Below are 144,179 nucleotides of genomic sequence, written 5' to 3'. Positions count from 1 at the left end.
AAAATGGCAATGATTTTGGAGTATGGATTAAATAAATTAATCCTTACAAAAATATAATTCACAAAGTCTGACCACACAGGGACAGAAACCTAAATCATCATATAATTTTAAATAAACTGAATTAATATTAGAAATATAGTCCCACAAAGCAAATTCCAGACTTCAATAACTATACTTGTGAATTTTACCAAATACTTAGTGAAAGAATTGTGCCAATATTTCACTGAATTACCCAGAAAATAGACAATTTTTAAAATACATCCTAACTAGTTTTATATACTGGCCAAAAGTTGATACCAAATCTTAACAGAGACATGATAAGAACTGAATATTATAGGCCAATCTCATATATATTATATTATATTATATATATCCTTAAGGATGTGAAATTGATATAACTGAAAAGCTATTCATACTTAATGAAAAAAATTAGCAATCTGAAAATCAAATTAAACTCCCTTAGTATGACAAAGGAAGAGTATGTAAAAAACACTTAAGAGAAATAGTATACTTAAGAAATGTTAAAAGCTGCTTCTCTGATTCTGAGACCAAGATGCCTCTCTCACATTTATTGTGTGTACTACTGAACTGTTAGCCTATCCAATTAGGCACAAATAATGGAATATATATCCCTTTAAAACAAAGAACACTCTCATTAGGCATAGTCCGTATGGTTCTGCACTGAAAAAGTTCAGTAGAATGTAGTAAAATGTATTAGAATTTAATATAAACTAATCAAATTTAAATATTAATGAAGAGAAACAAACTTTAAGTAGCATGTACAATGCTACCTAAATATTAAATACCTATGAGTGTATATAAAAAGATATTCACGAATTTTACCTCAAACCTGCAAGAGACCTTCATAGTGCCCACCATGGAGGAGATCCAGAGACTGACCACAGGCCACGAGCAGTTCAAGGCCACCCTCCTCGATGCTGACAAGGAGCGCCTGGCCATCCTGGGCATTCACAAGGAGGTGTGCAAGATTGTCCAGACCTACCACGCCAACAAGGCGGGCAACAATCCCTACACAACCATCAGGCCTCAGATCAATGGTAAAAGGGACCACGTGCGGCAGCTGGGCCTCTGGGAGACCAGGCCCTGATATAAGAGCATGCCCGCCAGCAGCACAACCAGAGGTTCGCAAGCAGTTTGGGGCTCAGGCTGACGTCATCGGGCCCTGGATCCAGACCAAGACGGAGGAGTCAGAAGGATCTCCACTGAGATGCATGGGACCCTGGAGGACCAGCTCAGCCACCTGCGGCGGTAGGAGAAGCACATCGTCAAGTACAAGCCCAAGATTGACCAGCTGGAGGGTGACCACCAGCTCATCCAGGAAGCGTTCATCTTCGACAGCAGTCACACCAACTACACCATAGGGCACATCCACGTGGGCTGGGAGCAGCTCCTCACCACCACCGCCAGGACCGTCAATGAGGTGGAGAACCAGGTCTTGACCAGGGATGCCAAGGGCATCAGCCAGGAGCAGATGAACGAGTTCCGGGCCACTTTCAACCACTCTGACCGGGATCACTCCAGCACGCAGGGTCGCGAGGAGTTCAAAGACTGCCTCATCAGCTTGGGTTATATTGGTGAAGACTTCCCACCACTCCCCTCCCCCGGAGAGGCAGGATTTACCTGCATCATGAGCACTGTGGACCCCCAACCGCCTGGGGGTAGCGACATTCCAGGCCTTCATCCACTTTATGTCCCGTGAGACAGCCGACACAGATACAGCAGGCCAAATCGTGGCTTCCTTCAAGATCCTGGCCGGGGACAAGCATTACACCACGGTGGACGAGCTGAGCCGTGGGCCACCGCCCGACCAGGCCGTGCACTGCATCGCACGAATGGCCCCCTGCATCGGCCCTGACGCCGTGCCTGGGGCTCTGGACTACATGTCCTCCATGGCGCTGTACGGCGAGAGGGACCTCTAACCCGCGCCGCCGGGTCTGCGCCCCCCCCATCCTCTACGCGAGCCCCGCCCTGTTGTGCCGCCGGCGCCGCCGCCGCCGCCGCCGCCGCCCGGGGTGTTGGGTTTCCGTGCTCGGCCTCCAAGGAGGCGACCCGGGACCCATATGGCATCGAGCCTCCCTGCCCGCGAAGTGACAGTTTACAAAATTATTTTCTGAAAAAAACAAAGAACAAACAAAAAAAATGCCTTACATTAAAAAAAAAGTAAGAAACCCAAAAACCACGTATTTTATTATAGAAAATTTTTTCTCCTCCACCAGACTTAAATGGAAAAGAGGAAAAATTAACTATTTGCACCAAAATGTTTAATTTTGTCGCGACACAGGAAAATAACTAAGCACAGTGTTATATTCCATCCTTTCTATCGATTTTTTTCGGTGTGTGCCATCTGATTTATTCATTTCTCCAATCTCATGCCCACCTTGAGGTGAGGGTGGGGGTAGAGAATAATCTTGTCAAAAGGTACATTGGTGCATGTGTGTTTGCTAGCTCACTTGTCCATGAAAATATTTTATGGTATTAAAGAAAATCTTTTGAAATGGAATGCATGGAGGAGACATTTGATTCTAGAAGGTAAACATTATCAGGACCTTTGGGAGAAAAAGACTGAGATTCGAACCACCAATGAACCAGCAATATGTTTTCCATTTTTCTTCCATTTTCCTCTGGCCTGGTTACAAGGCAGCCCCAAACCTATAAATGGGTATTAGGGCATTTACAGAGAGAAGTCTAGGAGGATCTTTCTAGTTCTTCCTCAAAGAGAAAGAAAGGAAATGCTTAAAAATCAGAGGAACTGGAGAATCATCCCTTTAAGCGCTTTGCTTTATTCTCTTGTATCTTTCCCCTCCCCCTGCAGTCCTGCAGGAGTGGTAACTGCTTATCTTGAGGGTTCTTCTTCATCAGGGGCACCGTGTCCTCAAAGGGTTGTGGAGAGCACATCTCTTCTTCCTTTGCAGTTTTGCTAGAGACATAATTTATTAGCAGAGAGTATATGACAGAGAAGAAGAACAAAAGCCCCAGGCTTCCAGGCATGTGGCAGAAAAGGGAGGTCAATGGAATCAAAGTTACCAGAAAGGTTATGGAGTCAGTGAGCCTCAGGTAAATGATGCATAAAGTTGCACCTGCATTCATATGATCCCAGAGAGCGTATTTAAGACTTTGAGAATAGGACTTCATTAATAGGCTGTATTTCTTTTCACTGGGTGGTGCACATAGGGACAGATTTAAATAGCACTGCAAAGACTTTGAAAGTAGAAGACAACAAAATCAAAACACAGAGGTGGCTGGTCAAAACTTACACCATAAACTCAAATATAAGCATTTATGCTTAAAAAAAAAAGGAAGAAAAAAAAGAGAAAAGTCAGTATTCACTATAGGATTGAAATAAGACCCAGAGACACACAAAAAGCTATACAGACTGTCCAGGATACATTCCAAAAACTACTTGTAATATAAAAAAATAAGAAATCTCCAATTTTCTAAGGAAAAAAGCAATCATAAGATATTAATGCTGAGATGACTTTCGTTTGAATTTTTTCACAGAGACTTTAATGTTGTTATGATAAGAATTACCTACTAAGTAAGGTTTAAAATATGTATATTTAGATTTAGAACACATAAAGAAATAACACAGTTTTGACAAGACATGACAAGAATACCTACTTGTGATAACAGAGAACAGACCTTATGGTATTCAAGATATTCATAAACTTACCTATTCACTTAACTTGGCTTTTATATTTCCCACATTCTTGCCCCTTCTGGCTCCTCCCCTAGCAATTTCTTCATCTGGATCTCTCGCTCAACAATACAAAATTTAGTTGTATCCATTCATATTTCCATTCTATCTATTAAATCTTTATTTTCTGAAGAGTACCGTATGTTTAAATTCTACTAAGCCTTTAAATTTTTGATTGTTTATATCCACTACTGAAATTTTTTTTATATCTGCACACATCTTTATCATGTTCCAATTCTTTCTTTGAAAAGATGCATTTTATTTGTTTTATATCTGTGCACTGTTTACCTTACCTAGTTATCATGAACATGCCGGGTCAAAATGTGCAGGTATCAATCCTTCCAGGACGTTAAGAGGGTGCCCATCACTTTTTCCCTCAGGCTTTCCTGCATCATGGTGTGTGCAGCGGTTCCTCACACCAGAAACCAGACACCTTCCACCTCCCCACTGTTTTCTGGTTTTGTTTTTCTTTGGTGGCTATTTTGCTTATTGCCTAGTGTGGCGAAATAAAGCTTCTCTGGATTTTTCTGTGTTCCTCTAAAATTTTACAAGTCCTCTCTCGTATCATGAGATTTACATGTGTAGCCATTCCTCTTATCTCCAGGAGATGGCCAAAGGTTACAGTGTCTTGTAAATTCCTAGATTAAGAGCAGGTGCCAGGAATATTGAAGTGGCTATCTGCCTATATATTTACCTGTCAAAGGGAAATGAGAATTGAGTTCTGGATGCCACTGGAGAAGTGTTACCGACACACCAAAGTGTTGGGTTTAGGAGTAATATTTTTCAGGAAGAGAGGCGGACAGCTGCCTCCTCTTTTTTGCTTCCTTTCTTGTCTTTGGGTCCTGCTACTGTTGTGGACAACTGACCAAGTTGTACTGGGATTGTGAGTTAGGGCGAGTGGGTTGACCCTTACTGTGTACTGTGAAGAATAACAAGAAATTTGTCTCCAATCCAGAATATCTTATTAATTTAGTGTTAATAAAGATGAATAATAAATAACCATCACCTTAGCTGCATCTAAATATTTCTCATTTCTGTGTTTTCTGTTGGATGGAGGGAGGCTAAAGCCTGTTTGGGGGTTATCATTTTCTCATTTACCTTCAAACTTTCTGTATTTTTTCCCCCGATATGTCTTCTTCAAACTTCGTATTTTGAGATTTAAATCCTCTTTCATGTATGCTTACTGAGTTTACTATATATTTGGAATCATTTCTGTCATCCTATTTTATAATTTAAAACAAAATCATTCCAAATAGAAGTTCGCTCTTTCCAGCAAATGTAACGTCTGTTTACCTGAAGGTTAATAATCCCTGTGCTTACAGGGTGGTTATATGGGGTCACCCGGCTTCCTTATTTCCCGTGAGCATCTTTTTCTTGCTCCTTGGAATAGAGGGGGGAAAAGGGCTGCTTTAACCCCTATCTTCCCACAGAGAAAACATATGTGTCCGTGGCAGAAGTGCCTAATGGATTAACATTTCTGGGAGACCATCTCAGGAAAAGGATGAGATCTTCCTTTAGAACTTGGGGGGATTCAGAATCTTTTTGCTCAGATTCTAAAAAGATTGGACAGAGAGAGAGGTGATTCTGGGAAGATAAAATCTCTAACCACAGTGATCAAATGAGACATTTAAAAATTCACCTTCCCAGTAAAACCATTGTGAACCTTTAATGGTTTGTGCAATTTCACGATTCAGTGAAAGCTAATGGTGTGTTTCTCACACCTGCTTGGGCATTTATCTAATTTTGCATTATCTCAATGTGTATAATTTTATGTGCTGTCTCAATTGTAAGTACCTTGAAGGTGGAAGCTGTGTATTATTCCTTAGTATATAATTTTGATAACTGTGAGCCAATAGCAGACATATAGTATAAAAAATTTAAATAATTGTTGAGTTAAAAAAATGGTGTATGACCTGCTCTGACAAAGTGTTTCTATTGGCAAAAAATAAGAGAAGAATTTTTTTTATAATTTCATAAATCATAATCATTTAAATAGGAACATTACTGTGTATTTTCAACAAAAAGTATACCCTAATAAAATTAAACAAGCCTATAAAATATAAAAAAAAAAGATTGATAGTGTCTGAATGTGACCCAAAGAAGAAACAAGTATATTCATTAGGATTCAATTATATTTCCCCTTAAAATGTAAATATTTTACTACATGTCTAAGAATATTTAAGGAAATATGGAGTTTCAGAAATGGCATATGTTTGAAAATATGGGTCGTACTAACTCATTAAAATTTCTCATTACATTTGAGTGTATCTATATAATCCATGTAATCAATTTGAAGACTACAAAAACAACTTTAATTGAAGCATTACAAATCAATAGTTCCGTAACTTTTTCTGTCACTTTTAAAACTATTTTTTAAATGTCACATTATATGGTAGAAAAAGAGAAAAATGGTTAGAGAATAAGATGGAAAAGTCACTTTCAATGGCTCCCTCTGCATATTTATTTTGTCTTTTGTAAGTTGTTAATGATTTCTTTGTCCAGATTAAAATGTATAGTATATATGATGCAAGTTATATGCACTTACTTATACACATGAAATGAAATTATTTTCCATCACCTTTTCCCATGTAATATTTAAATAAGAATCTCTGAGCCACGTTGAGAGATGTTTTTACTTTCCACAAGCAGCACCAGATCTGTGCCATGCTTGGCAGAAAACAACAAAACAAAACAAAACAAAACAAAAAAAACCCTTTTATCAATGATGCTCAAATCATGAAATTTAGGGAAGGAAATTATGATAATAACCAAAAAATGGTAATTGCCATTATTCAATCAACAGAAATTTGATGAGTAAGGTAAAAAGACTGAAGCAAAAAACTGCTACAGAGTCAGTTTTCAAATTCTCAGATGTTCAAGATTCTACTGAGCTGTTCACGTTCAGTTTGTCTATATCTTTACATGTTAATATTTTGAAAATATTGTGAATTTATAAAATCTTGAAAGGTACTTCAAAAATGAATAAATTGAGAAAGTAGATATTAAGATCTATATTAAATACTTGTTTTCCCTTATACCCACACTTACTAATTTGACATGTTTTAAACAAGGATTATGAGAAATAGGTCAAAAATATTTTGACAAACACATAAGGTGGGTTATGTAATCAACATGTATTCTTGAAAGCACAGTAAATTTCCCCTAAATTTTGCACTTTATCATTTAAATTTGTTAAATTTGTTAATTTTTTTGTCTTGGATAAGACATAGTATCTGCTTACATATAGAAAGCAGAATTTGGGGAGGAAATTTTTGCCAATATTAACAATAGCCTCCTTCTAAATCAAACATAATTAAATCTTAGGTAACTGCCATCTAATTAAAAAATGTGATATTTTTGTTAATAACATACTGCTGAGGAAGATAGTCCTATAACCTTCCTTATTAACCCAAGAGATTGACAGCACACCTACTAGAGAACCAGAGAAGTTCTTATGAAGCACAATTTCTCACCTGCTTTGTGAGGTTCATTTGTGTAAGAATAAGCGTTGTGTGTTTATGAAGAATACGCAGGTTGAAATCAGTTTTTTTTGGTAATAAACTGTCAAACACATAATGAGAATTAGAGCAAGAGATGTGTGGCTAGAATTAGTCTTCTCCTGGAACTTACCCAGAAATCAAGCTTTCTTATTATTTATATGACTTACTCTTTTTGCATATTGTTAAACTCAAATGTATTATATACAAAAGCTTTTTTCATTAGCAGTGACTTCAAGTTTCCACTATATAGAGAAAAAGAAAATAAGTTAATTAAGAAAAAAATGACTGATACTTTTAGATCTTAATATAATCCAAAATTTGTAATTTATTTTGTATGTCAATATCAAGGAAAATTACAGTTAAATTTACTTAAAAATCAACAGATGTTTTTGTTAAAGCTACGTTTCTGAAGAAATTCTATAGTCTTCCTTTATAACTGAATGGATTGATAGCTAATAAAAGAATCCAAAAAATCCCTCCTAATGTTTAATCTCTCTACTTATTTTGTAACATCCTTGTTGCCTGTTAAATCTAATGCCCCAATTTTCTAGAGAACATACATTCAGATCTAGGGGTCAAAAAATTTCATTACTTTTTGCATACTGGGGCTTTGGATACACCTTTGTGTGAGCATGCAAAAATTTTAGGGTGAAATTAAACAATTATAAGCATTTATTTAGACATCTACTCTGCGATACTTGAAATTTCTCATATTATCTTACCCATCAGGTATTTAGTTTCTTAAATCTGTACCTTTCCACACTGTACACATATTTTTTTTTTTTTACTAACGACAGGTTATTTATCTTAGCTTAAAAAATCAAAAACTTGATGTACAGTTTTCCTATCTTTTAAAGAATTCATTACCAATACAAACATTTAACAAGAAGAAAGAGAAATAATCTAGCCCCAAATTTTCAAAAAATCATTAATTAAAGGCAAACTTCTATCTGTCTGTCTATCTGTCTATCTATCTATCTATCTATCTATCTATCTATCTATCTATCTATCTAATGCATATTGTTATTTATTCTATAGTTAATATAATGCCCATCTTTCCATTAACAGGAAAAACAGAAATAAATAAATAAATAAATAAATAAATAAATAAATAAATTTATTTTTCCATAAATGTTTTCCAGTTGATTTGGTATGTACTCTTTATTTCTTCTTCATTTTGTGATTTGATAATTTTCTTTTGCATTATCTTGGTTTTTCTTATTTTGGCTGTGTGATTCTATTATGTGCTTTTGTTGTGTGGCTACCCTGTTTTTCAAGTATATTAACCCATTATTATATCTGTTTGCTTTAAACTGATAGTCATATAAACTCAAACACATCCTAAAAAAAGAAAGAAAGAAAAGAAAAAAATATATTTTCTTTCTCCTTTCTCCCACTTTTTTATGATTTTGTTGTCCCCCTGTACATCTTCCTGTTTATTCTTTTGCAACCCATTATAGTTATTGCATTTCCACTTAGGGTCTTCTCTGTTCTATAGCATCCTGCTGCTTTTCTATTTAGAATAGACCTTTCAGTATTTCTTTTAGGATAGGTTTAATATGGCTGAATTCTTTTAGTTTTTGCTTCTCTGTGAGATTCTTTATCTTTCCTTCTATTCTAAAGGTTAGCCTTGCTGGATAGAATATCCTAGGTCGCAGCTTCTTCTCATTCTACCCTGAAGGATTTCAAATGGCCTGAGGCAAGGAAGACCCCTTCCCCTTTGTATATCTCTTCATAATGGCACTTTAAAAATCTACACTCTTCTCATGAAGTAAGATCCCATGTAAGATCTGCTTTATGGAATGTTTTAGACTAGGTGGAAACAAGAAAGCAGTATAGTTGGGGAGACAATAGCACAATTTTATAAACAAGAAGTTTTAAAAATTATTCTTTGGAAAACAGATCTCAGAAGTACACTTGCTGTTAGATACCTAAAAGGAAGGGCAAAGGTAAGGTATCAAATTTCAGATAAAGATATAAAACACTATTCACTAAAGCTACCTGAATAAAGAATAGTTGTTTCATGTCTAATCATCATAATGAAAAAATATTTAATCTTGAAAATGCACTTAAGATACGTGTATATGTATATATTTTAAAAAATAAGATTGTTAAATATATATGTGTATGTGTGTATATATAAAATACATATAATATATATTTTATGTAAATATTATATATTATATATAAAATATATATATATGTAACTTTTTCAAAACAAACATGTAAGGACAAAAGACAATAGTGGCTTTAAATAAAGAATGGATAGTTAGAAACTTGTATATAAGGTTTTCAATATCCACAAGCAGAATTTTGTATTGTACCTGTTAAAAATTTACAGACGTAACTCCTCACGTGCATTGATTGGCCAGTTGTAGTCACGATATGCCCAAAATCAATTATTTAAGTATTTTAGTCTTTGTCTAGTAATCAGTCATTTTGTTGCTGTTGTTTTTCGGTAGTGTGAAGGAAGAGGAAGTGAAAGAGGTATGGAGTATGAGTAGTTTATAAATCAAAATTGATTTTAAGTTGCTGGTTGGGTTGATGAATGTTAGCATCTTTTCTTCTGAAGCTTATCTATTAATGGAGGACTCAATGACATATTCTGTTTTTCAAAGGTGAATTAGGGGGTATATGATAAAACCATAGCAACAAAGGCAATGAAATTTTGTATGAGAACAAATATGAAGTATCAGGATCACCAAATAATTTGCATTAAAAATATGCTTGCTTTGTTGTGACCGAGACATTTCCCTTGTGGTGGTTTGATTTCTCTTACTTGATAATTGCTTGGTGTCCCAGTGAGACCATTTATGAAAAAATAGTTCAGGTTAAAAGCATAGGGACTGAATGAAGATTTGAATTAACTCCCACAGAATATGAGAGAAAAAAAAAAAGGTTTCAAAACTGCCTTGTTTTCTTGATTTAGTAACTTTCTGGAGCTGGGAGTCCTGCCAGTTAAACCCCTGCTCTGGATGTGCCAAGGGACTTGTTAGAGTGCTATGATATAACAATTAAAAAGTTATAATTAAATAGAGGAAATTACAAGCACTTGCATCTGTGGTTTGGATCCCAGGAGAAGAAGAGCTTGTTAAAACATCTCTTGGGGTTGTAACTCAGCTCACCTTGTGTTCCAGGCAGTAATGAAGCCCCAGGTTTACTTAGGGGAACTTGGCAACAGTGAAATCAAAGAGAAACTTAGAGAAAAAGTTGTAGGTTTCTTTGGGATCAGATAGATGCAATTCTCATGCACGGTGCATGGACCATTTTCCTATCATTAAGTATGCTGTGTGTATGTTTACAAGTGTACTGGGGGCAGGAGGAGAAGTGTGCTCATTAATTTGAATTAGTAAAACAGCAAAATAGGCTCTCCTTGGTGACTATGGGCTCATTTAACGCCTATGCTCATTATTTCTTGAGGCTCTTTTGCACATGATGATTGATCACTGGACTAAATGGATCATTCCAAGGGCAGACTCTTTTCCCTGACATTATCACTTATTTCATTATGTTGAAGACATAACTCCAGATTAATAACTTAGCTTTCTTTTAATATTTTGGCTACACCACAGTGTGTAGGGTAGAATTGTTACTGAAGGCAAGTTTATGTGCCCGCCTCACCATGAGGCCAAACAAATTGAAACATCAAAGTTTGGAGCAGAGAAAGCTTTATTGCTTGGCCGAGCAAGGAGGGTGGTGTGGCTCATGCCAAGGAAAAACACGGAACTCCCTGAAGGGTTTCAGCAAAGCATATTTAAAGGCCAGGTAAGGGAGGGGAGTGGTAGGGTACGTGATCAGCTCGTGCACAATTCTCTGTCTGATTGGTTGATGATGAGGTAACAGGACAGTGAATACTGTCAACTCTTAGGTGCCAGAAGGTCTTGAGGCTACACATTCCTTTCTGGCCTAGAATGTTTCTGCTGAAAAGTCAGCTTACAGTCTTATGGGAGTTCCCTTTTATGTAACTAGTTGCTTGTCTCTTGCTGCTTTTAATATTTTCATTATCTTTAATTTTTGCCATTTAAATTATAATGTATCTTTAGGTAGGTGAGTCTTGTTTGAAATTCTCTGTAATTCCTGTACTTGAATGTCTGTTTCCTTTCCCAGGTTACCGACATTTATAGCTTTTTTTTTTTCAAATAAGTTTTCAGTTTCAGTCTCTCTTTCCTCTCCTTCTAGGACCCCTATAATGCAAACCTTATTATTCTTTATGTTTTCCCAGAGGTCTCTTAAACTATCTTAATTTTTTAGCACTTTTTTTCTTTTCTTTTTCTGTTCAGCCTGGGTGATTTCCACTACTCTGTCTTCCAGTTTGCTCATCTGTTCCACTATATCATCTAATCTACTGTTGATTCATTCTAGTGTATTTTTTATTTCAGTTATTGTATTCTTCAGCTCTGTTTGGTTCTCCTTTATATATTCTAACTCTTTATTAAAAGTTTCACTGTGTCCATCCATTCCTGTCTTGAGTTCCTTGAGCATCTTCTTGATCGTTACTTTGAACTCTTTGTTGTGTATATTTATTTCCACTTTGTTTAGTTCTTCTTGTGAGGTTTACTTGTTTCTTCCTTTGGAGCATGTTCCTCTCTCTTCATTTTGCCTAATTCTTGTCTTTCTCTCTATGTATTAGGTAGATGATTACTTTTTCTGATTTTGGAGACATGGCCTTATGTAGGAGATGTCCTGTAGTGTCCAGGGGCATGCTTCTCTCCAGTCACCAGTTACATGCTCTACAAATGCCCCCTATGTGGGCCATATGGGTCCTTCTGTTCTGGTGGGGCCAGCTACCATGAGTGCATTGGTAGAAAGGGCTGGATGCTGGCCTGGTTGGCTGCCAGGTGCTGCTCTGTGTAGCGGCTGCCCGCTTATGGCAGATGGGCTGAGGTCCCAGTGTGGCTGGTTGCATGGCCTGGGGTGCAGGGCCAGGGTTTGTGCTGGCCCACTGATGGATGGGTGATTTCCTGGCATTAATAGGCTAGAGTGAGGACTCCCAAATGGTGCTTGCCAGTGCTGGGGTCCCTGATGTAGAATGAGCTCCCCCAAATGCCTACAGCCAGCATCTCCATCCCCAGGGTAAGTTTTACTTGCCTCCTGCCCATCTGGGATACTTTCCAAACTCAGCAAGTTGGTTTGATCCAGGCTCTTTTCCAATTGCTGCTGGATCATGTAAAATTTTTCACATGTTTTTAAAGATAAGATTCTCTGTTTCCTAAGGCCCTCCAGCCCTCCTGTACACAAGCCCTGCTGGCCTTCAAAGCCAGATGTTCTGGGGGCTCCTCTTCCTGGTACAGAACTCTTAGACCAGGGAGCCTGATGTGGAGTCAGAATCATCACTTCCTGGGGGGGAACTCTGCAGCTGTGTTACCCTCCTGTTTGTGTATCTCCTAGCAAAGGGTGTGGGTCTTGACTTTACCATGTCTTTTTCCCTCCCACCACCCATTTGCGGTGGCTCCTTCCGTATATCTTTAGTTGTAATTTTTTTCTTTCTGCTACTCTTCAGATTGTCATAGATAGTTGCTCCGTAAATAGTCTTAATTTTGCTGTGCCTGGGGGATGAGGTGAGTTCAAGGTCATTCTACTCCAGTATTTTGACCACATACCAAGAAAAATACCCTTAAAATAAAGTAGAACTCTTGCAAATGTATCATGCCACCCAAAACCTTTGCTTTTTTAACACATCAAAAATGCACTCACCAAATTTCAGAAAAACTGTCAAAGATAGAAGACATGTTTCTTTTTCTCCCTCCACTTTTGAGATTTCCTAACGGATTTTCAAGAGTAGCATGATGTATCTACTTACCAAGTTTCAACAATTAACACATATAACATATGTTATTTAACAGTGCCTTCACCCATTTCCTCACGTTTCATACTGTTCAATCTGTACGTATTTTACAATGTATTTGAGAGTCACTATTTTTGTATATAATAGAAAATCACATTATCCCAGTGGAAAATTCACACTTCCTAAATATTACTATCCAATATCTACTCAGAGTTCATATTTTTGTAATAGACTTATCAGTTCTTAGAAAATGTGTTTACCTGACCTAGGATCAAAATAAGGCCTATTCTTTGCTATTGCCTGATAAGACTCTTAAATATTATTTGGTCTATTTGTTCAGATTTCTTTCTTTATTTGTAATTTTGCAATTTTCTTGTTGTTGTAGAAACTGGATAGTTTGTGGTGAAATTTCCCATAGTCTAGATTTTACTGGATGCATAATCATGGTATCATCTTCCCGTGACCCCTGCAATTCCCGTAAGTTAATTGCTAGAGATAAGGGATTGATTAAATTGTCTTTTTCTTCCTCCCTTCCTCCCTTCCTTTCTCTCTCCCTTCCTTCCTACCTTTCTCTCTTTCTCTTTCTTTCTTTCTTTCTTTCTTTCTTTCTTTCTTTCTTTCTTTCTTTCTTTCTTCCTTTTCCTTTCTTTCTTTGCAAGATAACATACATTGGCAGTCATCTCTGTGTTGGGGTTGTCAGTGGCCATTAATTATTATTGTTTAGATAAATGCTGTCATCAGAGTTTTTGAAGTGATAGTTTAATTATATCTTACTTCTTTATTATCTGAAATCTTTCTTGAAGATTACCCCTCACCACACATAAGCCAAGTACTTGGCAACCTGATTGTCCTGATGGGCAAATTATATAGACATGAAAAATACATTCTGTTACATTTTATTTCCCAGTTTTAATTAGTTGGTTCCTTAATATCCTCCTGTATTCACCAAAGTATTTTAAGATTACCGCAACTACTGAATTCAAACATATTTGATGTGTTAAATTCATTGCAATCACTCTCCATATTTATGCATGCATATTAACCTTTTGATGCCTGAGTCCATTTGTCATGACTTTGTTTGTGTTCCTGTTTTCTGGTGAGACCACAAATTCCTAGCTTGCCATATGTAAATTCTACCTCTAACCTGTAGCATAGGCTTTTTCCAAGGCTTTGTGATTCTTTTTATAGGAAAGAGTCTTTCAATACCACAGTCTCAGGGCTGAGAGTGTCTGTTGCTATTACACTGACTGTTATTTTTAACTCTTTTTAGTGGACAGAGCTAGAGCATATGCACATTTTAAAGCCTGCATAAATACATCGTGAGTTCTTGTATTTTTTTAATGTTTGCAAATTTTTCATTGTTGAAGAAAATAAATGATTAGTGTGAAAGATTTTGTGCATTATGTCTCAAAATTCCATGGAGTCACTGAAAACATTAAATTATCAAAGTTCTTTGCATTTGGTTTATATCACATTAAAGATTCATAGTCAAATTACTTTGTTTTATAGTCATTTGAAATAATGTCAATATTAGACATTTAACCTTAATAAAAATTTCAAAATGTGATAAACTTTATAGGGGTGTTTGCAAGCTACTTGGCTCAAAGTTAAGTTTCAAAAAAAATTGATGCACACACTATCCTTTGAATCCAAAGACTGCATCTTTAAATCAAGTGTGAAAATTCACTGTTTTAGAAGTAGATTAGTGATATAGGTAAAAAAAATTAGACTAGATGTTTGAAAATGTGTTTATCATCATGTAATTTTGCTGGCAAAAATGGTGTAAGCCAGTGATTTCTATAATCACTTTTGTATATTTAACACAATTAGAAACAGAATTCTCTCACTTGTTTTTAAATAATCAAGAAAGAGGCCAAAATATGCTTATTATCTATTTTAAATAAAACATGCCGACAACAGCTACAGAATTGTAAGATTCTACTCATATCCTGCAGTGCACACAGTGAAGTGTTTAATGAGATTTATAACATGATGTTTTTTACAAGCTACTTGCATGTTGGCACAATTGTGGAAATATATTGAAAAAATCTGACTTAGTAAGCACAAACAGTAATGTATTTGTTTCATTTTGATATGTGTTGTGAGGTTGTTACCAAACCTGGACTTGGGTCAGCTTACCCACACCCAGTAAAGCCAATCTACTGATACCAAGTTGTAGTGAAGGAAAAAGTACAGCATTTATTGCAGGGCACAAAACAAGGAAAATGGGCAGCTCATGGTTTGAAGATCTGAACTCCCCAGTAGCTTTCAAGGACGGGTCTTTGAGGGTGGTGGTGTGAAGGAGGAGGCTATAGTGTATCTGATAAGCTTGGGTTTAATTCTCAGATTTGTTGGCATCAAGGTAAATTTTGAGCATCCAGTCTTATCGTTTCAGCTGGTCTGGGGGCTCTGTGCTTGCAGCCAGCAGTTTTCATCTGGTGGGGGTCTGCTTCCTATAAAAAAAACTAAGGAATCTGTTTTAGACCTTTATTTACATCTTTCAGGGAAATGAGATTTCAATGACTCTGCTATGTGGCCGATTTATAGTCCAAATTGTCACCAGTTTCCTAGCCTAACAGCTGTTCTGTGTTTCTACAGCTTCACATTTCCTAACTATTAACTCTTTAATCAGCCTTTTGAGACTCCAGGGAGGCCTGGGACACTTAGGGAAAAGCCTTTTATTTCAAAGCACAGGGACACAGGAGTTTATATATGGTTTCAGGTCCCCCCTTTTCTTTGATACTTCTTAATCTTGAGGAGAGCAGGTTCAGGACAAGAAATGGAATAAGTTTTGAACAGAGGTTAATCATAAGCTTGGTAGAGGAACTTGCTTTTAGGGAGACTTGATTTCAAGGTGTCATTTTTAGCTCTGTCAGTCATTACCTATAAATATTAAAGTATAATACACCTAAATGAAGGTTATCAGTTCACTAATTATAAAGCATTAAATAAGATTTCAAAAACATTTAGATATATTTACTCACATTGCCTTTACTAAAATATTATCATTAATTTAAAATAACTTTATTATGTATTAGTGTGGTCAAAATGTGTGTAACATTAGTAAATTAACTACATTAAAACCTATTAAATTATTGTTCACCTTGTCTTTAACTTATAATTTTATATTACACAGATAAACATAACACTTGATAATAGTTTTTTTTTGAGATTATAACTTGCAAGGCAAACTTTTTAACTACCACCAGTGGAATTGAAACTTGCATTACTGGGGCCTCAGTTTTGGCATTTTCTCTTTCTCAACCCCCTTTTATTTCACCATTAAGTTTGTGATCCTAAATCTGCATTTATGATGTATTTGTTGATAGAGACTACTAGCAACTGGCATAATTTGAACACTTCCTGCCATCCTTCATGTATGTTAACTCCAAACTTGTTCAGGGATGCCAAGTGCCTTGTTTCCAAATTTGTCCTAATCCGTGTTTGCAGCTTGAGATGGTGCAATGATGTAGCTGAAGCCAACATGATATATGCGCATGCTTATTGAGTGATTCTTATTTAAAAAAAATCACGATGTACACTTTAAGTTTCTTACAATTTTATTTATCAGTTTTACCTCAATAAGGCTGAAAAAAGGAGTTAAAATAAAAGATCAAGTCTCTCTTGCCCTTTGACATCTTCACCTATAGCCTTCATTCTGCCTTGGGTCATGGTCAGATGCCTGGTAATATGGAAGCCATTCATGGCCCTAAGGAAAATAAAGCTGAATGGAAGAGCAAGAACATGAAAGTAGCCTAGTTCTTTTCTGGTATCAGTGAGGATCCATAGACACTATTGACTAACCCTGGACATCTGTTGTATGAGGTTTGTCTCCTCATTGGTTTAAAAGGACTGGCGTAGTCTTCTTTACTATCTGTAGCTGAGCATATTAGACACTCAACAAGGATTTGTCCTACAACTGCATTCAGTAGAACAGGATTTTTCTCCAATGAGATCTAAAATAACACACAGGAAATCTAGAACCAGAGTGGATGCCTCATTTCCATACTGTTCTAAGTAAACTAGTCCAGATCATTGTGAAATTGTCATTTTACACTATTTTAAGTACTGGATATAGTAAAGAACAAATCTATTATGTACCTAATTCTTCCTATCCTGCATATCAACATATCAAGAACCACAAAAATGGCCCAAAATACACAATATACTCAAACCACTCATGGCTTTTTACTCTTTTTTTTTTTTCAGTTTCTTTCTTTTTAATAAAATTGTTGGGTCCGTTACTCTTAAACCTAAAATGATCAGTACATTTATAACTGAAGATGGATGTTTGCACTGCTAAGGACTGTGCAAAAAATATGGGGAATATACAATTTCAGCTTCACAAAGTTCATAATCTCTTGTCAATAACAAAACACAAATATTCTAGACATCAAGCTATATACAGTAAATTCTCTTTTATGTTGCATGAGATGTATGTGTATGAAAAATAAAATACAGTAATGAGCAAGAATAGTGTGGTAGCCACAGTGAAACAAGTTTTGAGGGGTAGGAGTTCAAAATTAATATTTAAAAAAAATTTCCACTTCAAATTAAAAAAATCTGAATACAAATAAATTTGAATGATTCAAATAGGTCTCTATTTCAACTTCAGCTTATAACTACCAGATTTCAGAAAAAAGGAATGTAGTCAGGCAGTTCCTTGACATTAATTCTCTAAAAAGGAATGAACCCATATTGTTTATTTGACTTCCATATGGTTTTCTTTGACAACGAAGAGAGTAAAATAAAGGAGGTCATGTATAAACTTTAATTTTAAAGACGTGAGGAAGACAAAAATCTGCCTCTGACAGATGACTACTGAGCTTGTCTGGCCAAACAGGTCATGATACTCTGGTGATCCTCAAGAAAAAGAAATCACAGAACATTAGCATCAGAAAAGGTCACTGTGATGGAGCAAAAGAGAAACACTTTATTGACATGTTTGAGCACAGATGAAAATAAAGACACTTCCCAAACCCCAGAGAAATAACCAGTATCCTCTTCTCCCAATTTATTGGAGTGATTGTTGCTTTTTTATAAGTTTGAGCTTAGCAATGTTTATTCCCTCTGCCTCCTAAATTAAATTGCCTTTGTTTTCTGACACCATTCAATCTAGGGAAGATCCCTTTTTCTTGATTTTTTTTTTTTAAGATCAAGTACCTAACACAACACCAAATGAGTCCCTTCCAAGATCCTCTTACTAACTAACATATGATATGCTGTCTCCTTCATGCAATAAACCCAACTTATTCACCTACACATGTGTTCATGGTGGTCTTAAGCTAGAAGTCATTGAGAAGAGTCTTCTTGTTGCTGTCTCTTAGGTATCAATTTATTTAGAATTTGACATCGAATGTTATATAAAGGGATGCCAAATGCAATATATTTCTGTATGCATGAAATACAGTACTTAAAGCAAGCAAAAACAACCTAAACTAGACTTCAGAAGAGTAGTATGAGAAAATGCATTAACTTAAAAATAGATATTTTGTGGTGGAACCCTGATTATAACTTTTATTTAAGAGAAGACTGTACTGCCTCTGTAAAATTATACCTCACAGTGATAAAATATATTTTATTATTACAAAAATGAGTGACATGAAAAAAAAATGTGACAATGAATATATGTATGTTCATGTATAACTGAAAAATTATTGTGCTCTACACTGGAATTTGACACAACATTGTAAAATGACTATAACTCAATAAAAAAAATGTAACCAAAAAAAAAAATGAGTGACATGATTAGATTCATAGACTAGTTGATTTTATAATATTAGAAATAATGCTTCTTTGTGATGTATGTGTGATGTGTATACAAACTTAGAGGTAAATGTTAGCGTATATGTACATATAAAAATAGAAGTAATGTGCAGGCCTGCCTTGTTTTATGGTGCTTCTCTGTGCTACAGATACTACATTTTTTACAGATTGAAGGTTTGTGGTAATTCTGTGTTGAGCAAGTCTATCAAGTGCCATTTTCCAACAGCATTTGTGTCTCTGTGTCACTTTTGGGGAATTTCCATTGTATTTCAAATTTAATATTATTATTACACTTGCTATGGTGATCTGTGGCCAGTGATTTTTGATATTACTACTGTGACTGTTTTGAGGTACCACAAACCATGCCCATATAAGATAGCAAACTCAATAAATGTGTGTTTTTTTAATTTTTGTCGGGGGGGTAGTTACTAGGTTTATTTACTTACTTGATGGAGGTACTGGGGATTGAACCCAGGACCTCATGCATGTTAAGCACATGCTCTACCACTGAACTACACCCTCCCCTTAAATGTGTGTATTTTGACTGCTTCACTGACTGGCCGTTTCCCCATCTCTCTCCCTCTCCTCTGGCTACTCTATTCCCTGAGACACCTAATATTGAAATTAGGACAATTAGTGACCCTACAATGGCCTGTAAGACTTCAAGGGAAAGGAAGAGTCACAAGTCTCCCATTTTATTTATTTTTTTAACATTTTTTTTATTGAGTTATAGTCATTTTACAATGTGTCAAATTTCACTGTAAAGCACAATTTTTCAGTTATACATGAAAATACATATATATGTTGTCACATTTTTTTCATTGTGAGCTACCACAAGACCTTGTATATATTTCCCTGTGCTATACAGTATAATCTTGTTTATCTGTTCTGCATATGCCTGACAGTATCTACACATTTTGAAATCCCAGTCTGACCCTTCCCACCCCCTGCCCCTTTGGCAACCACAAGTTTGTATTCTATGTCTATGAGTCTGTTTCTGTTTTGTATTTATGTTTTTGTTTTTTTAGATTCCACATGTGAGCGATCTCATATGGTATTTTGCTTTCTCTTTGTGGCTTACTTCACTTAGAATGACATTCTCCAAGGACATCCATGTTACTGCAAATGGCATTATGTTGTCGGTTTTTATGGCTGAATAGTATTCCATTGTATAAATATACCACCTCTTCTTTATCCAGTCAGCTGTTGATGGACATTTAGGCTGTCTCCATGTCTTGGCTATTGTAAATAGTGCTGCTATGAACACTGGGGTTCAGGTGTCTTTTTGAAGTAGGGCTCCTTCTGGATATATGCCCAGGAGCAGGATTCCTTGGTCATATGGTAAGTCTATTCCTAGTCTTTTGAGGAATCTCCACACTGTTTTCCACAGTGACTGCACCAAACTGCATTCCCACCAGCAGTGCAGGAGGGTTCCCTTTTCTCCACTGCCTCTCCAGCGCTTGTCATTTGTGGATAAGTCTCCCATTTTAAATTAAAAAAAAGCTAGAAACAATAAAGCTTAGTGAGGAAGACATTTCAAAGCCAAGACAGGGCAAAAACTAGACCTGTTGTATCAAATAGTTAGCCAAGTTGTGAATGCAAAAAAAAAGTTCTTGAAAATTAAATGTGCAATTGCTGTAAGCACATGAATGGTAAGAGAGCAAAACAGCATTATTGAAGATATGAAGAAAGTTTTAGTGGTCTGGATAGAAGATCAAACCAGCCATAACATTCCCTTAAACCAAAGCTTAATACAGAACAAGGCCCTAACTCTTCAATTCTGTGAAGGCTGAGAGAGATGAGGAAGCTTCAGAAGGCAAGTCTGAAGCTAGCATAAGTTGGTTCATGTGGTTTAAGGAAAGAAACAGCCTCTAACAAAAATGTTCCAGGTGAAGCAGCAAGTGTAAGTGCAGAAGCTGCAGCAGGTTATCCAGAAGATCTGAGATAATTAATAAAGGTGCCTCCAGGAAACAGCAGATTTTTAATGTAGAAGAAACAGTGTTCTATTGGAAGAAGACGCCATCTAGGACATAGCTCAAGAGGAAAAATTATTGCCTGGCTTCAAAACTTCAAAAAATAAGTCAACTCTTTTGTTAGGGGCGAGAGCAGCTGGTGACTTTAAGTTGAAGCCAGTCCTCATCTACCATTGCAAAAATCCTAGAACCCTTAAGAATTATGCTGAATTTATTCCTCCTGTGCTCTGCAAATAACACAACACAGCGTGGATGACAGCACATCTGTTTACGACATGGTTTACTGAATATTTTAAGCCCACTGTTGAGTATTGCTGCCCAGAAAAAAATATTTCTTTCAAAATATTGATGCTCATTGACAGACAATGTGCCTGGTCACCTAGCAACTCTGATGGAGATGTACAATAAGATTAATGTTGTTGTCACGCCTGCTAACACAACATCCATTCTGTAGCCCATGGGTCAAGGAGTAGTTCCAAATTTCAAGTCTTATTGTTTACAAAATGTACTTTGTCAGGCTATAGCTGACATAAATAGTAATTTCTCTGCTGGACCTTGGATAAGTGAATTGAAACCCTTCTGGAAAAGATTTACCATTCTAGATGCATTAAGAGCATTTGTGATTCATGGGAAGAAGTCAAAATATCATTCACAGAAGCCTGAAAATTGATTCCAACCCTCACAGATTACACTGAGCAGCTCAAAATTTCAGTGGAGGAAGTAAATGCAGAGAGCTGGTAGAAATAGCAGGAGAAGTAACATCAGAAGTAAAGCCTGAAGATGCAACTGCATTGCTGGAATCTCAGAATGAAACTTGAATGGATAAGGAGTTGCTTCTTACGGATGAGCAAAGACAGTGGTTTCTCCAGGTGGAATATGCTCCTGGCGAAGACGCGTTGAAGACTGTCGAAGTCACAATGAAGGATTTAAAATGTTACGTGGACTTAGTTGATAACTCAGTGGCAGGTTTTGAGGGACTGACTCCAATTTTGAAAGAAATTCTGCTGTGTTTAAAATGTTTCCAAACAGCATGACATGCTACAGAGAAGTCATTAATGAACCAAAGAGTCAATCCGTACAGCAACCTTCATTGTTTTCTTATTGTAAGGAATTGCCGCAGCCATCCTAACCTTCAGCAAACACCACCCTTAGCATCAGGCAGCCAGCAGCGTCAAGGCATGGCCCTCCACCTGCAAAAAGATTAGGATTTGCTGAAGGCTCAGAGGATGATTAGCGTTTTTCAGCAACCAAATCTGTTTTAAATAAGAGATGTATGTTGCTTTTTTTTAGACATAATTCTATTGCACACTTAGTAGACTATAGTGTAGTGTAAACATAACTTTTATTTGCACTGGGATATAAAAAAAGGTGTGTTACTTGCTGTATGCTGAATTTGTTTCATTGCGGTGATCTGGAAGCAAACCCACAATATCTGAGAGGTATGCCTGGATTGAGAAATGAATTCAAGTGTTCCCAGTTAAAATTAGGCTTCAGATAGATCTGTAAGGGAAGCTCTCAAACTTCAAGCATCATCCATTACACCAAACAGAGACATAAACCTACATCTCTGATAGGAAACTGTTGCCTCTGGTCAATGCAGCAGGAAGAATAAATGCTCTCCATCCAACAATTGCTCAATCAATCAGAGACTGCAGGAGCCCAACCAATGAGAAACCTGCATACTTTGAACTTTTGGCTTCTTCCAGTGGATTCTGGTTATCACAGCACTTCCAGTTTCCCCTTTTCCCTATAAAAGCAGGTTTAACGCCCTTGTTCTCTGAATTTGCCTGTGGTCCACCACAGTTTGCATATCTTGAATTGCAATCCATCTGGCTATTCCTGAATAAACTCACATTTGCTGGTAAAATAACTGGCTATTATATTAGTAAAGTCAACACTAGATATATTTTTTAGAAAGATGTTGACATATAGACATAGATATAGATATTTATTTATGTGATGCTGTACCTACATTATTTTACAAATATTGTTTAACATGAGAAGTGTGGAATTGTGGAGACAATGAGAATTCTAGGACCAGGGTAAGAATAAGAGAAATGCTACATTTACTGTGATCATGAAAGAGAGTATTTCAGAAACCTGTAGAATGATAAGTCAGCATAGTTAAGTGATAAGAGAATGAGTGTATTTTAGAAATGAGGATTTAAGGAAATGACTTACCAAGGAGTGACACATTCTTGGACTAATAAGGAATAGGAAAACTTGGTATTGAGGGAACTATGAAAGATCAGTAAAAGCTGAGCTGGTGCAGAAAATGATTCTAGAGTATAGATTAAAGCATGTGCATACATCATTTTGGCTTCAGCTACAGCATTGCACCATCTCAAGCTGCAAACACGGATTAGGACAAATTTGGAAACAAGGCACTTGGCATCCTTGAACAAATTCGGAGTTAACATACATGAAGGATGGCAGGAAGTGTTTATAGTATGCCAGTTACTAGTAGTATCTATCAACAAATACATCATACATGCAGATTTAGGATCACAAACTTAATGGTGAAATAAAATGGGGTTGAGAAACAGAAAGTGCCAGAACTGAGGCTCCGGTAATACAAGTTTCAATTCCACTGGTGGTAGTTAGGAAGTTTGCCTTAAAAGTTATAATCTCAAAAAAACTGACTATTATCAGGGGTTATGTTTATATTGTGTAATACAAAATTATAAGTTGAAGACACAGTGAACAATAATTTAATAGGTTTTAATGTAGTTAATTTACTAATGTTACACACATTTCTCCCATGAAACTACTCACGTTTCAGAGATGCAAATACTTTCCTGATCCCTGCTTGCAAGTCCTTGTTCCGGAAACTGTACACAATCGGGTTTATGTGGGGGTCACGAGGGTATAGAGCGCAGCTACCACCTCGTCCCTTTCAAATGTGTAGCTAGAAGCAGGGCGAATATAGGTGTAGGTGACAGGGGAGTAGAAAAGAGACACCAGTATGAGGTGGGATGAGCATGTTGAGAAGGCTTTTCTCTTGCCTTCCGTTGTGCGAATGCGAAGAATGGCGACGATGATGAAACCGTAGGAGACGCAGGTGAGGGTGAAGTCGCCCACAGCCAGAGTGAGCTCAGCAACATACACCATCCCTTCATTGATTCTCACAGGGCTGCAGGACAAAGCCAGCAGCGGGGGTATCTCACAGAAGAAGTGGTCAATGGTATTTGATCCACAGAAGGTCAGCCTCAGGATGAGACCTGTGTGCACCCAGGAATTGGTTACAGCAATAACCATGACAGTGCTGAGCAAGGCCACGCACATCTGGTGGTTCATAATAGCACTGTAGCAAAGAGGGAAGCAGATGGCCACGTAGCGGTCATAGGCCATGGTGGTGAAGAGAACCATCTCGGCACCCAGGGACCATGTGAAGAAGAAGAGTTGGGACATGTAGCCTCCATATGACATGGTCTTTCTTGAGGTGAGCATGGTCTCAAGCATTTTTGGTATTACACTTGTTGTGCAGATGACGTCCACGACAGCCAGAGCCAGGAGGAGGAGGTACATGGGCGTGTGCAAGGTGGTGTTGGAGATTATGGCAATGACAATCAGCGCATTGCCAAGAAAAGCCACAAGGTAGATGAAAAGAAAGACAATGAAGAGAACTTGCTGGAGTTCAGGGTTTTGAGTGAGGCCCAGGATCACGAACTCAGTTACAACACTCTCATTCATCTTGCTTTTGCGATTTAATGGCAGACATTGCAGACAGCAAACAACTGGAAAGCAAGGCTATCTGGGTGCTGCTATTAGGAAATTGTGTGTGTGTGTGTGTGTGTGTGTGTGTGTGTGAATTCAGTAGTTTGATTATTGATTTGAAAAAATTTTGTAGAAGGACTTTTTTCATTGATTCTCATTTTTCAGTGAGCTTTGTCTTCCAGGCAATATCTGTTCTCCAGATGAATACAGTTTTTTGATGTATGTTTTTGCAACAATGACTCCATTAAACAAAAGCCAGTGGTTGAGAAGGAAGAGATTCAAAAAATAAATGTCTGAATATTTCAATACTGTCATTTTGAGTTAAAACTTGTCTGAGCATAATTTATATTCATATATATACACACACTCACACAATGGAAATATAAATAATTACATATCTCATTAATTCTGTTAATGACATGTCATCTTTCCACAAACATATATATGCAGGAATATCTGCAACCATAGAAGTGGACAAGGATAATTATGGTGGGAACATTTCAGCAGAAAAAGAACCTAAGAGACTAACCTGAGACTAGATATGCCTGGGACCGATAGCTACTTTATTGGGTCCAAGCATTAAGTAATTTGGTCAAACGCCTGCCTTGCTATTTTGTTACTTCAGTTTGACAAGTGTGGTTTTAAAGTGGAAGAACTGATTTTCTGTGGTGTCATAAAATGGTAAGAGGGTTTGATTTAAAACTAGAAGGTCTAAGATTGCATCTCCAATTCATTATAACAGTAAAATGGCCATTTAACCCCATAACTTCAGATTTGTTGTCTCCAAAACTGGTATAAATTGGGACAAATACTAGATATTATACAGAGTGAAAGTTTCTTGAGGATACCCAAGGAAAGAGGCAACTGGAAACATTTTTCCTGAAAGCAGCCACTAAGTGCATAACAGAAACCCTTGTTATATTTTATTCCTGCCCAAAACTTCTCTAGCATTTTGTCAGTTGTTTTATTTTTTTTGCTTATTTATTTGTATAGTTTTTTAAAATGCATAATCAGTTATTTATATGAATTATAGCCATCAGGACTATTATGAACTGGCAAATATAGTAAAAGTGTTCAAAGTAACTGTGAGTGTATTCCAGAACTTTATTTTTTATCAGAGTGCTTTGACTTTTCAGAGATTAAATTCTATTTCAGATACCTAAACAAAGGTATAAATAAAAATCATTTTTGAGGTCAAATGCAGTTTGATTTGATCCCTTATGCCCTGAAACTGCAATTAATAATTTGCTAAATTTGAGCTACTACCTGATTTATGTGTAGCTGTTCTGACTGGAAGAAAAAATAAATAAAAGTTTTGTTTAATCTATAACCCACTTTGAAAGTCGCTAGATTTATTTCATATATTCCCATAGTGAAGGTATGTAATCCCTGCCATTACTTGGACCTATGATATGCAACAGGCTTGGTGTTAGATTCTCTGAAAATATAGCATTTTGTCCTCATAACAACTTTGGGATTATAATATTACCATCTTTTCATAACTGTAAAGAAAGAGTGCACTGAGATATAAAATAACAGAAGCCAGAATTACATATCTCATACATGGAAAAGCCAGAATTCAAACCTAGGTTGCCTGACTCTGAAGAAATTGCTCTTAACCTCTCTTCTGTAAACTTTTAGGAAAAGCAAACCTCAGTATGGCAAACATACACAAAATCTGAATGATATAGGAAAAATCTGAAAGAACATGGGAGTTTTGCTCTGAATGAGATATAACTTAGACCAGATGAGATAGTTAAGTTAAAATATTTTTGAATCTTTGAATATATATTGCAGTAAATGATATTAACTGATCTTTAAATTACTGAATGTTAAATATGTTTTCAAATAATATTGAGGCCATAGTTAATTCATCCCATTAGAATCAGAAGTCTGGTTTAAAGCTTCTCAGAATGTGCCGATGACATCTTTCAGCCTACACGATCTTACCTGCCAAAAATAGGGGCTCAAATATAAACTAAATTTTCCATGATAAAGAACAAAACTTCAGTATTCCCCTGGGGAACTCTTATTTAGCAATGTAAATAATGCTATCTATCTAAATTGTTACTAATCAATTCCCCTGAAGCTGGGTATGAGGGTGAGATCCAGTCCCAAGACACAAATCCAACTTTTAAAAAATTCTAAGTTTACAAAGCAATAAGGAAGGTCTACTTCCTCTGAGTTAAGAGCAAAAGTGGTGGTGAGGGCATTCTAGAGACTCCTTTTCTCATCCTTCTTGGAATGTCCCACTCCCTTTGTATGAGTGATGGCATTGGTTGGACTCTGTTCTCAGTGCTGGTTCCATGGGTTGGGATGGTTACTATGTGTAGAGAAAGTCAGACCCCAAAAGGGGAACATGACACAGTTCACTGGGAGAAGAGGGTATCTGTTGACTGTAAAAGCCTTGTTCAGAAGGTCCACCATTGGCCCAGAGTGTGTGTGTGTGTGTTACATACATACACACACATACATATATGTATTGAAGACTGTATAATGTGCACGCACACACACGCACATATATATACACATACATACAGTCTTCAATCCAGGGTGTCCTAACAGTTGTCAATCTTTTCTACCAAAATACTGCAAGTTAGATTGGTCTGGCTTGGATATTACTTTTCCCCTGCAAACCCACAGCATTTAGCAAAAGAGGGCCTACGTACATCAACAGAAAAATCTATTTCTCCGGGGCTTATAAATTAAAATCCTTTGACTCTCGACTGTGTCCCTTTCTGTTCTTCTAATCTGGAATTATCTCTTTTGCTTTAGTTATTATATTGAATCTGACTCAGATTTTCTATCAATTTAAATTTGTAAGTTAAAAAAATAGTGAAATTTTGCTAGAATTAATATATAGTTAATATATAGGGTTTAATTTTTTTTTTTAGGCTGTAAATCTTGACCCTGACACTTTCTGCCTGTAGTCTCTCATTTCTGATGTACATTCTCTAAGTCTTGATCTATCCTCATTTGTTGGGCATAGTAACAGTGGTAAACTCATTGAGTTGCTTTGAGGATTATATAAGAAACGCAAATTATTAGCTTAAATCTCAGCCCATATTTAGCTTTCAATTAAAGGTAATAATAATTACTTAGCTTTCAAAACTCATTTCATTTTAAAAAGTCATAATTTTAACATATGGATTTTTATTTATAGGGAGGCAGTTTTTAATGTTTAATAAAAGAAAAAGAATTACAAAAATATGTTTGAAATGATTGAATATTACAATAAAAGAATAAGTAGATTGGGTTGACAATAAAAGAATATTCCACACTTTATTAATCATAGTGCTATTAACTTAATTATAATATATAGGAAATGTAATGTATGTCCTCAATTATCTTTAGGTTAATGGTAAAACAAGCAACAGACAATAAACTAACATGCATTGAGATCATGGGGTGATAATTAAACATGGAACAATTTAAAATACTAACATAATGTACTTATTTTGATCTTGGATAGAATTGTTGAACGACTAACTGAAAGTATGAATGTGGTATTGTCTTTGAAAGGTTAACAGCTTTTGAGGAGTGTGAAGGGAAAGGAAAGAAAAAAGAAAGAAAAATATTCCAAGCAAAAACACTAATGCTGAAAACTTTAGGGGGTTTGATGTACAAAATATGCCTGGGAAACGGCATGTGGTCTGGTGACAAAACTGAATTGTGAGCAAAGAGGTATTAGTGTGCTATGTGAGGTATAACAAGTTAACACATTCAGATAGTCATACTTTAAGAAAAAAAATTGTGTTTCAGTAGGCAATAAGGGAGAAGGGGGAAGTTTCTGAGAGAGGAAGTAGTATGTGGTGTGCTCCAATATTAGAAAGATAACCCTAAAGGCATCATACATAAAAGATAAATTCAGAGGGAGACAGTATGTTGTCCATTATGAGCTGACATTGTGTTTACAAGCAACAGTTGGTTTGTACAGCAATCTTAATTTAATTAAATTTATCATTAGGATTTATTGATAATAACTAGTTACCAAAATAAATAAATGTATATAACAGATAAAACTATATACAAAGATAACTTTAGAAAAGTTAATTTTAGTTATTTGGCAAAATGTAGGCTTATTGCCAAATAAACCATGGGAACCTCTTCCTAGAGGGTGAGAATTGAGGTCATGTCGTGTTTCCTTACGCCTAGAACTCAGAATATTTAATAGCAGCTCATACTGATGTTTTATGTATGTGCCATTTAGCATTTTTTAAAATCCTAAGGACAGTATTAATTAAGAATAAAAAATATTAATGTTACTATTTTACATACGAGGTAGTTGATGAAATCTGATAAAATTTATAAGCTGTTCATTGTCACGCCCATCAGACATTGGTGATGTGGAGATGAGAATTGTGTCAGTCAAATAACAAAACTCACTTACGATGTTGTCCACGAGCCAGTGTCCTATTGATGCAACTCCTAAAGCATCATTTATTCTCCTGCATCAGTGACTGCATCATCATTCTTATCATAATCATCACTGTTTTCAAATAGTTTCAATTTCATTGCCAGCATGAACAACACAGGCACACTTTTAAAAGGTCTCCAGTGTGTAAGGCAAGCGGCTAGGGACGGGATACAGTAGCCACTGTGTTTTATGGGGCTCCAGTGATGCAATTTAGTCTGTGCTCTCACAGTCCTGAATGGCTTCTGTTAGACAATTTCATTCTAGGCAACTCTGTGAGGCAAGGTTAAATCAAATATGTTTCTAGTTCAAGTTTTGTTCAAGGAGTATGCTGCATTGTCTTTGGTACCTCACAGTACTGGAAGAGGGGTGAAAGAGGCTATTTCTCAGTTTTCTAAGGTTTTGATATGATCAAAGAGAGGCAAGAATGGGAGATCAGAGTGTCTGGGAAGGAAAACGCAGTGTAAAAAGATAAAAGGCAGTGGCGCTTAGGAGAGCGTGTTGACCATCGTGGTTAGCCTCCGCTGTTTTGTCTCCAAAAGTCTTCTGTCTTGGGAAACTCCTCAGTGTTAAGCAAATGATTTGTTACCCTAGGACAACTGAAGGCAATGAAATGCCCGTTCCTGAGATTCTTAGCCACACCTAAATTCCCAAAGCATTTTAATTCTCCAAGTTTGGGAAGGGAGAATTTTGCAAATTCAGATTTGAACTGATCACTTTTCTCATTCAAGAGTCCATCAATGGGTAGGATATGTGTGTTGAATGACTAACTGAAATCCTTATATAGGCTGTAATTTTTAGCGGTGTTTGAAGCAGTTTAGAGCACTGATAAAATGAAGAGTTTTGAAAGCTCATATTGAGCTATTTTGCTAATTAAACCTGATGCTAATTGAAAAAGGGAGATATTCTAAAACAATTTCTGAAACGTTAACTATTCCTAACAGTATATTAAACTAAATTTAGCTGACATTATTCTAAACTCAAATTTGTGTATATTTGATATGAAAAAAAATCAAGAAGGCAGACAAACAGTATAAGTACATTTATCATCAAATAAATATCCCCTGTTTTGAACTGAATTTTAATCTGTGGACAAATATTCTCTTGCCTTGTGCCTAAGAAAGCACTAAAAAGGTTACTTAGTCCATCTATATCCCTACCCAGTTCATAATGTCCTGGTAACTTTAAAAGTGAGACAGAGTGTCCACAAATACTCACTTTAGTTCTCTGCAGGGTATTGCCATGTTCAAACAGTGACCTATGATAAATCACTAAAAAAAAAGAAAATCTGAAGAGAAAACCAATTGTCTTTGTCAGTTTGCTATCAAGTCTTCCTTTATATTTTCTTAGGTGTTGCTTCCATTATACCTAAGATTAATATTGAAAAAAATTTCCGGACTCAAGAACTAGGGTGTCCAGGGAACAGCATTTTGGACTGAGTTTCTGGCAGTTTGGTTACAACGGATCTCAGAGGAACAAGTAAAACCACCCTGTGCTGATTACCAATTACAGTGAGAAATAACTTGGCCTTTCTGTGTCATCATTTCTCTTTAAGACCAAAGGTATCCCAAGATAGTAGCCTCACAGAGTAGGAAATGTGAGTAATGAGAGACATTACTGGGACATTACTGGGAATGCTTAAAGGACATTCAGAGAACAAATGGATGGACATCGGTATAGGAGCAGTTACACCTGCCTTGAGGATCACTCTCTCCCAGTAGAAAATAAATAGGAAAGAGTGGCAGGAAGTATATGCAAAGACAAAGGTGAAAGCAAAGATTGTAGAAGTTCACTTAGTCCATTACATTGTGAAGAAGAGGGGGTCTGCAAATAAATTACAAGATGACATTTGGTTTCCCACTAGTGAGTGCAACAAACTCTTCAGCTAAATTTCTTTCGAATTGAACTGACTCGTTTGAAAACCTGTTCGGTTCTTCCTTTTGGCGTTGCTTATGCATATCATACACACATGCAACTCATGTCAATGCTGTACTGGCAGCAGAATAACATCGCATCTGCCCCATTTGCTGAGCATCCTCGTAGTTTGAAATGTCCACTGAAATTCAAACACAGAATTTCACATTTGCCATGTAGGTGTCGTTCTTCTGTTTGTTTGTCTTAGAGAAAAAGTACATGGGTGAAGGTTAGACCATTTTAACAGTTTTCTTAAAATGCCAGGCAATGATCTAAATGCTTATTCAACATTTATTATAAATGCAGCATTACAATCCTTTTGAGATAAATAGGGGAGGTTTTGGAACTGATGGGGAAAAATGACATCAGAGGCTTATCCGTCCGTCCATTCAACTACATTATCCTCAACTTGCTTTTTAGTTTAGGAAGATTTCTGACTAAGATGTAAATAAAACCTTTTTTTAATGGCCTACTCAGGCAATTTTGTTCATTTCTTTTAGTATGTCCTATTAATATTGCTTGAAGGATGGGTTTATATGCCTTCTGTATTAAGTACAAGATAGGGGAAATGTTCCTGGCCAGACATAGTCTCTATTCCCAAACATCCAGGTAAAGTTGACATAACTTCACTATATACAGCCCATTTAAACAGTCTAATTTTCAGAACCTTTCAACCCTTACATTTCTGTATTCTTTCAGTCGAATTGTAGCTTGATTAAAAAAAGAAAACTAAATCAAATAGCCAGTAATTAGGTATATTTGTTTGACAATACATCATGCAAATAATGCTCAAGCAGAGTGCCACTTTTTAAATCAACATAAGAGTAAAGACCTCAGTTAATGAAGATATTCTGTTCATTCTCAATTATTTCCTTCACTTAGCATTAAATCTTGGATACAGTATCATGGTAAACTGACTCATTCACTCATTCACTTTAAAAGCTAAGCACTATTCCCTTGGTTTTGATATAATGAGGTGTGCACCAGAGGTTGATGAGATGCTGAAGATAACATTTAATGAGATTGACAGTAGCACCCAATTTTAATTTTTTAAGAGCTGAGGCTCACCCATCAAAGCAGGAATGCTACTTTTTCCTTAGAAAAGGACAATCTGACTTTCATTTGAAGTTTTGATTCTTAGAAACTTCCAAAAAGTAACCTTAGGAATTTACTTTTATTTATTTATTTTTTAGCTCTCTTGAAATACAGTTGATACACAAAAAATACACACGTCTACTATATACATATTGATTTCTTTGGACATATGCATATAACCAGGATATCAACACTTAAACCAAGGTACTGCACATATTTGTCACCTCCAAAACTTTCCTTGGGATCTTTCATGATGTTTTAGAGCTTAGAAATTTCATGGATTTGAAACTCATGCTCACAGGAAATAAAGAAGGAGAGCAGGTCAGATGTACATTGTTTCATTATACTGACTTAAGAAGAAGTAAACCTTCAACATAGACATGCCATTTGAAAATTAATACTCATTATTCTCACAATGAAATATTTTCTCCTATTTCCTTCAGACAGGTACCTTCTTTTTCTATCATCTCCTACTTTATTTTTGAGTGAGGGCTCAGGAGAGATTTCAAATTCTACAAACAAATGGGGCCTAATGGGTCGCTGCTACTCAGCCCAAAGGCTTTTCCCCTGTGAGAAGCAGCCCGCATTGCACGTTTGTGAGCCAATATGGACCAGGACAGATTATGTCCTCCTTGGCTGCTTCTGACCTATAGTCAGAGAGAAAAGGGTAAGGGAGGGAAATAAACATTTCATCCTTGTGTTAATGGTTAAAAATGAAAGTATCTTGCTTTTCAAAGGGATGGAGTCATTTGGAGAAAAATCAAATAACTATCATAATTCTTTTTTCTATAGTCACTTTTTATTTGAAGCCATGAGACAGTCTACCCTTGATAACTTGCTAACAGTCAGAATCCATTACTATTAGCCTTTTCTGAGGCCAACATATTGTTATGAAAGTAATTTTTATTGCTTTATCCAAACCCTCCTGCAGTCCTGTTGATCTACTTTTAACTTTCCATCACTTGCTTTTTTAGAATGCTTTGTTCACCATCCTTGTTAAACAAGTGTGGCACATTATACTTACTCATTTTATGTGTATATATTTCACTGTAGTTTTATCCAAAAAATGGTGTGTTTTAATAATTGCACACTATGATTTAAGTTATCCTTTTATTCATCTAAACTTCTCCTATTTCCCATGTCTGATATTTCACAAATACTTCTCAAAAGTTTTCATTTACGTTATCAAAACAGTCTTTAAAAGGGACAAGAATTTACAGCTTGTTTAGCGAAACACTCACTGCCTAGGGCACATTATTTTATAAATCAATGCCAAGGATGAATGTGTCAATATATAAAGATTTTTTTTTCTTAAAGAAAAAAGCCCAGTTTGTTTACATCCAGAACTCCCATTCCAACAGAATCACAATATTGTAAATCAACTAAATTACAATAAAAATAAAAAAGAGCTGTCATTCTTACCATATATAAGAAAACAGAGCAAGTATATGTTTTTTGTTTGTTTGTTTTGTTTGAATTTTTTTCTTAGGTTTATTTTTCTCTCCCCGTATCAATAAAGATTTACCCTCTTTTTCCAGATTCTTATGTGGAAACCCTGAACAGATATGGAGGCAATTTTCAGAGGCCTGATTGGTTGAAGGCAGTTTATTTTCCCTTGTATTTCTTCAGCAGAGTTTCTCTTACTTCTTTGTTACGGAGAGTGTAGATGAAAGGGTTTAGAACTGGAGTTACCAGTGTTCAGGACATGGACAGCTTTGGTGAGGTCCAAGCCTTCTTTGATGGAGGTGCGGACGTGAAGGAAGATTGTAGACCCATACCAGATGAGCACCACAGTGAGATGTGAGGAGCAGGTGGAGAAGGCTTTGCTTCTGCCCTTGGCTGAGGGAATCCTGAGGATGGTACTGATGATGTAGATGTAGGAGACCAGGGTGATAAGGCAGGAACTCAGGATGACCACAGAAGCAATCACAAAGCTCACAAGTTCCACTGGTCGTGTGCTGGTACAGGCCAGGGCAATCCAGGGTGCAATGTCACAGAAGAAGTGGTTGATGGTGTGGGGGCCACAGAAGGCCAGGCTGCTGATGAGGGCTGTGGGCACTGCAATGGCCAAGAAACCACAGACCCAGGAGCCCAGGGCCAGCTGCACTGAGAGGAGGCTATTCATGGTGACCCCGTAGTGGAGAGGGTAACAGATGGCCAGATAGCGGTCATAAGCCATGGCTGCCAGGAGGAAGTACTCTGTGCAGCCCAGTGAGAAAACAAGGTACATCTGCAAAAGGCAGCTGGTGAATGATATGGTCTGGCTTCTTCCCAGGAGGATGGCCAGGGCTTTGGGGACTGCAGCTGTGGTGTACCAAATCTCCAGGAAAGATAGATTACTCAGAAAGAAGTACATGGGGGTGTGTAGCTGGTGGGAGGTACTCACCAACATCAAGATAGCCATGTTACCACCAACTGTGAGAATGTACATAACCAGGAAAAGCATGAAAAGGGAACACTGAAGGAACTGGGACCAGGAAAACCCAACAGCAGAAAGTCTTGGGGGAGAGTTTCATTGTCTGTGCCCATTGAAGTTCTGAGATAAGCCAGAAAACAGAGACCCCACAGTGAGGCCTCTGATGCAATCACTCAGTCCTAGAACCAGAAGAAGAAATGCATTCATGAGAATGCTTCATTAACTGAATGCAGACTGACAACCCAACATTTGTTGGGTGCCTGCTCTGTGCTTGGAGCTGTGTATGATTAATATCAGTTAATTTAATCCAATGGAGAGGCATGCTATTATAAACAATCGACAATTCAAGAGGCTTCTGTGCAAATAATTTTAGCAGTTTGGCAAAGATTGCATCCATGCTTACACATCAAATTCAAGATTCAAATCCAGCCTTTCTAACCTCCATCATTTCCTGCTCTAGCCATGTCATTGATTACATCTAAACACACAAAGAGCTGACCATTTTATGTTGATTCAATTCACTACTTTATAACTAGACTTTCTGTATGGTCCTTAAATGAGATCATGTATTTTTGTCTTTATTCATAAATAAGCCTCCAGAGTGTAGGCTCTAGTCACTTTCACATTTGACAGTTATCATTTCTGAATTATCTTTTAATGTATACGCTCTGACCTCAAATATAATGTTCAGAAATAAACTATAAGAATTTAAAAAATAATTTCAAAACCAATTTTTTGTATTCTCTGATCTTGTTCATTTCATATTTAAAGTTATTAATGTGACGCATTATTCACACCAAAAAAAATACTTCCATATTGAACAATGCACGTAAAGCAACTGCTTCTTGCATCTTGGGTATCCTGATGTTTATTTGGAAGCAAATGCCCTGAGAATAGGCTAAAAGCAGACAAGCATTTTTTAAAACTAGTTATTTTTGAAATTTTTGTAATTTATTTTTAAATGGCTCTTTTGAGAACAGAGCCTGTACATTAGAAGATCAGTTGGGAAGCTATGACTGTCAAGTATTAAGGTCAGTAGAAACTTTTCTACTATAAACGGGCTACACAGTAAATGTGTCCATGTGGTGAGTATACCTCATTTATAAATGAGTTTGAAGCCAGGAGGGGCCTTCAAGATAATTTACAGCAGTGATTTCAAGTTCTAATGGGCACATCCATCACTTGAGGGTGATGTCAAAATAGAGATTGCAAATCTCATCTACAGTGGGGCCTGTGATTCTGCATGTCACACAGATTTCCAGAATGCATCACCAGTTGGAGATCCTATCCTGAGGAGCAAGGATCTAGCATCCTTCTAATTCTGTAAATAAAGAATTGGAAGAAAAAGGTGAAGACATGATTTTACCCAGGGTTTGCATGGTTGGGTGGGTAAAGGACCTAGACTATTAAGGGGTAAGACATTGAAGGGTAAGACAGAGCAAAAAAAAAAAAAAAAAAAGAGGACAAAGAAAAAATGTCCATTAGGAATAATTAATAATTGCTAAATAATGGTTTCACAAATTTCTTAAAGCTAATAATGTTCCAACATCTCTATCACTCACAGCCAATGAATATAGGTAACAATTGTGTTCTAGTTCAAAGTATCTATGGCCATTGTTAATGTCTTTTGTATTGTTCAGTTGTCCTTTCAAAGGTAACCAAGGCAACACCAGGTAATTGTAAATTCATAATTGCTGACAGTAGCCCACGTATAGTGAATGCTTACTTGGTGGGCCCACTAGCCAGCTATCCCACAGGATCTTTGTAAATCCTGTTACTTTGGTTTTATTGTTATCTCACTAGTCCTACCGATGACAAAATTGAAACACAAAAAAACTAGACAAGCTGCACAAACTGGAGCTGTGACTATCAGTTCTTGAGGTTCGATTCCACAGTTTACAGCAGTTTGGACTGCTGCTTTCAAAGACTTTTTTTGAAAATAGGGATCTGATTGGAAGATTCAAAGAAATGATAATTTATATTCAAAGAGAAATAATAATTTTATAAGAAATTTAAGAAATAATCTAAAGTAGAAATAGGTCAAAGTTATTTCTAAAATCTTTTAGTATGAAATGATAGCATCTTAAAATGTATATGTAATGTGAATAAATAATTGTATTTATCATTTTCTATTTCCCAAATTTAAGAATCAACTTGTGATAACTGGAAATTGGAGACTAGAATCCCAATTACCATATTATGAAATAGCATTTTCAGATTTTACTTTCAGTTGTGTTGCTGAATTTGTCAGATAACATAAACTAATAATCTTTGCTTAAAGTATGTGATGATCATGCTCCACAATTTAAAACTTGTATATATGGCTCTAGATTTGAGTATTTGTAGCATTAATTCTAAGATGGCCTGTGTGGGACTTTATGCAGATGAACTGAGTTTTAAAAAATGAGAGAAAGTAATATTTTGATTTGCTACCTTTAGATGAGCAACTTTTGATTTTAAAAAATTAAGTAACTTTGATCTGTTTTATAAGAAGGATTACATTTTTAACAATTTACTGATAGATTTAACAAGTAATTTTAATTTCTTACATTTTGAAAGTGAGTTTGCATACGTAAGACACATCTTTTATGCAAACATGCAATAGTTTATAAAAATAAATACATTTATCCTGTTTCTAAATCAAAGGATAGTTGCGGTGTTGATTGAATCATTATGGGTCTATCACATAGTATAAACTGTGATAAAGGATTTACCCGCTAATTGAATAAAGCATTGGATACAGCATAATGAATACAGAAAAACCTTGTCCACTTACCCAGTTGCATTTCTTCCTGCCATAAACATAAACCCTATAAACTGTCTTTTGACTTGATCTTTCTCGTTTTTTATTCCATAATTTTCTTTTATTTAAAAATACTATATTTTGATTTCAGTAATTCTCTCTATTCCCCTCTCTTCTTCTTTATCTTATTATTTTATGGTATACTTCTTTCTTTTAATCATTACTTTTTGATTAACTCAATCTTGCATAGTCTTTTAAACTTGTCCTCAGTCTTTTTCTATTTCATTTTTAAATCTCTCTCTGATTCTGTCTTGTCCTAGTCACATTCAGCTTTCATTTTGGCATTTTGCATTTTCTCCACCTCACTCTTCTGTGCAGTGAACTCCATACTGAAAACAGTTTGCTATTAAGTACTAACTTACGTGTGCATAAATCTTCTGGGAGACAGTAAGATTAATTTTCTCTCTTGGGTGCTTAGGGCCACCTCAAGAAGACATGACCTTTTATTAGATCTTTCTAAATGGGTGGTGTAATATCATTTATATGTGGAACCTAAAAAATAATAAAAATGAACATATATGCAAAACAGAAACAGACTCATAGACATAGGAAACAAATTTGTGGTTACCAAAGGGGAAAAGAAAGCTGAGAGGGACAAATTAGAGGTATGGGACTAACAGACACAAACTACTATGTATGAAATAGATTAGCAGCAAGGGTACATTGTATACTACACCGAATCATAGCCATTATCTTATCATAACCTATAATGGAGTATAATCTGTAAAAATACTGAATCACTATGCTGTACACCTGAAACTAACATCATATGGTAAATGAACTATCCTTCAATTAAAAAAAATGGGTGGTTTCAGATTCTTTTCAATCATTTGATTTAAAAAACTAAATAGTAAAGTTACTGGATGGAAAAGAAATATTTCTTTAGGTGTTAAATGTGTTAATATGGGTCTTTTGTTTTGCTGAGAGCTCCTAGCGAATGCACATATTCAATAAGTTCAAAGAATTTGTAGAAAACATTTTAAAGCAAATCGAGCAGGGTCCAATTAGACAAATAATCTTAAATTAAAAAAATTAAGTAATGTAAAGCATGATGTAACTATAAATTAAAAATTAACTCAGAATAAGAAAATTAAAAATGTCCTTGGCTGTCCATCACACTAAGATAGGAAAAGAAAAAGAACAGCTGTAAATACACTTGAAAATAATTTTTCCCATGGACAAGTTGTATTTATAGAGCATCATAACATCTTCCTTCTTTGAATGAGTAGTGTTCTCTTACTGACTGAGAAAGGTTCCTCTTTATGAAGTTTTCAAAGATTTTCCTATATTAAATTATATAGTTAAGAATGAATGATGTCACCTTTCTGGGAGTACTTAATTCACTTTGACATGGCAATCTCACTTTCCAATAAAGATCCAGAGCTTCAGATAAGAAGTTTCTGGACACAAAATTCCTCATGTATGCTAACTTTATGCTTCTGAGGAAAAGAACTTTTGGGTCCTGTTTACAGTCTAGATATGATACTGACTGTTTACATGGAGCCTTGCTTTGTGCTTATAAAACCCTCCTTCATTTCAATTTCAAATCTTTCACTCTTTGGTCAGATTTATTCCTAAATATTTTATTTTTTGGATGTGATTTTAAAAGGGATTGTTTCTTTACTTTCTTTTTCTGATATTTCACTTTTAGCATAAAGAAATGCTCCTGACTTCTGTATGTTAATATTGTATCCTGCTGCCTTGTTGAATTGTTGTACCAACTCTTGTAGTTTTTGAGTGAAGCTTTTAGGGTTTTCTGTACATACTATCATGTCATCTGCATATAGTGACAATTTTACCACTTCTCTTCTGATTTGGATCCCTTTTATTTCTTTTTCTTGCCTGATTGCTGTGGCTTGGACTTTCAAGACTATGTTGAATAGAAGTGGTGAGAGTGGCATCCATATCTCATTCCAGATTTTAGTGGGAAGGGCTTTAACTTTTCATTGTTGCATATTATGCTGGCTGTGAGTTTGTCATATATAGTTTTTATTATGTTGAGATACGTTCCCTCTATACGCACTTTGGTAAGAATTTTTATCATAAATGGCTGTTGAATTTTATCAAATGATTTTTCTGCTTCTATTGAGATGATCATGTGGTTTTTGCCCTTTCTTTTGTTGATGTGGTGTTTCACATAGATTCATTTGCATTTGTTGAGCCATCCTTGTTTCCCTGGGATGAATCCAACTTGATCATGGGGTATGATCTTTTTTATGTGTTGTGGATTCTGTTTGCTAATGTTTTGTTGAGGATTTTTTGCATCTATGTTCATCAGTGATATTGGCCTGTAATTTTCTTTTTTGGTAGTGTCTTTGTCTGGCTTTGGTATCAGGGTGGTGGTGGGCTTCATAAAATGAGTTTGAGAGTACTCCTAAAATTCAGTCCTTTGGAAGAGTTTGAGAAGGATCAGTATGAGTTCTTCTTTGTATATTTGGTAGAATTCCCCATTGAAGCCATCTGGTCCTGGACTTTTGCTTGCAGGGAGGTTTTTTATTCCTTATTCTATTTCACTTCTAGTGATTGCTCTATTCAAATGATCTATTTCTTCTTAATTCAATTTTGGTGGACTCTGCATTTCTAGAAACTTGTCCATTTCTTCTAAGTTGTCCAATTTATTGCCATATATATATTGTTCATAGTATTCTCTTATGATTTTTTTGTACCTCTGTGATGTTGGTTGTAATTTCTCCATTTTCATTTCTTATTTTCTTTATTTATGTCCTCTCTCTTTTCTTCTTGGTGAGCCTTGCCATAGGTTTGTCAATTTTGTTTACTCTTTCAAAACACCAGCTCTTGGTTTGATTGATTTTTTTCTATTCTTTAATCTCTATTTTATTTCCTCCCTGATCTTTATTATTTCTTTCCTTCTGCTGACTTAAGGTTTTGTTTGTTCTTGTATTGCTTCTTTGATCATTCTATAGTGTCTTTCTGTATCTTTATTTATGGCCTTTGTTTTCAAGTCTATTTTGTCTGATGAGTATTGGTATTCCCACTTTTTTGACATTTCCATTTGCGTGAAATATATTTCTCCATCGTCTCACTTTAAATCTATCTCTGACCTTCACTTTAATGTGTGTCTCTCATAGGCAGCATATTGTAGGGTTTTGTTTTACTATCCAATTTGTCACTCTGTGTCTTTGATTGGAGCATTTAGTCCATTGCTATTTACAGTAATTGCTGATAAATGTATGTTTATTGTTATTTTGAACTTTATTTTCCAGTTGATTTGGTATTTCTTCTTTGTTTCTTTCTCTTTTTGTGGTTTGATAATTTTCTTTTGTATTATTTTGATTTCTTTTTGGTTTTTGTGACTCTACTGTATGCTTCTGATTTGTCATTACTCTGTTTTTCAAATATGTTAACCCATTATTGTATCTATTTGCTTTAGACTGGTAGTCATGTAGGCTCAAACATGTTCTAAAAAGAACAAAGGGAAAAAAAAGAAAAAAGAAGGTAGAAAAAAACTATACTTTCTTGATCCCCTTTCTCACGCTTTATGATTTTAATGTCACTTAGAAAAAATCTTCATGTTTATTCTCTTGCAACTCCTTGTAATGATCATATTTCCAGTTATGGTTTTCTCATTTCTACAGCTTCCTGGTTCTTTTCTATTTAGAGTAGACCTTTCAATATTTCTTTTAGGATAGGTTTAGTATTGCTGAATTCTTTAAATTTTGCCTGTCTGTGAAATTCTTTATCTCTCCTATTCTAAAGGATAACCTTGCTGGATAGAGTATCCTAGTCATTTAGGACTTTGAATATATCTTGCCACTCCCTTCTGGCCTGCAGTGTTTGCAGACAGAAATCAGCTGAAAGCCTGATGGGGGTTCCTTTGTAACTAACTCTTTGTTTTTCTCTTGTTGCCTTTAGAATCATTTCTTTATCCTTAACCTTGGCCATCCTGATTATAGTATGTCTTGGTGTGCGTCTGTTTGGGTTCTTTTTGTTTGGAACCCCCTGTGCCTCCTGTACTTGGATATCTGATTCCTTCTTCAGGTTTCAGAAGTTTTCAGTTATGATTTCTTCAAATACCTTTTCAGTCCCCTTTGCTCTTCCTTCTGCTTCTGGGACCCCTATTATGCGTAGGTTGACATGCTTTATATTATCCCATAGGTCTCTTCTATTGTGTTCATTGGTTTTTATTCAGTTTTCTCTCAGCTGTTCTGATTGGGTGACTTCTGTTGTCCTGTTTTCTAAGTCACTTATTTGACTGAATTATCTAGCCTGTTTTTTACAGCTTTTAGCTGAGCTCTTATCTCAGCAAATGAGTTTTCCAACTTTAATTGGCGCCTCTTTATAGTTTTAATTTCCTTTTTGATGTATTCTCTGTCTTTATTCACAATCTCTTTTAATTCCTTCAGTACTTTGATCATTCCTTTTTTGGAATCATGATCTAGTAGACTATCAAAGTCTATTTCATTGATCATTATTTCAGGGGATTTCTCTTGTTCTTTTAGTTGGGAGTGGTTCCTCTGCTTCTTCATTTAACTTTTGTCTCTCTGGCACTATGGATTATGGAGTATCAGTTATATACTGTGGTCCTGAAGGAGTTTGTTTACTCATCTATCTATCTATCTATCTATCTATCTATCTATCTATCTATCTATCTATCTTTTGTGGATATGGAAATAAAACTAAAAAAAATTAAAAGAAGAAAAAAGATTTGAAAACAGAGTATAATCAATAACAGAAGAACAAAACAAAGATAAATAAAAATCAGATTGAGACAAATTAATAAAATAAAGATAAAAAAAAGATCTGAAAACAAAATATAATCAATAACAGAAGAACAAAACCAAGAGAAATAAAAATTAAATTGAGACAAATTAAAAAAATTTAAAAGAAGATTTTGATTGTAAGATTTTCTGTATTGGTAGCTTCTTTTACTTTTTAAAAACATATTCTTGATTGATTTGACATGATTGTATGGGTATGGGGCTAAGTATAACTTTTTGTATTCTGTACTTAAAAAAACTTATAAAATGTATACTCAGAAAAGTATATAAGTATACAGTATATTTCTGAATACCATTGTTACACACACAGCTAAAGCAATATTAACTGTTATCCAAAGGCAGATAAAAACTACAGCACACAGATTGGTTTATTCCAGGAGTCAAATTGGTTTCAGTCAAGAAATCTACTAATATATTTCACAATTAATTATGTTTAAAAAATTATGTCATCATAAACCTGAGCAGTAACTTTTAGTAAATCTTAATAATAATTTAGCTATGGTTTATCCCAACAGTGTGTATAAAGTGTGCAACATATTTCCAAAAATGTCAGACATAGGAAAAGTGCATTTGCTAGTAGATATACTTTATTTTTTCCAATATAAGTAAATATGTGAAATAGATGTAAGTTTTGAAATTGGAAGAATTGCTTTAAATATATTTATTCTCAGAAGATTACTGCATGTCCAAAAAACTACAAATAACATATTATAACAATAATTTATTAATCAGCTGTTAGAATACCTACATTAGTAAAGTAGTTGTAATCTATATATAATTACACAGTTAATAACTGTGGAATATAATGGAAGAAATTATGCATCAAAAGATTAATAAGTTACTTGAGAACTTGCTTGGAAAATGAGCTAAGAATTGTAAAGTGATGCTATGAAAAAAATTAATACTCATGAATGAAGTGGGATAAAAGATGGAGGCTTCAAAAAAACTAGAAAGCTAAGTTTTGGTCTTTTTTTTTAATACTATGACCCCAAAAATAAGGAGAAAGAGAAAATCCTTTGAAAATAAGACCCTAAAGATAGAAGCCATGAAGAAATAGAACTTGACTAGTTTAAATACAACCTCATGGGTCAAATATCATTGCCAAATATCTTTCCCAAATAATGAGAACAAACCAAAAAGAAGAAAATTGTTCTTATATCTGAGAAGCATGAGACTGATAAGTTCTAAACTTCCTGATATATAGAAAGCTTAAAGAAAGCAATAAAGACCAATAAAAAAGGGAGAAGTTATAAAAAGACATCTCACACAGAAATCAGGACAAATGGCTCATACACATTTAAAACTTGCCAAGCCCTGACTGACAATTAAATATCTCACATTAAAATAATTAAGCATCTTATTTTTTCTTAACATAATTAAAAAAAAAGATGACCTCAGATAAAAAGTGGGAATAATCCTTGCCTTTTGAGATTTTGTCACAGCTCTAGCGATAAATGAGATAATTCCTTATAGAAATCCTGTTCTTTCCAAGAACACTAATTTTTTTTTTTAATGTGGTTCTATTCCCACGGTATTTACTTACCCAACTGAAGGAGCATCACTTCAAAAAGTAAAGCAAGGGCAGGAACTCATGGTTCCTATTGCACTGTGTCTGGGAAATTTTTGTATAAGGTCATGCTCCGCAGCTGAAAAAAATCCAGTGAAGTTCATGCCATCCTTGCTCTGAACCTTTTCCCACCTCCTACTTCATTTGGCAACCCTTGTTTTATATCTACACTTCTGTAAGTATTTATTTTCTTATTTTTAAAGTGTGTACAATAAAGTGTTTTGAAGCTCAGAAGAGATAATATAAGTGAAGTAGACAGAGTAAGAGTGTAATGAACAATTAGTTAGTATAATGCTCTGGAAGCCCATGAAAAAAAGACTCCACTAAACCAAACCTCTGCCAGCCCCTCAACTCTGATGTATCCCATCCTCTAGAGGAATAGGGAAGCAATGGGATATGAAGTCTGTTTTCATAAAGAGAAGCACCATGCTGACGAAGAGGGTAAAAGTAATCACCTCTGCAGAAGTGCTTAATGATGACAACCGGGGATAAAGTAAGTCTGAATGTTAATGTACCATAAACCATTCCACTGTATAAACCTTTGCAATGGGACCACCTGTGTTCACGTCCTGCCTCTATCCTGTGTGACATGGCATTCGTTTCTCAAGCTCACCCCAGTTCTGATACCTCCATATAATGGGTATATAATGGGTTTCTTTGAGCACAGATGTAAATCATATTAAATAATGCACAGAAACTTCTTAAAACGTGGCTGGGGCAGCTAACCGCTCAAGATCACACATCCCCAATAGCCCATTTCACAAACTGTGAATCATTCTTGCCGTGAGCTTGCCTGCCAAAATGCACGCCTTCTCAAGCCCCTTTATTCCGAAGAAAATCAGACCTTAAGCTGCTTTATGTGGGAGGAAAAGAGTAGGAGAGGGTAATGCTGAGTAAATCCTCCTTCACGGGTACATGGATTTGATTTCTGAACAATTTAAATCAAAAATGTGAGCGGTTAACATGAAAATTATTGATGGCCCTAGAAATATTTTAAGAGCCTTATCAAAATGTAAGAGGCTTTAATTTCATTCTGACAGAAATCTGCTGACTTATCTGAATCATTAAAAAACCAAATCTTTCCTTCCCCAGTACCTTCTCTAAAAATGAACAAATAAAAAACCTAAATATACCTCCCCCCGCCAAAAAAAAAAATCTTTCTTAATATGCTGGCTTGGTCAAAGATGATTAAATGACCGTTTCCATGTGTGTGGAACCTGGAGCCTTCCTGTTGGTGGCAAGTCTTAAGGAAAGGAAGAGAGTGCAGTGGCAGCTAACTCCAAGCATGGGGGCCAGGGTACATCAAGCTGTGGAAGAGACAAAAATGTTCCAAGAGACAAAAATGGCTTTTCTTTTTCACCCCTACAAAACCCTTCTAACATTTCAATAATACCAGTGAAGATTTTTTACATTTTCTTTCCTAATTAATACAAACGTGCATAACCATTTTATGCTGAGATATAAAGCATGTCCATCCTCCCTGAAGTAAGAACGCTCTCTTACAGACCTTTTCTGCCAAGTCTTTGATAAACAGGAGAGTGTCCTATATCCCTGGAGTTCAGGACAAAGACCAGAAGAGCCACAGAGGGAAAGAGGCAGAGAGTGAGGCAGTCACAGATAAGAACATTCTACCTTTTCTCTAGTTTTGTACCAAGGACGGACCCATTCATAACCACACCTCTGCGTCTGGAATTTTACATTCTAACCTTTCATCCATTCAGTAACACAGTCAAAACCTCCACACATCTTCCTTCCCATGTTTAAGTTATTTGGGGTTTTCTCTTTTCGTTTCATATCTATTTCATTCCGGACCTTCCTTTAATAACTCATAGATGTACTATTAAAATCCTCTGCTTCCTTTTATTGCTTCCTCCAAGAAATCTTCCTTGCCAAGGTTACTGAGCGTGAAGAACTGTTAAGTTCTTGAAAGTGCCATGTTTAGTATATCACCCTCTTCGAGCCCTGAAGTGCCCTTTGTGGTCAGCACATAGTGAAAGCTGAACCACTCAGTTCGTGTCCTATGATTCCAAACCCTCCTGCTTCACATCACATCCACACAGCTTTGCTGTAAAGGATGCTACTTACACGTATTCCTTAAGCTGCCAGCATCCTGCTTTTCTCACACCATTCACTGTCTTTGAAGCCATATAATTTTGTTAGCCCTTCCTCAGTAGTACCAATATTCCAAGGGCTATTTCCTTCCTGAAGCATTTAATGCCTCCCCTCATTTGGTTCAATAAATATCATCTTATATGTTGATTATAATTGTATAGTAGAGAAATATTATCTTCTCACTTGTCGAGTAATTAAAACATAAAGGCAGAGTTAAGTCAAGTTTGAGGTAAATAACTGGATCTCCGGAGGAAAGTGGGGATTGTTGCTGAGAACTTATTTTGACTTCTGAAGCCTCCACTGTAAACTTAAAGATGGATGAGAAGAAAAGTAAAAATAATTTGGGGAAACAACTACAAACATACACACACTCACAGCGTTTTCTCATTTCAAAGTTTTTCAGTTTTTCCTAACTCTGTCCGAAGGAAGAAAGATTGAATAAGTAGAGAAAATGATGTTTGTTACTTTTTTAAAACTTTTTTTTATTGAGTTATAGTCTTTTTACAATGTTGTGTCAAATTCCAGAGTAGAGCACAATTTTTCAGTTATACTTGAACATACATATATTCATTGTCACATTCTTTTTCACGGTGAATGAACACAAGATCTTGTATATAATTCCCTGTGCTATACAGTATAATCTTGTTTATCTATTCTACATATGCCTGTCAGTAACTACAAATTTTGAAATCCCAGTCTGTCCCTTCCGACTCCCACACCCCTTGGCAAACACAAGTTTGTATTCTATGTCTATGAGTCTGTTTCTCTTTTGTATTTATGTTCTTGTTTTGTTGTTGTTTTTTTTAGATTCCACATATGAGCGATTTCATATGGTATTTTTCTGTAAAGGTCTTCTTGTAAAAAAAATTAGTCATTTTTATATACGTTGTTCAGCTGAATCAGAATAATGATCAGATGAGAAAGTTCTCTCTGGAAACTGAATGAACTGGTACTCAGAAAATTTATTCATTAAAAGGCAAATGAAAATGATTAAGCTGAAATTTGTATGTGGGACAGATTGCTCGAAGTCCATGGCTTTTCTTCCTCCATATTGTAGTGTATGTACGTATAGTTTGTAAAATTTCCTTTCACTGAGATACAGCGTATAGACGTTAATCTAGGTAAAATTATGAGGTATGTGATTTGCACTGGACTGGCACCCCCCTCAGTCATATGGCAGTGTGGTCACTGTGGTTAGGGACCTCACCGGAAACTTCTTGTGTTAATCTTATGTTGTCTCAAATTTTCTAACAGATGTGCATGTCAGTGGGAGGAAGGGAAGTTAAAATAGAACAGCAAACCTCAGGCTGAGTCTCAAGTTGCCTACTTTTTTTTTTCCTATTGTTTTAGAATAAGTGATTAAATGTCAAAAGAAATGGACAACTTGACCTCTAGGAGCACATTCTTTCTTATGGGGTTTACTGACATTCGGGAGATCCAGATTTTACACGCCATGCTCTTTCTGCTAATTTACCTGGCAGCCCTACTTGGGAATCTTCTCATCATCTTAGTCACCATCAAGGACCATTGCCTTCACACCCCTATGTACTTCTTCCTGAAGAACTTGTCCTTTCTGGATCTTGGCCTCATTTCCATCACTGTCCCCAAATCCATCACAAACTCTCTGATGAATTACAACACCATTTCATTCCTTGGTTGTGTCTCGCAGGTGTTCTTCTTTTTCTCCTTAGCTACTACAGAAGTAGCGCTCCTCACAGTCATGTCCTATGACCGCTATGTTGCCATCTGCCACCCACTCAGATACAACAGCATCATGAGCCATGGATCCTGTGTGCGGATGGCTGCCTCTTCGTGGCTCAGCAGAGGTCTCAATGCAATCCTGCATACAGCTTCGACCTTCTCCACACCCATGTGTGGGTCTCCTGAAGTCCATCAGTTCTTCTGTGATGTCCCGCAACTGTTCTCTCTCGCCTGTTCACCCAACCCTGGGGAATTCGTAGTCATCGGACTCAGCCTAGTGTTCGATTTTGGGTGTTTCATGTTTATCGATATTTCTTACATTTACGTCTTCTCCACTGTGCTGAGGATGCCCTCCAGAGAAGGCAGGGCCAGAGCTTTCTCCACCTGCTTGCCTCACCTCATCGTTGTGACTCTGTTTCTCTCTTCTGGTTTTTTTGCCTATTTACACCCCTTACCCAAATCTCCATCACTTTTGGACTTGCTGATTTCAGTATTCTACACTGTGGTGCCACCCACCATGAACCCTCTCATCTACAGTCTGAGAAATAAGGATATGAAGACAGCCCTAAAGAAACTGAGAATGACCAGAGTTTGTAAACTAAGTTAGAAGGAGTAACCTCACATAGATCGCGATCTTTTCATTCACTGACATAATTATCTGAGACATCTGTTGCATACTCCGACTATAATACTGTGTATACAATTTGGTTCTGTATGAACCAAACAATTTGGTTGTACTGATTAAAATGCCACGTATAAGCACACTGCCTGTCCAGATCAAGTGGATGGCAAAGCCAGCTAGGTGCTTCTTGGGACTGGACAGATACACGTTGCCCTTATGTTTGTCATCCCAATGGTACTTCCGATTTTTCTGTGACAAATGATAAACTGGGCGGGATGCTGGCACATCAGACATCAGCTTGGACTCTCCCAGGCAAACCAATTGCATGGTCACCTTTCACGGAGGTGATATCTGAAATGCCATGTGGGCTGATACATATAATTCAATCTCAAATTAAGGGAACTAGATAGAGGTGAAATGATGGCTGCAGGACATTGTGTGTATACAAAATGCCACTGAGTTGTGCAAATTCTAATCATAAATTCTACATTATGTGGATTTCACCTCACCAACAAGACAAAAACCAAAACCAAACAACAGTCTGTTATTCATTTGTCTTCCTCTTTTCTTTCTCAAACTTACTATATGGCATTTTCTGGCATAGCTTGTGTCCTTGCAGCCTAGTGAGAAGAGACACATATACTAAAATGCGACTTTACTATATACAGATACATATGCTTAAAGTAGGATTAAAACAAGCTTCTGGGTGCATGGAGTGAAGGGTCCAAACACACACACAAAGCTTAGAATGATGGCAGGTGTAGGGAGACAATACACATTTTTTAAAGGAAATCCTTAAGCTGTGCTTCAAAGGATAAAGAGCAATGAATCTGGGAAAGAAGGAGGAGAACCAAAGTGAAAGCTGATGGGAAGGTGAAAGCAAACAAACAAAGACAAAGGGCAGTAAAGGCTCAGAGAAGATGCGAGACTGATCTGGGATTGGAAACCACAGTGCGTTTTGTCCTGAAAGACAACGAGAAACAGATAAGGGAAGGACTAGAGAGGCAGAAAGGCGAAATGGGTGGATGAGATCCCGAGAGGCTCAAAGCCCACCGTGGAAGATGAGGCTTTGATCAACTGTTGCCATGAAGAGAAACTAGAGACAGGAAATGTCTATCACATTATGTAATGACTTAGGTATGTTTAAGGAAGTAAAACACACACACACACACACACAAACTGAGTTTGTAAACAGTGAGTTTTAGACTTTATAACTTAATGGAAGTACAACCCACTATGATCTTTTTCTTTCTTTACTCCTGATCTAGTCATCAATTTTCCAACTTCAGTGCATTTGTCCTTGAGACTTATTTTGCCTAAATTACTTCAGACTAACTCAGTCTCTCCTATTATATGCTTCCCGTGCATTATTTGCCTCTCCATCACAGTGCTTATTTTAGCTGTAACTTGAGATTTATTTCTGTTAAGACTTTGATGTACGTCTCTTTCCTTGACTAAATCGTATCCTTGAGGCAGGTTTATATCTTCCGTGAATAGCTTATTGTGTAACCTGGAGCAGACATTCAGCAAGTACTTATTTAATAAATGGAAGAATAGACAATGCAGACATCTTTTCCAATTCCCATCAATTTTTTTATTAGCCACACCTTAAAAATTTAACATCTTGTTTGTACTTTCCATGTTGGATATATTGTGCATACATAGAGATTGTTAAAGATATTTGTCAGCCTGGAAGTACCAAGTTTCTAATGGGAAAAAAAATCATATCATACTCATCATTAAAATTAAAATTGATTGAAAGTGAATTAATGGACTCAGTTTAATTATCAGTAATCTAAGCTTACAAAAATATTTCTACATTTTAATGAGTCTCTTTGTAATTCATTCTAATGGCATTAGATTATGATAAATCTATACTAGTTTTAACCATATTTTATTGTAACTGAGTGCATTTCATAATAAACTTGAGCAATATACAAAGAAAAAGCATTGCTATGACAATAATTATGTTTGAATTTCTTGGAAAAATGATTTGTATCACTGGATCGTTTTCAAGCAGTTGATACGTATCATATAAATGCTGGTCCCACAGCATATAAAATAACACCATACAATGCAAGATATTCCTTCATTTCTCCTTACATGCATGTCTCATTTTATACTTGAGTGTCTCTTCCCTTCAACACCAAGTGAAATTTAATGATGTATCTGTTGAGATTATTGGGGATTTGCATGTGAAAGGTGGTTTTCCTAGAAAGGAGAAAATTTGGAATTCTTTATGTGGTAGGGGAAATAAAAATCACTCAAAATGGCCACAAGTTAATCTCCAGAATTTATGACTCTGCTAATTTATATTAAAAGGGGCATTGCAGATGTGATAAAGGTTATGGACCTTGAAATGGAAGGATTACTTAGGTGGGCCCAAGGTAATCACATAAATCCTTAAGAACAGAAAGCCTTTCTCAGCAGTAGTCAGAAAATCAGAGATGGCAGTGTGAGATGAACTAGACTGGCTAATGTTGGCTTTTGAAGATGGAACAAGGGGATTATGATCCAAGGAAGATGGGAGGCCTCTAGAAGGTGGAAAAGGCAAGAAAACACATTATCTCCGAGAGCCTCCGGAAAGGAGCATACCCTAACTGACACCATCCTTTTAGCTCAGTTAGTCTGCCCTATAAAACTGTGAAATGTGTGCTTTCTGAGCTACTCAGTTTGCAGGAACCTGTTCCTGCAACAATAGAGAACTAAGACACTGAATAAATGTAGTGCTTCAGTATCAGTGCATCACATTTGTACTATAGTTGGATAATGTTTTGTATATTCAAATACATGAACATTATAGACAGCAACTGGGATGGAAATTCTACACTTGTATCCAACATTGTAGAGGAATCTCACAGATAGTACTGAACTCAAGAAATTAGACAAAGACTATACCCTGGATTCTGTCATTTATCTTATATAAATAAGAACAGGTTCTGTGCTGCCGGAAGTCAGAATAACATTTATGTTGAGAGCTGTGTTCTGCATATATTTTGGTTTATTTCTTGTTCTAGATGAAAATAACATGGATGTGTGAAGTTTGTGAAAATGTACCCAGCTGTTTTCATGGGGTCCTTGCACTTTCTTTTTTTGTAAAGTAATCCTAAGTTATTTCATCAAAGAAATAAAGCTCCTTGAGTGGCAGGAGAGTAAGGAAAGTCTTTCTTCTCCAGTGGTAATAGGCAGCAGTCTGCTCTTTGGAACAATCGGAAAATGGATAGGGAGCCTCTGTATATATCTGAGCAAGGAGAATTTCCTGGCCTTGGTACAGATCACCATGACCAGGGAACCACAAAATGTGGCAAATAAAAAAGGCCAACTGCTCTTAGACAACAAAGATCGTATTGGTGCCCAGGGAGGATTGAATGATCAGGATGGACAAAGACCCCCCCCCCCGAGTAATGACTGCAAATCCATTTCTCACCATCCTGACAGAAACACTGTGTGGCAGAGTATCAGACTGATTTTGATTTAAAGGAACAGTGTAACGGGACACTCCTTGCATATGGAAATCTCTGGACCAAGATCCACGCTGCTCCACCCCAGTGGACGTTACCCAGATTACTGTAATGTTAATGTACTGTTACATGTACATTTTATTTTTTGGTCATATTAAGTTTTTGCCTGTAACACTAACCAGTGTAACAAATGAGAATGCCAAATACATTTTCCTGTGGTAATGACTGACTTTATCAACACCTTCTTCTTTCTAAGAGTTGGAGTCTTCCAATATTACAAGATCATAAATGGTCTGGTGAGTGTGTAGAAAAAGTTCACAGAGGCACGCTCCTAAACACACGATCAGCTGAAATGCATCTCTACTGAATGCATAATGGTTTCCTAAACCTTCTCATTGGCTTAGCTGAGAGAGAATAAAACCTTATTTAATGAGCAGAGGGCTGGAATCTTTACTTTTTGGGGTTGAGAACAACAGAAACAAACCAGTGATGAATGTCTAGGAAGAGAAAATTTGTACAACACAAAATATTGACCAAATACCTTAAATTCTAGGCCATAAGCAGCTGAAGAGAAGAAAATTTACTAAAGTGAAAAACACTGTAGTAATTATACACAAAGGATACAATTGATGAAGAGGACCATGGCAGTCAGGGGCATATTCCTGATAGATGGGAAACTTTATATAAATTTTGAAGGGTGAAGCATAGCAAGATAGAATGATTTTTACTGAATTATGACAAGAAAAAGCATATGATAACCAGAAAAGCCTAATGCACAGAGAAAGATTCTAAGATCTGGAAATAGTCTGTGTGATTGAGAAGATGTTATCTACAAAAAAAATGGATGGAAAAGAAAATTAGGAAAGAAAGACCTATCTGATATATAAAATTTTTAACAACTGAATCAGAAGTCAAACAGAAATGAAGATAGTAAAGATTTCTGATGATACCAATAGCTAGATTACTTTTCATCTTTTGAGCTGAACATTTTTTCTAATACACAGAAATAGATATATTTATGTGCACATATATATTTTACAAGTGTGAGGTCATTCTGTATAAACTGTTTCGTGTGACTTTCCTCTCACAAAACAATTGTGTCATAGGTGTGTTTTAGGTCCACATGTAGCGATCACACTATCATTTTTATATCCACCGTGTGAATAAAATTATACCGTAAGGTCTTACCTGTTTTGATAGATACAAAGGATATTTCCAATCTTTTAAAATCTTCCTTATTATAAAAATATCTTTTGCAAACATTGTTGGATTTTATACATTGAGAGAAAGACAGAGAGCTGGAGAGAAAGAGAAAGAAAGGGAGAGAGAGGTATTCTCAGACGATTTTTAGAAACTTCTTTTTGGAGCATAATAATTTTATAATCAGGTAAATTATGCTAGATCATGCAGTGGGCTCTAATTCCATGTTTACTCTCTCAGAATATAATAGATGCATATATTACAAACTTCTAATTTATCATTAGGATTTATGATTTATTCAATATATTAGAAAATATATGTGACTCCATGTAGTTTGAATTAATTAAAAAAAACCATTGAACACTCAGGATTTTTATAGTCTAATAGTTTATTTTATTAATATTTGTGGAGGGTTTTGTACATGTCTATATGTATATTTCTTATAGTTGATTTATAATATTGGGTTAATTTCAGGTGTACAGCAAAGTGATTCAGTTTTGTTTTGCAAATTATATTCCATTTAGATTATTATAAGACATCTGGTAAAATCCCCTGTGCTATCCAGTAAATCCATGTTGCTTATCTATTTTTTTTATTATAATTTGTATCTGTTAATCCTGCATTCCTAATTTGTCCTTATCCCCTCTACACTTTTGGTAACCATAAATTAGTTTTCTATGTCTGTGAATCTGTTTCTGTTTTGTAGATAAATTCATTACTGTCCTCTTTTTTCTTTTTTTCTTTCTTCTTTTTTTTTTTAGATGCCATATGAGTGATATCATATGATATTTTTCTTTCTCTTTCTGGCTTACTTGACTTAGAATGATGATCTCCAGATCCATCTGTGTTGCTGCAAATGACATTATTTTATTATTTTTTATGGCAGAGTAGTATTCCACTGTATAAATATACCACAGCTTCTGTAGCCAGTCATCTGTTGATGGACATTCACGTTGTTTCTTTTTTTTGGCTATGGTATATAGTGTTGCTATGAACATTAGGGTGCATATGACTTTTCAAATTAGAATTCTCTCTGTTTGTATGCTCAGGTGTGAGATTGCTGGGTCATAGGGTAAGTTTATTTTTAATTTTTTGAGGAATCTTCACACTGTCTCCCATAATGGCTGCACTAAAGTTCATTCCCACCAACAGTGTTGGAGGGTTCCCTTTTATCCACAGTCTCTCCAACATTTATTGTTTGTGGATTTTTTAATGATGGCCATTCTGACTGGTGTGAGGTGATACCTCACTGTAGTTTTGATTTGCATTTCTCTGATAATTAGTGATGTTGAGCATTTTATCATGTGCCTATTCACCATTTGTATGTCTTCACTGGAGAATTGTTTGTTTAGGTATTCTGCCCACTTTTGGATTGGGTTGTTCATTTTTTCTGTTACTAATTTGTATGAACTATTTCGATATTCTGGAAATTAAATCGTTGCCAGTTGCATCATTTGCATATATTTTCTCCCATTCTGGAGGTTGTCATTTTGTTTTGCTTATGGTTTCCTTTGTGGTGCAGAAGTTTTAAGTTTAATTAAGTCCCATTTGTTTAATTTTGCTCTTATTTCCATTGCCTGGGTAGACTGCCCTAGAAGAACATCAGTAAGATTTATGTCAGAGAATGTTTTGCCTATGTTTTCTTCTAGAGATTTATAGTGTCTTGTCTTATATTGAAGTCTTTAAGCCATTTTGAGTTTATTCTTTGTGTATGGAGTGTGGGAGTGTTCTAACTTCACTGATTTACATGCTGCTGTCCAGTTTTCCCAACACCACTTTCTGAAGAGACAGTCTTTTCTCCATTGTATATTTTTGCCTCCTTTGTTGAAGAATAATTGACCATAGGTCTGTGGGTTTATTTCTGGGCTCTTTATTCTGTTCCATTGATCCATATGTCTGCTTTCATGCCAATACCACACTGTTTTGATGACTGTAGCTCTACAATATTGTCTGAAATCTGGGAGGGTTATTCCTCCAGCTTTGTTCTCTTTTTTTGAATATTGATAAAGGAACATTTATTTCTTTCAATATAAAATTTTAGTAAAAATTGTATTTTTATTTCACAGCAAATACTCATCAATATACTTAATTTGTTAAAAGAGAAAGTTACGTGATATAAACAAAGATGAGAAATTTTAAAAGTGTAAAGCAATAGATAGACTGGGTTTTGGGGAGAGACGTGTACTCAAGATGCGATACAAGCCCTTTTTCACATCTCAGTTTATTTGGCTAAGGCACACAGAGCAACATTCCGCTCATCCTATTGTTTTAGAGATAGAAAGAAAAGGTGTAAAGAGAGAAAAAGAGATTGTGATCATGGGAGTTAAAAGGATAAGAAGAAAAGGAATGAGATAAGAATGGAAGGAGAGAAAAGGGAAGCAAAAATACAAATACAATAAGAAAAGGCATCCATGGAAACAAGAAATGATATTTAGAGAATATGAAAGTACATAAGGTAAATAAAGGTATGGTGATAAAATAAAACACTAGCTTCCTCATGACTGAAAAAGGTATTAAACTATTTTTGTTAGAATTACATTTTAAGCAGAAGCGTGTAGTGAGAGATGTGTCATTTGCCATCACCTTCCATAAGATTCTTCTTTATGGCTGATTACTGATGATAGCTACTTAATAATTTTCTAGGTAATGCATATGTTTTAAACAGAAGACTAAGTGGGTAAAGTTATTTTTATTCTAAGTTTTTGAAAAGAGAAAAATCATGATGATAAGAAAAATAAAGATTCCCTTTGTTGATATTTTCTATCAAAAAGTAGCAAAATACAGTGTTAGGAAATAAAAATATAATGTGTAAATTTTGAAGAAATAAAATAATCATGTAAAGAAGTAGTGTGTGATGGTATTGACAAAAGAAGTGAAGCCATTAGAAGAACTTGAACGGAATCTTGTGATGTGAAATTAATGATGGAAGGCATTCAATACATTTTGTGTTTCTTAAAACCCTCCTCAAGTTTATACGAGAAGCATGTATTATTGGATATGAAGCTGCAGAATACATAAATCTGGTGTAGCTGTTGCTGGAGAAATAGAGAACATAATAAAATATTAATAGATCGAAATCTCAAGAAATGGTTCCACTTGCTTTATTTAGTGTGCCTGCCAGGTGGCTTAAGGACAGCAGGGTATTTATGTTTTTGGTAACATTTTAACAGCAGTATTTTGCCTAGGGCTGCCTTCACAACCTTGTTCCTCAGACTATAGATGAGAGGGTTCAGGCTGGGCGGTACCATAGTGTGTAACACAGACATGAAAAGATTTAGTGATGATGCCGATCTATAGCCAGTCCCCAAGTAAGTGACAATACCAGAAAAGAGAAACAAGGTCACCACAGTGAGGTGTGGCACGCAGGTAGAGAAAGGTTTGAACCTGCCTTGTGCTGCTGGAATTCTCAGGGCAGCTGAGAAAATACAGATGTAAAAGGCAGTCAGGAAAAGGAAGCAGACAGAGGCCAAAGTACAGCTAGCAATCACAAATGCATATTCCAAGGTGTGCTCTCCAGGGCAAGCAAGTGTGAGCTGCGACGGGACATCACAATAGAAGTGATGCACTACGTAGGGCCCACAGAAGCGGACAGAGAACGTACCTGCCACGTGAATGGATCCATAGACACACCCACTGGACCATGCCGCCGTCACCATCTGCCAACAGGTGCCTCTATTCATGATGGCCTCATAGTACAGAGGCTGACAGATGGCAACATAGCGGTCATAGGACATGACTATGAGGAGGGCGTACTCTGTGCCAGCGAAAAAAATAAAAAGAAAAATTTGGGAGGCACATCCCAGGAAAGAGATGGAATGGCTTTTGGTCAGAGAGTTTACGATGGATTTGGGCACAATGATGGAGATATAGCAGATATCAATCAAAGCCAAATTTTTTAGGAAGAAATACATGGGGGACTGGAGATGCTGGTCAGTGGAGCTGAGGGTGACAGTAAGGAGGTTGCCCATCAGTGCTGCCAGGTAAATCAGGAAGAAGAATGTAACATACAATGTTTGTAGCACCTGGTCGTCAGGGAGTCCCATGAGCAAAAATTCCGTTATGCTGGTCACATTTGTTACTTTCTCAGCCATGCTGATTCGCATCTGTTAAAAGTAAAGATTACGCTGGTAATTAGTTTGTTCAGATACGGTAGCCATCACTTTTACTTAACTCTTAATATAGTTTATTCCTGAATGAGGCATAATTCATCAGAGTAACTGGAAAAATGCATCATATAGGCTTCCCTTCTTATAAAATTAACAGAGAGCAGACGGAAATATGATTGATATTAAGGAGAGTTTAGGAGAGGCTGAAAATGAAATCAAATGCTGTCTTCTGGTCGCCCACAGAACAGAAAAGAGTTTTACCGTATTTCGTGGTTTAGGAATCTTACAGACGGGTGTTACAGCCTTTGAGACAAATTTGTGTGTAAAGCAGCTAACAGACTTTACAGGTACAGGGGTAAAAAGGAAAACATTTCTTTTTTTTCCTACTCCAGAAGTTATTTGTCAAACATGGCTTTAGACCTAGAGAAAAATAAAATAAATATGGTAAAAATGTAACAAAATAAGACATAAAGATAGTAATGTGTGGGTTTGTCAAATGCAATTAATGATGATACAGAATATATTGCAGGCAGAATGTGGGAGAAGCATGAATTAGTGTCACACTGTGGTGCTAACTTTTTAGTTGATATTAGGCAGAAATGTTCATAATAGAAATATAAGACACCAAGAGTAACACTTCCTGACCTATTTATGACAGATCTGTGCCTTGTGTGGTAGCCCACTTACACAATTCCCTCAAACCGCCACATCAGCAGTGGCCGGTCCGTGGCCATGAAATGAGCCTCTTAATGACACTAGCCCTCATTTAAACCAAGTGACCATGGTGTTGTCTAGGCATTCAGAGAACAAGTAGCATCGTCATTCTCTGATCATTTTGGTCCTGGAAACAAATCGGTTGGATAATTTTCTTACCAGTTAGTGCAGGTTTCTTCCAGTGATGCCGATGACAACGTCCCAACTTCTTCCAGAAGAAGAAAAGCTCTTGATTAAGAAGAGCTTTTATTAATGTATTAAAATTAACAGAGATTTTGTTCTTCCAATTCCTTGGACCTTGCAGTCAGACATGAAACGAGAAGAGAAGTTCCCAATAACTATGGCGTGATAGGGCACATTTTCCTGTTCCATTTTGCATGTGTCTCTATAAACGTGTAAGGAAAGGATAGTCATGGGTGTCTGTCATCAAATGACGCTTTTATTCAAGAAGAGCTGCCTGCTGCATGACCAAGTGCGCTCAAGTAGCTGTATAATGCTTGCATGGTTGCTGAGTTTTAAGCTGTACTTTCAGCCTCTGGCATTGGTTCACGGTTAATGATCTTACACATCACATGAACTTACAGTCATATAATCGAGGTAGAAATTAACTAAAGGAATTGACCAGGGGTTCTGATGAGAGAGCGTTTATTCCCTGAGGGATCAGAAGGCAACTTCAAACCCCTGAAGACTAAAGACTAAAGATGACTTAGAAGGGTGCTTTGCTTGCCCCTACTAGCTTTCTGTTATGAGTGTATCACAACTCTGTGAAAATATTCAAGCTGTGGCCTTCTGTTTATTCATTTATTATAACATCAAGATTTTAGTGGAAAATAGACCATTTGAATTCACGTATTGAAATTTAAATTCAGGAACGCATATTAAAACACGAATGCTATTTTATTTTCCTTTTTTTGTTTGTATTTTCACACTATTATATATTCAAATGTTCATGTAAAATACCAAGAAAGACTAAATTTAAGTAAAACTTGCTTCACTCCTATATTTCCTCCCAGGGACCACAGGAGGGGCAAGTGTGGGAGCATTTCCTCTAGTTTTAAATTAAGTGCCTCTTTTTTTCCCCAGCTTTATTTTCACAACACAATGTCCTATTCAGTTGAAATCATGAATGGTTTACATTCACCATCACTGTTTACAAGTACAGCGCGATCTTACAACATTTTCAGGACAGTCACACAAAAGAGCACATTTTACTTTGATTCCAGAAAGTATACTTTATGTTTAAAGTATTCATGGCTAAAATGAGGTTGCACAAATCTTATAACTTGACTTGTAGATTTTTTTTTTGGTCCTGCTTATTAAGTTTGTTTGTCTTTTTTTTTTTTTTTTTAGACTCCACATATAAGTGATATCTTCATGATATTTTTCTTTCTCGCTCTGGCTTACTTCACTTAAAATGACATTCTCAAGGTTTATCCATGTGGCTGCAAATGGCATTATTTTATCATTTTTATGGCTGAGTAGTATTCCATTGTATAAATACACTCCAACTTCTTTATCCAGTCATCTGTTGATGGACATTTAGGCTGTTTCCGTGTCTTGGCTATTGTATATAGTGCTGCTATGAACATTGGGGTGCAGGTGTCTTTTTGAATTAAGGTTCCCTGTGGATCTATGCCCAGGACAAATCAAATATTTCTAATTGTAAATTAATCTAGCCCCAATTTTTAAGGAATAATGTGATCTAGGATTAAACTTTAATGGATAAAAATAAGTTTAAATTGATGGGTTAAATAATATAAACATGTCTTTCAAGTCATCAGCTTTAAGTGTAACAATTTTATTGTGTCTAGTTTACTGAGAGTCAATAAGCTCGTGTTATCTGTGTTACAAAATTTGTCAAAAAATTGATTTGCTGTGATAATATTTTAATATGTAATGAAATAGAGATACATGAGGTAAACATTCCTAGGTAAACTCTATAAGAAAAATTACATTTTATGGTACGTCTATGTAAAAATACTTTCTCTAGATTTTTGGTATTTGAAGCTTTAGAGTTCTGCTATATTAAGTTAAAAATGGAAATTCATTGAATGTCTATCTTATAATAAAATACTGAAACATTAATTGCTAAAGAAGTTTTGTTTACCTACTTTTGACCTCTTATTACAGAGAGACTAAATATGTTTGAGACTATTAGTAAATATATTTTGTGCTTTATTGAAAGATTGTAGCATGAAATGACGTATTTCTATTTAAGAACAGAACCTGAGAAAAGAGTCTTATGCATGGTCAGGACGAGAATTAGATTGAATTCAATTAAATGAATTATTAATATTTAAAGGTGAAATGGTACAAAACTAGAATTTGTTTTTTTTCTGTTAAGAAGACAAATTTTTCTTTAAATATTAATCTGCTTTTGATAAACAAATTATAAATTTTCTGCATTAGTAACTTTCTGCATTTGCCTTTGAAATATTGTCTTGTCACTTGGTTAAGTGAATAAGTAATGTTTCACAGTGACATATGATCTTACTTGGCCAAACATTAAAAACCCTTTGATATCTCTGTCAGACTTTCTCAAATCAAATTCTAAATGAAGTTCATTTGTCCTTTAGCTAATTTGGGGCTACGTCAAAGGGCCCATGGATATCTCAAAGAGAGAGATTAAACTAATTAAGCTTATTTGTTCTGTTAAATTATGTGGGAAATATCATCAAATAAATAATATTAACCTTATTAAGTTATGTTCTATGGGTAAATATTCTTAATAGAAAGGTTCCAAAAATTGTACGACATTCCTAAAATTTGAAAGACCCTGGTATGTTGCCAGTCATAATTCTAGTTATTATCTTAAAATGTTGTATGTCACAGAAGTAGCCAAATTTCACTGACAATTGCTTTATATTCAGGTCTTTAATCATTTTTTTAAGTATTTTTGTCTTTTATAGACAGTTATTGTCTTATTCGGATGCTTTTACAAAAATGCGTGGGGATAACTTGCTTTATGCTCCAAAACTAAATTTGATTCCATAGCAAAAGGCTTCCACTTTGCATAAAGGCTATTTCAGTAATGGCTCCCTTACGTAAGATTACCGAAGAAACAGTAATAAAGACTCCTTTAACTATTTATGTTCCACACTCAGTTAAGTCTCTTCGAAACTCTCACCACACTCGGCATAATTCTGTTAAGCCGACTAACTTCTTACAAAGTGTTGCTGCTTTCTGTCTTTAATATTACCTTGGTTCGACATAATAACCATAAGTTGCAACTTTGCTTCCAGAATCACAGGAAGAAAACGATCATGACTGCATTTTGTTAACAGATTATCTTCTTGCCCTCAGAAATGACTTACAAAAAGCCTCTACTGATAAGGCTGATATAATTGGATTTACACTGGGTCCTACTTCAGGGATGAGCAGGGATATTACTGATCTGGATGTGCAATAATGTCCACCATGGACATAGTTAAAATCTCTTAGTCACCAGAAACAAAGTCAGCACAACAAGGCAAATTAATTGCCTTCATCGGAGCTTGCCAACTAGCTAAAGAACAGATAATATTTATACTGACGGTTGCTCTGTCTCTGGAGTGGCTCACAACTTTGGAGTGCAATGAAAACAATGAGGTTTTTTAACCTATTCAGAAGAATCTATTAAAAATGGAAAACAGGTTGCAGCGTTAGTCATTGTCACACAGCTACCAAAACAGTTAGCAATTATTAAAACATCAGGACATTCCAAACATGGCACTGTGGATACTAAAGGAAATCAACTTGCTGATTCTACTTTTTATTGGAAGGTTTATAATCAAAAGAGGGGGAATGCTAAAATAAAATTTATATTTAAAAATCAGGATAAGAAAAGTTAGACATAAAATTCTCTATTTGTGTTTAGGACTTCAGAACTCCTCAAAGATAAGATTTGATTTTATTTTTTCCTTTCTTCCAATGCTAACAATGTAACTTCTTAAAAAGACAACATTCTTTCCCAACTCTGAAGGGGTTCATGGCCTCTTGCTGCTCAGTTTGTACACGTTTATTTGGACCATGTATTCTTGGTGAGCTTTATGTAAAGTATCAGCATGTTATTTTGATGTGTGACCCTTTGTCTTGAAAATGTCATGACTGTGTCTTTGACGTCTGACAGGCAGGACATTTCTCAGAGCTTCCTGACAGTCTGCCTCCTAGGTTAAAATGCTTAGTTTGACCTGAATAAATTTCCTTTTTTTTCTTCTTGATTGTTAATTGAATTTTCATTGACACTATTTAGATACTACACTTCCTACACCCCAAACACCTTACTTCAACTTTTTTTTTTCATGATAACCTTGGTGCGGAAACTAACACCACTGAATCTTTGGATCAAATTGTTGAACTTGGCTATTCAGCCTTGCTCTAGTGAATGGAACTGGCTTAAACTTGTTGCTGCCCTTATATTACAACATCTTCCTTTAGTTTTATCATTTTCCTTTCTCTGCACTGTCATTTTAATGTAATGACTTTTAAAAGCATTATATTTCTGAGCATTTTAAAAGGAGACCCCAGGAAAAAAAAATACATATGCAAAAACACTGTGTTTTCCTGTTTGTTTTATATATATGACACTTTTATATCCATACGTACTCATTTTAAATTATTTTATTTACAATTTTAGTCTCTTCTAGTCTTGCACTCAAATACTTTCTGCTTTTGGTTTCTTTATCCCTCTAGTTCTTCTGGGTGTTCCTTGGTGTAATTTTTAATTCAATTGCCTTTTCTTTCAGCCACCTAAAATAACTAAGCCAATGAGTTATACTTTTCTCTCTTTTCTCAAATTATATCTAAGAATTGATACTTGTTACAAATTAAAGTAGGTCACAATCCATTTAACTGTCATTAAAATTTTGCTACAGCCCCAGACCTTGTGCATCAGCTTCCTCCCTTGCCTTCCTTCACTTTAACCTAGACATGCATTTAAGTATAGAATCTGTACTGATGGCTCCCCATGTCACCACAAGTGGAGGTCAGTCCTAGTTGTGTCCAGTGTTTCCCACCATCAGCGCTTCTGGTCTGAATTCTGCCCCCTGTCACCTCACTCAAATCTCGTGTCCCCAGCGCTCCTTCCTCAGGCACACCTTGTCCTTGACGCTTCCTGTGGCTGCAACGCTCTTCTCCCAGATATCTGTTTCACTGTCGGTGCTTTCCAAACATCACTTTGCTTTTACATGCTAAATGAAGCAGAACTCAGTGTGGATATGTAGCTTGGTCTGCGATCCACTGGAAAACTTGGTGACTCTAAGTTACAGGGAACACAATGGTTTAAACAAAGTAACACACCATGAAATCAGTTCTCCTGTCTACAGGTGAATGATCGCACCATAGCATATATTTACATCTAGGAGGATTTTTTTGAGTTAGTTTGCATAGGATTAATATTCACTAAGTTTTCTTTCATAAAGGATTTCTGGGATTTTAGAGTTCTGGCCAGGCAGACCTTAGTCATTTTTATAACTGGTACTGAGGGGAAAAAATAAAAAATCACATTAGCAACCTAAAGCTCTATACTGACAAATCATATACTATATTTAACCACAAATACCATATACTGTTTTGAAAGGTCTTTCATTTCCTTTAAATATATGCACATTAATACTGAGCTTTGAATTCATCACCTGATATCTTTTCTGTTCATTATTGAAGCAAATATCTTTTCTTTTCATTATTGCATTTCCTCAGCATGAGCTCAGACCTTCCTTCCAACCACCACCGTAGTATTTCTGGTATACTTATTTTATACAAATATTTATTTTTTCTTTCAACAAAATAATTCCAAATACCAGTATACAAAGAAAATTATTTAATTTAACCTATATTTTCAATGTCATGTGTATCATTATAACTTGATAACATTTCTTGAAAAAATATATTTCACTGTGTAATGTAGGAAGTAGTCTAACAATACATCAAAATTCCACGATTGTCAACCTACTCTTATGATTAGAGACTATATTTAGTTTATTGTTCATATGAATAAAAGTCCAAATAATTTTTCATGCATAACATTTTTATTTATATTCCTGTTAAGATTTAGGATTGCTGCATAAAAGTATAATATTCAGGCTACTGAATGTGAGTACTTTTAATTGACTGTTATATATTCAAAGTGGAAACTCCCAGAATATCATCATGTCATGTGATATATTTCAGTTGAAAATGCCACTCACAGGTACAAATGTGTCTGTCTCACTGCATTTTAACTAGATTCCAAAGTTACTATTTTGATTTTTTTTTTACTTTCCATTCGTGAAAATTGATGATGTATAGAACAAGTACCACTGCTACTATTACTGAATTTTAATATATTTTTCCTTTTTATTTTTTGTGTGTATAATTTAATTTGAAAAATTTCTCTCCATGTTCTTTCCCATCTTTCTCTTTGAGGATTAGTTTATTTTCTTGTACTTTTGTAGGAAATCTTTGACTATTGAAGATATACATTGCACATATTTTATTCCTACTATCAATGTCCAAGAGTTCCTTTTTTTCCACATCCTTGTGGACACTTTTAATCTCTTGTCTTTCTGATGATAGACATTCTAATGGATGTGAAATGATACGCCAATGTGGTTTTGACTTTCATTTTCCAGTTGATTATTGATGTTAAACCACTTTTCATGTACATTAGACATTTGTATGTTTTCTTTAGAAGCATATTTATTTAACTCCAGTGTTTATTTTCAATCAGATTTATTAATTGTTTCTCTTTTTTTGGTTTTTAATGAGTTGTGTGAATTCTTTACATATTTTTCTTATTAACTCCTTATCAGATATATCGTATGCAAATATTGTCTCTCATTTTGTAGGTTGTCCTTTTATTTTGTGGATGGTTCCTTTTCCTGGGAAAAGCTTTGTAGTTGGCTACAGTCTACCATATTTATTTTTGGTTTTATTGCTATTGTGCTTGGTGTCAGATCCAAAAAATCTTCACCAAGTCTAATGTCAAGAAGCTGATGCCTTCTTGTTGCTTTGTGGTTTCAGGCCTTATGTTTAAGTCTTTGATCCATTTTAAGTTAATACATGTGTAAGGTGAATTTTTGCATGTGGTTGTCCAATTTTTTCAAAACCATTTATTAAATAGACCATTCCTTCCTCATTGTATAATTTTGGGGCTCTTTCTTATGAATAAATTTTCCTTATAAGTTCTGAGCTATTTATATTGATCCCTCAAATTTCCTAAACATATCACTTGTCTTTTAAGGAGATATTCACTTAATTGTCGCTTAGGGAAACATATCACAAGGTATGAAGGCTAGAAAGAATGTCTAATATTAGGGGAATTTTAAAAATATAAAATATCCTATGCACATAGAACAATAAATAAAAAGTCTTCTGACTCTTGACATCAACCATACTTCAAGATAGTTACTTATAAATTGAAAAGAAGCCACAATACATTGCACATATTATAGTTGATTTTTGTATAGGAAGTATTGTAAATTTCCATTTACTTAACATGCCTCTGTCTCAACCCACCTACAATGAATATCCAGAAAAATGCTAAGTAAGCACTGAATTTATAGACAAGAAATTGTTCATCTACATAAGCAAAGAAAAATGCAGCAGGTAGGAAAAAATGAAGTCTTGTAGTTTCTAAATGTTTACCTTTTATAGTTTTGGACTTTAAGACCCATAAGTCATTCTTAGAAGAAGAATAAAATTACATGAATTCAATGCCATGATCTTATAATCATATAAATTAAGTTGTAACTGAGCAAAGTTTGAGTGAAAGGTGCCTGGTGATCGGGAGACAGTGATTTATAGAGCCTTGAATATTTCCAGTGAGTTCAGTGATGGACTTTACCCTAGGAAAGTGGTGTCTTAGGGGAGATCCTGAAGAAGAAGCAGCACGATTGCTGCAAGAGGGAGAGTCCAGTTGAGTGAGTAAAACATGCCACACATGTGGGGGGAAGCGCACGGCGAGTACATGGTGATGTGGTGATAAGACGGTCTAGTAATGCTTTGACAAAAGAAGGAACAAGAAGATAAGAGAGTGCCAATCCATACAATGTTTCTAGCTCAGAATGAGTGATTTATTTTATATTCTTAAATCAGGATGAATAGGCTAATCTATTTTAGGAAGGAAAGAAACATGTTCTGATGGACAGTGTAAAATGTCCACTCTGATTGTGGCATGTGGGCATCATTGGATGTTATCTTGAGGGAAGGGGTTCAGATCTTTGAAGGGCATCACTGTGGTATCTAAAAATGGACATGTGCAGCTTACATTCTGATATTGTCTAAAGAGATGAAAATATGTTGATGCATTTGAAAAGAATTTTTTAGCAAAAAAATGAGAATTTTGATAGATTGTGAATTGTGATGAATTAGGGGATGGCAGGGAAAGTTCTAAGGTGCCAGACTCCCCAACTTATATAATGAAGAATCACTCTATCATATAGTTTTTTTTTTCCTCTTGAGTTTGGTTGAAATAATGTTGACTTTGGTTTTCTACATTTAAAGGTCCATACTTCAAGTCTCTTTTCTCAAGGAAGTGATGAGATAGCAGGTAGGTATTTTAAATAGAATTCAGTACATAATATTTCAAAGGAACACATAAAGACAAACTTAATATTCAAAATATAAATGGTAACATTTATCTTAGCAAGTTTACAGCACACAGAAGAAGGTTCAAGCAAACAAACAAGATGTTTACAAATACTTTTCTAAGTCAGGAAGTTGCTTAAATACTTATAAAAATGATCTTTATATATATTGTCATTTTGGTTCATCAAATTACATGTATAAGTGTATTGTCAAGATTTAGAGAACAAATTGAAAGTAAATGCTGTTCTCTTCATAAAAATATCTCCTATCTCTTTTACATTCTGTGAAATTTTATCAAATACTCTTCAAGTTTTATAATCAAAATAAAATGAAATATTATTTTGCTTCCATTTCAACTTTTCTCATGGGTTATCTAAAAGTTGCTCACATTTCCCTTTTGCTTTATACCGTTACACTGTTTTATAAAGATCACCAGCATCATAAATTCTGATTATATGATAATCAGCTTTAATACAAATCTGCCAAGAGGAAATGTGATACATAGTATCAAGTTTGCCCTTTTCCAATGAAACCAACTTTATTGCCATTTTTGAAAGTAAGCACAAAGTGTTTATGTAAGTGTAAAAATGGGATGAAGATGAATAAATGGAATAGGTAACCTTTTATATATATCTTTCAATTGTATTTGCAGTAAGTGACACATTTTTTTCCTTTTTGAATAACTCAAACTACCTATAGCTCCTGGCTTGTCCTAGCCACAAAAATAACAAACAAACAAACAAACAAACAAACAAATAAAAGTCAGTTAGTGTTTTGGGATAAGTGATGTGATGAATCGAGGAAGATTTAGATATACATTCTGTGCCAAGAAATTGGATTTGGAAAGATTACTGCCATTAACAGAATACGAGAATCTGTGTTCAGTTGTGAGGGTTTAAGAACATGCCACCCCAAAATATGTTGCTGTGGCATAAGTGACTATTTTGAGCAGAAAGCACTTGAGAAACAGCAGATGTAGGAAGGGCTCCATGACTTCCCTTTTCTACCTAAAAGCAGGTCATAACATTTCCTACTGGAAGGTGCCCACCATGACCCAGGAGGGGAATGTCATTCTTATCACTGAAGGCTGATCATTGACATCAAAGTGAACCTGTAAAAACACAATCTACTCAAATAACTTTTACTGTCCTTTAGTTTCTCCATTTATTTCTTACTCTCCTATAATTTAGTGTTCCTAGCCCAAACATCTTTGTCTTGTCACATCCCCACAATTTATCATTATTTGTTACGAAGTTGTATCAACTTTTGGACCCAATAAGTTCTTCTAGTTTCTGTTTACTTAAATAAAAATGAACAACATAAGAGTTGTCAATTGAAGTTTTATTCAAGGTCTTATTAAGGGCTGTAGCCTGGGACATAGCCTCTCAGCAGCTCTGAGAAATCTCCTTTGAAGAGATGGGGAGAAGCCAGTAGGTATTTTTTTTTCCCCCAGGGGATACATGCAGTTAGGCATATATCTTGGGGGAAAAATGTGACTCACAAGGAATAGATACCTCAGTTAATTATTTTGCTGTTTTTCTATGTATGGATAATGCAAGAATCTGGGTTTATTAAAATTCTTCATAAGATTAAACAGCTAACTATCAAAGAGCCTGTTTTTCCAAAACACGAAGTTCCTCATCCTGCTTTTCATCCTGAGTCCCTCTCTGGGTGCAGTGTCTTCAGCAAACACAGTAGCTAACAACTTAATCCTCGTAGAACTGCACGATGAGCAACATTCTTTCTTTTACATTTGTTTTCATTTGAGGACATCTATCTGCACGTAAAAAAATGAAGCAAATTGTATATGCTTTTATCCTGTGAATCTACCTTCTGTTAGTTTAACACTTAAGCTTAACCACAGATCTTAAGAGGGTGGAATGACTTTTTTCCTCCCTTGCAGAATAATACACAGCAATACCTGTGTGAAGATACAGAATGTTTCCCTATTATTGTGAGAGTTTGTATATGGCTTTTCAGATGAAAAAAGAAGAAATGTTAAAAGAAATGTGATGTACATTTTTCATTTACACGAACGGGTAATTTTGGTCTCCATGACAATGCACTGGGTTAAAAAGAAAAATTAATTAGGCATTCAGGAAAAAATTTTTTTAAAAAAAGCTATGGTTTAAATATATACAGAAAACGGCATGCCAAAATTGAAACTAAGAAAAATGTCAAGCATTGGCATCTGCAAGAAACTGTTGAATTCATTATATTCACTACTACTGTCATTAAAAAAAAAAAGACTTAAAAATCTTGGTCGCTAAAATAGGGTTTCTAGTGATGTAATCTGAGTATCAGTCAACTATGACATAATCTCATTGAAGAGGCTGAGGTTAGATTTGCATTCCCAACAAGCTCTCAGATTATTCCAGTTTCTAGTCCACTGACCACACTCTGGAGAGCAAGACGTTCAGAGGCAGTCGGGTAGTCAACACCATCTTAAAAAGCTTTGATAGAATTTATTTCTTCTAACAAGCTTGCCATCTCTTGGTTACTAAAAGGTACTGAAATAATTAAAAATTATAAAGTTTCTTCATTAACATAGAAAGGTGGCCATAATAGTAGAAAACCTATTTTCTACCACCTTTTTTCTCCCCCTGCAGCTGAATTGTATAAGTTTATGCTCAAATTACTGTCTGCTTGAATATTCTGTAAGAATATAAGATTTTTTTTCACTGTGAGAGATGTTCCATTCTTGTGTAGTCTGGTTCTAAGTTTCTTTTTCCCTTCTCCTTATTAACCTTGTTACCACTGCCAATACTTTGAAATTTTGTAATATTATTTAGAAAAACTTCAATTAGCTAACATCTTCCTGATATTTTTCTAATGAAATTCTCCAATTATGTGTATATTTGTAATTAAATCAACACCCATGCTTAATAATATTGTCTGGCTCACCCTATGTACTTTAACTATGTATTAAATTATTTTGCAGTACAAAGCAATACATTTATAACAGTCTATCTACTAGATGTAGTAACACCGCTTTATATAACAGAAAAAAACTGTTGGCTGATGGTTAGGATTAAGGTGTAAATTATAAAAAATGTGAAGTGAACTGTTGGTTTGGGACAAAAATCAGTCAATTTTCCCATTGTAAATGCCTTGTGGGCATTTGTGTTGTTTATCTCTTTATCACTATGATATTGCACTGAGTCATTCTTAAACACAGTAATTACAGAGTACCTATTTCAGTAGAATTCAAACCAAAATGTAAAGTGCAGAGATGTCCATATTGGGTGGTATCCATCCAATACTAAAATTTTCAACACTTACCATTTGCAAATGTGGTTTGAGAATCCATTCTAAATTGCTCATTTTAGTTAATCTCTCAAATCTCCTGCGTACTTTTGGTCAAGAGCAATGTCTTTCTTGTTAGAACTTTTCTGAAAGCTTTCTTTACATCTTTATTTCTTAGGGTGTATACCAGAGGGTTTACCAATGGGGTGACCACACAGTAGATCACTGAGACCACTTTACCCATGGTGAAGTTGTACTTGGCAGGAGGGCGAACATAGGCAAAGATTATGGTGCCATAGTAGATGGTGACCACGGTGAGGTGGGACGCGCAGGTGGAGAAAGTTTTCTTCCGGGCTTCCCGGGAAGACAGCCTGATGATTGTGACCACGATGTGCCCGTAGGAGGACATGGTGAGAAGCAAAGAACTTAGAACCACAACAGAAATACACGTATAGCCCAAGGCCTCCACCAAGAATGTATCTGAGCAAGAGAGTTTAAAAATTGGGTCTGAGTCACAGAAGAAATGATTGATATTCTGGGGTCCACAAAGTCTAGGTAAGAGATGAGTATGGTAGGTAGGAGCGGGGCAACGAAGCCCCCAACCCAAGATCCAGCTGCAAACCGCAGGCACACGGGAAGATGCATGAGGAATGAGTACCTCAGAGGGCTGCAGATGGCCAGGTACCGGTCATAGGCCATCACAGCCAGCATGATGCACTCCGTAGCTCCCATAGAGAAAAAGAAGTAATATTGGGCCACACAACCAGAAACAGAGATGGTGACCACCCGCGAGACACAGGTGGCCAGCAACTTAGGCACTGTTGCTGTGGTGTACCAGATCTCTAGGAAGGACAGATTTCCTAAGAAAATGTACATGGGTGTTTGGAGAGTGAAGTCCATCAGAACGATGAAAATGATGAGGGTGTTTCCCATGAGGGAGAGCAGATATACAGTGAGAAACATCACAAATAACGCAAGCCGCAGATACAGCACGCCAGAAAACCCCAGGAAGATGAACTCTGTCACTCTTGTTTGGTTTGCCATATTCATATCTCATCCTCGTTGTCTGGAATGAGTTAACAAGGCCTAGAATTTGGCAGAGGAGCAGGAGACGAGTATTTCATACATATTGATTTTTTGATAATAACGGACACAAGAATAGTAAAAAGTCAATGTCTGCCAAACAACATAATTGGCATCTTCATAAGTATTTTATATGATTTAGTTCATTTGAGTTATAAAAAAATTACAAAGGTAAATAATTTAATAATGCACTTTGCAAACAGAGAAACTAAATATTTTTCCTAGTCAAATCAATTTAAATGATGGGGCATATATTGTACCCAGGTAGGTTGTCTTAAAAGACCACAGTCCAGACAATACATAAAATGTGACTATTGAAAGGACATGCCATTGTCCCATCACTGAGGATTTCACATCCTGGACATTAGAGGATGGTGATGACATAAACCACATGCAGAACAGAGGATGGGGGTGGGCACTCTCAGAATGGAGCTCCTGGACCACACTAGTTGCCTTATGAAGGCAAAGAATTGTCTACAGTTTTAACTTTATGAACCCTGCTGTACCTCATCACTTAGAGCTTGGTGGGAAATTGGTAGATGAACAAAATGTATCTCCAGAAAGCAAACAAAAAGTGTGAATTCAACACCCAAGGAAAAGTTTTCTTTCATAAATATTCCTCCACCTGTTGTAATCTTGGCTCGCTTGTTTTCAGAATCATTGCATCCATTTCTCCTGCACTGTTTAAGAACAATCCAGCAAATAATATTGAAGTCATAAATCCAGCTGTCTTTCAATAGACACAGCTTTTAAAGTATAAAATACAGTATTTATAACTATAGTTATGATAAGTGTTCTTGACAAAATTTAAAAAATCTTATTTTTAAAGAAACGGGTTTTTAATGGTTGTATTTATGTATATATGTGTTTTGGTACCAAAATATCCAATTGATAAGTGCAAATTATACAATAGAAAAAAAAATCTTAACACCCATGATAAAAACGTCCTTCTATATGTAAAATGTATATTTTTGCTATTTAAAAAAAAATGCCTGGCAGTAAAAATACAGACTTTACATCTCTTGTAGAATCACAATGGAAAAGTAGCTGAATTGTAACAGGAAAGCAAGGTGGTTCAAATCCACAAATTCCTGTATTAAACCTTCATGGAAGTTTTGAATTATAAACCTCTATAGAAAACTGTGTATAAGTTTTATGACACCACATTCATGCTCCCTGTGATGTGCTGTTGATAAAGTAGAGCTTTTTAAGATATACATCATAGAAATTATTACTTAGACCTGGTTAAATGGTTAGGTTAGTATGGTCAAGGGAATATTTTATGTGTCCCACTAAACCAATCTTTTGATATTGATCCCCTCAAAATGCTAACATTCTTACCACATTATTTTGAATACCACAAATAAAATTGTGCTTTTGCTGGCTCTACCACTATTGAAAAATAGTTTTCAAAATATGAGGAGAAATTGACCTAGAATATGTAATTTAAGAGAACCATTCGAAGGAAATAACTGGGACAATTTTTTAAAAATGTATTTACTGAGTTTGGTACTCTGACCTCATAAGAAAACATTAAGTTATATTACTCATGTAAGGTCATTTATCCAAAGTAACTCATTGCTATCATCTATATATCTAATAACATCCTATTTAGTCATGCTAAAGGTTATCACATAACTATTTCTACTATAGTTATTATTAGTACTATTATACTATTAGTCTCCTGGCATTAAGAAAAAAGAAAGAAAGAAAGAAAAATTATTTGAAAGGAATATAAGTAGAACTTTGACAACAGAATCAAGTGAATGCCATCCCCTAAAAGAAAATGACTTTTCTTTTTCTAATAGATACCCAAATTATCTAATTCTGTGTTTAGAAAAAAATAATTATACACACTCTAGCTATATATAGCTTGAGGAGGAAACGGAATACTAGGAAAAATAATATCCTATTATTTACCATTTTTATAAAATAAAATAACATTGAAATAGAAGGAGAAATGTATTTTTTATTTATTTAATGTTTCATTTTATAAGCTATAGAAACGTTTCTTAAATGCCAAATGAGTATCTGAACAAGACTGCTGTCTCAGATTACAGAAATAACCAAACCGTTAAAAGTGCTATCATGTAACTCTATCATTCTCTAGAAAAGTGAGAAACAGCGCTGCTTATATCTGCCCAGGTATACTCACAGGAATGGTTATTTTTCAGGAATTAAATGCTATTACTGATATTTTCTTTAAATGCTCCTTTTCAACATGTCTAGGAATTAGAGCACATTACATAAGGGAAGTAAGCTTAGACATCAGCTCTCTGTTACGCCCTTGGCTGTGACACACCATCTACGCTACAGATAAACACAAAACTCCTTTTTTTTTCCCTCAGTTTGTTTGTCCCTGTGACCAGGATGCAGAGAAAGGCATGGTCTGAGATCCCCCTGATGAGAAATGTTAGTGTTTCATCAGCCTCGAGCTTTGGAGGTCTGTCCTCTACCTTGAGACACCCACAGAAATTCCCTGAGGACTGTCCTTTGGTGACAATCAGAGTATTCTCCTCTTGGGGCCAAAGGAAAAGTAAAGCGTGGGAAGCATTTGAAACATCTCCACAGGAACTAGTCTCCCCGGTGGCTTCATTAACTGCCACTGCCCATGAAATTCACCTTTCAAAATGTAATTTCAGAATTGTATCTCTCAATGATTCAGCCATAATGGAAGAAAGGATTCTCCAGCATAAAAAGTACAAACTAGGTTAGAATTGAAAAGCCTTTCTTTCCAATACAGGGCTACAAAACCAACAAAAGAAAGAAAGGAAGAAACAAAACAACGCTGGCTTGGCATCTCTTTATAGCAAATAACTCAACTAAAACAGGACTTACTGAGTGTGTGTGGAAAACAATGCTGCCCACTAAACCAGACACCAAGATTTAGCCATTTCACAAACTGTTTATATTACAACACAGTGAATATGTGTAGAGAGTATGAAAGTAGGGCAAACCGTGGTATCAGAAGAAGAAAATGACAACCTAGAACAATGAATAAAATAAATATAGATGATATCCACATAGACGCAGTGAAAGAGACTTTGCAAAGTAATTTTGAGTTTGCTTAAATTACTTAATAAAAAGAATGTCCAGTTTATTGGTCTCTGAACATTGGTTATCCCATATGTTAAATAAAATAAACTCAATAATTTGCATAGATGCAGAGCAGATCAAACACTTAACGCACTAAAGAAACAAATTGTAAACCAGTGGTAAATGAAGAAGGAGAAGTCATTAAGAGATATTTCAAAATGTGTGGAGAGAGTTTTCATTCTCTCTCTCTTTTTTTGTCAGTAACATAGGATGTTGGTTTCATGTATTGATACGGGCATGAAAAATGCTCAGGTAAGAAAGCTTATCTGAGGATATCAAATCTCTCATCCAAGGTATTAATAGTGATCACACTGTGTAACTCTATCCTAGGGCAATAGACAATACAATTTTTATAAACGTTTAGTGCTGTAACTGACATAGCATAATACACACTCATTATAAGCAATGAGTTTTGACAAATGTATACACACATGTAACTACAACCACAGTTAAGAAACCCAGCATTCTTTTCTCCTCCACAAAGTTTCTTCATGCTCCATGCACTCATGCTAATTCTTCCCTTAGAACCAAGCAATTACTTTTCTCTTTTTCTTTTTCATTTATGGCCTAGCTTCCTTATTCTATGTTTTCATCCATATGGAATCACATCATATAAGCATTTGTGTCACATACCATGATAGGCTTTTTCCCATGTGCTGAGTATTTATGTGCTGTGCCTATTTAATTTAATAAGAAAATGCTATAAAATTTCCAAGGTTATTGGAACATTTTATTTTATTCTGGTGTTTTTGTCTTATTATCAGGCTAATGTTAGCCTTATACTATCATTTGTTAATCCTCCCTCTTCTATTTTTTGTAAGAGTTTAAAAGGTTTGGTATTGATTTTTTTCTTTTAAATATTTGGTAGAATTCATCCTTGAAGCCTTCTGTCCTTAAGCTTTCATTGCTTGGGAGTTTTTTGATTACTGCTTCAATCTGTTTATTCGTTATTGGTTTGTTCAGTCTTTCTATCGTGTCTTGATTCAGAGGTGGTAGGTTGAATATTTCTAGGAATTTATACATTTCTCCTAGGTTGTCTCATTCTTTGGTGTAAAATAGTTCATAATTTTCCTTTATCATTCATTTTATTTCTATGGGGTCAGATGTAATTTCTCCTCTTTAAAACTGGGCTTCATTTATTTAAATCTTCACTCGCATTTTCTTAGTTCATGTAGCTAAAGGTTTGTGGGTTTTATCTTTTCAAATAATTAATTCAGTGTGTCAGTTATTTTCTATTGTCTATTTTATTTATTTCTGCTGATATTTTTTACTTCCGTCTGCTTAACTTGGGTTTAATATGCTCTTCTTTGTCTTGTTCATTGAAAAACAAAGGTAGTTTTTTTATTTTTAGGTTTTTATCTCAGTTATGGCATTTATTATTTAAAACTTCTCTCTTAGATCTGCTTTTGCTGTATACCGTAAGTTTTACTATATTGTATTTTCATTTGTCCAAAGATTTCTCCTTTGTTTTTTGACCTAATTTCTTCTGTAAGAGTGTACTGCTTAATTTCCACATATTTGTGAATTTTACAGTTCTATACCTTTTATTGATTTCTAGTTTCATACCACTGTAATTGAAAAAGATGCTTAATATAACTTCAGCCTTTATAAATGTCTTAAGATTTGTTTTGCGGTCTACATGTGCTCCTATTTGGGAGAATGTTCCATGTACACTCGAGAAAAATATGGATTTGCTGCTGTTGGAAGCAATGCTTGGTATATGTCTGCTAGGCCCATTTGGACTAAATGGTAGTTCAAACCTTCTGGTTTCTTATTAATTTTCTGTTTGTATGATCTGTCTGTTGTTGAAGGTGGTATATTGAAACCATCTGCTATTATCCTATTGTTTTATATCCCCCCCTTTATATTAGTTAATATTCGCTTTATATCTTCAGGGTCTCTGATACTGGGTTGTAATATATTTTAAATTGTTATAGCCTGTTGATGAATGGATCCCTTTTTCATCACATGGCATTGTTTGTCTCTTTTGATTTCCATTTTCATAGGATATCTTACAATGCCTTAATTTTTAGCCTTTATTTGTCCATAAGGCTGAAGTAATTCTGTTGTAGAGAAAATAAAATTGGGCCTAGTTTCTTTGTTTAGGCACTTATCCACTCTGTGTTTTTTGATTGGGGAGTCTAGTCTTCCAGCCTGAGACACCTTTACAAAAAGAGAACTGAATAGTTAACACCCTATGCAGAATTTAATTCTTTTTATCTACTCTAGTACAAGTCCCTCTATTGGCCAAATCTAGCCAGAAGTTCACTGCCAATGGCTTTAGCCTGGAATTAGCAGTAAACTTGTTGATGAAGTTCAGAGAGCTTAGACTTCAGGACACAGTCTGAATATGAATAAACAGGGGATTTAGAGGGTTTTTTAAAAAGATATCATACACTCAATTTGTATGCTAATTTCTATCTAGATGAGGCAAACTGTTCTCCTGAACACACGGATTGATATATTTTACAAATTTTTTTAAAAAGTTAGCCATTACCAAATGACCACTTCTTTTTATTTCTTCTTTCCTTCTTTATTCTCTGTATCTCTAACTTATTATACTTGTGTGTGTGTGTGTTGGTTTGTGTACCTATGTGTGTGTATAAAATTCTATTTCATTTTCTATAAAATGTTCTGGTTATTTTTTTCTCATGAGTCCATTGACTCAGTTTGATCTTTAAGCTTTCACTGAATTTTTAATTTTAATAATAATTTGCTTCTATTTTTGCAAATTCTACTTAGGTCTTTTTCAAATATTTGCGGTCAACAATTATTTTCCACACTTTGCTTTTTAATCTTTTTGATTCTTTCTAGTTATTTTTTTAAAATATGGTACATATTTATTTACCTTCTATGTAAACTATTGAAATGTATAGACTTCTTCCACACTGAGAATTTTTGAAACAAATTTTTATCATATGGAAAATTATTAGCATGTGTTATTCTTTAACACTTATACTTATGCTACCTATAAATTACTCTTGGGCCATTCAAAAAGAAATAACTAGGTAAGTTAACTTCATAAATCAAAATGAGATGAAATCAGAAATCAACCAAGTCCTTTTTAATTAGATCAAATATTTAGATGCATACAACCTTGAGACATTTTTAATGTGTTATTAACTTAAATATTTTATTTACATTAAACAAAGTTGATAAAAATGTTGCCAATTAATAAGTTTTCTCAATATATGTTTTAAAATGGTCTTAATTTATTTTCTTAATTCAACTTGTATGTTGAATTATTACATCTCATGACTTGTTTGGATGATGTAACTATAGCAGTATTATGAAGTCGTATTAACAACTGAAATGATTTATAAGCAGCAAAGTCAACTATTTAAAGCAAAATATTACAGTGTGGCAAGTTAACACAACAAATTCAAAAGACCAAAATTTTATCATCTTTTCTAACCATTCAAAGGTGGCCTTCAAATGTACACTGTATTCTATATCAGAATCAATTTTGAGCTGAATCAAGTTCAGAACTGATTATCACCATCATACAGTGAACTGTTTGAGAATAAGTCAGTATTATCTGAAATGTAATTAGAACTAAAATTTGATTATGCATATTTTGAGATTAAATTTTAGAATATTTGAATAGAATAGAAAGCAAATGTCTCAGACCACTCAGCAAACTGTAAAGCTTCTGGGGTCAAGTTTAGGCGTTCTTGTGATACAAGTTGATGCTTACCTTCAGCTAAAGTTAGGGAGAAAGTAATAAATAATGAAGGTATTTTCTTTCTTCCCAAATTTAAGTGCTTTCTTCAGTTTTTCTACACTTAAGTCTACATTGAGTGATTGATAATATTATTTGTGTTTTACATAAATTCAGAGTTTTCTTGTTTTAAAAATTTTCTAGGCAAAAGTAAATATTCTGTTAAGACTTATCATGAGAAAGTCAGGTTATCCCCCTGGGACATTTTCTTAACTTCCCTTACCTTCTATGTAATGAAATACATAGAAATAAACACATAGTTAAAGTATAGTGTAATGTTATAATTACTGTTCAACAAATATTTCTGGAAATATTAGAATTATGATGTAATCTACTATCCATTATTTTGCTTTTACCATTATAAACTAGTTGATTTATTTGCTTGACAGACATTCATATCCAATAGAATTTTGTAATTTTTAAAAAATAACTTGTGCACATGAAGTTAAGAACTTTTACAATCAGAATTACTTGCTGCTGGTTTCCTTATTGCAATAAATGTATGTTTTATTTTAAATGAGTGATGGATTTCCGTATCTAATACTTACAAGGTGGTCTCATTCAAAAAACATCTATGCTCCTTGCCTACATTAGAGAGTGATTATTCACAGTCTACCTACGAAGCATAATACACACATTTATGTTACTGAAACTCTTATACTTAGTGAATAATGTGGCATTCTATGTTAGCCCGTGGTCATTGATCATACAGATGCTAAAAGATATCAGTGATGTTGAAATAGGAAACAAGTAGACTTTGGGGACTAGTAACAGTCAACAAAGGCCGAGTCCCAGAATACAGGAAATCAAGGAAACCGAAAGTTAAGTGGTCATGCTGGGGCCCGGCTCCTAAAATGTCACCCTGCCCAACCCTCCACCCCAGCTAGGTGTGCCTGCCATGCTGACCGAAGGGGAAGGAGTGGCACAGTGGGAGCAACTTCCCTCCTCACCGAGAGACAGCCTCAGGCCTCGGAGGTCTGTGGCAGCCCGTGTAAAGGGCTTTGGCTCGTCAGCAGCCAGAGCCCGAGCCTGGGCTGGTTCTGCTTTCGTACTCCGTTCCTTAGCAGGAACATAAGCCATGCCTCCCTGGATTTACTTGGCCTGTTTCCCTGTGATTCCCCACTCTCTGTAAGGAGGGCTTGCTCTCGGGCTCCACTGTGGGGTTGCTGTCCCATAAACCAGACCTTGAATGGGGAGGTAAGACCCTGCCATCATACGGACGGGGGCAGGAGACAAGGCGGGAACACCACTCCGCCACCATCCCTGTCCCCTCCATGCAGCGAAGCATAGGAGAGTGGCAGTGCACGGCCACTCCGTCTCATCGCCCAAAGCGGACCCATCTCTCGACGAGTCTAGGTTTGGGCAGGTGGTCCTGCCCCCGTCTATTCTCAGAGAGCTCCCGGCCCAAGGCGGGGGGGGGGCGCAGGAGGCGGCGGGCACCGCTCATCCCGACCGCGCCCTTGGGCGGGCTGCCGGTGGGGGTGAGGACACAATGCTGTGTGACCCGCCAGGTCACAAAGGACAGGGGTGTTTAAAAGGCGGCCCTCGCCGGGGGAGGAGGTGGTTGCGGGCGGGCGGCAGTTGGAGGAGGTTTGCAGGAGACACACGGGTGCGGTTTTGCTGGGCGAGAGCGGCAGGGACGCGGGAGCGGCTCGGCGCGGCCTCTCCATCCGGCTCCCGGCCTGACGCGCCGCGCAGCCTGCGGAGGGCGCCTCGTGCGGTGAGGCGGGCGTCCCAGCGTCAGGACCTGGACCCCGACCAGGGTGGGGAAGGGGGACAGACACTGATCTAAACGGAAAGGCCATCCGAAGGGTGAAAGCCGTCCAGAAAGCTCTGAGGCAGAGTGAGGGTCGCTTGCCTCTGCCGGGAGAGACGTGATGGCCACTTTTCCCGGGTGCAAGGAACCCGCATTGAAAATAGTGAACGTGGTAGTCCTGGGCCAAGGAAGGGAGGGGGAATTAAACTCCGAGCTCTGTGAGGCAGTCAGGGGCCCGCAGGGCCACGCCCACAAGGTTGGGCAAGCTGTTCTCTGCTCGCAGGCAGCAGCGGGCTGAGGGGTGAAGGTAAGGGGTCTGCCATCCAGCCTGCATTCCTGTTCATCCGATTGTGCAGTCATCCTGGTGCCGGCCCACCCGAGCCAGGAGGAAAAGGGAGCCTTGCTCCAATTCCAACAGGGGTGCTGCCTGCTAGCAAAATGTGGGCACAGGTTGCATCTGTCCAGAGGACCCCGTTTGTCTGAATCAACATGGCATGCATGATGTGTGGGGTTAACTCTATGTGCCAGGGGCGGCGGTTGGGGAAACAATTTCTAAGTAACAATGGCAAGAGATGACTTGCCTCCTCTTTTCAGCTGTCTTCATAGAAGATGGCCATGGACAGCAGTATGAGGTTGTCCTATGGCAGCTCCCAAAGCTGCCACGTGTTACCCATGTTCAGCAGCTCCAAGGGGAAACTGCAGCAGCAGCTGGCCAAGGGAGAGTATGATCTATTCAAGCAAATGCCCGTATTTGAAAGTGACTTTATCCAGGTGAATGATCTCATTCCTCCCCCTCTTCTGCATGATTCTTTCTTATAGTTGCCCCTTCCTTCCATCCTTCCACGCTTTTCCCCAAAATTAATTGAAGACCTAGTACATGCTGAGTGTGCAGAGATGTTTTGAGTGACATCTCCACCGGATAGCGGAAACGTTTTGTTTTGTGTTTCATTAGATGTACACGCCCAGTTGTATCAAGTGGCTCCAGGCTGCTCCATGGCTTTCCATCTATCACCGGCTCTCAGCCTTGGCTGCTCCTCTGAATTACCTGGAAAGTTTTGAAATCACTGATGCCTGGGGCCTACCTCACAAAACCCTAGTGTGATGACTCAGTCAGTCGAGGCAGCAGGGTGTTTCAGAGTTTCAGTTCCTTGTCATGTGTAGGCAGGATGGAGACGCAGTAAGCACACAGGCACAAAGCATTATTCTTGATGAGTTGTTCACGTTATGCTATTCACCCCTGGAATCCTTCGTGCGTCTTCTAAGAACATGGACATCTGTTTATGTTACCATGGCGCATAGATGTGCTGAGGAAGATTCTGGCTTCTCTAGGAGGTCACACTGGAGAGGGAGATGTGAGTCAGGGCTAAGCTGTGGTACAGGGCTTGAATTACATGTGTGGGAAAACTAACAGCCCTCTGAATGTTTGCACACACCAAGAACTGTGCTGGACACTTTATTCGGGAGTGGAGCAGATAGGGGAGAAGATAAGACAATGCTCCTTTCCTCTTTCTTCCAACAACAGGTCAGCAAGAGAGGAGAAGTGATTGATGTGCACAACAGAGTACAAATGGTGACAGTGGGCATTACATTCAGCAGCCCCAACCTCACAATTCCTGATGTCATGCTGCTGGCAAGGCCAGTGATGAGCTGTGCAGTCAATGCCAGACATGACAAACACAGACAGGGAAGGGGCTTCAAGTCGGCAGAGAGCTTGGAGCTGACCAGGTGAGTCCAGGAGCTTTAGTCTCTTCCTGTTAGAAGTACATGGAGGGGATAAGACCACAAGGTACATAATTCACCATAACATAGAACCCACAGTGACAGAGGGGTCTCAGCAGCATGACTAGCACCTGTGGTGTGAATTCAGAGGAGAAGAGACCAGAAACAGCCACAGGGGTTCACCAAGACTTTACGGGGAAAGTGGCCATTGACCAGGTAAGGAGCGTTGTGGGAATAAGACAAGAAAGCAAGCTGGGGACATACGGTGAGTGGGAGGATCTTGCATGGCAGAGTAAGTGAGGGTTTAACACTTGCTGGTTTTGGTAGGAGCCATACAGGTGTTGGACTGAGACATGACGACATCACAGTGATGTTCTCAGAATTAGGGCTGCACCTGTCGGTGATGGGGAGGTGGAGATGAGAGCTGAGGTCAAACGGACAGGATTCGGTAAATCCTCTAACAGAGGGAGTGGACTCTGGCTGGACCAAGAGACTCACTTCCTTCCTCTTTATCCCCACCTAACCCCCGCACTCCTTTGCTCCTCACAGGCTGCTTCCTTTGAGCTTTGTAAAGCTATCCATCTATAATTATGAGAAACAACAAATCTGCTTGAAGATTGTCACTGGTCGCTCTTTTTACCTACAACTGTGCACCCCTTCAGATACAAAAGAAGACCTGTTTGCACACTGGGAAGACCTGGTGCACATTCTGAGACCTCCGGTGGAGGCTTACAGTGGTACCCAGGCTGAACCAGTTGGCGACATGATGGACATACCTGTGCTGGACACAGAGGATAAGCGGAGTCCAGCAGTAAGGCTTTGCAGAGACTCTCGGAGAAGGGGCCAGGGTTCTTTGGGAGGGTGGCTCAAATGAGCATAGCTCTTGACTGTCAGACTGATTTTTAGGAATCTATTTTGCAGAAATGCTAAGACAAATGTATAAAGTAAAAGTGTGGGGATGCCCACTGGGGCACCAGAACTGTCCAAGCAAAACTGGAGTGTTGGGGGGGCTAAAGAGGAGATTCCTGCATTCACTGGGAGATGACTTGACCGCAAAGGTTCTAATTATAAGCTCTTGAGTGATTTAGCCTCAAGAAGACAGGTGACAGCTCTTTTCAGTCTCACTGATTTTCTTGTTTGCTTCCCCATTTCTCCTCTTGGCACAGGCTGTGGAGTTCTGTGGAGACGTAGACCAAGATCAGGTCAGCGTCAGGAGCCTTCCCATGGTAGCTGAGCCGTCTGAGGACACCTCTCTGGCTTATGCTGGTGGGGAAGGGATCCAACAGCATGCTTCACACACACATTTGCTTAAGAAAAAGCACTCTTTCCTAATTCCGGTACCTTCAGAACCTGACCACGTGGCAGCATCCCGGGCGGCAGCATCTCGGGCAACAGTGGTAAGCGCTCGGGGCAGCGTGAACATGGCCCGAGAAGAGGTGATCAGCCGACGTGCCACAAAGACTGCTGAAGGTCCCAGAGCGGGGCCCTCTGTGTCCACCATGCAGAGCAGAAGCAATCTGAGTGCACAGGATGTGGGCCGGAGGGTGTCTCAACTCCAGGCCGAAGATCTTACACACGGGAAGAAACAGGAGAGGATACACACCAAAAGGGCTACCCTTCTCCGGAGTTCCAGGGAAGACAAATCGGTCTCGAAATCCCGCAGAAGCACTTGGGGACGTAAAAGGGAGAAGAAGACAAGGCTCTTCCTCTGAGGAGCCCACCACCCTCAGCTCCACCCGAAAAGGGGCCAAATCTAGGTGGGTGACCAGATGTCCCTCCCTCCTTTCTGTTGGCTTCGGTTTCTTATTTCACTTTCAAATGCTCTGTGCTCAGATGCGTGTGGTGAACTAGGACCAATGAGGCACTAACCTCTCTTCCAGCAGCTCGCAGTCCAGGCGAAGGGATTGCAGACTTTTCCCGTTTCCTTATCTTTTTCGCTTCCTCTGGAGAATTACAAACGCTAAACCAGGGCTATCACAGGCAAACGGGCACTGTGATAAGAAAAGGGCAGTATGAACTTGGTGTGGTTTTCCCACATCTGTGAGCCCCATAAAGAGAGGGACGTGCATGGACAAGACCGACTGCGTCGTGCAGGGGGGCTCCCCAGGGGAGAACAGTTGGAAGTCTTGTTTCTCACCTCCTCCGTGCCGGCACTCATCAGTTTCCTAGCCTAGTCCTGCAGCCAACCATTTCTCCAAGGAAGTCTGACTCATTTACTGGAAAAGGGTGTTTATATATATAAAAATCTTGGCACTAGACGGTATTAGTTTTAGCGAGATTTGTTCTGTCTTGTTTTCCAGGGTATCTCAGAAGTTGAGGAGAAGCCGACCTAAAACTAGGCCAGATGGGGTCCCATAATCCAGAGACTGGTTTCCTTGTCCCTCCTCTTCTCCTAAGGCTCATCCTAGCCCAGGAGGGAGCATAGGTTTGCCATTCATGGAAACCAAGGGTACGGACGAGAATGGATCTCGAAAGTCATCACTCACCTGTTTCAGGGCAGGAGAAACATAACTTTCCTGAAGCGGATCAGTTAACTCATTTCCTCAAATAAATGCCTACTACTTTTCTTTAATGCCTGCTACTTGTCTTTTACCTGTGTTAACAACTGGTGTATACAAAGACACAAGCAGAGTGGGGAATGCAAGCTGTGATGTGGGGTACAGCCTAGGCAGGGGCTGCAAGGCAGTTGGGTATGTTCAGGAAGATCACAGCTCAAGGTACTTGGAGCAGCAGGAGATGCAGTAGGACAGATATGCTCAGACAGTTATGGGCTGGGGCCTGGGGAGATGTTTGGGGCAAAGAAGTGATTTGCCCATACCTATACTTACAGTGATAACTGCGCAAAGGAGTGAAGGAAGCCTGGAATCAGAGAAGTTACTTGGGACCATGGCCGTGAAGGGAGAGATGATAACATGTACAGAGGGTATTGACATGGACTCCATAGAGCATAGTAGTTAAACAAGGGAGTGAGGGACGGGGGAGAATATGAAGTGACCCCCAGGTTTCCTGCTGGACGATCTGGGCAGGTGATAGTGCAATTCACAGAGGTGGGGAGGCAAGAGAGGACGAGCAGGTCCAGCACTAACACACTCAGTGTGGGCAGATCTGATTTCCTCTTTGTAGTTCACGATGATCCGGTTTAACAGAATGGGTCTGGTGACTCAGTATTATTTTAAGTCTACATTGACTCTGTGCTGACTGTGTGCCAGATTCTCCTCTCTGCACAGGGCAGGGTGGGGTGTGCATCCTGTGTGAATAATAAAGCCCCGAGGGAGTTCACAGCCTCCATAGGGAGATTAGAGGTGGCAAGGAAATAAAAGTACATACAGCGTGAGATAACAATGTGAGCAACACCTTCACGGAACCAATGCTAGAGGATAAAAGAAAATGTGGTTGAAAGACAGGCATTAGTCAAGTTTGGCTGAAGTACAGTGTGCCCATGGTGGGGGGTGGGGACATTTGGAGACACGATGGTTAAAAAGGGTGGGTCCACATTGCTAAGAAATAATGAAGTGTGCTGTAGGTGAGGGAGAGATGGTTTGCAGGAGGACAGCTTGGAGGGGCTGGGAAGTCACTGGTACTGTGACAACTACGTAAGGAGGCAGTAAAAAAAAGGGGGGGCAGGGCAGTAACCTTGGAAGCCCAACATAAGAGGCACCAGGGCATGGGGAGCAAGCTGTTTCCAGGTAACTTCCCTTTTGTATTGAATAAACAACACCTTTCTTTTCACGAGGAAATCTATGGTCATTTTGAATGTGCTCATTCCAAAGCACATTATTGACGCCAGAACATTCTGTGATATCAACTGAGTTGCAGCCTGAAACCCCTGTCCTCCTTCCTGCCACAGCCCCACCTCACACCTTTGCTCGACAGAGCCCACAAGAGCGCTGCTCTTTGCCTTCATCGCTGTCTGCCTATGGTTGCCCAGGCTAGGATGGAAAGTCACATTCTGTGGGATGGGAAGGACTACCAACTGTCTTTCCTCCTCCCCTTCCCTCTGAAGGTCCCTGAATTATATGTCATGTCAGATCCATAAATTAAGGAAGAATAAGACTTGTGAACACTCAGGATATTCAGGGAAGGAAGTAGAAGTATTTTGTAGTATTCAGGATAGAAAAGCTTACCATCTAGACTTAGCAGTTCCACATCCTGCAGTCAATACCCGGAGGAAACTCACACACGTATTCCAGGAGAATTTTGGAGCAAAGCCCAGGAAGTATCTCCCAAGGTTCACCAACTGAAGAATTAATAAATTGTGGTATATATGTGCAGTGGGATATGATACAGCATTGACAGCTATACACATTGGTGTGGATGAATCTCACCTACTGCTGGATTAAACAAAGCATGTCAAGAAGAGTTACTGAACAGTTCAAAAATGAGACCAAACAAAGCAATTCCATGGTTGGTAGTGTCTCAAGGAAATTGGGTATCTCTATGGTGAAAAGGGAGATGTCATCTGGAAAATATACACAAAAGATTCAATAGTGTTTGGAATGTCCTATTTCATAAACAAGGTGTTGGGTATATGGACACTGAAATTAAATTTCACCTTTTAACACTTCTGAAAGCAGGTGGTCCTAAATTCTGTATTTATCATTGTTACAGACATAACCAGTTCATTGTAGTAACTTTACTTTTCTTATAGTCACAAGAGTGATATGTGTTAAAAATCAAATCTGAAGGATTATCTTAATAATTACAAAATACAAACTTGCAGGGATAAGATATCATTGAGTTAATATAGTTGCCAGCTTTTTAAGGGCACATAAAACAATGATATATCTTGAATTGATGACATCTTGGTTCAAATGAAATACTGATCTTTTTTCTTTAATCCATACATGTATGTTACATGTGCTATTTCGTACACATGATGGATTGTATGATAAAGAATCTGTTGTCTGTCCTCACACCTTCATCTTGTACAGGGGTTGGAAAAGCACAAATATTTCTAACTTACGACTATTCAATTGAGGAATGTGAGAATTTAGCAGAGACTGCTAGACGTCTACCCAATGTCCATTCTGGTTTTCCTTAACTAACAACATTAGTTTTATCAGGAACAGCTACCCCCGCCCCAGCAGCATTGCTTTCTTACGGCCTGAGGACGAGCAGAAAAGAAGGTATGGTGTTGGTTAAGTGTTTCTGTTTGTTTAGACTGAGCTGACTTATTCTTTATCACTTTTAAATAATCTTTTTTAAAATCAAGTTTATTGTCTTTTCTTTATGATATGTTAAGATTTTCTTATCTTTTATGTGTCAAAATTTGGAATTGTATTCTGATCAGTTCCATAATATGGGACTCTGAAGTGTATATAGATAGATAGATAGATAGATAGATAGATAGATAGATAGATAGATGGATTTTGCTTCTCATGTCAGTTCAATTTTAAAGAGTTTCCAGTGCTTTTGATACATATCCTATGTGTGCACCAGTGCTGGACAGTTTGGGGTCTCTCTGGCTTCCTACTGCATACTTTTGTTCTCCAAGACATGGATATGCTCTTTATATGCAGATGCAAGTGTCTGCAGCCTGGAGATGAGTCTCGGAGTTTATGCATACATTACTAGGATGGCTTTCTTGAACTTTCTTACCTCAGCTGCTTCCCCTACATCTTCCTGCTCTTAGGGGTCATTTCCTGGGTTTCTTACTAGAAACTGGGGTTTTAGTTGTCTTGCTCTGACATGCACTCCGCACGACTGCGTCTGCCTCCCTTCCAAGCTTGGGAGGCTGTAAAGCGAAAGTTCAGGAGGGATGCTTGCTTCCCATGCTATGGAGATCACAGCTCCTGTAGCGAGAAGCGTTCTCCTTTTATTATATTTTAGGTGACTGCCTGGCCACTGTTGTCACTGTGGGGTTGCGGGATTGCCTAGAAGCTGGGGAAGAAGAAAAAAAAGTTTCCCCCCCAATTCACTCTGACCTGAAAAGTTCCCTATTCCACTTCTCAGCACAGAAATGGATAGCTGCCTTTGGAGCTCCTTCTGGCAGTTGTCAATGTGAAGTTCTAGGCAATAGGCACTTACTTACTGTATTTTATTTTTGTCCAGGCTAGGAGAAACTGGAAGGAAAAAAAAGGGACAAGCATCCTTGCTAGGTGGCACTTCAAAATATATATATATATTTTTCCCAATCCACCTGCTACTATTTGCTTTTCAGAGCCCTCACATCCATGTTCTTTCCATGATTTTTAATTGTACTCACTGGGAGAGATGGGTAGGGGTCAGCCTCACTATATTTTAACTGAAACTGTAACCCTGACCCATAATTTTAAAGCATCATTTTATTATGAAAAAAATTAGAACATATGAAGACAGTAATCCCCGTGTGTTTATCGGCCCATTTCAAGTAGGTAGCTCTAAAAAGTTTTCACCTGCATCACTCACTTGGCCACAACCTAAGCTAATTTTAAAGAAAACCTGAGACCTAGTACCATTTCACCCATTTGTATTTCATGACGTATCTCTAAAAGATGAAGAAGTTCTAAAACCAGAGCTACAATACTCTTACTAGAAAAGTTAACAGTCAGTGCGAAATATTTCAGTAACTATTTACTGTGCGCCATTCTAAGAAATTATCAAACTTGAAGTGGTCAAGTTCACTCCCAATTTATATCCAAAACACACAGAAGTGTGGGTAATGCACTATTTTGTGATTGGCCTCTGAGATGGAGTGAGGCAGTCTTGTGGGTCTAAGCCCTTAACTTATGTAAACTGAAGCTAACTCCACGTAAGTAGTGTCAGAATTGAATTGTTAACCTATTCAGTGCCCACGACTTCAATTGCCATGGATATTTTCATGAACTCTCCAACTTCTATTCTGACATAAATTCCAAATGTGTATATTTTCTGCATAAATCAAATGCAAACTCGGTTGCATCACAGGCACCAAAAACTCGACATCTACAGAATGGACCTAGATTTCTTTTCCCATTTATTTTGTTTCTCGCATTTTTTATCCATGTATTCATTTATCCATTCAACACATGGTTACTAACTTGCTGCCACAAGTCAAAAAATAGACTTAATATTTGAGATACAACATGTGGAAGACAAACATATTCCCTGATTTTGTGGACTGGTTTGATTAGCTGAAGGAAAATATAGCATAATTAATAGAAAGTATTACAAACATTCCAAAAACAAGAAAAATGCAATAACTTTATACAGAAGGTAATTCATCATAGCTGAGAAGCTGGTAATGTGCTCAGAAGAAAAATGATTAAACTCAAATTATAGGAATACACAGATTTTTGAATTGGACTAGATGGGTGGGTGTAGTAAGAGTATTGCAGGAAGAGGATATTTTAAATGGGTCAACCATCATTTGAAAAACAGCCTAGGCTACATAAAGAAATAAGTAAAATCCAATAAAGTTGCAAGTGGACCGTGAGGGAAGGGAGAAGGAAATGTGGCAGAATATAGCAGAAAAAAAGGAAAAAACAAAAAAAATCAAGAACAATATCGAGATTTGGTAATTCATCCTAAAGGCAAAAATGGGGAAAATTATATGAGAATAAATGTTAGATGTTCAATCCAAACAAAAAGATATATCCTGGATTTTTATCTGACCAGGAAGATGCTTGCCAGAAGGATGATGTGAATTGCTTGAATAATTTCTATGTAAAATTTCTGTTTTAATAAGCAGTTCACCACTGACTTGTAATCTGGACATCTGTTTACTGGAATTTTCTCTTGAGTGCATTATATCAACTGTTTTTACATCCAAAATATATTTTTATTTACTCCATAATAATATGCAGTTTTGTTTTTTTTATGTGTGTCTTTTTCATTGCTGACCAACTTATATGATTCTGATGGCATGGATTATATGTATGTCTCAGTGAATGAAAATATGTACCAAATATTCAACGTGCAAGGAATTTATTATTTAAATATTTTTTATATTAGATAAATTTATATTTTAGAATCCTCTGATGTTTTGATATTTTTATTTATTAGTTATGTGAAATAGCACAAGTCAGTGTAATAACACAGTCTACCTCATACGGTTTTTACAAAGTTAAAAAAATGTGAGCACAATTTTTAGAAGGGTACCAAGTACACAGTCGGTATTCAATAAATGCAGATGGTGATTATACTACTGCAATGGTGATGCTAAGCATCAAAACCCTTCTCACGACCTGATGCCTGCACGTGACATCATACAACAATTAAAAGACAGATTCTTGACCAAAGTGTCTCTAACGATTTTGCTAGGATTTTTAAGCTCAGTGTATTCCTTAAAGAAGTTGTGTTTATAAGTTCTCACTTCTAATTTGGGACATTTTTACTTTTCTTTTAATTAGAGTTGTTTTTTTTTTAAATAAATTATTCTCTGGAGGCTATTGATCTTCTCGAAGCCCTACCCCTAGGGAAGCAGCAATAATGAACTCAGCCTTCCCTTCTTTTTCCAGATTCTCATAATCTACAGATGTGCAGTAATACCTCACTGTTTTGAATCGTTCACTCTCACGCAAAGTCCTTTTAAACCCTCCTATAGCCATAGTTGTAATTCTCCAAACTATGTTTCGTAACTTCTGATACTGTCAGAAGAAGGACATAATCAATAAATGTGATTCCTCCCATGCACGATGCCCAGATCCTGCAGTTACAAGGAAGGGATATTCAGAAAACATGTGCTTAAACATTCATGAACATTTTGAGGTATGTTTTAGCAGGTAAGCGGAGCATTTACAATATTCTTTTTAACTGATATTCTTTGCTCACGCTGCTTTTGTTTTGTTTTCTAATTTTCCCCAGACTATGATTTTTCTCCTGTCCTTTCTCCTCTTTTTCGCTTATTGCCAACCTTAAGGCAAAATTTTGGAATTGACTGAATAAATCTTTATTGTTTCCATCTGAGCACTTAGCTTTGGCCTTCGCATTCTTAGTGCCCTCCAGATAAACATCACAATGTTGTAAACTGACTATAACTCAATAAAAAAGTTTTAAAAAAAGATAAACATCAATTGCTCATATTCAAACCAACTAGTTAATGAGATCACGAAAAAGCCTCTTTCAAGTAACATACCTTACTCCACCATTTTTTTTCCTTCTCCATCAAATCCATCAGTATTTCCTTTCCTTTGCATGGTTGTAAGAAAGTAAACTGGTTGCAGTCTCTCATACCGTGTCACTGTATTCACCAATTTAGTTTGTATTAGCTTAAATATTGACTTTGTGTTACTGTCTTCAGAATGGGCATTATAAAGAATCACAGGGGTTTAACTTGGATCCAAATTATTTCTCTTACCCATAGCATAAAATGTGTAACATGCATGAGTCATAAATGTATCTGTGTCTTTAAGTGCTTCCTCACGATGCAGTAAATAGATAATAATAAAAGTCAGTGAATGAATAAGTTAATAAATATCTATGATCAGAAAGAAAAACTTAAGCTAAATTAAAAGACACAGGTATTGTCTTATTTCCAACCCTCTGTTATGTAACTGTTATATAAATTTCGTGGCCCTGCCACACTCATCCATTATATCTATTGAAAAGTAGCAATAAAAGTTCCCACTTATATAGAAGTTGCCCTTCCGACACCAATATCAAGTTGTGATGTGTCTTCTAATGTGGGATTCGACATTAGTCCTTTATCCAAACCTTTCCTTTTGCCTACCCAAAATATCAGCAGAGCCAGCAAGTAAAAAAATTCCTTCTCTCTAACAAGTTTCCTGTTTTCTCCGTGCCTGTGGCCCTAGATTCCTAGCATGAGCTCTACAAAATTATGCTTCTGCTTCTTCTCTTAGGAATAGGTAAAACCTCCAAGTTCAATTTTTCTACCCCTCTTGCTGATCATTCACTTTATCTGCATTTTAAGATAAATATAATCAAGTGACAAACAAGAGTCATATGTTTAATCCTTTTCCTTTAATCTTGAAAGACCTCATTAATCTTAACCTTAATCTCAACTACCTTAATACCTTAATCTTAATCACGAATACCTCATTTGCTATGAGATGTGACTCTGCATAGATATTACAGGAGACTGACTTGATGATGGTTAATTTGACAACATAGAGGTTGGAACCTGTAAGTCAGGGTCATGAGCCTATTACGTAATCATGTTTAGTTGTTGGTTTTTTTTTAACATTTTTTTCTTCTCAATTGTAATAAATCAACTCAAAAAGGCCTTTTGCACATGCCTAGACTCCACTGCAATTCTGTCTGCCAGCATTCTCAATAAATGTCTTTACATCTGAATGGATGTGTCTGTCCCAAAGGACACTCTGCTTACCTGTTCACACGACTTGCAAAGAGCTGAATTCACTGCTAGATTCCCTACCCTGAGGGGAGGTTCACAGGTCTTTCAAAAGGACAGTTGCCACACTCCTACTGTGGGACAATCTGATTCAACTATTGTGAGTGAATGTCACACTTGACCTCTTACCTCTTGCATAGTTTATACCAGGAGCTGTTTATACACTGGAAAAATAACTATTTGTCTTTATTAATATTATTCCATAAAATATACTTAATTTCTATAGGTAGGGTACTTCCAAGGTTAAGATGAAAGAATGAATCATATCCTCCTCTTTTGTATTATACCAGGGGCAAGTAGGAACATTATGGATCACATAAACAAGACCACAGTCACTGAGTTCATCCTTCTAGGATTTCAGAATGAAAAAGAAGTAGAAATTCTTCTATTTTCTGCATTCCTGCTTATGTACGTGACGTCTTTGATTGGCAACACCATGATTATCTTTTTAGTGTGTGGTGACTACCGTCTGCATTCACCCATGTATTTCTTTGTATCCAATCTTTCTTTTCTCGAGGTTGCCATTACGTCTAAGATGCTGGCCAACACACTTTCTCTCACCAAAGCAATATCCTTCATGGGGTGCCTTGCACAGTCTTTCTTCTACTTTCTCTTGGGATCCACAGAATTCTTCCTCTTGGTTGTCATGTCCTTCGATCGGTACGTTGCCATCTGCAACCCACTAAGGTATACCATCATCATGAACAAGAAAACATGCGTATCATTGCTTCTGGGATCTTACAGGGGTGCATTTTTGTCAATTTTGGCATCAGCAATATTAAGTGCTCCTCTGCCCTTTTGTGGGCCAAATGTAATCAATCACTTTTTCTGTGACAGTGCCCCTGTGCTAAAGCTGGTCTGTGCAGATATCTCTCTGGCTGAACTGGCTGACTTTGTCTCCTCTGCTGTGTTGTTACTGGGTTCCTTGCTCCTGACAGGACTGTCTTACACGTACATTATCATTACAATCTTTAGAATTCCCTCTGTCCAGTGATGGCAGAAAGCTTTCTCCACCTGTGTGTCGCACAGTAAAGTGGTAACACTTTACTATGGAAGCTCCATCTTCATCTACGTCTGTCCAAAAAAGGGCAATGTGATGAATGTTAACAAATTTGCCACAGTACTAAATACCATTGTAACACCAATGCTGAATCCTTTTATCTACAGTCTTCGAAATGAGAAAGTTAAAGATTCCCTGAGGGACGCCTTCAATAAATATGTAGGCATGGTAACAAATTTAAGATCTTTAAGATCTCAAAAATGATATCTTTACAGCAAAGATGTCATATCCGGCAATAAAGTTATTTTATCATGTATCTATTTAAAAGTTAATATTATTGCATAATGGAAAAATTTAGGAAAACATACATTACTTTCTAATCCCTGTCCAAGTTCACTTAATAGTGATTAACATATGTCTAAAAATACACTCATAATACACATACTGACAGGTAGATAAATATAAATAACGTGATTATTATTATTTCTATTTTCCTGTGCCTCTGGTGTTTTAAAAATAAAATTCTTCTGCAATCTAATGATTTGGAGAATTGCTTGTTTAGGTCTTCTGCCCATTTTTGGATTGGGTCGCTTGTTTCTTTGATATTAAGGTGTATGAGCTGTTTGTATATTTTGGAAATAAGTCCCTTGTCAGTCGCATCATTTGTAAATATTTTCTCCCAATCCCAAAATGGGCAGAAGACCTAAACAAGCAATTCTCCAATGAAGACATATAAATGGCCAATAGGCACAAGAAAAAAATGCTCAGCATTGTAAATTGTCAGAGAAATGCAGATCAAAACTACAGTGAGGTACCACCTCACATCAGCCAGAATGGCCACCATTGAAAAGTCTACAAATGACAGATGCTGGAGAGGGTGTGGAGAAAAGGGAACCCTCCTACACTGTTGGTGGGAGTGTAGATTGGTGTAGCCACTATGGAGGACAGTATGGAGGTTCCTTAAAAAGCTGAAAATAGACTTATCATGTGATCCAGCAATCCCTCTCCTGGGCATATATCTGGAGAAAACTAAAATTCAAAAAGACATGTGCACCCCAAGGTTCATGCAGCACTATTTACCACAGCCATAGTCTTTCAGCCAAGACATGAAAACAAAACAGATGACTGGATACAGAAGAGGTGGTATATATATACAAGGGAACACTACTCAGCCATAAAAAAGAATAAAATAATGCCATTTGCAGCAATATGAATGGACCTGAAGATCATCATTCTAAGTGAAGTGGGCCGGAAAGAGAAAGAAAAATGCCATATGACATTATTTATATGAGGAATCTAAAAAAAATAATAATAATGGCACAAATGAACTACTTATTATTGATAACTTAGATGATTGATTTCTTAAACATGTGTAAGCACATTTGACTGTCCTTTATGACTGGATTATCATATTATGTTGATTCTTATTTGTAGTTGGCTTTATTCCTTTGATAACTATGTAAGTTTAAAAAGCTAACGCTCTAATCTGTTCTTAGAAACAATGATCAGTACATAATATGTAAACTAAAAAAAGTGCAGTATACTGTATACGTGTATTTACACACAATACAATGCGTATGTGCAAACTGTAATAATTCTACCTAATAAAACTGAAAAAGTAAAAAAAGGAGAGTAAATACAAAAAAGTTAATAATGCCTATTTTCCATCATTTTAATAAAAATGGATTGTTTCTTCTATTTGCATGTGTCCTTTTCTTTATGATTATTAAATTGCTGATAAGGTGGTATATTTAAACAAAAGTTATGTTTATGTCAGAGTGAAGGTATTCTTTTTCAATCTATACACTTAATAGACAAGTCAATCACATGCTTCTATTTTTTAAACAATTAGAAAAATGATGTATTTTTTGGTTCCATTGGTAAAATGGAATTGCAGAAATTTATTCTCAGTAGTAGCGACAGACTTTATTGATATTTCCATACAACTTTCCGGGTCCAGGCTGTGACAAATAACATCTCAAATTTCTGAAATGATTCCTTAAAATATAAAACACATAGCTCTTGAACTGAGAATAAACATACATAATTAACAAGCATGTGATTTTGGCTCCTTTATCTTTATAACAGTGGTCTAGGGGCCGTTTTAAAAGGAACTGAGAATCAAATTGTGTTTAGTGTAAAACGTGTTGAATCTACTTTCATCAAAGTCAGGGACTCTGAGATATTTCACCTGGCAGATTCCACTCAAGGCTGGAGTAACACTTTCAGAGAAATGTTTTTGCCTCACCCCAGGAGAGTTCTTGAGAAGCTCTTATGGCTCTGGGTCAGTCACAGGAATTCCTCCCTTTGGAACTCATGTTTCTTGTTGAGCCATCACTTCTTTATGAATCTTATCCCTCTTCCTTGCCTGAATGGAACCTGAGCCCTAACTCTCTCGAGTGGAATTATTTAACGTCTCCCGCCCCTTGTATTCGGGGTGAGTCTGCGGAACGATAGACTCCTTGCCATTTAATGCTTTGCCCTGGATACCGTTCTTCCACTCCTTTTAAAACAAACAAACAAAACAAAAACATCCTTTAAGGCTCATGCTTAGGAAATACACAACCCACTCTCCCCTCATTGAGACAGTTCACTAACCTACCGGCCACTCCGTTTCATCTGCAGGCGACACTAGAATCATGACTTTCTTTCCTCCCAGAATCCCTGCCCTCAGCCCTGTGGCCAACTCATCTTTCTTCTCATGATCTGATTTATCTCACTTATTCTTATACTTTTGGCTGTTTTTTTGGTGATCTAAAACTAAACCCTGTCTTACATTGCTATTTTAAGCCACTAAACTTCTATATATCACTTCCTATTAATTCACATAGTACGAATAATCTTATTACAACTGCATTTCTTTTTTCTTTTTTTAAGTTTGGACTTCGAGTCAATGTTTGCTTTATTCCCTTCTTGTGTATTTATTTCTCTTGCTGACAATCTGAGAGTCCCAAGTCCGTTGTTTCCTTGCCTTTGTCTTCAGCTCCATCTACAGAACTAAACCCCACTTAACGGGACTCTTGTCTTTCCCCATATGGGCCCGAGCTAAACAGCTGAGTGGTCTCAAGGCAGAGTGCACACACAGGCAGCTCACTGTCACAAATTGGTGATCTCCCGTTTCAACCAGGCACTCATTTCTGCTCACAGACCCGCCCATCTGTCTTCCATCAGCTATCAGTCCCATTTTACAAAATGAGTCTGGAATGCCTTACCACGTTCTTCAAACCTTAGCCTCCATTCTTTATGATAAACAAGAGCTGTTGACTTTGTCTGGGAAACATAAAGCAAATGAGTGCTCTGGTGGGAATTCGTACAGGTCCTAACTTTATTTCTTTGAATCGTCTTCCGATTAAAATGATTTTCTCCCTTCTGCCTCTCATGGTAAATCAAAATGCTTTCCTTATTGAATGCTGGTATCATCACATGTCACATTTGTCCCCAGATCTCTTACTTTTCAACCTCAAGCTGTCAGTTATCACATTCTATACTCATTCCTTAAAATGTTTGCTTACTAGTGGACCCTTACTACAAGTATTCAAACTTAATTGGATGCTAAAATCTTAACATCTTACAAAAGTACAATGACTCCACCAATATAGGTACATTTATTTATCTCATTCTTTCACAATTGTATTTCTCAGGGTAATTGTTTTGCCCTGAGAAACACACACACAACTCAATTTAGTTCCTTAGAAGTTAGTTCCTCCTCTGCTGTAATCAGTTTGGTGTACACTCTCTTCCCAGTCCAAATATGCTGCCCTTCCCAGGACAACAGGGCCCTATCTCTGTATTGAGAACTTTGAGGAAAATGTCTTAATCCTCACCTTTCCTGCTCAACGCCTCTTCTTTCCAGAACATTCTCTTCCCTTAGAATTTATGCAACAACCTCACAAACGTCCTTCCATCTCTGTGATTTTCCTATTCCCTTTTCAAGTTCTTCTCTTAAAAATTATGTTTTAAAATTCCTCCATGCTCTGTCGTTCACTATTTTTTGGTTTTTACTCTCTTCCTGAGAAATTTATCTATTTCCATATTTTCAAATGTGATCTATATGTTGAAAACTTTCTAATCTGTAACTTTCAGCCAGGTGACTTCTCTGAGCTCCAGATCTATACATCCAAGGGTCCACTTGTCATTATTTTTTTGGACGTCTCTCATATGTAGATCAGTAATCTTTTCCTCCCTACATGCAAAGCCAGGCACCTATCAAGTTTAAAATTAGAAAGGCGCTTTTGGTAAGATAACTGAAGTCTGGTTAAATATAAAGCACAGTCAATATACTAATCAGAGACAAACGTTTACGAGGTAGACATTTGATTGTTTTTGGTACTCGTCCACAAGGTCCAGACCGACGACGTTCTCCTGTTTATATCACCCATTTCCTGTCTTATCTCGGTTTCCAATGCATCACTTTCCTTCTACCCAACATTTGAAACTGATGGATATGCTAAGGACCAACAACAGTCCTCACAAGTCGAGTTACAGGAGGAAGTGTGAACGTGAGGGCTGGAAGGAGAAGGGCTAAAAGAGCCAAGGACATGTGGTGAGAAGAAACTTTATGAGCTAAAGGGTCAAAGTGCACCTGCCCCTGAAGCTCAGGGGTAGATGTGGAGCGCGTCACAAGTCTGTGAAGAGACTACAAACTGGTGCCACTGCACAGGAATAAATGGGTCCCGGTTTTCCACTCCTGATCTCATCACCTGTGAGACATTTCCTGTGATGGGTCGCATCATTAAATCTAGACCAGACCAATCTCTTCTTTCCTGTGGATTACTGCTCTGGCTCTAGCAAATCTTGCTCTCTTTCAGTCTTTTCTCTAAACAGTAGGGAGATTTGCAAGTGCAAAATATATCATGTCATTTCCAAATGGATACCTTTTGATAATTAATCATTGTTCTCAGTGCAAAATCCAAAACCCTGCAGGACTGTTAATGACCCGCACGGACGAGCTCTTGCCTTTCTCTCCAGACTCATCTTTTTCCTCCATCCCTGGCTTCCCCTGGCTGCTTCCACGTTTCATGCTGTGTTCTCTGCCTGGACCACAATTTCCATTCTTATTCTCCTCATCCTTGAAGCGTAGGTTAAAGCACTACAAAAAAATGGAAAGTTTTGTTAACTTTCTTTTTTTGATTTTGACCTTATTTTTCTATGTTCATGCACAAGCGTACATTTTTACTTCATAGGTAATATAAAGAAATACAAAGAAATCAATTATTCCTTTGATGACTCAGGACATATTCCTCTCTCCTTTAAGACTGCAGGCTCCATTAAGGCAACGTCTTCCTCGGCCATTCCCTGAGTAACCCAGATTGCAGCAAGGGGGCTAGCATACATCATGGGATTGCAAATATTTGTGGAATTAAGGAATGGAATAGTAGGCAGGATTTGTAGAGGTCTTAATATTGGCTACATTTAAAAAGTATGAGTGTTTTAAGCCTTTTAATGTGCAGCCTTTGACTCCCAGGGCTCACAAGAGCATACAGTACTCTGGATTTTTCTTTCCCTCCCTTTCTTCTCCCTTCCCTTCCTTTCCTTATCCCTCTCTCTCTTCCTTCTTCCCTCCCTCCTTCTTTCCTTCTTTTTGTCTTTTCCCCTCTCCCTCTCCTTCTCTTTCTACCTGTCCCTCCCCATCCTCTATCCCCTCTTCCTCTCCCTCCCTTCCATCTTTCTTTCCTTTCCTAGAATTTCAGTAAACAACGACAAAAACTCAAATTTATTATACTAAATCTTTGGCACTTCAAATGTCCCTGTTTCTTCTTGTCACTAAAAGATGATTTAGGTCAACGCATAAACCATTTATCTTTTCTTTTTTCCATTCATTCATTCCACAGATACTCAACAAGCATAAATAGCACCAAGAACTGAGTTTACAAGGCCAGTCTCTAAACCGTACTTAAAAGATGCCTAACTTTCTGTATCCAGGCTTTATGAACTCAGAAATAGGAATCTGAAAATAATGTGTATGTAATCATTATGCCCTGGAATTACACAATCTGATTCCCATCAGACGGTGAAAGAAAGTGTCCAGGGCAAAAGTGTCCCCAAAATGTTTTGATAGAGGCAATTTTTCTTCTGAGCAACTGCTGGCAATGGGCCATGAAGAAGCTGTTTTCTTATGATTTGTGGGATTTAATGTAGTGCTGGTGATGACATTCAGCTTTGAAGGCTCTGAACCTGCCACTCACTTATCCCTGAACTTGATCCACTTTGTATTCTGTGTTGATCTTCTTTATCTAACAAAGAAACTTCCCTTCCCTCTTGCTCCACAGATGCCACAATTCCTTCTCATGGCTTTTCTAACAGCCTCTTTGAAGTCTTTGTTCCTCAAGCTGTAGATCACAGGGTTCAGCAATGGGGTGACCACGGTGTAGAAGACGGAAATTATCTTGTTGATTTCAGGTGACAGGTGAGCACTGGGGCGAACGTACATGGAGATCATGGTTCCATAGTAGATGGTGACAACAGCCAAATGAGAGGCACACGTGGAAAAGGTCTTCATTCGGCCAGAGGCTGAAGGAATCCTCAATATGGAGGACACAATAAAAGCATAGGATACAAGTGTAAGAAAAAAGCAAATGCACAGCACAGCAATTGACAGGATAAAGATGACCATCTTGGTGATATAAACGCTGGAACATGACAGCTGCATGAGGGGTGGGAGGTCACAGAAGAAATGATTGATCTGGTTGGGTCCGCAAAAATCCAACTTGGAAATCATCAGGGAGGGCAGAAATCCTGTGCCAAGCCCTGTCAGCCAGGAGATGGCCACCAACTTGGTACCTATCTCAGGACTCATCAGGAAACAGTAGTGCAGTGGGCTACAAATGGCCAGATATCTGTCATAGGCCATCATGGTGAGAAGGAAGCACTCCGTAGCCCCGAAGAACACAAAGAAGTAGAGTTGTGCTATACAGGCCGGGAAGGAGATGGCTTGGCGCTGGGAGAGCAGGTTGGCCAGGAGAAGGGGCACAGTGGTGGATGTGTACCCGATCTCCAGAAAGGAGAGGTGTTTGAGGAATGTGTACATAGGTGAGTGCAGTCGCTTCTCCTGGCTCACCACTGCAATAATGACAATATTCCCTGTGACCGTGAGGAAGTAGATGAATAAAAAGATCGCAAAGAGCAAGGTCTGCCACTCAAGAAGGTTCTGGAATCCTAGTAGCTGAAATTCAGTAACAGTGGACACATTTGGGGACTTCATTGCCTGTGGAGGGCGGAAACATTTTGGAAAAGTACTGTACACAAGTCATAAAAATATTTATAACTATGGGTGTTTGGAACTTCAGAGACTAATATTTAACTTAATTTGGATATTTATGTACCACATTTTAGAGAAGTGAATACAGAATTTAATCTTGCTTTTAAAGAATACATTTTGATACCAGAAGCTAAACGTGGATAATTAGGACTTGGAAAGAACTTTAGCAAATTCCATTTGTGGGGTCCTCTAAATTCTAGAAGAGGTCTTAGGACCAAAGATATAGGCCCAAAAGGACTCTGATTGAAATCAAATTTAGCAACAGTCACAATAAAGCTAAAAAAAAAAAGAGAAAAGGCACATACGGAGGCAAATATCTTTCTTCTCTCGTGTGTGTGCTTTGTCTGAAAAAATCAGACACAGCATAACTCCTATGAGGGTTTATTCACTCTCCTCTCAGACAATATTAATGGATCACCTGCTCTCTGTGTGCACGTGTGTGTATGGCTGTGGGTGTGTGTGAAGCCCTGTGCTGAGCTAATCTGCACCTCAATTGCTGTCCTTTCTTGTCAGTTGGATGCCATACTCAACTACTGTAATCACTCCTTCCTGTGTACACTCAACAATAAATCTCTCCTTTGCTTTCACTTAATTCATTGTCAAACCCAGTTCTGATAAAAGTCAGCATCCATGTACCATACATGAGCCGCCACACAGTAAAAAAATGTGGGAGACAACACATAACGTAGCCACTTTAAACTCACAACCAATGAACTCCCGCGTGACCTTAATGCCCGGAGCAACCATTCGGCAGTCCCTTCATCTGTTTATGCTAATGATTTCCTCAGTGATTGTTTTCTATGTGTTCTCTTCTTTTCAAGCTGCTAACACATCCTCGTTGTGTATCTATACCCTCAGCAAGAGATCTATTATTAAAAAGCAACAGTAACAACAAAAACTGAGATCCTCCAATGGAAATATCCAACTACCTACCACCTTTAGTTCCCTTGCATCTGCTTCCTACATCTTCCTCTGAATACACAGTGTATACCAGCTTGAGGCAAACCCCTCCACACATGCTTTAAGTCCTGCACCCTCCCACACGGTGGAAGCCATTGCAGGCATTCCACCCTCTTACTCCCCTGAATCAACAACAGCCCCCTCTCTGTTGCATCATTTCCTCAGCATATCAGCAGGCTGCTTTTCTCTCCCTTAAAAACAACAAACAAACAAACAAAACTGAGAAAAAAGGTCTTGATTCTATTCTAGTCTCCAAATTCTACCTGCATTTGTCTGTTCATTTTCATTCCTTCCATTTTCTTTCCTTTTTTCAAATTTATTTTTTATTAAATTTTTTTTTATTAAAGTGTAGTTGATTTACAATATTAGTTTCAGGTGTACAGCAAAATGATTCAATTATATATATATTTTTTCAGATTTTTTTTCCATTATGTTATTATAAGTAATTGAATATAGTACCCTGTGCTATAGAGTAGGTCCTTGTTGTTTAGCTATTTTATATACAGTAATGTGTGCCTGTTAATCCCCAACCCCTAATTTGCTCCTTCCCTTCTTAAAAGTGTTGTCTTCCCTAGCTATTTGTATGCCCACTTGAATCCACTGAATTATGTTTTTTCCTTCACCACTACACCAAAACCACTCTGCTGCACCATTGCCCTCCAATCAATCGTACATTCTCATTCCCAGTCTTCTTGATGTGTTGTCAGCATTGCACAGTTGATCCTTCCCTCTTCCTGGGTATGCTCTTGTCAATCAACGTGCACAACTACGTGCTCTCTGAGTTCCACTGCAGCCTTGTCTTTTCACAATTTATCCATGCTTTCTCTAGCATCTCTACATCCTCTAACCTGCAAATGACCTTGAGGCTAAATACTTCTCAATCTACTTCACTTCCCTCATGGTTTCATGCAGTCTCTTGACTTCAAGTGCCATCACTTGGCCTTCAGCACCCTAATGTGTGAATTAAGCTCAGATATAAGCCTTATGTAAACAACTGCCCTATTTGAAAGGCACACTGACATGTCCAATCAACATGTGAAGCAACACAAACTAGTCTGCATTTCTGCCTTACCGCACCCCATCTCATTAAACCACTCCATCCTCCCACTGTCTCAGGCCAGAAACTTTGAATTTGATTCCTGTTTCTCTCAGAACTAGGATCTGATTTCTCAACAAAATCACCTGGCTCCACCAGAAAATGTATCCAGAAGCTGATCACCATTTAACAACAACATTGTGTCTTTCCAGGGGAAAAAAAATTCCACTTCCTCTCTCTTGCATGGTTCAATAGTCTCTTCGCAGCCCCTCCACAGGCACCTGTTCTTCAGTAAACACTCAATAAAGCAGCCAGAGTGAACCTTTTAGAACAGAGTATGTAAGCCTTTCCTCTGCTCAAAGCCCACGGACACGCCCAGTGAATAGAACAATGTAGCCAAACAAGGAGCTTATTCACACTCAGGGTTCCACCGCTCTGCTAACTCATTGCTTTGCATTTCAGTTCACTGTTTTTGCTGTGGTCTGTTTCCTCCTCTCATACTTGGGTAAAATCACCAGGAATATCGTTCTTCATTTGACCATGAAAAATTCATATAAAGAACGGTATTTTAACAAAATCTGAAAATCTGTGCATTTGTTACCTGGAGCACATTACTGGATTTGTCTTATATATATGTTGAACTGTATGCTATGTGATTTCTTAAGGCATTAGAAAGGGGAAAAACATGCCAAAGCTTTTGCAGAGAATAAGTAAGCGTTATTTATTCTCTCCTCCCATTGCTTCTCCAATCTTTCTCTCATTTTTTGTTAAGTATATTCCCATGGGACTCAATTTAAAATAAACAATGGGTAGATTAAAAAATAATTTAAACATGGAGAGCAATGAGGGCCTGCTTTGGGAGGCCACAGGAAAGCAAAACAGCGTTGTTTTATGATTGACTAAGTTTGCAAGGCATTTGGCCCAATTTCCTCGCTGTCTAAAATCCCTCCCATAATGCACCTGCAAGTGCACAAGGAAACTGAACCTTATTAATCACCATTCTTTGCTTAAATACCTCCAGTAATGAGGAACTCACTACCTATCGAAACACTGAATATTCACTGATTATTTCCAATTGCTAGAATTACTTTACTTACATTGGACTAAAAAAAAAAATCTTGATTCCTAAAATGCTGTGCTGAGTTTACTTCAGTACCAGAATAACCAGTGTAGCCTCAGATCTAATGTTAGCTTTTTGTATAAATTGTATATATGAATTACATGATCAAGAATGTTATTGTTCGTGCATGCCATCTTGCCTAGAGTCAACCAAATGGACTTTGGCGTCTTAAAACTTTGTTTTTGGTTACTTTTCAGTTATTACAGTTTGATATGCTGAATAACTTGGGCAAGACCATTTACTTTGTTTCCATATAGATCAGCATTAGCAAAGGCTGAAATTGCCTTAGTGAGGAGTAATTTTTAGAATTCAGCATCTACACCCACAACAACCAAAGTAACAAAATTTGTGTCATTGACACTAACACACAGAGCATGAGGATTTCTTTCTGGAAAACTTCACGCCTGTCCACACGAATCCCTCCTACCTGCCAGTCTCCCCAGGATGGAGGGCCCTAAATTGTTCCTGCTCCAGGATCTGCCTTGCTTTCCTGTAACCCAAATGCGGACTGTGCTTTTTCCATGCGGGCGGGAATTTGCCATCTTCAGCTGGAGTTTGGTTCGGGGTTGAGCAGACATCTCCTTTCAGTAACTCTGGGTTTCTTGGGGACCTGGCCCTTCTGAGAATCCTGTTCCCCAGATATTCTTCTGTAATTTGCCAGTCAAGTTAATAAACAATGGAACTAACCTTCTGAGATTCAGCTCTTTCCACTGAGGCTTAGATGTCAGTAACACACTTGGGAGAGATGCGATCCTTATATTCTTTTGGAAGTGCTTTTCTAAAAATTTAATTTAGGATGGGTCCCAGTTATGTTGAACTAAATTTGAATCAAACAAAAAAGTGTTTTTAAAAAAAATCTAGGAATCATATAATTAGTGGGTGACCTATATTGAGGACTGAATGTATGACAGCTGCTTTTTGTTCAATGGCATTTCTCCATCAAACTTAAATTACAAATGTGGCTAAATTAAAAAAAAGTTATGACTGCGGAGTAGTTCATTTATTCATTTGAAGCAATCTGTACCCAAGCTCATTGTGAGTGCGAATCTGTCAATTTAACAAAGAAAATGCAGTATCTGACTTTGAGTATTAGGACATGAGTTGGAAATGAAAAAGTTCATAAACCCATCCGTCATAGAACAGGACTAAAAAAGAATGCACGTGTATGGAAGTCTGTCTAATTAAGAAGACCACATTTATTAATATTTATCATTAAATTAAATGTTTGTCTTTTAATTTAAAAAAATAATAAAAGATTGAATAAATAAAAAAGGAAAAAAATTAAAATTGCACTTTGGTTTTTTTTTCTGATCACTTATTTATTCAGCAAATATGCATTTAGTACCTACTGTGTGCTTGGGGCTCATGTACACATTAGAATTCACCAGTGAATTACATAAACACTATGGTTTGACGGGAGTAGGATGACATAATTCATCATTTATTGATGTTTGATTTAATTAGTATAATTAAAACATATTCAACATAAAATGATGTTGCATGATTCACGTACATATTTTTTAGAAAACTTGAAGGAGGAAAGAACGTTCAGACAAAAAATATATTTTTTAAGTGTCTATAGTGCAGTCTACCAGAATTAGATTCCTAATCTTACCTTACAAGCTTCCTGCGTGTCCCACACATGGGACAGTGTAATTGAATTATGACTCTGTAACCTATATCCTGGCATATTTGCAGCTCATTTCATATAGTCTGTAAACCTTGTTTTTTTAGCAGACAATTTTACGGCTAATTTACATCATAGGTCTTTTCTCACGCTGTTTAAATTTTGGAAAAAGAATTAAACCCCACTTATGGACTGCCTAACAGTCTACTCTTGGCCAGGGTTTTGGGTGGGGTGGTTTTTCATATCTGATCCCAAATCCAGATTTTGTAATTGCTGCATATTTGCAGAAAGAAAATGAGGGTCCTGCTGAGGGCTGCAGAGCACACCAGAAGCATCATCTCACACTAGACCCAGAACTGGAGTTAAGACAGAGTCCATTTCTACACCTTGCTTTTGCTCACATCTGGAATTCTTCATATTTAATGTGTGCGTGTAGTTTACAACACCTCCTTCCAAGAGTGACTACAAATCTCACACAAGACCTGGCATGTATTCATTTATCCCAGAAGCTATAGTGGGCCCTTACTTACCCAGACCTAGAGTGCAGGGACTTTGAAATGAAAATATGAACCATATACATTCTTGTCCTTGGACCCATCAAATCATTAAAAAAAATTCTTAAATCTAACATGACTGAATAAATCTACTTTTGTTAACAGGTACACATGCTGATCGGAGCTCCTGTGCTGGGAAACAGGCCAGCCTTTCTGCCACTGCACCCATCAGTGTCTTAGAAACCCTTGCTTCTCACTCACAAGAAGCCTCCTCCGCTGCAAGCTTTCTCTTTGAATTCTGTCCACAGAAGCCCAGAGGCACGTTGGATGTGGGCACCCCTTACCCAGCCAGCAAAAGCTGAGGCTGTGTCTACAGAGGACGTTAGATAGCCTTAGCTCAGGGAATGGTCAATACAGCCTCAGGGGAAAAGGAACAATAAAAATGCAGGATGCAACTGCTGAAATGAAAACCAGCAGAGATCCTTTTGAAAACCACGGGCAGGAAGAAGAGGGCTGTGTCAGTTGCTTTTGAGGTTTGTCCTGGCTGTTTTTTATTTTTTTTCTTTTATTACAGAGTGGGCTGAGATTGAATCCCCAAAGCTGAGGCAAGGATGGGGCCAAAGAGAGCTGAGAGCCTTGTTGAAAAAGACTCAGGCTAAGAAAGAAAATATGGATGCCCTGGAGAGACGGTTTCAGGAGCTCAAAGCCACGATGCCAAGAGAAGTTAGGAAAGGTGAGCGGCGAGGGATGGTCAGAGGCAGAGGATCCTGTACTGTCAGAGAAGGCAGGATACATACGGAGTAGATTATCAGAGACGGATGATGGCAGGCGGTGAGGACATTAACTAAAAGATTTGGAGCCATGCAACCCTTAAATGAGTCAGAGAATCGAGTTAGGGTAAAAATACAGGAGAGGCTGCACCAAAATATGACTGTGTCAGCAAAACAAACCGGATGTGTTTTATTCACCTCAGAAGAACCATCAGGAGGATATACCAATTTAATTTAGACCAACCCTATTAAACAAGAAAGGGCTCAGCTAGGAATTTCACATAGCATTTGTCAATACAATGACATCTACTTATGATCCAGTCCACGACTTACCTGCACAAACAGCCTGTAAGGCTGTAAGGAATTTTATTTTATGTTATTTTATTTCATTTTATTTATTTATTTATTTTATTATTCTATTCTATTCTATTCTAGTTTATTTATTTTTGTTTTTTGTTTCTTAAAGAACAGTGGTAGAGATCTCATTCCTAGCCTCCCAATGCTAGAGGCAAAATACAGCTTAAATTCAGTGATCTTAGAACCAGTCAGGGAAGAAGTACCATCTGACCTCAGCACAGCCAGTCCATCTCACCCTCTTGAAAACAACCCTGACTCTCACACCCAAGGCCAATGACCTTCCCTCGGCCTCTTAGGCACTAGGAAATCTGCCTTCAGGTGAGCTGAGCTATTACTTCCTCCATACATTTGAGCAATATATTGCTTTATTATTATTATTGTTTTATTGCAAATAAAACAGAAATGTGTTCTAGCTTCTTCGAGAATCAGAGCAATATAAACAAAAATCAAAAGCATATATGTAAAATGTAAAAAAAAGAATCTTCACATTTGACATAATATGGTCATCTTTGAAATTTTTCTTCTACTGTCTTCTAGGATAAACCATACTGATTCTTTTCACTCATTTATTCATTTATTTATTTAACCAGTATTTATCGGGTGCCTGTCTATGCCAGCCACTCTTCAAGGTACTGGGAATTCAGTATTGAAAACATAGACAAAAATCTACTTCTATTCTGTCTATCTTTCTTCCATTCATTTTTCTATTTCTTTTCTTTTTTTCTTTAAGTTTTTAAAAAAAAATCAGTATTGCATTTTTAAAAAATTTTGGCGATGATGGGGAGGTAATTCGGTTTATTTATTTTTAGAGGAGGTACTGGGGATTGAACCCAGGATCTCGTGCATGCTCTACCATTTAAGCTATATCCTCCCTCTGTTTTTTCTTTAATTAAATACACTTACTACATGCCAAGAACTGTATCCAATGTGTGATATCTGTTAGTTTATTTAATCCTCTGAACAGCCCTGTATGAGTGGCACTAACAATGTCTTCAGATTTTAGAAGAAGTTTGGGACAGAATCTTGTCTAAAGCCCCTTATCTAGCAAGTGACACAGCCTTCAGCCTGAGGCCAGAGTCGGCTTTTCTCTTAAAGAGCCCTCTGCCCTTTTCTTTTCTAACTTTACATCTTTTATTCTGCTCATAATGGTCTCTGTTCTCAAAAACAAAAAATCTATCTACTTTAATTATTCATCTATCCTTTAGGCAGACGGCCTCAAAACCTTGGCCTCCACCAACGCTCCAGGCCAAGCCCTGGCCCTTGGGATGAGGACCCACAAACCTCACAGGATCTGCAAGGGCCTGAGTCATCTGGCCCTGCCTCTCACTGGGACCTTATCTGCCGCAGCTCCTCCCCATCTGGCACACACACCAGCCTGCCTGGCTGCCTCATGTCATGGGGCACATTCTGCTCCCTTCAGCAGTAGCTCAGTTTGTGTACTCTGTGCCCTCTGAATGTTCTGCTTGCCAGAGCCCTGCTTCCTGCTTTCTGCTTGCACTCGCCCTTCAGTTATTAAGTTAGAGCTCCCCGAGGGCCCAATCCTGACCCCCCCGACTAGTTCAGAGACTTCTGTCACCTTCTTGCATCACTGTTGAGTGTCCTTTCCCCCAGGTATGAGTTCTCCTTGATGGGTTTTAAGGTTCCCTTGAAGAGCCAGGCCATGTGTATTTTGCTGACCTTTGTGTCTGAGATCCTGGCAGCCTGGCTGAGAAACAGATTGAATGATTTGCTACAGGCATGCCTGTCAATCACTTCAAACTCAACAAACTGAAAATTACATCTTGTGCAGATGACAGTCACTTCCCACATTCGTCTACTTCCTGGATGACCTAATGACCTGACCATATCCATCCTGAGTAGGGAATCACACCCTTTTTGTCAAATCATCCTGCTTTTCTTCTATGTCTTTCTCAGCCTCCCCCACCTCACAGGCACCACAGCACTGATGGGCTGTGCTTGAATGACTCCTTCTAACCAATGCCTTAACCTCCAGGACATGCTTTGCAACAATCATAGGATTTAAATGCTCTGAACTGTTGGGCTGTAGAACCATTGTTATTATAGACATATTTTTTCAGGCATCTCTCCATCAACCCGTCTACCCATTTCTTTATCATGGGCTAATTAACGGGACATAGAAAAAAAATGAAGTTTGAAAAAAGATTTTAAGAAATCGTTTTGCTGTCCCTTCCTAATCCCAGGGATAGACTGGGATTTCAAAATTGTAGAATAGATAAACAAGATTACACTGTATAGCGCAGGGAAATATACACAAAATGTTATGACAAATCACAGAGAAAAAAAGTGACAATGAGTGTGTATATGTCCATGAATGACTGAAAAATTGTGCTGAACACTGGAATTTGACACAGCATTGTAAAGTGATTATAAATCAATAAAAAATGTCAAAAAAACCCAAAAAAAAGTCAATTCCTAATTTGTGGAAGTTAAGGTTTGTTACTGTTTCTATTCATTACCATCACAAACCAATATGTAGATTTGTTTCATTTCCATTTACACTATTATTTCATTATTTATTTTCTCTTTTTGGTATTGTAATATTTATTTGTTTTAATTAGTAAGTTTATTTTTTATGGGAATAATGATGACAAAGTTAATAAAAGGGAATTTTCAATAAAAAAATTAAAAAAAAAAAAAGAAATCGTTTTGCTGTCCAAGGATAAGAAGGTCATGGGGCAGTTCAGAAAATAAAGAGGGGGAATGGAGCCAAGTAATTCTCCAGTGAAAACATCACAGTGAAAAAACACTAGTATACAGGCTCCATCAAGGGTGCGGTGAGGGATTCCGTTAGAAACGCCTTTCCTAGGAGGCCCGAGTTACTAGAATGTTCATTTTATCCTTGTGGTTGAGGTGGTCTGAGTTGCGGCTTTACTGGGTGTGGCGCATTTGGACTCTTGAACCCCAGCCAGGGAAGAAAAGCCCGTCGGGTGCCTGCCTCCCCCGAGGCTGCGGGGTTCCTCCCTTCTGTGCCAGACCATCGGGGGAGATAGTGCCGGCAGCTGCGGGGAAGCAGAGCTGCCGCCCGCCGCCCGCCATGGCTTCGGGGGCGCCCTGGGAGCGGCTGTGCCAGGAGGCCAGGTGCCCGGTGTGCCTGGATTTCCTGCAGAGCCCGGTCAGCGTGGACTGCGGCCACAGCTTCTGCCGCAGGTGCATCTCCGAGTTCTGCGACAAGGCCAGCAGCACGCAGGGGGGCCTCTACGCCTGTCCGCAGTGCCGGGGGCCCTTCAGGCTGGAGACCTTCCGGCCCAACAGGCAGCTGGCCAGCCTGGTGGACAGCGTGCGGCAGCTCGGGCTGGGCCTGGGGACCGCGGGGACGCGCCAGTGCCCGCGGCACGGCGAGGAGCTGAACCGCTTCTGCGAGGAGGATCAGGAGATCCTGTGCTGGGTGTGCGACACCACCCCCGAGCACAGGAGCCACCACACTGTGCCGCTGCAGGAGGCCGCCAGGTGCTACCAGGTGAGGGCCGCTGCGCGCACGCGGAGGGCTGCGGTTCCCCGGGGCCGGCGGTGTCATTCGGGAACAGGGGGGGCCGACCGAGGCAGAGGTCTTCAGAGTGCCTCGCCAGGGACAGAGCCAAGTGGCACCACCTGAACCGAGTGACCCCGCACCCTCCCCACCCTCCCCGGTCACGGCTCACATTGGGGTCCCCTTGCCTTGGCTCCGTGATCACCCCACCTTTTGGGACCCCCGATCAGGGTCTGAAACATACCATCATTTGAGAGTGCCCCTCTCTCCCACGAAACTTTCCCTGGCTGTTTAATTTCATGCTGGTCTTCATTTTCCTGACATTGATGGTCTGGGTTCCACACATAGCACTGGTGGAGAGGGCTGTGTTGTCCAGTTGGTTCTTAGCCCCAAGGGCACACTGTTATTGCAAACACTCACTAATAACTATTATTTGTATATTGCCTTGCTTTTGCATAGTGTCTAGGTCCATGTTAATTAATATTGTCACCAAAACCACCTTGGTGTTTGAACATTGGCTAAGAATAGTGTCTGAGCACAAAGCTCTGATTAACTTTAAAACCTGCCAATGCATGTTCCTCTGAGTGAGAATCCAATAGCTAAGCACAGGGGCCCTTAACTACTCAACATATGTTTGTGAACTCATGATGTGAGTGTCCTTAATAAAGAGGTGACTCGTATTGGAAACTCTGTGAATACAATTCTGCAGCTCATCAAAAAGTTTTTGGACATTTTCTGAACGCACTGAATTGCCAATATCTGGAACAGCTGCTGGAACAAAGGAAGTTAAAGTCATCTTTACTGACATTTCCTTGACGTTCTATCCCAATGAAGTAAAGTGCAAATATTAACTTTCTAAAAGCATAACAATAATTATGATTATTGTTATTAATTTAACTTTGTTTTAAATCAGGGTTTGTGATTTTTTTTTTTTTTTTTTTTTTTGGCCTTCAACTTCCCTCTGGACCTAGCGCGAAATGGCCCTCCTGGTTTTCCTTCTTGGTTTTGAATGTTGTCTATAAAATTCAGATAGTAGCTGCTTTCTAGCTAGACTTTTGAAGTATGCTCCTGTTTTTCTTTCCTTTTTTTTTTTTTTGATACAGAAGGTACCATAGAGTGTGTGGCTCATGTCATATTTCTAAGGAAGCTCTTCTCTGTTTCAGTCACCTTTCTACTAAATACCAAATATCTTCCAACTTTCTTAGCCCATCAGTCAAGACTTTCCAAGGCCCTAAGCTCCTTTACTGTATAGTTCTTGTCTTAACGAGTCATTCAGTCCAGCAAAACTAGCCTAATCACTGTTGTCCCCAAACGTGCCACACCTTTTCGCCTCCTTGCTTTTGCTTACAATTTCTTTTGCCTATAAATATCAAAGTGTTTTATTCCTTCTGAACACCAAAAAAAAAGTCACTTTCTTCATCTCGTTCCGTGCCTCCATGGATTCTACTGCTATTTTGTGTGCTTTACATTAAAATATTACCTTAAAAACAGTTGGTGTTTAAGATGTATTCAAAGGCTTTGGGAAGACTTTGGGTTTTTATCTTCAGCTTTATTTTATTTTTCCGGAGACCTGTCCAATTACTTTGGGAAGAGTTTAAAAATGTGTGTATGTATCTATCATTGTGTTTTCTGTAGATAAAATGTATGTGTTGACCTCTAGCAGGGGTCTTAAGGTTGAAAAGAGATTTAGTATTCACTACTTAATAGTTTTACGTTATTATTATTTTTTTTTACCCCTTGTGAGATTTATGGCATTCTGTTTTTATTTAATAAATTCTAACTTACAAGGTTTCTTCTGGCCAAATTGTAATAAATACATTTCTGATTATAAAATGATAAATAATTTTAAGAAGCTGAAATATATAGAGACAAGGAACAGCAACAGTTTTCAATCAAGTACTGGCAGATGAGATCTCATTTACTAAACATACTTTATTATACATACATAACTGATCTCTTACTAATTTTTATATATTCATTATAAGCACTTTTATTGTTCAGAATTGATGTCAGCTTACTTGACATACACTTATTTTAATTTTCTTTAAAATTCTGAATATTTCTTGTAATTAAATATTCCACAACACCTTATTTTAATTCCATCCTGTGAAAATAGGTTTTCTTCTCACTCCCTTATTTTTAATATTTTGGTTAATACAGTTTTTACTATTTAAAATAATGCTGCAATGAACGCACTTTTAGATAAATTTTTGCTTATATCTGGCATCAATATTTGAAAACATGTTTGTGTTTAACAGGTATTAATGAGGTTGAAAACTTTTCTATGCTTCCTAGGGCCTGATCTTTGTATTTCCCCACATACCTGGTCAGCGTTAAGGCCTGAATGAGGGTATCTGTAACGGCTTCCGTGTATCTTCCCAGATGAAGCTCCAGATGGCCCAGGAACTTGTGAGGAAACAGATGGAGGAAGCCTTAACTCAGGAGGCCAGTGTGGGGAAGAAGACTGTCATTTGGAAGGTAAGAGAATATTTTGGGGCTTCAGGAGGCTAGCTTGTCTGAAAGATCCAAATTTGGGTCATTGGATCGTTCTTCCACCATCCTCCCTGCCCCAGGACATTTGCTCCATCTACATAGGTACCCAAGAAAAACATCTCAGCATCATTCTGGATCACCTCAGCCCCTCAAGTTAATATTGTACAGCTGTGTTCTTTTTATCGCTGTTAACACTACCCCAATGCAAATTAGGAATAAATAACCTTTACTGATCTTGACCTTGCTGTCACTCACTGCTGCATTCCTATTACCTAGATCAGAGTCTTGCAGTGTCCCTCCTGCTTTAAAAATTACATCTTTGTTGGATGAATGAAATAATAAATATTGCACAGCATTGATAAATACAGAATACAGGCTGATAGTGATCATCTTACTATATGTAAAATAATCTGAATTTTCAGTGTCTTTTCAGTCATTCAAATATGTATTTCTCTCTTTTCTACACCTCATCTGCTCCTTTTTTCTCTTACTTATATAAATACGCACATACACAAACATGCACAGAGGGGTTCTGAACCTGGGGTGATGCGTTCTGAGAGATATTTTGCAGTATCTGTAGATACTGTTTTTAATCACCTGTGTTTTTTGCTTAATTTTTATTTTGGGGGAGGAAGCAAGTAAGTTATTTATTTATTTATTTTTTATTTATTTATGGGGGTGCTGGGGATTGAACCCAGGACCTTCTGCATGCAAAACATGTGCTCTACCACTGAGCTGTGCCCTCCCTCCTCTGTAGATATTTTTGGTTGTCAGAACTGGGAGAGGGTGGTTTTGCTATTCATGTCTTACACATCAAGGCCAGGAATACTGCTAAATACACCTTACAATGCACAGGACAGTCTTCCCTCCTCCCCAAAAATCACAAAAAAACAATCACCTGGTCATGTGTCAATAGGGTCAAGATTGAGAAACTGTATATAGAAATTACATCAGTGTTTATATTTATACAGTATATATTACAACATATATAGAATTTGCTTTGTAGAATATTTCTCTTCTTTGTACTTCTCCAAGGAACCCTTTTTCTCTGACTGTCTTCTATAATTTTTTAGTTCTTTCTTTCCTCTTTCCTCAAAAAATTGTATCTTACACTCTCTCCTCTGATAGATATGTTCATAAGGATTATTTTTGCTATATTCTTATTCTGTGATATGTCTTATCTTTCCCATAGTTACATATCCTATAGATAAAGTTAATGGAAATGGACATTTATTGATAATTTTTGTTCTTTGAAGGCAAATAGTCCAAGTAAATTGTTTTTAATTTTGACCTAACCACAAGTTTACAAAACCAGAAACTCCATATCTGAGATCTGGATTCCTACATTTTTTAAAACCTGCCACAGATTATTCTAGAGTAGAGATGATTCTAAGCTCCCTGTTCTAAGCCCCGTAAACTTGCACGATTTTAGCTTTAAGAATGTATCCTAGTGAGCCAAAGGCAACAAGCCTGTGCTTCATGAAATGAAGTCTAAATTCTATGAAAACCCTTGCCTTTCTCCATCTGTAGATATAATTGTGATACTCAAAAGGGTGATGTGAGGGAACAATGAGTTACAACTAACCCCCTTCTCACCCTGTCATCTCTCATGACCCAAATATAATTCTACTTTTTTCAGTGACAGAATTGTTAGCACCACTCCTCACTAGCACAGCCTCTAAAATGAGGCCTGGGGGAGAAATTCACCGAGTTGTACCTTTCAGGTCAGAATATGGAATTCACAGGTGGTTGATTTTTAAAGCGGTCAGTATGATGTGCATCTACTTGTTTAGAAAGTGGCAGAAGGGGGTAGAAATGGGAAATTGGAGGAAGGAGTTGAGCCTTAGGAAATTTGGGGAAAATTATTATTAGAGTTTTTTTTTTAAAGGTAACAGCTTATGTCCTTTAATCAAACCAAGATGTTATAATAGTTAATAATGGGCCAGAGAATTCGAAGTGTGGGGAGACTGTGGGAGGATAATTTGCCTCGTATACTCAGTGTAAAGCTAGTTTTCCACCTACCAATCTTAAGAGAATAAAATTTAGATACACTGATGCTGTATCAAAGTATGTTCCTGTCGGCTGAAATAAATGCACAACCTAAAAGCTAAGAGTTAAATTTTATTCGGAGGACATTTCTGAGGGCTCGAGCTGGGATGACAGCCTCTCAGATCGCTCTGAGGGACTGCTCCAAAGAGGTGGGGGAGGAGGCAGGATATATAGGAGGTTTACAACAAAGACCAGGTAGTCGGAACATTAAAAGATTACTGTTAAAGAAAACCAGATATCTCAGGTTAAAGAATTTAGTGCTTTTCTATGTATGGGAAGGAGTAAATGTCTGGGCTCATCGAAATCATTCCTTTGACAAGCACCTAGCTCCTTGGGTCCACTAAAAAATGGCAAATGTGAGACTTGGGTAGAAATCGACATGAATTCCTTGAAGTTACGTAAATTAGTTCTTTCTGCAGAGAATGTTAGCCTCACAGTTTCAGGATTACCACTTTGCTGAGGAGTATTTCCTAATCCCTGAACCTTTTCTTATTTACAAATCCAAGTCTCCTTAATCTCTCTTCGTGTTTCAGGTTTTTACACACAGTTCTCATTACACTAGTAATAAATTCTAACATCTGTTGTGCAACTATGCTATGCTAATCACTTTGCTCAACAGTTTAATAGATAGCATATTTGAATTCCCGATCTTCTTTTGCCACATTTACGATACTAAAACTTGAATATAAAAGTGCCTTGCCCTCAAGTCCATGGAAATGGGAATTCACATCCAACAGTCTTTCTCAAAGTCTACCAAGCTTCTGGTGAGTCGCCTCTGGTTTCTACGTGTTGTTAAAATACAGTGGATCAGTTCATAGTTATGAGGATGAGATCGCTCCAGACAGCGTCCCCTCCAGCTTCATCATGAAGGTAGAGAGTCAGACACTCTGCCCCAGTCGCTGATGGTTTGATGGGCTCCGTCACTTCAGGAGAAAGTGGAAACACAGAGGCAGCGCTTCCGGTCGGAGTTTGAAAAATACCGTGGCTTCCTGGCCCTGGAGGAGCAACTGCAGCTCAGGAGACTGGAGGAGGAAGAGAGAGCCACCCTACAGAGGCTGCGAGAGAGCAAGAACCGGCTGGCCCAGCAGAGCAGGGCTCTGAAGGAGCTGGCAGGGGAGCTGCAGGAAAGAAGCCAGCGCCCAGCGCTGGGTCTGCTGGAGGTGAGGCTGGGTACCTGGGAGGGGAGGGAGGGGCAGACCTGAGACCAAGGGGACAGACAGATGAGCTTTCAGGGACAAATCACTTCGGCTTTTATGCTCTTCAGGAAAATAGCACTCTAGGATTTATTTGGAAAGCATCTTCATTTTCAATCCTAGCATCAGGATCTGAAGGGACCCTAGAGAATCATACAAAATAGTCCATGTTAAAGACAAAAACTGAAATATTTTTAAAACTAAAGTTAATGATTTACATAATATTAAACTGAATAAAAAAAGGATGATTACAGCATGCTACCTGAGAAACACTTCTTAAAACCTCACAATCCGTCAGTGATAATATTGCTGTATTTCAGTGACGGCCAGCCCCAAAAATCTTGTTCAGCTGTTTTAGTGCCAATGGCTACAAGTAGGAGTAACATTTTAAATTGTTCACCTTGAAATGTGCATTGTTAATTTTTAAGGCAAATGCTAATTTTCTAGCCCTGTTGTCTTGCCCGGTCCAGGCTGGGTGGGGAGCGATTTCTTGGGCTCCATGCAGCTTGCTCAGTATATTTGAGATTATAGAGTGGACAGAAAATAACAGAGAAAAGGAAATATTTCCTTTTAATCCTCCCTGAAGGCATTAAATCCCAAGTGAATTGAGAAAGTCATCATTATTACTGAATGCATGCTATCATGATAGAATTCACTGCAATAGAAATTTCTGGGCACACTTTATTATATCTCATCCCCAATGACTCCTTTAAGGATTTTTGAACTAAGTAATTCATACAAGTACTAAGTAATTCATAAAAGTATTGTGACTAATAGCACTAGTCACAATGTTGGGCGGGGGTGGTATTAAATGAATGAATTTTCAAAGCATTTTTATGTAATTTATCCCTCTTTGTCTTCAATAGATCTATATATCAGAAAACCTTATTAGTATTATTTTTGCAATGCCCACTTCCAAGTGAGCGAGCTGACAGACAGGAATACATTTTCTAAATTTCAGACAGTACATAAGCCCAAGAACTTTGGCATTTTCAATAACATTCATTGTTTCATCACATCTCAAAGCACAGCTGATTTCAAATGAACATTTATTAGGGCTGAATGAATGTTAAAATGTTTCATAATACAAATCTTAGGGAGAATATATTTGCAAATAATTTATTTTCATTTTCATACGCTCTTTTCCCTTTCATCTTCAGTACCAGTAAGTTACATTTTCCCCTTAATGGCCAAACACAAAGCCTTATCATTCCCATGGAAGGTAAAGATGATAATTTCCTTATTTTTATGCCCCGTCAAAATTAATTCGACAGGTGGCTATTTTTAGAGGGATTGAGGAAACATAATACAGGTGAATTATTTAATAATCTATTTTAAGATAAAATGTTGCTAGATATTAATGACTTTTATCTTTATTTTATCACATATGAGTCCAAAGATATGGTATGTTGGTTCCAAGAATGAGGAATTTAGGGTTTTCTTACAGGGACAATGAGAGTGGCATTTTACGTCTGTACCTTTCACTGTTTCTCAAATAAATTTCTGCAGATATTTGGAATCTATTTTTACCCTAAGTCCACTTACAGAGTGTAACTCTTCATTAAAATGTCAAATGTCAGAATTATTAATTCAGAAAATAGTTAAATCAGTAGATAGAGAAATTAACCTCAACTCTGTGTAGTCTGATTTTATTGCAATAGAGGCTAACAGATTACATTATTTTAAATTCACGAGAAAAGTCAACAGCAGCCTGTTTTTGGCTTTCATGCAGAGAGGTTCATGTGTCCTGTAGTTTTATCTTAATAGTTAATGATTTCCAATAATTCCTAAAGAGATGTTCATGGTGTGTCCCCGATCTGTCAAAAGTAGTTTGGAGGCCTGACTCACATCTGCTTGTGTTTCTCTTTCACTTTCAGGGTGTGGGAGGAGCCCTGAGCCGGTATGTTTACTTTCTGCATCAGAGAAGGGGTTGGGAGAGGCCGAGGTGGTTGTCGAGATAACCCTCCTAAGAGCTTTCTGTTCTGTGCCCTTAGAAGTAAGAGTGTCCCACGGCTGGAACCAGAGCCCATCCCCGTGGGGCTGAAGACAATGTGCTGCATTCCTGGGATGAGGGAGATGCTGAGGAAGTTCCAAGGTAAGCTGCATTTTAGAGCCTGAGGACCTATGGTGCCTGGGGTGTGGCTGTTAACAGCGGTTTATTCCTGTACCAGTCACGCTGCAGTAACAAACAGCACCCAGTGGTTAGAGGCGAAAATCAGCAGTTTTATTTTGAGATCATGTTACTGGTTTATTACTTGATTCTGGACGCGTTTGTTTCACATCATCTCACCTTGGGAACCCGTGCAGACAGAGCCCCACCTCCTTGCCATTGCTGACAGTCATGGGAAGGGGCAAGGTTATGGTGAATCAGGCTCCGCCCCTAAAGCATCCCTTGCTGAAGTGGCCTCAGGGCTTCCCTGAAGGTTTTATTGATGGTCATGCCACACTATGAAAGGGGGGAAGGGAGAGGGCACCAGGCTCAGAAAAAGAGTATTGGGATATTTGATATTTGGTGACTAGTCCTAAAGACTGTCAGAGTCACAGGCATCCACATAAGCTACATTTGGTTAGAACCGTAGGGTTTAAAAGTGACCTTAACTGTGATAGAAGTAACATTCATTCCAGCCAATCTCCATTTCCTTGCAAAATGCTGTACTGTTTGGAGGACTAAATGAAACATGTTTGAAAGCAGAAAAAAAGCCATCAGTATATGAAAGCACTATGGTGCATCAAATAATACAAGGTATGGGCTATTTTTATTATTTGGCAATTTGATAAATTGCTTAAATTAATCAGTAAATCCAAAACTATTCAGTCAATTATATTTACATAGGAATAACTGTGGTGTTATAAATTAGTTTGTATGGTCTGATCATGTTGTTTATTGAAAGCAGATCAGTACATTTAATTTCTTTTTTATATTCAATTTATAGCAAGGAATGAAAACAGACTGTGGGGCTAAGTTGTGGTTTTATTACTCGCTGGGAAAGAACTTTGTCGCATGATGAGAAAATTCATTATCAGTCCTGTTCAGTGATTTAATCCATGTTCTGATGGGCAGATTAATATATACTAACTATGTGAAATGTTGCGAGTCATTGCAATCATCAGTGTCTTCAGATTACCATTTCTTTTTATTAAATTAAATAATTAATTAGGCAATTCCGCAAATACTGTGTATTTTATGCTGGCCATCTTTGAAGTATTGGAACATATCATGGAACAAAAACAACAAAAATCTTACAAATCTCCAGCTTCATGTTGCAAATATTTACTTAAATTATGCAAAATACATAGAATGTTAAGAGATGATACAGAATATAGGGGGAAAGAGAATACATTAAGGGTGGCCAGGATTTCTGGGGTTAGAGCATCTGATTTTGAATTTGATGGGCAAGGAAAACTTCGCTCGGTAAGGGGTAACTTCAGCAAATACCTGATGTGGAGGAAAAGTATTCCAGGCAGCAGAAGTGAGTGACAAGGCCTGAAATGGAAGTATGGGAGTTACATTTCAGGAGCTTTGAGGACGTCTGTGAGGCTGTGGTGGAGTGAGTGAGGGGAGAGCTGAAGAGACCGAGAAAGCCCCCATAGTGCAGGATCCAACAGGAAGACCACTGTGGGCCAGATGCTTTACCTCCGAATGAAATAGGACATTTTAAAGCTGTCAATGGAGGAATAGCATGACAGAACTAATGTTTTGTAAGCATCACTGTGTGTACTTCATTGAGAATAAATTACAGACAGTCAGAGCTTGATGTGGGAAAGTCAGTTAGGAGCCTTTGTAATAATTCAGTCAGAGATGACTGTCTCTTGGATATGGGGGGTGCTGAGAAATGGACAGAATCTTGGTATATTTTGAAGGCAGATATCCTGGATTAAATAGGAGGTGTCAGAGAAAGAGAAAAGCCATGAATGATTCTAAGATTTAGAACGCTAGAATTAACATAATGAAGTTGCTGTGTACATTGACAGGTAAAGCTGCAGGTGAGGCAGAAAAAGGGAAGTTGGGTTTCGGTCACATCAATGTTGTGATGAATGTTAAGTATCCAAATGTTGATGTCACGTTGGCAGATGAATTTACAAATACTGAGTGCCAGGAAAAAAAGGGTAAGCTAGAGATATATTTTCTGAAGTAGTAAGCTTATGAATGGAACGTAATGAAAGCAATGAGCCTATCAGGCCAAGAACACAGCAGGAGGGAGCTGAGCAGGAGAAAAGAGGTCGCAGTCCTGAGATCTTCGTCTTATCCAGGAGCAGTGATGGAGGAGAAGAGGAGAAAACAGCAAAGGAGACCAGAAAAGGTGGCTAGTGGAGAGGGAGGGAAAGTATGGTGACTGGTGCTGTCTTTGGAAAGAGAAGTGAATTTTTCCAGGTCAGAGAGATTCTTAACAGTGTCAAAACGCTACAGAAAAGTCATTTCAAGTGAAATCTAAGGACTGATTGCTTTCCAGTGTGTGGGTAATTGGGAAGAAAGGGCAGTTTGTTTAGGGTATTACTCTATCTTGGTAGGGTAGGGACGGGAATTGGAGGTTGGTGTATTAACAACCATTTCACAGATTTATTTTCTTATAAAGGAGCAAAGAAGTGGGCTGGATTGGGAATGGTGTATAAAGACGTGACATATACTAAATAGACTTAGCACAATTCCAAACAATTCCACAGTTCTTTTCAATTCTTGTTACTTTATGGTCTCTAGAGTTTGGGAAAATCACATAATCTCTTGGACTCTTGAGTCTCCCGTCTATAATGTGAGGATAATAATGGCTACCTTGAGGGAGATTACGTGGGATAGCATAGATGATGTATTACTTATGTGACACTCTCAGGTTTGACTGTCATTAAAAGGTCACCAGAAGTGGCTTAGAGACAAGTAAGAATAACAGTCATCTTATGAATATGTGTGATTATTCTATTAAAACAAAAATATGATTAACAAAATTTACTATTTTTAAATGTTTATGAAGAAAAGATACTGAATATTTTATACCCTTCCTTGTTCATTTCATAAATAGATATACTTATTAATTAGAGGTACAAATAAGGTTTCATAATAATCTCACTGGGACTTCATAGTATCAGTGTCGGTTTTGTACTGCTGTGTAACAAATTACCACAAATTTAGTTACTTAAAACCACATCCATTTATTAGTTCACAGTTCTTTAGATCAGATGCCCACATAAGTTCAGCAGGCTTCTCTGCATAGGGTTTCATAAGATCAAAATCAAGGTGCTGGCCAGGCTGGGCTTCTCTGAAGGATCTGGGGAAGAATCCACTTTCAGGTTTATTCAGTTTGTTGACATAAAGCATTTCCTTGTGGGACTGAGATCCCCGTCTCCTTGTGTGGAGATCACCAAACCTTTCTCCTCACGGATTCCACTCCATCTTCAGAGGCAACAATGACTCATGAAATCTGAACCTCTCTGATTTTCCCTTCTGCCACCAGCCCAATAGCCAACGAAACTTAGATCACCTCCCTCTTTTCATGCAATATAACGTAATCATGAGAGTACCACCATGGTCTGAAGGTCATGAGACTCACTGTAGAATTCTGCCTACCATCGTAACATAGCTTTGAAAGCGGTCAATTTCATATTAAGCTGAATCTGAATTTAAAACGAATTGAAACATGTGAATATCATAGGAAATTTTTCTATAGGCTTTGAGGGAAAAAAAGAAATCATCCCAAGGGAGTTGTGAATTTTATTTAAATGCAGATCTTCCTAAGAACACCCAAATGCTTTGGATAGAGATAAAAGGAATCTAAATGGTTATATACTTGGTCTGTCATATAATCAATGGTTACATTTTAATTGGGAACTATAATGAGCCCTGGATTATGCCGGGGTAGCAGTGGAATACACCCAAAAGCAATAAAGCACCTACTCATTAATCTGCAATGTGATACACTTACTTTGTTATCTCTAGGGGTTGTTAGAGAGAGTGAGGATGGTGTGACTCTTTTCCTCAATATCCTGGCTTTATAAGTTTTCACAAATATGTTCTGTTTTTTTACGTGTTCCACAAAATTCTTTCTGCAGTTGACATAAAACTGGATCCTGCCACAGCACATCCGAGCCTCCTCTTGACCGCAGACCTGCGCAGCGTGCAGGACGGAGAACTGTGGAGGGATGTCCCCAACAACCCTGAGCGATTTGACACATGGCCCTGCATCCTGGGTTTGCAGAACTTCTCATCGGGGAGACATTATTGGGAAGTCGTGGTGGGAGAAAAAGCAGAATGGGGGTTAGGTGTCTGTCAAGACACGGTGTCAAGAAAGGGGGAAACCACACCATCTCCGGAGAATGGGGTCTGGGCCATGTGGCTACTGAAAGGGAGTGAGTACCTGGTCCTTGCCTCCCCACCAGGGCCTCTCCTCCACCTGGAACGGCCGCGTCGCATTGGGATTTTCTTGGACTATGAAGCAGGTGAAATCTCCTTTTACAACGTCACAATTGGGTCTTACATCTACACATTCAACCATCTGTTCTCTGGTTTCCTTCGACCTTACTTTTTCATCTGTGACACGACTCCAATAACGTTGCCGCCTATCATGGAAGTGGAGTCAGAAAGCCGGGCGTCCAGAGCTCGCTTTGACTGTGCTAACGTTAGAGATGACCGTTCCTAAAATTCTGTTCCTGAGATACACCCCCAAGCCTGGCAAAGCTTCCCGGAGTAGAAAGGATGAAATACATATGTGAAGGCTCAGTAAATGTCCCCATTTACGTTAGCACTTTACTTCTGGTCACTATGGGAACTCTCCCATAGGGGCAACAGAGAACATACAAAATATTTGCATTTGGAAGAGGATTGTGTAGTATAATAATTTTGGAGTTGGGACAATCTTATCACTCTTTTCCGAGATGGCACCAACACGCTTTCTTGATGAGGTTTTCTTCCAATGAATGGATCTTGTATTAAACAAAGATATCTATATATTTACTATAATGTCTCACTCCTAAAATTCTTTCATTCCAAGTTTTCCACATATTAAGAATTAGAAATGGCAATTCTTAAATTGGTTTAGAACAGTCCAGTATCGTTCTAGCATCAGATCCATAATTCTGTTTCTCCTTATTTTCCATCTTCTCTTCTTACTCTGTTTCTCACTTTTTCTCTTTATTGATTCTTTTTTTTTTCGCTTTATACTTCTTACTGTCACCTTCCATTTCCTCCTAAATTAGTATATTAACAACCATTTCTTTATATACTTATGATTCCTATGACTATATTCCATTACTCTTTAAATTGTCTTTACTCAGGGATCAATTTTGGGAAATGATGACATTCATTCCTATGATTCAAATATCAGCGAGTCCCACGCCATACCCCTTTGCAACTTTCTTATCTTTGTGTAGATTTTTTTTTTACATTAGAAATTGCTCAAAATTCTGATTCAATGAATTCTTTGACCTAGCCATTTACTAGCTGTAAGACCTCAAATAAATAATCTCTTTTTCTCTCAGTCTTTAACTATTTAATATGATTCCTATACATAGAGCAATGATACAGATCTCACAATGATTTGGTAAATAATTAAGGTCATGAATTATATGATTTGTTTAAATTCAACTTTACTACTTAAATTCAATATAAAAATGACCATAATGATGAAACAAAATAATATTACACTAATTTTTAAAGAATTTTCTATACATTTTCAACAAAATTCTTTTTTTCCAATTGCTTAAAAATTATTGAAAGCTAACTTTGTTGCCATCTTTATATCTAATAATTGCTAGCCAAATGCTAAAATGATTCAATGCTAAATATTTAAATATGCTAAATAATTACTAATTAATGGAAAATTTAAATAAGATCATCCCAGTAATAATCTGTTGAGACTGTAATCCTCTCCCTTTACTTTACCTTCAGTTTTAAGGAGCTTTCCTGTTCCAAAGTGATTTCTTTGACTAAGATCTTCCACTTACTTTGCAATAACATTACTAGCTTAGTTTTTTTTCTATATTTTTAACACGTTTCTTCTCAGACATTGTTTCTGAAGGAGAATTATGGATCATCATAATTTTAGGAATGGAGAAGTTTTGTCAAACTATATTTCCAGATGGCTCTACATTCTTTATTGATGGAGACTAGTGTTCAACAAACATTTCTATACGTTCGTGTTTGATACATTTATGTTTGATCACAAGCAAACAATTCCGCCCTCTGTTTTGGAAACTGAAGTGATAAGAATGTGCACTTACATTCCTCTTGTTGATACTTTATATAGCATACCTGCCTCAGGTCTCTTCCTTTCATGATCCAAGCAGAAGACCCTGGGTCTCAGTTCATGCTTCGCCATCACCAGGGCTTAAATGGGGCCAAGCAACTTCGTGCAACACCTGACTGGTCACTAAGGGCCCGCACTCCATGACAGAGAACATACACTCAGACCAGTAGAGCCCCCTCTCCGTAGGAACAAGAGGGACAGAATCAATGGTCTAAGATCACGCCACCCCTGGGAGCTCCACCCATTCACTGGGACGAGGAAGCCTCATGGGCCCAGGCCTTCTGCTCTCCTCGGAGGGTGAGAAGGCAGTCCCGTGAATGCCCCCTCCCTACTGAGAAAGCCAACATCTTAGTCTCCACTTCCCTTTAACCCTGTTACCTCATTGTGATAAGAATCATGACTTATGTTAGTTACCAAACCAACTTAAATCTTGCTTCAGCCCTTGCATTCCAAACTTCACAAAGCTTTGTGCATTTCTGTTAAGACCCCTTCCCAATTCCTAAAAGGGTTTCCACTGTTCTTTTTGAAATTCTGGTTCATTAACAGCAAAATTCTTCAAATGCATATCTATTCCTTTGCTTTCCCTTTACCTTCTTCTCCATCCTTTCTACACACACACGTGCAGACACACACAATCACACAGTACACAGAGGCTTCTCCAGTGGATGGTAACTCTTGTTTTTTTTTTTTTTTAATTATTCAGGCCAAAAATCTGGTTAACTCTTTTCTTGACTTCACTTTCCCATATCTATTCCATCAGTAAACCTTGTTGGCTCTACCTTCAGACTCTATCTAGAATTCAATCAGCTCTGACCGGTCTGCTGCGATAACCCTGGTCTGAACATCCGTTCTCTCCCTGTGGGCTATAATATTAGTTTCCTAGCAGTAATCCTCACCGTACCTCAGCCCCTCCCACATCCCTTCTTAATGCAGCAGCTGGGCTGATCTTTTTAGTACCTGAGAGATGGTAGTATGATTGTAACGACTTCCCATTCAACCTAGCGTTAAAGCCAAGACCCTTACAAGAAGCCCCCAGACCCTGGAAGATCTGAGCATCAATTCCTCCTCTGATTCTGACTCCCTTCCTTTAATTACCTTTTGATTCTTCCTCCCATCTACTCCAGACCAGGCACTTCCCACCATCAGCACTTTCTCGACCTGCAACTCCCTTTTCCAAGATGTCTCTTTAATTCATTCCCTTCCTTCCTTTAAGTCTGCTCAAATCCAGCTTCTCGGTGAGAACCATACCACCTGATCCACCCCAGAGCCCACCCAGGCTCACCACCCAACCTCTTCACTGGGCCCAACAGAGGAGCTGTTCTTTATAGAACTTGTCACCATCTAATATATTATTGTTATACTATTTATTATGTTTGTTTGTTTATTTATTTATTTATTTATTTAGCTTTTGCCTTTTCTGGATGGAGTGTAAGCACCCTGAGTGGAGGGATCTTTGTCTGTTGATAATGATACATGCCTGACATATCTCAAACAGCTCGAATACTGGTTTGCATGTGGTTATCGCTCAGTGCACATTTGCCGAATAAATAAAGGATTGACTTTTTGTAGGGGGCACAAGTAAGGGATGATCTGAAAATGTTTTGTGAAATGTAATACATGCCAGTGGCATTATCATTATAATTACTTATGTATAACTAGGCAACCAGTGACCAATAAAGTTCAATGTCAAGTGCTAAACGAGTGAAATCAATTTTTTAAGTAGACAGAAAATTTGAATGGAAGGCTGAAGCTGCAGAGGCCATGATTCTAGGGGAGCGATGACTCACTCTGCCCAGGCATGGTCCCACTGAGCCTCCTGTAGCTTTGACTCCCTGTGACAATACGATGACACCGTTGACTCATATGCTGCTGTGTGTGTACTCCATCTGCCAGTTCTCATACTCTCTAGGAATATGGGGAACATTATATAAAATGATCTGGGCTAAAACTTTTTGTGAAAATTGACTCTTTCATGCTTTTTGAGCCCCTCTTCATCGTAACTGCACAGTAGAGACATTTCCTCTCCCTACAGGATGTCTTGGGTTTGCTCTCCCAAGAGGGACAGTGTGTCCCACGAGAGACCCATCACTTCCCTGCTACCACGCACCCCTCTGTGATTATCTGTTGGAATTTTTTCTAGCCCCAATTCTTATAGAGAATGAATAAAATAATAAAAGAATGATTAAAAAGTCAACTTCAAACATTAGACTGTAGTTTTTCTGACCTTTAACTTTCTGGAGCTATGTTTACAGTTTATCAGAAGGCTGGATGATTTATTCAGATAATTCATTTGGTCTTGTTCCCTACCACCCAATCATGTGACTGATTTGGCAAGTGAATGAACTAGTTAAGCTAATAATTCTAGCATGTTGAGAAGGCCCCAAATGAAGGCAGCTAGGAAGAGGGGGCATCTGTGGGGCTGGTTGAGAATGGGAAGTAAACTTAGCTTCATCCGCAGGCAGAAGGGGTGATTTTGATGCATCTTGTCCCAAAGGGCAGTGAAATTGAGGACACTGGGATTTATTAAATCCGTTTGCTCACCAAGAACCAATCACTCCCTGTGTGTTTTCTGTGTACTTCTAGGGCCCTCTGTGGATTTACTCTTCCATCATAAGATGGAAGGATGGAGGTGGTCTGCATCTGTATAAAATACATATTCTACAAATCTGCAAGTTCTATACCTTCACCTGTATGGAATAGTCTCTTTATTCCCTGATCTGTAACTTTGTCTACTCAAAAGCACCTGAATAATTATTTTGATAAACTCCCTAGCCAGTTCACTCAAGCTGCACTGTTTTTCTCTGACATTGCATGGCTGATTGCAGGCATTCAACTTCTTTTCATTTATTTACTTTATTATTATTACTATTATTCTTTTAATTTCAGCCTTGGGATGTCATATTTGCCTCTACAAAGGCATTAAAAACACAATCATAACATATATACACAACCTAATAAATCAGGGGCTCATGATACTTGCTCATTTACCCCTCCTAGTTCGTGAAACTAAAGTATAAATTGATATATACTGACATATTCCTTTCAAATCCTAAATAAATTAATAAATCAAAATTGTCCCCCCATCAGTTCCTTTAATTAATAATGAACTTTCTATTAACTGGTGTACCTATAAAAATTTTCAACGATCTAAGATAATGGGTTCTATCTTTTTCATACATAAAATTCTTAGTAAAAAAATATGTCAAAATACTTTTGCCTATTTTTGGTACATCTAAGGTAAAAAAAAAAGATTCTTTCCAGGCAAGATGGGACTGATTATACCTCAATTGTTTTTTAGATACATAATAATTCTTAGGAAGAGAGGAAGGAAGCAAATAATCCATCAGTATTTATGTTTATAGAACAAAAATGAATTGAGTCCCCAGTTTTATTTACAAGAAGAAATATATCCTTTTCCTATCAAGGGACAAATTCTCATGGTCCTCATTTCCTGTCTGGACCTTATGGGAGACTATAGAGTTGAATGTGATGCTTACCTACATCACAGCTCAGTGTATGTGCTAACGGCCCCTGTGGGTTCAGAAGTTTCCCCAGAGCTTGGGGCTGTTGATTCTTCCCTCAGGAGAATTGTGTCTTATCGTCATTGTCATAATCTCCTCTGCACACATATCCTGGTCCATCTCATTTACAGAGGAATGGACCAAGCCCAGGAGAAGCGCCTTCATTTCCTCCTGCATCTGGAATTGCCCATAGTTGGAGGGTCTGTATGCATCCAGGACGGGAGGAGACATTGCACAATCTCATGAAGATCCTTCCATTAGATCTGCACCTTCTGACTTCTGATTTTTTTTTTTATTTGGACCCACTTTATTATTTTTATTTTTGAAGTTTGACTTTCTCACTCTGTGTGTCTGTGAGTTTTAAGCCTGTGATGTGTTGAAGCCCAGGACACAGCACAAGTTAGTCTGTTCCTTGTTGCTTTCTGCCTAAAGCTAATCTTATTTATCTTTTCTTTTGGCCGGAGATCACCTATTACTTAATTCCTTGGTCCCCTCAATTAGAGTTTATCTTTTGGGCAGACAGGATTCAGTGCTTTAGTATCTTTCCCAGTCCTATGTATTTGATGAGTTCTCCATAAATACTTGTGGATATGACAGCCGAGGGAAGAGAGGCAGGCCTCACAGTGTGGTGAACAGGCCTGGTGAGTTACACTGCCTGGAGGAAGCCCACTTGATAGTCAGCTGTTGCCTGGGACTGCAGGCACCCACCTTACTTTCTTTTTCTGAAATTCAGTTGCTTTCATTTGTAAATGAAGATAATAACAGCTCCAAGGCCTAGGCTAGTGCCTGGCACATAGTATGGACACAACAGATATTTGTGGAAATAATACCTATCTGATTGGGTTATTGTGAGGATTAAAGGAGACAATGAATGTCACATATTTCTCACAGAACCTAGCATATAGTTAGTAGTTACTTAATGAAAGTAGCTACTCTGCACTATTTGATCATTAATATTTAGAACACATGTATATAGTATGCTATAATGGGGCAAGAATTAAAAAAAAAACTGAATTCAAATCCCCATTCTATCATTTCCAGTAGGATAAGCTACTGGATTTAGGATCAGGAGATTCAGGTGTGACAGCTGACTCTACCATGGACTAGCTATGTAACCTTGGTTAAGTAACTCTTTGGGGTGGGGGAGTAAATAGCTCAGTGGCAGACTGCATGCCTTACGTGCATGAGGTTCTGGGTTGAATCCCCAGTACCTCCAATTAAAATCGTTAAAAAACCCCACCTAATTACCTCCTCCCCAAACAAATAAAAACAATAAGTAAGTAACTTCTCTGAACTTCAGTCTCCTGAAAAGCAAGGGGATTGAGTAATCATTAAGATTCCTTTTTCCAGCTCTAACAGCCTCAGTCTAAGATGTAGTCTCATGCTGGCCTCTTACCTTCTCTGGCCCCAGTTTGCCCATCTGTAAAACGGCACATGAATGTTCAGGAGCCCCTCTCTGGGGCATTGCACTGGTATGCAGATCCCAGTGCCCTTCCAATCTCCATACAGGGCCTGGTGATACTTGTTCAGCTTGGACTGAGTGCTAGGTGGCATGAACTAGTTACTTGTCCATACAGAGCCCTGGTTCCCTCATAAAGTTGTACGAGATCACCTCTCCCCTCTGCCTCCAATTATAGGAATATACAAAAGAATGACCAACAGTGACCATTGTGTCCTGTCTTAAAAAGTTCAGAGAGGGTCTAATGTGAATCCTCTTCAGGAAATACTTATCAATAAATAAAAAACAGTGCATTCTAGTTGCAGTGCACAATAATTTGCCTTTGATTAAGGTTACATATAATTATGAAGAATCCTGCTTAAATTCATTGAGATCCATTTAATCATTTAATCATTACTTCCCTTGGTACCTCTTTTGAAGCCTCAGTCTCTAATTTACACAGCACTTTGACTCACATATCACTTGACTCCTCACAAGAGCTGAGAAGGTAGGAGCAAGTCAAGCATAATTTATCCCATTTTTCAACTAGGAAAGGGGGCCCAGGCGAAGTGCTGAGAGCTGGCCAGGGTGTGGAGGCCACATTACAAATTATGGAAGGGTTGGGACTAGACATCAGATTGCCTGGCTGTTGCCACCAGCACCTCTCTTCAGTAGTCCTGGTTACAACAACCCTGCAACTGGCCTTTTCCCTTGGGGCAGTTCCAAGAGGCTTTTCAATCAGCCTTCTCCTCTGTCCAGTTGGTTATGTGCCAGAGGCCAGGACTTTGCCAAGTGAAGTGTGGGGCCACAAGCACCCAAAGGGTCTTGTTAGACATGCAGATTTCTGGATCCAGTCCAAGACATGCCTGATTCCAAATGCGTCAGAATGTGCATTCAGGGTTTCCCCTCATGGTACAAACTAAAATAGCGGATCTAGTGTAACCTATGACTGTAGTAATTATTGTCTTCAGATACAAAACGAGCACTTGCTTATCAGTTAATTTGCTTTTTTCTCCACCTTAGAATGTAAATTCCATGAGGACAGGGACCTTGTTAGCCTGGTTTTATTTCCAAACCCTGCTTCCTAGAATCCCCATAGTACGAGGTCGGTAAATATTTAATTGCACTAAAATTTGAAACCGCTGCCGTATACCACTTACACATTTTACAATCGGGAAACTGAGGCCCAACTGCTGCAGAGTTGGTAAGGGGCAGGGTCCGGATAAAATCTCAGATCTCCAGAGTGCCAATCAGGCTTGGTTTATCTACCCTCCCCCACCCCCGCCGCAAGCAATCTTTATAAAAAATGAAATCCACTTGACAAAAAAGACATTTCCTGTCCATAAATTCTCGGTGTCGGGGCTTGGCCGGGTTGGGGTCTGCTAGTAATTCCCTGGTCATTTCCTAGGTGCCCGATGGCCCCAAGGGTTAAAGGCCTGCCTTCCGGGCCTGGGCGTCAACTCCAACTCGGGACACTGTCCCGGCAGGGCGGGCTGGGAGGAGCGGAGCACAGTCCGCGGAGGTGAGGGCGGCTCGCCCAAGGTCACCCAGGCGGGGCCTGGAGGGGCCAGGCCCACGGGGCACCCGAGAGCCGGCAGCACCCCTCTCCACCATCCTGTAAATCGAGGGCGACATTAATGGCTCCTTCCCAGCGTAATCTGGCACACCCAAACTAAAGAGCGCGAGCAGGCCCGGCCGGCCGCGTGGCCCGTTCCCATGTTCTCCACCTGCGTCCGCTTTCACGCGCTGGCCCTTTAAGGCACTTCCCCCTCTTTACCACCCTACCTCTCCGGCCCGCTCACCGCCCCCCCTCCCGAATTGCATCAGGCACGTGCTCGCCCCCGTCGGGTCTGAGTACCCCTCCCCCCCAGGCTCCGAGGTGCGTCGGGGAATCGGCGGCGAGGGGCGGGGTGACTTCTGATTTTTAATGATACCTGGTACCATACAAGTAAAAATGGTAAGCAGATTTCTGGATCTCAGAACTATGACATTATGATCCATAAGACATATATGTTTGGTCACCCAGATGACCAAAATGTATTTCTCACATATGTTGGTCTTTGTCCACAGTTCCTGACTCACAACTCCCCAGACCTTTGGAATTTCGTAAGTGTTGAGAATGACAAAGGTGTCTTTTGTTATATTAATGAGGTGACTTTGGAAAGCACCTGAGGATGGGGACTGTTGCCAGTGGACAACCATGTGATTCAAGGGTTGGTATTTTTCAGTCCCACCCTCTGATCTCTTGGGAAGAGAGAGAGGCTAGAGGTTGAATCAACTGCTAATGACTGATTATTTAATCAATCACACCTATGAATGGGGCATAAAAATCCATAAGGATGGGGCTGGGAGAGCCTTGAGGTTGGTGAACACATGGCGATATGGGGAGAATGCATCACTTTGAGAGAGTGTGGAGCCTCCATGCCCTTCCAGCTTTGCCCTATGCATCTTTTCATCTAGATGTTCCTTTTATAATATACTGGTCGCCTAGTAAGTAAAATGTTCCTCGGAGTTCTGTGAGCTGCTCTAAAAAATTAATCTACCCTGAGGAGAGGGGTCATGAGAATATCTGATTTGCAGCCAATTGGCCAGAAGCACAGGTAACAACTTGGGCTTTTTTGCAGCTGACTTCTAAATTGGTTAGGGTTTGGGGAAGTCTTGTAGGACTGAGCGCTGACCTTCTGGAATCTCTGGGTAGAGAGGGTCAGAATTGAGCTGAGTTCTTGGATACCCTGCTGATGTCCAAGAATTCTTTGCTGGTGGTGGGACTCCCCAACTCTGTTGGAAATTGTGCTAGCAGCAGGACTTGGGGATGCTCAGTCTCAGATCCAGTTTTGTTACAAGAGAAGGAAAGGAGCAGCATCTTGATTAAAGCTAGCAAGATGTGAGGTATTAGCGAGAACATTCTCTTTCAATCGTCCTGACCCTTCTGGTGAAGAGGCCGTTCTTACCTGCACATCAAAGTTGTAAAAAGAATTCAGGAGATTGGAACTCAAGCTCTCTTGAAAACCAAATTCACATCCCTCCCTGCGTGAGACCCATGTTTCAGTCCTCAATCTCAATTTTCTCTTATGTCACAGGATTTACAATTTTAAGACTACGAGATCATACAGCAGTTTGTTTTAAAACACAGGCATTAATCTGGAGATTGAAAGTTTCATCTTTTTTCTTTCCTAACTTCCTGCCTTTCTTTCTACTTTTTTTCCTTTTTCAGTTTGCTAATTACAAGAACAACAAAGAAAGATTTAGTAAAGGGGATGGGACAATTATTTCTTTAAAGAAGAAATAGCAGGGGGGAGGGTATAACTCAGTGGTAGAGTGCATGCTTAACATACACGAGGTCCTGGGTTCAATCCCCAGCACCTCCATTTAAAAAGTAAACAAATGAGATAAATAAACCTAATTACTTCCCCTCCTAAAAGAAGGAAAAACAAAGTTAAAAGGATGGATTAACAGACTTTAAAAGAAGAAAATCATTCATAGAGACGTTTCCTAAATATTATACTACCTGCAGGTGTATATGTGTCAATTTTCAGTTTCATAATAAGTCATAATCACTGATTACTGCTTTATAAATAAAAGACATGTAAACATTAAAATCTCCTTTAAACGCCATCTCTTGCTCTACAAGTGAATCTTTTTGACAGTTCACTGTATATCTTGAGATATCGTTTCTATTTTAATCGAAATATGTGTATATTTTGTGACCAAAAGCATGGGGTCACACTACATAAACTCTCACTATGGGTTATCATCTGCTTTCCTCTTGTTTGAAACTAATAAGATTAAAAAGAAAATTCCAAGTGAAGCCACATACAAAATCTATTTTCATTTAGTAGTTATTTTTTTTCAGCTGATAGTTGCTATTTATCAAACCATTTCAATAACTTTAAAACATACATTGTTTCTGAGTATTACCCTTTTCAATCAATACAGAAAATTATTGAGGGTTTATATTACATGCTGTGGGTTAATAAATGTAGGACGTATTCCAACATGCAGAATTAACGTGTCAAAAAATAGAATTTAAAATTTTATGGAAGATGGATGTTTCTTTTATTAAAATAACAAGTTGGTCTTTCAATTTTCATGTTGAATTTCTCTAGTGTTGTCATTATTCTTTAAACTATGTTAGTAGTTTTTTGTGGTATTTTTTAAAAATACGGACTCAAATTTATTCATATTTTGCATCATAGCTTTCAAAAATTGCAATTTGCCTAGTGGGATCTTCCTAAAACCAAGATGATCAGGAAAGAGAGAGGTTGAAGAGTGACCATTCTTTTTTACACTGGTTGTATTTTTTAGTGTTTTTAAATATTTGATTTGTAATTCGTTTTGGTGCAAGGAGTAATTTAAGGATTCCCTACTCCCCAACCCCAAATGTCTTATCAATAATTATGTTTTAATTATTATACTTTAAAAGTATGTTTGGATATATGTTAAGGATAATTTCTCCTCATTAGAATTTTTTTGTTTTCTTTTGAATTTCCCTGCTGAGTCCCATGGACTTATTTTCCAATTCTGTTTGTATGCCATGTGTTTTATATGTAAGTCATATGTTTACAGTTATACAATAAATATAAATACTTACCAACTTTCTTTCATATTAATACAAATATAAGAACATATCTGGAAGTAAATAAGGTAGTTTGATTATTACCATTTTAGATGAGAAAACTATGTGAAGGTAAATGAGCCTTCTAAGATCTCATAATTCTATCTTGTTGGCTGAGGGACTGTAACCAGGGAGATTGGGAGAGCAGTTCAAGATGCTTTCAATTCATTCCTCTGTATTTGTCTGTAAGACTTATGGTCTGTGTCCTCAAATGTACTTTGTTTTGCATGTGATGCGTTCTTGGAATTGCAATTTGATGGGCGTTTCTGCACGTATATGTGAATCATTGCATTAAAGTTGTATTATCCAGTGGTAGAGCGCATGCCTGGCATACACAAGGTCCTGGGTTCAATCCCCAGTACCTCCTCTAAAAATAAATAAGTACACCTAATTACCTCCCCCACCCCACAAAAAAAGAAAGTAAGTTGTATTATCCATTACAAAATTTCATGATTATTTTTTTACTCAAGCAGTATATAGTATTTTGGAAGGAAAAAAAATTTCTTCCATACCAGACCTATTTGAGAGAGAGAGAGAGAGAGAGACAGATGAAGGGTTGGGGGCGGGGGGGGAGGGAGATTAATTTTATGTGCATACTGCTTTAGTAATAATTTCTTGTCTCATACGTTATTTATCTACTCTGGTATTTAAATTAGCTTAGGAATCATGATCAAATGAATAAAGTGTGTCTTTGGGATAAAGAGTAGATGGGTATTTTGCATATAATTGATACGTCCTAAATACTATTAAATGGCTCTTCATGGACTTCATTTGAGGACTTTGAGATTTTTGCAGGCACTTAGGAACTTGTGTCTCAAGAAGAATCAATAGTTGGGCCAGGGCAGGATGTATCTTTGTTGTCACTGGAATTAAAGGCAGTACCAACAGTGAAGGGTAAAGACTCCAAGCCCCATTTCCTGGGTTCAGAATCAGCTCTGCCTCTTTCTAGAATATGGTAAGTTACCTAGCACACATCTGCCTCAATTTCCTTTTCTCTGTAAGTCAGGGATAATAGGAGCGCCAACTTGGTATCATTCTTGTTGGGGTTAATGGAGTAAGTAAATGTAAAGAGCGTGGAAGAAGGCTTGGCTCATAGTTAAGTGCCCCCTTGTATCGGCTGTAACCTTTATTCATATCAAAATTCCTTCTCAGGTATAGTACAGATGGATGGAACCAACGAGAGCACCCAGGGAAATTTCATCCTTTTGGGGTTTTCCAATCACCCCCACCTGGAGAGAATCCTCTTGGTGGTTATCTTGATTGCGTATCTCCTGACCCTCATGGGCAACACCACCATCATCCTGGTGTCTCGGCTGGACCCCCACCTCCACACTCCCATGTACTTCTTCCTCGCCCACCTCTCCTTCCTGGACCTTAGTTTCACCACCAGCTCCATCCCCCAGCTGCTCTATAACCTGAGTGGATGCGACAAGACCATCAGCTACACAGGCTGTGCCATCCAGCTCTTCCTGTTCCTGGGTCTGGGTGGTGTGGAATGCCTACTCCTGGCAGGCATGGCATACGACCGTTTTGTTGCCATCTGCAAGCCCCTGCACTACATGGTGGTTATGAATCCACGGCTTTGCCTGGGCTTGATGTTGGTGGGCTGGGGCTGTGGCATGGCCAACTCGTTGGTCATGTCCCCAGTCACCCTGCGCTTACCCCGCTGTGGGCACCGCAGCGTGGACCACTTCCTGCGTGAGAGGCCTGCCCTCATCCGCATGGCCTGTGTGAACACAGCTGCCATAGAGGGCACCGTCTTTGTCCTGGCGGTGGGCATCGTGCTGTCACCCCTTGTGTGTATCCTGGTCTCCTACAGCTGCATCGTGAGGGCTGTGTTACAGATTCAGTCAGCATCAGGGCGGCACAAGGCCTTCAACACCTGTGGCTCCCATCTCACAGTGGTCTCGCTTTTCTATGGAAACATCATTTACATGTACATGCAACCCAGAAACAGCTCTTCCCAGGACCAAGGGAAGTTCCTCACCCTCTTCTACAACATTGTCACCCCGCTTCTGAACCCCCTGATCTACACCCTCAGAAACAAAGAGGTGAAGGGGGCCCTGAGGAGGCTGCTGCTGCGTGACAGAGAGGGAGGCAAGGAGCAAAAGTGAACGGGCGGGTGATACAGGCGTCCCTAGCCTGGTCACGAAATCCACCAGGGGCCACGGATGGTGCTGGGGATCGTTGGCTCAGATCTGTGCTTCTTAACTTACATGCTTTTTTCCCCTGGACTTCTGTGTGACTGTTTTAATTCCAACATTATATATTTTCATAAGTGCACTGCAAAAAAAAAAAAAAAAAAAAACCATCCCAAACCTCTCTGGATGATCTTATAAAGCTGGTCTGAAGAACAAAGTGAGGTAAATAGTTATAAAGATGAGTTTCTGCAACTTATGCCAGAGTGCCAAGTAGGAAATTACTTTTCTTAAAGAGAATTTTGCTTTTGTTGTTTTTTTGTTTGTGATGCATTAATAAAATTATGGCTATTTTAGAATAATCACAAATTGGTTACTTCTCTTATTTAACAGCCATCAAACATAGGACATTGGGTATTTTTATTCCCCCAATTCCCATACAGATCCTTTTATCATATCATATGGTTTTGTCTATTCTTTGTCCCCAGACTTTGCTTTGTCCCCAGACTTTGGCATTTTCCCCAAAGCCTGGTGTACGATTCTGGATAAACCAAGAAGTTAGCCTGTAACAATGATATATGAGTCATTTAAATCTTAAAGCATCATTATTTCTCAGGTATGTTTCTATTTTGTTAGTGAAAAGGACCTGATGCTTATTAATTCCCTAATGAGTCAGGTGCTCTGAATTCATTTAATCTTCCCTGCATCTGTGACGGTCACATGATTTTTATTACCCATATTTTATGCATGTGACATTCAAGGCTTTGAAGTTAAATCATTTGTCCAAGAAGAACTGAGCCAAACATTTACTGCAAGTTCTAACTCTATTCCTGCTGTCTCTGTTGCTACATGAATTTGTAAAGAGCAAAAATCCATAAGCATTTAATGAGTACTGTCGAAAAGCATGATTTGTTTCCCTTCCTTCCATAATACAGTCTGGGATGGAGGGGAGGAAAAAAGATTTGCTAGACCCTTGTTGGGTCCTTGGCTGGGTCTGAAAATTAAACTGACATGGATAATTTAATGGAATAAAAGTATACAAATGTACTTAATATAAATTTTACACCACACAGGACCCTTCGTGAGGAAATGAAGACCCTCCAAAAATTGTTTTTATGCTGGATTTGATGAAGAGTGGATGGTGGTGAAGGAATTTGATAGGCAAAATGGGTATAATTTATTGGTAATAAACCGGGGGAAACTTAGCAAAGCCTGTATGTTCAGATTCATCTCAATGTCCTCCTTCAAAATAAGGATGTTTCTTTTCCCCAGGAAAAGGGAATAGAAAGGGTTCCCTTCTATGAGGGGCTTATGACCTGCTTCAGAGGAAGGTCAGAAAGTCCATCTTGCACCTGCCTTTTCACAAATTTCTTCAGCTCAAAATATACAATATGCCAAAATGCGAAATTTGAAGTAGTATATCCTGCACATCATTAAAGCTTTCTTCCACTTAATGTGCAACTAATTACTCCTCGAAGGAGGGCCGCGAGGGTCTGGACTCCTGCAGATCTCACAAGGCTTGCCCTCGCTCGCTGGCTACAGGCCCTCAGACCACACTTGAAGGGCAGAGGAAATGAATTACCCACCGCTCTCTTTGCAGGCATTTGCAGGGCAGACACATTCTGGGGGGAAAAAAATGTTGAGACAGAATTCCTAGACCAAGGGGAAATATAATGAGGAGGGGATAAAGAGAAGAGGCTGGATGAAGGATGCCAGCACATTTATCCTCAGGCCCCTCAGCGTCACAGCCTCTCCTCCTCCACAAAAAGCCTGTGTTCTCACCCTCTCTTTCTATCCTCCCTACTCTCTCACCTCAAAGGGCACCAGCCTCCGTGGGGTCACTTAAGTACAGACAAACCAGGGGCCACTGGAAGGGAGATTCTTGTGCTTCAAGAGGACCCTGGTGTGACTATTCCAAACTGCTTTTTAAAAGAAAAGCAGAATGGGGGGAGGTTATAGCTCAAGTGATAGAGTGCATGCTTAGCATGGATGAGGTCCTGGGTTCAAGTCCCAGGACTTCCTCAAAGAATAAATAAGTAAACCTAACCACCTCCCCCCACCAAAAAATAAAAAATAAAAGTAAAAAAATAATAAATAAAAGAAATCATGATACGAATGGTCTGATGGTGAATAAGAGAATAGCAGCTACCCGTGAGGCAGTAAGAGTTTCTCCCCAGAGTTATAAAACTCCACGATGCTGCCTTGGGACACAGCTGACTAAGGGGAGAAGTTTAATCGATAACCAGGACTATGTTCAGGGCTTCTCCAAACGTATTCTCGTCTTGGAAAGAACTTGCTGGACATCCTGAGTGGACTTGAGAAGCAGTCTCTTGGGAAAAATAAACTTGAGGAACAGCAACTGGACAGTGGCCAGTGTTTCTTCCTCTGGGGAAAAAAAAATGCCCCAAAGATAACAAAGAGTGTCTGCGTAACTCTAAGGAATGAGAATTGCCCTTGTGTACTGTGGTGAGTGATTCTGATTGTGCTTCCTCAGTGAAGGAACAGAATTCAACTGAGTAAATTTTAAAGGTCTCACTGGCTTTCTTCGGTGATCCATAAATTGAGCCGCATGCCTCTGGAGGAAAGAAAGTAACTAAAGAGCTGTAGAAAATGAAACACTTGTATAGACAGAAGGGAGAGGACACAGGAAAGTCACGCTAGGCAAAAACAGATTTGTTTTTGCAAGGTTACTTTCCTCGTAGGGGACTTCTAAGGTAGGTTACCTAAATAATGCTGATCTGACAATCCTAATGGGCTGGCTTAAGGTTCCATCCCCGGGAAAGCTGGCAACTGTAAAGAGGTCTAAGTTTGATGATGTAGGGCTTACAATGAGCAACTCCATCTGGACCTGTGGTCTTTAACACCTCCGATTACCTTATGACATGGGGTTAGTAATAACGATTGTTGCTGTGGAATTGTGTCAAGATGCTCAACTCACCAGGTCTAAGCCAGAGGAAAGCTGATTTTACCTGTACCCTGTGCTTCCAGAAAACAGCTACTGGTAAGAAACCCCACTACCCTTTTTTTTTTTTTTTTGTCCCAGTAAAAGACTAACTGTGAAGAATGACTCATTCTCGCATGATTCAGATGAAGCCCCCTCCCTTCTTCCTAAGGCTCATGACTGCTTTGTTTAGCTACTAAGTAAATCTCCCGTTTCTCTGCAGGGAGATGTTCCCCATGTTAAAATAAATTTCTAGGCTCAAAGTGGAGTTGCTTCTTCCCAGGGCGTCACATCAGCAAACTGAACTTTTGTGTTCCTGTAAATGTTCTGCTTGACCAGAAATGCAATTATCTCCCGTCAGCCAATCCACAAACACCAAGGTAACTCTGGGCTCTGTACTTAATTTCTTGTTCCTTGATCTTTCTAAATAAGGTCAGATATGTGTTAAAAAAAAAAAAAAGAAAAGAAATGGCAGGCACAAAATGCAGTCACTTGTGCTAAGCCTCTGATCGGCAAAGCAAGACTTAATGCTAAACCTATTTGCAGTCTCACTGTTCTCCAGGGATGTAGTTTTAATCAATCAGTCTGGAATATTCTGATCAGCACCAGGAAGTAATCTGCCATGTGACCTCTTCCATCCCCCACGGGTTGTTTACCGAAGCCTGGAATCATCTACTTGTTTCCTCCTGCCTATATAAGCCTTCCATTTTGCACAGCATCTCATAGCTCTTCTCTGCTTGCTAGATGAGGTGCTGCCTGACTCACGAATTATTTTATAAAGCCGATTATATCTTTAACATTTATTTGCTGAATTTTTGTTATTTTACATGGGCAGCCTCAAACGATCACGCACTGTTTCGACGCTGCCACTTTTAATGTTCTGTAAAACTCACTCGTGCCTAAACAACCCCCTGGATGGATGCTCCACTGCTTGGGAGACCCTGTGCCCTTCCAACCCATTGAATTGTCTTCCCTGGAATAGAAGACATCACACTCATTACTAATCTGTTTTACTGATGTCATTTGATGCTCATTAAGGGGTATTCTCTCTATTGTAATAGACTGGCAAAAAATCTGTTTCTTAATTGTCCAGTGTATTTTATTTCAGAGTCATTCTTTCTAAACCAGACTGAAATATTAATATTAATATTGTGTCAAAATGTGAAGAGGGACAGAATAGGATAGGACTGTCTTCTACTTTGGGTAAATGATTTTCTGTTCCAACCATCGCTTGTTGACTAATACTCTTTTTCTTTTTTAATTTTTTTTAATTGAGTCATACTCAGTTTACAATGTTGTGTCAATTTCTGGTGTGCAGCATAATATTTCAGTCATACATGTACATACGTATATTCCTTTTCATATTCTTTTTCATTATAGGTACTTTAAATTTAATCTTAATCTTTTTCTTTTCCTTTTTTAAATCTCTATTATGACTCCTGTCTAACCAGCTTTTTTTAATTTTAATTTTTAATTCAAATTTTTTTTTTTTGCTCAAACTTGCCTTTCTATCTTTCTTTCTTTCTTTCATTGAGGTATAGTCGATTTACAATGTATCAATTTCTGGTGTACAGCACCATTTTTCAGTTATACACGAATATAAATATATTCATTTTCTTATTCTTTTTCATCATGAGCTACTACAAGGTACTGAATATAGTTCCCTGTGCTGTACAGTATAAACTTGTTTATCTGTTTCACACATACCAGTCAGTATCTGCAAATCTCGAACTCCCAGTTTTTTAAAAAATTACAACCATGGCTCCCTCTTCTATTAATGCCACTATTTTCATGTATACTTTTAAAAGATAATTTTCCGTAAAACCATGACTCATACAATATAAAAGTAAGCTCATGTTAAAGAATTTGTTTTACTCATAGGCATTCAGGCAGATGCTCTGCACAGTTCAGTGGAAAAGTCATCAGTATCAATTTACAGAGTAAAGAAATTTTGAGCTGAAGTGCGAATACAGCAAAACTGTTTTTTTTCCACTGGAGGAATGCAGTCAGTTAAAAGCCTGCTAGACGTGGCATAATTTGCATATCTATCAGTTGCCTACAACTTATAAAAAGTGAAAACTTTCTCAAACCCAATGAAAGGGGACTAGAATCAGATAGCCAGACTTGTGTGTCATAAATAATGCATCGTTTTCTACAGAAACACAATGTTTTTCTATATTACCAATAACAGTTAGGACTTTCGGAGTCTTTGGTATATGGTTGCCACTCTCGGGGTTTTACCTGTATTTACTCATTAAATCCCCAAGAATGGATAGTGAACTGGGTGAATCATATTTATATTACAAGTGAGAAAGGACTCAGAGGTTTTAATATCCATTTCCTGGGAAAGTGAGAATGCAGTCATTTAGCAACTTTGCTATGTGACTTGTAAGCAGTTCTGAGCAGACTAAAGAGATTCAGAAAATGTTACTCCAAAGTATGGCATGTTGCCATATTGAATATTTTAAACTGAAGAAATCTGAGAGAATTGCCTGAGCTGCGAGATTATTCTGACCTCTGCCCCGCCTCTCTCCCCTGAAACATGCCATCATGCCATAAAACCCCCATGTGAGAGGTACCCTCCCATAATGGAGCACCCTTATCGCTAAAGACTAAGGGAAACCAGAAGGAGTTCTAGCCAACAGGTCTCGCTAAGTCTCCTAGAGTTCACTACACTTACCTCATACTCATTAACATGTTATATTCCTCCATGACTTTTCACTCTTCATCAAACCTAGCACAAACATATTCATGTCTAACTCATTCTTTGGGTCTTCATTTCCTTGTGAAGGTCCCTGTGTCACATAAAACATATTAAATAAATAAATTAATTTATTTTTGTCATTTTAATTTTCAGACTTAGCCAGGGATGCTAAAAGGACCCAGAAAAACTTTTGTCTCTCCTACAAGTTGGAGTCCTACTAAATCCTACAGACTCCAGCCTGTAAAACAAAAAGTATAGTATTTCCCCACTGAAGAAAGTGGTGGTTTTTATTTTTTTTAAAACCATAATAATGTTTCAGCCTCTGTTAAAATCAAAATTCAACTGAATAAATTAAAAAAGAATCTTATTGGCTTTATTCAAGGATTCATGAACTGGGCAGCCTCCAGTCTAGCAGATAGAAAGGAACTCTGAAGAGCTATGAAAATAAGGCAACATATTTGTAGCCAAGTGGAGAGTCATACTCAGTTGAGTCTCACCTATTGGATGAATAAACAGTTTTCATTTCCATGGTAGATGTTGCCAAGGGAAACCACAACTGCATCATCCACCTGAATCCATTCATCCATCATCATCACTTAAATATGGTGAACATCTACTATGTGCCAGCTACTTTTTCAGGAACCAGAGATACAGCAGCAATTAGGAAGAGCTAAGTTTCCTGTGATGGGAGCAACTCGAACACACACATACAATATAAATAAAGTGATTACAGATGCAAAAACTACTGGATTGAGGATGCACAGGTGATACAACTGGGCCACGTGTCTATGTGCAGATTGCATACTCTGAATTTTAATTTGAGCTCATTGAGTTAAGAGTTTCCTTTGGAGACCCTCTTTGTTACAGAAGAGCCTGAAAGTCGATATAGAGCTTATAAAAAATATTTATTTGGGAATTTTAACAATAATTGTGGTTAAAAACATCAGGAAGATAGAATCATCCCAGGGAATAAAGCCAATAAAATAATGATAGGAATGATAAATATTGATGTGGCCAACTGAAACGAAAGACTTTACAAGTAATAAAAAGAAAAAAAAAAGGAAGAAAACGGAGGGAAAAGGGTGGCGATTGAGAAGGAGGTACAGAACCAGCCACGTGTAACTGAGGAAAATTTCCAAAAGGGAGGTGCACCCACATCAGAGAGTCAGTAAAAGAAGCTGCAAACTTCCAAGGTCATATGACAATCCCAGGGACACTGGAAACCTCTGTGAAAGCAATTTGAGGAAAGTGTTAGTGTTACCGAGTCCAAACTCATTCTGCTAGCTGCACGACAGGCCAATAAATTGGGAGACGTGTTGGGGCAAGGAATAGCGACTTTATTCGGAAAGCCAGCCAACCGAGAGGATGGCAGACTGATGTCTTGGAGGACCAACCTCCTCCAGTCAGAATACAGGCTCCTTTTATGAAAAACAAAACAAAACAAAACAAAAAGCAAAAACAGGGGAGGGGGTGTGGTTGGTTGTTGCAAACTTCTCGGTGTAGGAATTCTTTGTTCCTGCAGCTGTCCACATGGGCCACGTCATGGTGCTCCTGCAAAACCTGCAACAAAACAAATGTTATTCTCTGTTCTGCAACTTGTTATCTTTACGTGAGCGCAGAGTTAGCAAGGCTAAGCCTAGAAAACAGGGCACAGGATTAAAGCCAAAGGAACAGATCTAACATGGAATCAGATTCATTCTTTTCTGTTACATTAGAAGCAGCAGCCAGCTTTCTATGTGCTGAAGTGTTAATAGAAGGCAAGATAAAACTGCTTCCCCTTTTTGAGGTGCTTGTCTGAGAAAGGAAGAGAGCTATAAAGCAGTTCCGAGTTAGAGAAGAAGAAGGGATGAGCTTTGTTCCAATAGATATCTTTCCCTGAAAAACTGTTAGGCTGACGTCCTCTGATAGCATAATTAAAAGAGAGGAGAGCTGTGAAGTCAGTAGCATGTGTAGATGAAAGTAAAGTATTGATACATTTGACCGGTTCACATTTTAAGTCAAATAATAAAAAATAAATACATTTTAAAGTAGAATCACAAGAGAAAAACTGCTAAAAGTTTTCATCCCTTATAAAAACAAAGTTCTTGCTAATCAGAGAGAAAACTAAATTTCTCCAAAGTGCAAACTCCACGAATGTAGAATCTTGTGGACATGTCATCTCCAGGAAGGCATTAAATCTTCATGAAATATTTTTATTTTTCATTTTTCTTGGGGGGGGGGAGGTAATTAGGTTTATTTATTTATTTATTTTCTTAATGGAGGTACTGAGGACTGAGCCCAGTACCCAGTGCATGCTAGGCATGCACTCTACCACTGAGCTATACCCTCCCCACTTCATGAAATATTTTTGAGTGGATGAATTAATTTGTCACACAATGAGATGATGCTGTGTAACTGACACTAGAGTATGTTAAATTTCTGGTGCAATGGGTGTAGGAGACAAGAAAGGACTCAGGATGAAGGAGGAAGGGAGGCAATTCCCTAAGGGGACAGGTGATGTAGAGGAACAGAGCACACGTGGGGAAATCAGTCTTCTCCTAAATGAAGGACACTTCCTGCTCTGTACTTACAGACAGAAGGAGCAAATGAGCACTTGGTTGCAAGTAACAGAAGTCACTATCCAGGATAGGTTTACTTGTCCCGGTACTTTGCTAAATGCTTTATTTACATTATTTTATCAAAAGTCACAAGAAGTTGATGTGGGACTCATCACTGATGGCAAACAGCAACTTCACCTGTTAGAATCCACTCCAGCCCCACGGTGAGTGTTTGTTCTTTGCTGCCATCCACTGTAACATTCACCGCAACAGAACAAAACAACAAAATACATAACCTTTCCTCTTTACTCTCTCAGCAGTTAAGCTATCCAGCTTTAATTCCAAGGCAAAATTGAGAGCTAGTAGGAAAACGCATCCATCACTCCATCTATACTGTCAAGCACTTCATCCATAAAACCCTTGTTTTCAGTCAGTTACACCCCATTATCACAGACCAAATATTGATGATTGTGACAAGCAAGAAGCAGGAGCAATCGTGTGTTCCCACTCACAGAGTCAGAATTATCCTCTATTCTAATTAAAAAATTTGTTAGGATACACATGAGCAATGGGGAGATCAGCCCCTATTAACAAGTGATTGATTTAAAACATATTCTAAATAATAGACTTGGATACTATAATAATTTAGAACTGTCAATCAAAAACAACAAGTGATGATACCAAATGAATTAGTAAGGACTTTTTTTTTTTTTTTTGTATCTACTTAATCAAGGGGGCGAGCATGGGCGGAAACATCCTTCATTTCTTCTTGGAGGCATCAGAGTGTTTAGGAAATGCACCGGTACTGGAAAAGTCAGAGCAGAGATTCATTTATGAGCCAGTTAATTTATTGTACTTTATAACCTTAAAGATGACTAATTATTTCTACACTTCCCTTTTTCCATCTGTGAAAATTTGACATCCATCAGGCAGGCTGGCTCATTCAAAATAAGATTGAAAGATGGAACATGATTACCTGAACATCAAAGAGGGTCTTGCCAATGTGGCTGCTGTGGTAGACAGATGCCGTAGGGGTCACTAGTTCTCTTTCTCCTCCATGCCCACACCTCCTTCATGTGCTGCCCTCCCCTTGGGTGCAAGTGGTAACTATGATTTCCTTCAAATACGGTAAATGTAGTAGTCAAATACGATGTCACTCTTTTGGTTAAATGATGTTGTATAGTAAAGGTGAAGATTTTTCAGCTGTAATTAAGGTTTTAAGATGATTGATTTTGAGTTCGTAAAAAAGGTTATCCTGAGTGCCTCTGACTTAATCACACGATGGTCCTAAAATGAGAGACTAAACTTCCTCTGAGGTCAAAGAGTTGAACTCCTGCTGGCCTCAACGAAGAAAGCTGTCAGAAGTTCTACAACCCAAAGGAAAAGAATTCTGCCAACAGCTTGGAAGCAGAATATCCCCCAGTTGAGCCTTCAGATGAAGAGATAACCCAGCTA

At 38.0% G+C, this 144,179-nt stretch overlaps 8 protein-coding genes and 2 pseudogenes across 8 annotated transcripts; 5 read left to right on the top strand and 5 right to left on the bottom strand.

Annotated features, from left to right (window-relative positions):
* Positions 1-808: 808 nt before the first annotated feature.
* Positions 809-1,940, top strand: LOC140685973 (alpha-actinin-1-like; annotated as a pseudogene).
* A 21,646-nt stretch (positions 1,941-23,586) lies between these two features.
* LOC140685832 (olfactory receptor 13G1-like) lies at positions 23,587-24,432 on the bottom strand. The gene has a single exon (XM_072938306.1). It carries the CDS (start codon positions 24,430-24,432, stop codon positions 23,587-23,589), a length of 846 nt encoding a protein of 281 aa, XP_072794407.1.
* Positions 24,433-33,530: 9,098 nt separating this feature from the next.
* On the bottom strand, positions 33,531-34,325 carry LOC140685831 (olfactory receptor 6F1-like). The gene has a single exon (XM_072938305.1). The coding sequence runs from the start codon at positions 34,323-34,325 to the stop codon at positions 33,531-33,533; it is 795 nt and encodes a 264-aa protein (XP_072794406.1).
* Positions 34,326-46,891: 12,566 nt separating this feature from the next.
* Positions 46,892-47,824, top strand: LOC102527916 (olfactory receptor 14A16). The gene has a single exon (XM_072938367.1). It carries the CDS (start codon positions 46,892-46,894, stop codon positions 47,822-47,824), a length of 933 nt encoding a protein of 310 aa, XP_072794468.1.
* A 7,777-nt stretch (positions 47,825-55,601) lies between these two features.
* Positions 55,602-56,591, bottom strand: LOC116280057 (olfactory receptor 14A16-like). Its single transcript, XM_031676836.2, has one exon. The coding sequence runs from the start codon at positions 56,589-56,591 to the stop codon at positions 55,602-55,604; it is 990 nt and encodes a 329-aa protein (XP_031532696.2).
* A 12,610-nt stretch (positions 56,592-69,201) lies between these two features.
* Positions 69,202-70,160, bottom strand: LOC102544401 (olfactory receptor 11L1-like; annotated as a pseudogene).
* Positions 70,161-73,526: 3,366 nt separating this feature from the next.
* Positions 73,527-83,057, top strand: LOC140685972 (uncharacterized). The gene is made up of 9 exons (XM_072938366.1): positions 73,527-73,541; positions 78,144-78,207; positions 78,291-78,485; positions 78,568-78,730; positions 79,447-79,537; positions 80,289-80,491; positions 81,035-81,296; positions 81,652-82,242; positions 82,786-83,057. The coding sequence occupies exons 1-8, from the start codon at positions 73,527-73,529 to the stop codon at positions 82,195-82,197; spliced, it is 1,539 nt and encodes a 512-aa protein (XP_072794467.1). The 3' UTR covers positions 82,198-82,242; positions 82,786-83,057.
* Positions 83,058-97,984: 14,927 nt separating this feature from the next.
* LOC102530969 (olfactory receptor 11L1) lies at positions 97,985-98,956 on the bottom strand. Its single transcript, XM_006219668.3, has one exon. It carries the CDS (start codon positions 98,954-98,956, stop codon positions 97,985-97,987), a length of 972 nt encoding a protein of 323 aa, XP_006219730.3.
* Positions 98,957-108,432: 9,476 nt separating this feature from the next.
* On the top strand, positions 108,433-121,225 carry LOC140685971 (E3 ubiquitin-protein ligase TRIM58-like). Its single transcript, XM_072938365.1, has 6 exons — positions 108,433-108,855; positions 111,247-111,342; positions 114,336-114,566; positions 116,477-116,499; positions 116,594-116,694; positions 120,639-121,225. The coding sequence occupies exons 1-6, from the start codon at positions 108,433-108,435 to the stop codon at positions 121,223-121,225; spliced, it is 1,461 nt and encodes a 486-aa protein (XP_072794466.1).
* A 12,342-nt stretch (positions 121,226-133,567) lies between these two features.
* On the top strand, positions 133,568-134,518 carry LOC102527048 (olfactory receptor 2W3-like). The gene has a single exon (XM_031672475.2). The coding sequence runs from the start codon at positions 133,568-133,570 to the stop codon at positions 134,516-134,518; it is 951 nt and encodes a 316-aa protein (XP_031528335.2).
* The last annotated feature ends 9,661 nt before the right edge of the window (positions 134,519-144,179 follow it).

The sequence above is a fragment of the Vicugna pacos genome, chromosome 15 (assembly GCF_048564905.1).
Source record: "Vicugna pacos chromosome 15, VicPac4, whole genome shotgun sequence".
NCBI lineage: Eukaryota > Metazoa > Chordata > Mammalia > Artiodactyla > Camelidae > Vicugna > Vicugna pacos.
This window is presented reverse-complemented; position numbering and strand designations above follow the sequence as displayed.

Bases quoted from the DNA above. Each gene is read 5' to 3' on its own strand.
- LOC102527916 (XM_072938367.1), top strand. From the start codon at position 46,892: ATGGACAACTTGACCTCTAGGAGCACATTCTTTCTTATGGGGTTTACT.
- LOC116280057 (XM_031676836.2), bottom strand. From the start codon at position 56,591: ATGGCTGAGAAAGTAACAAATGTGACCAGCATAACGGAATTTTTGCTC.
- LOC140685971 (XM_072938365.1), top strand. From the start codon at position 108,433: ATGGCTTCGGGGGCGCCCTGGGAGCGGCTGTGCCAGGAGGCCAGGTGC. The intron at 116,500-116,593 runs GTATGTTTACTT...CTGTGCCCTTAG, and splicing joins GTGGGAGGAGCCCTGAGCCG to AAGTAAGAGTGTCCCACGGC. The intron at 116,695-120,638 runs GTAAGCTGCATT...TTCTTTCTGCAG, and splicing joins GATGCTGAGGAAGTTCCAAG to TTGACATAAAACTGGATCCT.
- LOC102527048 (XM_031672475.2), top strand. From the start codon at position 133,568: ATGGATGGAACCAACGAGAGCACCCAGGGAAATTTCATCCTTTTGGGG.
- LOC140685972 (XM_072938366.1), top strand. The intron at 78,208-78,290 runs GTAAGACCCTGC...CCCTCCATGCAG, and splicing joins ACCAGACCTTGAATGGGGAG to CGAAGCATAGGAGAGTGGCA. The intron at 79,538-80,288 runs GTGAATGATCTC...TTCCAACAACAG, and splicing joins TTGAAAGTGACTTTATCCAG to GTCAGCAAGAGAGGAGAAGT.
- LOC102530969 (XM_006219668.3), bottom strand. From the start codon at position 98,956: ATGAAGTCCCCAAATGTGTCCACTGTTACTGAATTTCAGCTACTAGGA.
- LOC140685831 (XM_072938305.1), bottom strand. From the start codon at position 34,325: ATGCTTTTCCTGGTTATGTACATTCTCACAGTTGGTGGTAACATGGCT.
- LOC140685832 (XM_072938306.1), bottom strand. From the start codon at position 24,432: ATGAATGAGAGTGTTGTAACTGAGTTCGTGATCCTGGGCCTCACTCAA.